Below are 144,179 nucleotides of genomic sequence, written 5' to 3'. Positions count from 1 at the left end.
GCTGGCTCCTCAGGGCATTCCTATTTTAAATATTCCACATGATTCTACACTTTCTGGCTCCAGATGGGACCCAAATACCAACAGATCAGGGAAAATGCTGTCCTCGTGATATTTCCAAAGTAGCCAAAGTCAGGGAAATTCTAGACAGAAGATGGATTTTCCAGCTGTAGAGAAAGTAGGTCAAAATATTTGGACTTTTGGATGCTTTGCTGCACTAAACTTCCTCCAAATGCTCTGCTGCTCTGTGCAACCAGAGCACTGCCAGCTGTGCCAGGACTGCTCCAGTGATGCCAGAAAGGCAAACCAAGAAGAGGCAGATGATTTTCCAGCCCTGTTGCATTAACAGACAGCTTTAGAGATGCCTCACAAATGCGTTTCTCTCCTCCTCTGCCCCTGGATGTGATCTCCAGACCTTTCCCAAGTGTTGAGAACAGACTTGCTCTATTTTGCAGCTGCTGAATTCTGCCTCAGCAAGAAAACAGAGGCTGAATATTGAGGCACATTTCTGTTAGTCTGTGGGCAGGTCTCTCCTGAGACACAGGAGAAGTCCCATTGCTTGAGGCATTTAGAGTTAGACTGGCCAAAGCTCCTGGGAGTCTCTGTGGGGAGAGAATCTCGCCCCAGCCCCTGGAGAATGGAACAGACCTAATAAGCCTTCTCTGTGTCTGATTTCTCTGATCCTCTGATTAAAGTGTGTTCATATCATTTGCATTTGAATTTGCTTTTATCCACCCCCCCCCGATGCCAAAACATGTAGGCAAGGCAATTCAGGAGATGATGTGTTTATGTAACTGTAAACTAGGTTTATAGCAGTTTAATTAGTAATATTAATAATGTCACCTAAGCTTAATGAGACCAATTATAACACAGTAAATATTTCTTATTGGATTACAAGTAACAATATTGAAAGATGAACTTTCATGCTCGGTCAAACTTTCTAAACATATTATTTAAAAAGAGCGATAAGACAGTTTGCTTTTCACGTGTGGATTGCTCTTTTAATCTCAAAAAGGGATAATTATTGCATATAAATATTTGCAGATGGGAAACACTGTCCCATTAGACAGCACCTCTCCTCCTCACGCTTTTGCTTCTACTTATTGGGAGGGTAGAGTGGGTTACCCGCTTGTACCAAGTGAAAACACCTTTTTGATGCCCCAAAAAGTGATTATGAGCCGTTGTGATGCACAGAGAAAAAAGGGTCAGAGATGTGCCAGAGAGGATGATGGAGGTTACATTAATCTGCTTGTGATGTGCTGTATTTCTTTAGGAACTGTGGATGCAGAGGAGCCCGAGTTAGGAAAGACCCTCTGGGTCATCTGGGATGGGTCTTTCATATGACTTCCACTTCGGCCCCAAGGCAGCTTCTGAAGGTGGCAGATGGAACCAGTGAAGACAACTGAGAGCTGTTTAAAATCCTATCAATTACACAGCCTCATCTCTCCTCATACCATGTAGGATTATCCTTGGCAGTGTCTTGCCCCTCAGGAGTACTCAGATCCTGCTCACTATTTCCTGAGCCTGGTGAATTTGTCCCAGTTCTCATTCCTATGCCTGGTTGACCAATTGCCTTTGTTTGGGTACAAGTAATGATCAAAATTGAAATCTCTGGAATAAGAGTTCTCTTTAATATTTTAACAGTTTTATCAATTATCTGGGTGAGAAGATTGAGGACACCCTCAATAAGTTTGCAAACAACACCAAGTTGGGTGGGAGTGTTGATGTGCTGGTTGGCTCCGCAGAGGGACCTGGCCAAGCTGGATCCTTGGGCTGAGGACAATGGGATGAGGTTCCACAAGGCCAATGTTGGGTCCTGCCCTTGGGTCACAACAACCTCCTGCAGCTCCAGGCTGGGCCAGAGGGGCTGGAAAGCTGGAAAAGGCCCTGGGGGTGCTGATGAGAGTGGCTGGACATGAGCCCAGGGGGGCAGGAGGCCAATGGATCCTGGATTGGATCAGGAATAGTGTGTCCAGCAGGAGCAGGGCAGGGATTGTTCCCTGTGCTGGGACCTGGGGAGGCCCCCCTGGAATGCTGGGGGCAGTTCTGGGCCCCTGAGACAGGAGAGATATGGAGGGGCTGGAGCGTGTGCAGGGAAGGGAAGGGAGCTGGGAAGGGTCTGGAGAATTCCTGAGGGAGCTGGGGGGGCTCAGCCTGGAGCAAAGGAGGCTCTGCTGCTCCCTGACAGGAGGAGGGAGCTGGGGGGGTGTCAGGCTCTGCTCCCAGGGAACAAGGGACAGGAGGAGAGGAAATGGCCTCAAGTTGCACCAGAGGAAGTTCAGATTGGATATCAGGAAAAAAATTCTTCACATACAGGGCTGTCCAGCCCTGGCACAGCTGCCCAGGGCAGTGGTGAAGTCCCTATCCTTGGAAGAATTTAAAAGATGTGCAGATGTGGCACTTGGGGATGTGGGTAAATGGTGGCCTTAGCAGTGCTGGGACTCAATCATGAAGGCTGTTTTCAACCTAAATGATTCTATGATAGGATCCTTATTATATAAAATGGAATAATAGAAGCAAATTGGCATCATCCTGACTATGCTTCCTTGATATTCTCTTCTAAACTTGGATTTACTAGAACTGCCTACCAAAACAAAAGACCATTCCAGTTTCCAGCATGAAGTTGCTCTTTAGAATTGCTCCAGAGGCAGCCAAGAATATAATTTCCCTGCTGTTGCTCTTTAGTTCTTTTTACATGGCTTTTCTTCCCTGGGAACTTTCACATCCCACTTTTCTCTCCTCAGTCAAGACTTCCCGTGGTACTCGTTTAAGCAACAGGAGCAGACCTCACTTCCACTCCTCTTATGGAAACTGGGGGTATTTCAACAGCAGTTCAAGGAAAGTGTCTCCCAGGAGCAGTGAGGAGAGGAGGCCTATGTGGGGTCTGTTACCAGTGTAGTTATCAGAGCACTGGAGAACACAACAGCTCACGGGCTTAGCTGGAAACCACGTCCTCAGGTCACAGCTGAAGACGAGGCATTGTGCATCCCCCTCAGGAAGTGCCATTGATCCCAGGGAAAGCTGAGCTTGCTGCTGTGCAAGAAATGACAGCTTTCAGAGGTCTGAAATACAGGGATGGGAATCCCCTGCCTTAATACCACCACTATGAAAGCCAGCTGCAAAGAAACCAAGGGATGAGAGGAACCCCCAGATCTGACTTCTCATGGCGGTGCCTCCACCATGCACAAGACATTCTTCTCTCTCTGATGACTGGGTTTTTGATCTTACCATCACAAAAGTGTGCAATGGGGGGAAAACAAGAAGAGCACAAAGGGCTGCGGAGGAGCAGGAAGGGGTAAAAGAGCAGAGGAAGGGAATATGTCTCTATCCACATAATTTACAAGAGGGGGCAACTCATCATAAATAACCCGAAGCTCCTGGGAACAGTGACCTAATCAAGATGTATAATTGCATGCCTTATCTAAATGAAAGCATCATTTCAGAAATGATAATGTGCATCACCATGGATTCAATTGCTATAGAGTTCAGCACTGAAGGGTAATTATAATGTTTAACAAATATATTCCCTTCGGGGGCCTGTAGTTAAAGATGTCATGTCCCTGTTTCCCCTCATGATGCAAGTTGACTACTACATTTTGAGGGTTTCTCCTTGATTTCCCAAAAATGGTTGGCTCTTTTCATGTCCACACTGGTTTTTTAGGAAGGTGAGAGGCAGAGATTACATGGGAAAAAAAAAAAAAAGAGTTAAGTAAGAAATGAACCAAGGAAAAAAGTAGGTTCTAAGAGGGAAGAAAAAACCAACCTACTTTCCTGCTTGTTTGGCATCAGCCTGCACAGGGAATGCTGCAGAGATCTGACAACTTTGAGTTAAAGACTGTGACCAGACTCCTACCACCCTGCAAGGAAGGATGTTCTCCCCTCTGACAGCCTGGATATTTGATATGGTTCCTCAAAAACCGTTCTGTTAATTTTCTCCCCTTCCTCCTACTCATATCCCTCTGGATAATGCCTGTCCCTCAGGGGAGAAAACACGGCTCAGATCCCTCCAGGTTGGTCCTGTGCATAATTGATACGTCACACCCAGCAGGAGAGAAGGTCTGACACAAACAGGTGCTTTTTTATATTAATGCATGATGTTTATTTTCTATATTTATTCAGAAGAGGGGCATAAAATAACCAGAAGTACAAAACAGCTTCAGAAAAGGAGATACTAAGCAGGCCAGCAGCTTTTAGCCTGGAGAAGAAAGAAGAGATGAGGTGTCCATGAAATCACAGATCAGAGGCAGGGAAGAGCAAACAGCTCTTTCCCTTTCCAGCATACAGGAATGAGGGATCAGGCAGAGGCACCAGAAGGCAGCAGGTTGGAGACAAAAGAAGGGAAGTACTTTTTCATCCAGTGTATAATTAAATTAGAGAACTGGTCTGGGCAGGATGTCAGGCAGGCCAAAAAATATCAATGAAGTAAAAAAGAAATTACAAATCAAATGATTTGAAGGAGGATGGGCCCATTAAGGGCTATTAAACACTGCTCAGGATATAACCTTCACCTCAGGAAGTCCCTACACCACTATCTGCTGGAAGTGCAGAGGATATCCAGGACAAGGATTACTAAGCACATGCTCTTTTCCATGTGCATTTCCAGCACAGTGTGCAGGGACCACGGTATGTGGTGTAGTTTAAGCACATCAGCTGTTCACCACCAACATGTTTTGGCCTCTCCAGAACAAGACCCAACTACCAAGAGAGATGCAGAGCAACAGCAGAAGGAGCTTGGGCAGAGCTGCCTGTCCAAGGATGCTCCAGTTCTCCCTCAGAGGCAAAAGGAACACTGGTTGCTCCACGGAGATGCCTTAGAAAATATCCTGCAAACAGACTGAGCCCCCACTCCACCCTGGAAGCATGAAAACAACCCCAAAAAGTGTGTGCTGCTGCAGTTGTGTCTTGGTTTTCCCATGCTGGGAGTGGGTTTGTCAAAGCATGGATGAGCTCAGGTCATTGCTGCTGTAGGGAGGGATAAGCCCGTGGAAAATAAATATTTTTTTTATTATTTTTTCTTTTCTTTTTTTTCTTCTTCATAAATGATGGATGAATTCAGCAAGAAAGACAATCTAGTTTAGAGACAGATCTGTCAGCTGCAAAATAGCTGATCCCGCTTTGGGTTATTAGTTGGGAAAACAAAATTGAGCCAGCACTGTATTTTGAGAATCTTTTTAAACCCACATTAATAAAAAAAGAGAGACAGAAAAAAAAAAAAAAAGCAGAGGGAAAGAGAGCGAGAGGGGAACTTGGTTGGATGAATAATTTTTGTGTTGTCTCCAACACTCTGATTAAAGCTTTGGTGCCTAAATCAAAGATACCAACAGCAACCTTAAAGGGAGACTGAAAACAATTTTGTGCGCTGCCATTTTTCCCCTCTGCCTGTGTTTCATTACAGAGAAAGTTTTATTTTGTCCTCTTTTGATCTTTCAAAGCAAAGAAGAAGCAAGAGGGAGGTAGGAAAAATAAAGCCACAAAAAAAAATGTGACACCAATCTTGTTTGCCTCCTTCTCCTTTGCTGCATCGATAACTCAATTGGATCAGAAGTGAAGCACCAGCAGAAATGAGCTGAGCACAGGCACCAAATGAAAACCAAATGCTGGGCTGCAAGAGCAATATTTCCACTAACATGAAATTACTGGGCTGACTCCCCTCCCTTCCCCCCATCACATCACAGCCAGGCTGTTGAGGCCACCAGGGCAAAGTTTTACCTGCCACGGAGGGGACAGGGAGGCTCTGCCCCTCAGCAGCCCCGGAGCCACGTTTCTTGGCAAGAGACCAGCAGCTTTTGGGGGACCAAAACAATGTATATGGAATATAAAGCTTCAATCCCAGGCTGCCTGGGGAGTGTGGAAGAAAAATGGGTGCATGAGACCTGTTTCATTCCCATCTCTCCTACCACGTGTCTTGGACAAGTCATAGAATCATAGAATGGTTTGGGTTGGAAGGGACCTTAAAGATCATCCAGTTCCAACTCCCTGCTATGGGCAGGGACACCTTCCACTAGACCAGGTTGCTTCAAGCCCCGTCCAACCAGGCCTTGGACACTTCCAGGGTCACGGCACCATTCTCCACATAGAATCATGGAATAGTTTTGGCTGGAAGGAACTCCAAAGATCATCTAATTCCAAACCCCTTGCCATGCTCAGAGGCACCTTCCACTAGACCAGAGCCACACTAAGTCTATATTTGCAAATTAGGAAGTGTGACACCCCCTCTCCTTTATTAAACCTCAAAAAAACAAGTGCAAGCTGCTTGACCATCCTGAAGTTCTGAAAGTGTTTGCCCTAACCCCCCCAAAAAACCCAATCAGGGAATGTTTCTGCTTTCAAACCCCCTCTCTTTCCTCTCCACAATCCTCAGCAATGGGTGGCACAGCAGACTGGCTTCTCAAAGACAAGGTGTCCAACCAACACCGCATCAACTCCTTGCAACTCATCTGCCTTTTGATAAGGGTTCTCTGCCTGGGCAGCAAGGCCCTGCAGGGACAATGGTCACTGCTGAGGCACACAAGAGGATAAGAGTGATCCTTCACCCCAACCCCACCTCCCATGGCTGCTGTCATTTTTCCTCTCTCCTTTTCCCAGATGTTCCCCTCCCAAGTTATGGGTAGTTATCTTGTGTCTCCCAGCCAACCAACAATCCTAATTCTGGAGATCCATGGTCCATCAGCGTGTCCATCTCTTGTCTAAACACTGAATGACAAATTGAATGCTAAAATCCAGAGGGGAGGACCTTGTCACACACCCAAGTACCTACCTGTCCAGGAGGATGTGTGAACATGCATTGCAGGTTAATGCTTTCCTGAGTTTGGTTTTCCCATTTTAGGAAGGTGAGTAACCATAAATACAAAGTTAAACACCATGCTGGCAGCACAGGGGTCTCTATTTCCCCAAATATGCACATCTTCCATCAATGATTGCATTTGAAATCCACAGAGTGGCCCAGTGCAGACTATTCCCAACCCTCCCTACCATCTATCCAGGCACTTAACCTCCAGTGACACGACCCTTTGTGATCCATCAATGCTCAGCAGAAGAACCATAAGCTTCTGACATGTTTGTCTTCACATGATCCAAGGTCTGAAACAGCAGCCACTGGCTCCCCATAAAAGATAAGGGGATGTCCTCGGGTTTTTACCTTGGCTTCTGATCCAGCACATGGATTACCCTACCCAAAACCTACACCACAGTGCTCACAGCTTGCACATGGGAATACTGTGTGTCACTGGAGCCTGGGAACTTGTCAGGCTTGGAAGTGGAAGGACTGGAGTGACAAAAAGTTGATCTCAATACAGTGATTTTTTTTGGGTTTGTGTAACGTTTCTGTCTGGTGTGGGCTGGGGATTGTTTGGGATTGTCTGTGTGCACATGTGGAGGGAGGGCAGTCAGAGGGAGGAATCCATTAGCATTTTGGTCCTTGCATATCCATGCTCCAAAACACGTGGAACAAATAGGAGACCCATGGGGTGAGCCCTGCTTTGCAAAAAGCCCTCTGACACCCACAGCTGTGGCCAAAACCAGCCAGACTCCCATGGCTTGGGACATTCCAGGTCACCTGTCCTTCCAGGAGCCTTTCCACCGCTGGGTGTTTTTCCCACTGCTTGAAGAGTACCTTCAGTGCAATTTGATTCTCTGATTTCTCATCACACCCAAAGCGGGCACAGAGAGTAGATGAGTCTCTTCTTCCATGAAGCTCCTGCTGATGTGCACAGGAATGGTCTGATGTCTCATCCCTGCACATCTCTGAGCAACCCAAGTCCCTCCAACCTGCCCTCAGGTGGTCACACTTTGAAGAAGAGCCAGTCAAGCTCCACGGGGAAAGGGATGCAAACAGGAAAACACACCAGAACACAGCATCCATCTCTAACATCAAGAGTTTGTTCCCTTGGTTTTCTTAGGGATAGAAGAGCCATGGGATAACAGCCCAGCAGACTGATACAGGACCAGGGTATGTTCAGGATAGCACAGATCCCTTCAAAACACAGCAATATGTTCTCCCCACCTTTTCATCTCTGGTCTGTTGGGAAGTTCATTAGAAAGGAAAAGGAAATGACCTTACAACCTAATAAGGTCTCATGGACCTTGCAAGGTCTCTCCAGGAGCTCTGGCATAGGAAGAGGCAATTGTCTCATTAGTTTCAGTTGTATGTTTGTTTTTCTGACCACTGCTGCTCCTTTCAAATCTCATCTTCCCCTCAGGCAAAAATCACTTGCACAGGCTGTATTAAGCTTTTCACTAAGCCTCTTCTTTGATTACAATTCCCAGCAAACCACCAGGGTGCAAGAAACATAATTAAATACCTTGCTTGCTCTGTAAACAGTCGATCCCCAGAGAAGGCAACCCGGGACTCCCCAGATGGCCTACCCAGAAAAAGTCTCCCCAACTTCAAGGTGAGACTAGAGAAGCATTTCTGTCCCTGAGACGGGATCTCACCAGGCCATGCAAAATTCCAGTGGTGGAGTAACCCAGAAAGGATGAAAGAACTTGTTTAAGAGATAAGTGACTTGAACTGATAAAAAGTAATAACTGTGCGAAGTGTGGAGCCAACGCACGTTCCCTGCCCTGAATGCATTGCTTTGAACATACAACTCATCAAAAGCATTTAGTTTTCATACAATTTCTTCAGGATGTCAAATCTAATATCTAATCTGCTCACAACAAAGCCCTGGGAACGGTCTAAGAAGGAGCACAGATGTAGCCCGGCGATGCTACAGAACCCACCCTCACTAGAAGAAATAAAGAATGATGGTAAACCCTCTTCAGACTTTTTACCTATCTGGAATACCGTCTGGGAATGCCAGGGGTTTCCCTCTTGCTGTCTCCAGAGAGCCCTCACACAGCTCCCAGCCAACACACGGATCTCGGGAGGATAATTAAAGCAACAAACTCGAGGCAGAGTGACGCAGGGATCGGAGTACCTGTGGGAAGTGCTGCAGGGGTGTTCTCTGGGGAGGGGGGAGGTGGGTCTCCAAAGACTGGGGTGACCAAGTACACGGTTTTTAGTGAATTTTAGTGATTTTCTGTAATTATACGGGAGAAGGAGATAAAATTAGGGGAGAGAAAAAGAAGACAGAACCCTCAGGCTTTACGAAGGAAGTTCAGCAGGGAAGTTTGCATCATGTTGCTGGGAAGATGAATTAAGGAGGTTTTTCACTTCCATCTCCAACTTTCAACAGTCAGTGCCAGACTGTGATTGTCCCCTTTTCTGGAATGTTTTCAGTATCAGCTGAAGAAAACCCGCTGGAGTCCAACGAGAGGCACTTTTTGAGAAGAGCCAAGGCTGTCAGAGGTCTCCTGACCTCCCAGAAACGTCTCGAGGTGGGCACAGGAAATTTGGCAAGGGCAGAACAGGACACCAGCTGTGAACAGGAATGTCTGACTGTATGGAGCCATGGAAGAGTGGAACTCCAAAGCTCCCACCATGAAGAGGATGTCACCTTCAGCTCCAAGGAGGAGCTTTCTCAAGCCTCCCAGAAAGAACCCTGTTGTGCTTCCAGAGCAAACCAGCTCAGGGGCACACCATGCCTGGTTGAGCATGAAGTCCAGGTGTCCACCTGGAAAAACCTCCCTGAACAACACCTCCAAAGATATGAAGATGTGAAAGCAGAAGGAATTCAGGCACAACCCCCAAAACCAGCTGTTCTCCTTGATGTGCAAACTCACTTTACTCTCCTGGAAGGTGGATGGCATGACCCAGCAGTGCTTGGGATGCCAATGGGAATCTTTGATGCCATTGTGCTCATTTAAAACATCAATGGGGCCTTCATTAAACAAGAAAGCATTTTGGATGAGGTTGTTATTAATTGCCCTTTTAGCTGTTGCATTAAATAACTAGATACCCATATGGAATTGGAGGAGGGGGAAGCCACAGTAGCATAAAGGAAAGGAAACCAGGGAAATGTGAAACTTTCATGTGAGATAAGAACCTCATAACACTGTTATTATATCCCTCTGCAGTCAGGCAGTCTCCTGGTTTTAATAAAATCTCATTTTCCTTAAATTTTCCCATGTGGCCAACGTATTATGTGTGGAGTTTAATGTAGCAGGATATGATCTAAACTTAGACTCAGGTGGTCTGGGCCCTCTGGAACAGACGGGATGGATTGTCAAGCCCTGATGGGGAATATAAACAGCAAAGGAAAGCGCTTCCTTCTTTTTTTTTCTTTCCCTTTTCCAAGATCTGAAAAGACCTTACTATATTCAATTAATGATCCTGCCAGCCAGCCCAAATCAAAGAGACATGCATGCAGTTGTGAAAGGGTGGGGGGCTGAGGGAGGGGAATATAATCAGCACTCACTTTTCTTTGTTGGAAATAAAAAAGACATTAAAATTAAAAAAGAAAAAGGTTTTGAGATTTTGCAAATGACCGATTCGTGTGTTTTGGTTGGATTTTGAAATTATTTTTATTTTTCAAGGGGATCTGGTTTTGCAAACCTCCCCAGCTCTATTCCCTGCAGAACTCCTTAAGGTTTTCATTACGATAGGGATATCACGTTCATTAGGATCACTGGTCCTGATGAATTCATTTTTGTTGTCACATACTATTCCATAAGTGGATTTCACTTATAGTTCCAAGGGTGATCCTCTGTCACACAGCATCACTCACCAGATCTTTAAGAAAGAAATATTCCTGAAAAGGGGTGTATTTCAGTACAAAGAAACATTCCCCACAACAGCTCCACTCAAGAGCACTGGGGCATTTTGGTTTTTGGTTTTCTTGGGTTTTAATTAAAGAGGTATTCCATTAAATTGCATGTTCCTAAGAGCAGCTCACCAAGAGGAATTTCCAGAGCTGATGCAACACCAAAGCAAATTCTTTGTTCTGGTTGTAAAGCTGAGTCCAGCCAACTTCTTATTTTATTTGCAACATTTCCTGCCCTGTGCTATTCCTCCTCCCTGCTCTTCCTGCACACATTTCCAGAAGGCACAGCCAGGTTGTTACTGCAGAAGGGAGAACATAGGGGGCAGTTAAACAAGACATAATGGATCTGTGGTGCCCTGCTGAGCATCGATTTAGCAATTTCTGTCCGTGGCTGCAGGATTCCAAATATAGGATCTCACAGCCAGAGATGCCCGGGATTAACTGGCAGGACTTCCTGGATCTGTATTGACTGGTCATCCCAGTCAATGTCAAAGCTCCCTCCACACACCAGGACACGTTGCCACACGGAAAAAGAGCACTCAGAGCCTGGACTGTGTGTTGGGAAGGTTTGTGTGGAATAACTGGGATCAGGTTGATGAATACGGGCACAAAGAAAACACCCAACAAGAAAAGGTGGCACATCCTGAGCACTCAACTGTTCCCCATCTGCTCTGACCACACTCTGACAAACCTGAGGGAACTTCAACTTCCTCTTTACACCCTGTCCTGCATGAGAAGGTGGAGGAAGTTCAGACACTGGAAGAGGCTTTCCAGGGAGGTTGTAGAGTCTCCTTCTCTGGAGATATTCAGAACCTGCCCGGATGGCATCCTGTGCAACCTGCTCCAGGTGAGTTGCTTTAGGAGGGAGGTTGATCTAGATGATCTACAGAGGCCCCTTCCAAACTCAACCATTCCATGATTCCATGAGGCAGAGAAGGTCTTGTTTTCCTGCTTTCAGTGTTACTTTGAAATAAGCCATGGAGGCTTTTAGAGGGAGCCAGGTCTCCACTGGAAATCCTCCCTCAGAAATAAGGCTAATTTGAAAGCTCCCTACCTTCAGTTGCTTGCTCCTGAGCCTCCATCCTGCCCTGGAGAAACCCCCAACCTCCACCACTGTGCCCCTCCATGCAGCTGCAAGAAGGGGAACCCAGAAAACAACGGCCTAAGATAATTTCCAAAAGCAGAACCACAGCCTCGATAAGCAACTTGGTTTGTTCAGCCCGGAGGAAAGGAGGCTGAGGGGAGACTTCAGTAGGGTTTGCAGCTTCCTCACAAGGGGCAGCACCAATCTCTTCCCTCTGGTGACCAGTCAGAGGACCTGAGGGAACTGGAGCTGTGTCAGGGGAGGCTTAGGTTGGATATTAGGAAAAGGTTAATTACTGCAAAACAGAAACCCTCTGGTTTGTGTAGTTTATTGTGCTTCTGTAAATGGTCCTGGTCAGCAACAGATGGGACCTTTGGGGACTCGTCAAAAGCTATGGATATTTTACATCAGAGCTGGGAATTGCACCTTGAACTCCTAAATTGCAGCCCAAAGCATTAACCAGGGGCTCATCCACTTATATTAAAACAGGGGAAACATTGCCTCCCTGAGGACTTGTCTTCTGGAAAAACTTACTGCCTTTAAATTCACACTCTGTTGTGCTCTGGAAGAACGTTCATGTGTCAGCAGCTAAGCAAAATGATTAAAGATAACTGCTTTCTGTTCCCCTGATTGTAAAAATAAATAAATAAATAAATAAATAAGTAAAATAATTGTATCAGACAAAGACAACCTTCAAATCCCTTTTCCCATTTCCTGGGTGAATAGACACTATGGGGTATCCCAAGCCCAGAGCACTCCCCCATCAACCTGCTGAAACAACTCATTCCCACTTTGCTCTGGTTTCAAAATACATCTGGAAGGAAGAAAATCTTTTTTGAATGAGCACCTTTCAAGCCGTGTCAAGTGAACACGGGCTTTGTGACCGAAGGGGCGTCCAGCAAGATGCAACTCATCAAGGCTGAGAATTGCAGGCTTAGATGTGAGGCCCGGGGGGAGGTAGGGGGAGGCTGTTGCCTTCCAGACCCAACGCTCCGAGGGTTCTGATCAATCTCAGATAACGCCGAACCCCAAGAGGGAAAATTAGTAAAAACTGGTCAACTGATCTCCCAGCCTCGCAACAGCACAAGAGCTAATCTCCCTTAATCTAATTCAATGGGCTCTGCTTAACATCCCCTGCCCTTTCATTCTCCAAACAGGAATAGCGAGGGATGAAATCAACTCCTTTCCGCTCCCTGGTTGTGCAGGCAGTGCATCCCCCCCTCCTCCTCCTCTCCCACCCACAGAGCAAAATGCCACCCCAACACACTCTTCTCTCCCCCTGCCACCTAAGGTTCCTCCCCACCTGGTAAATAGGGAACCCACCTCTCATTGCCCTGCCGTTGCACCCCACGCTTTGAAGTCTCCCAGAGCTAATTAGATCCCTTGATTTGAGCAGGAAGAGCGGGATACAGCCCGGAGCAGTGTTTGCTTACGGAGTAAACTCGTCCTGCCTTCGTGCTTGCTCTTCATCAAACATGAATGTCAACAAAACCTCACTTTCCTCCTTCATGAATTTTGAAAGAGCTCTTTCTGCTTTCTGTTTATTTTTTGGTTCTAATTTTTTTTTCCCCTCTTTATTTCTTCCTCCTCTTCCCCTGGGATTCTTGGAAGAGAAATGGTAGAGTTTTATTACAGAGGTCACTACATGAGACCTGTGAGTTTGATGGTCCAGAGCCTTCCTCGTTGCCGTTTGACCCCATATAAAATTATTATAAAAGCTTTCCATGTGACACTGGTCCTACAGCAACACCCACCCCCCCCCAAGACTGAATATGAGCAGAGGCTGCATCCAAACCTCGAATGCAGCAAAGAAAAGGTGCTACAGCAATTCCAGAGGCCGGGAACATCCGTGAATGTTTAACACTACTTAAACCCACGGATGAGGACAACACCTGGACAAGGCAGTCTATGAATCACATTCTAATGAGCCATAAATGATGAGAGAGTTGTAAACAATCAGGCTGTGAAATTGCGTGTTTGGCATCTGAATTTACTCTCTCCGCAGTGCTGGGATTAAGTTACTTTCTGCACTTTCTTCTGCGGGGACAATAAGATGAGCCTGACTGATTGTAGCTCATTTTAGGGTCTTATTCCAATAGATCTGAGCTGTACTATTGTGAGAGTGTTCCAGACCTGCAGAGGAACATGTTAATTCCAAATAAGAAATAAAAAATATTAAAAAAAAAAAAAGGTTAGGAAGATTTAGGAGACTTTATAAAACCATGGCTTTTCTCTAAATCATGCCAAAGTCTGTTTTTAACTTAAGACTATCTGACAGCATGGAGATATATTTTTACTGCACACAAAGCCCCCATTAGGAGAATTTCTCCACTTAAGAATTTGGCTTTTGCTTATTATTGCTTTTTAATATTTCTTTAGGAAAACTGATCCCATCTCTATTTTCCATTTATCACCCTCTTTTATTACAAATATCAGTGGAGTGGTTCCCCCTACACACACACTTCTCCCATTGCCCCCTGTTTTTTTCTATTGCCCTTTCTCTGTTTATTGATTACAGCAAGAGCCAATCTATTTTTTCTCTTTTTTTTCCCCCCCTTTTTTTTTAATGGATATATATCACTGAGTCTTACAGCCACAAAGAACAGGCATTTTGAAACTGGTCTGAGCTCCACATGCTGAGTGGGCCAACAAGGATTTAATTCAAAGGCTCCTGGAATCAATACTAGCCTTTGACTTGTCCTTATTTTATCCTTGTTGATGGTTGATGTCTGTTGTCAAAACTCCTGGAAGGCGTCTGCTGTGATTTGCTGTAGTGGCTGTGGAGACTTTAATGAGCAGAGTCGTTCTTATGTTTGAGATCACCTTCAAAATCCATTACCTGGTCTCACTAGAGAGATCTTGGAAATCTTCCACATGGACGAACAGCCAAACACCTCCTGTTGCACTGTTTTCTCTTTTATTATTGGATTTATCCTTCCTTAAATTGGCCACTTTGCAGCCCACAGCTCTCCTGACCTGTTCTCTCAGCCCAGGGCTTGCTCCCCAACGCAGAGGGTTTGGGGACACCCAGCCTCCTGCATCCCTTAGAGTCGCAAGACAAGCTCACATTTCCCATTTGTCTGCTAGTTTTCACAGGAATATTTCAAAGGGCATCCCAAGCTGACAAGGAGCCATTATCCTCATTACTCTACCCAGGAGAGGAATCAAAGGGAAAGATTTGCCCCAGGAAACTTCCTTTGGTGAGTCACACAAGCCACAAAACCCCGTTCCCAGCTCCTGGTCTAGCAGCACATCACACTCCACATGAGCTCATGTGAAGCAAGAGGACTAAACCCATTCCCAACCCTTTATACAGATTGAACAGCCAGACCTCTGATAAAAACCCGGGGTGAGACTGGACCTTTATCACCCTGTTTTGGTCTGAGCAAACCGAGAAACCACATCCTCTCTGGCAGTCCTGCTTCAGCTGAGCAATAAAGGCTCTCACGGCAGCCCCATCCACGAGCCATCCTGTTTGCTGAATGGCTGTAATTTACCTTCTGCTTAATCGTTCTCATGCACACGTTAATTGTCCTCCTACACGAGCAGGGTGCTAATGGGAGCTCAGATAACCCCTCCATCCTACTTTACATGCTGGTTCACGCTTTCCCTTATTTTAACTGGAGCCGCTTTTAATTCCAGTTAGGAAATTGATTATTCACACTCTTATTTGCCTTCCTTAAGAAGAAAGCATGGGAAGCACGAGAGGAATTGTAAATGCTTAGGTTGGGACCAGAAATGGAAATCTTGCATGTCAATGTGGGTGCGTGGACCTGTAGTGAGCACGAAGGGACAGAGGGGAAAGTGTCCTCATCCTGCTCCTGATCAATATTTGGGATGCTTTTTGCAGAAAAGGTGGTGAGGCCAGGTCACCAGGGTATGGGGGATGTCTTTTCAGGACTGCAGTAAATCGGAGAAAAAAAGCCTTAACCCAGCACTTAAAGCCTTGACAATGTTGGGGTCTGCCTTGTTTTTAGATGCAAAGGCTGTGCATGTCTCAGGGGTTCTGAAATTTTAGGACAGAAGCTTGGGAATATGGGGCCAGAAGGGGAAATGGAAGTGCAGTTGAGCACCAGGGGGGGCAGTGAAAATGGGCATAAAATCACAGAATGGTTTAGGTTGGAAGGGACCTTAAAGATCATCTAATTCCGACCCCCCTGCCGTGGAAGGAAACTGGACCAGCTTGCTCAGAGCTCCAGCCAGCCTGGCCTTGAACACTTCCAAGGTCCTCTGACCTTGGGCCACCAGGAGGAAAGTGTGAGACTTGTTTGTTCTCAGCTCCTGCTGGCGGTTTGCTTATGAGCAAATGAGAGTTCAAATCAACATGCTGATCCCAAAGCCCTCAGTGACCCCCTCAGACCTCACAACCACGTCGAAACCCACTAAACTCAGGCTCCACTGTGCTTTTCCTCATCTGAGCTGGTCACTCAGCTCCCTCAACAGCCAACAGAGGAACAGGCAGTTCTGGTCACCATCCACCTGAGCTCTTTTAGATGGGGTGAGACGGTTCGCTGTTCAGAAATTCCCATTCCTCTCCATGTACTACAAAGCTATGGCATGACTGCAGCCTGTGGCGACATCACAAGGCTTCTGGAGACAACCCAGGCTTCAGGAGATCTCTCCCAGGGCATTGTAACTTCTCCAAGGGGGTTACAGAAAGCAGAGGCAGGTAAAAGGATCTGCTGAAAAACACACAGCAAGAGTAGGTTTCAGGTATGGAAAGCAGGAAGATGCTGGGGGTGTGGTAGAGAGGCAAATATCCCGAGAAATCTCCCAAACAAAATGTTTCTCTATTACCCAAGGGGCTCATTTAAAGCTGTAATTTTAGATATCCTCAGTTTCCATGATCCTGTACAGCCTGAGGTCTCCAGGTGATCACCACCCCTCATGATATGCCACAGTGAGTGGTAGGAATTAGGATATCATGTCACTCTCTGGCAAATGGGGAAAACTGGAAAATTCTCTTGCAAATGAGGAAAATTGTGATTCTCTGGGAAACTGGGAACTGCTGTTCCTGGAGCACACAAAACCAAACCACAGCAATCATTAATCTCAGCTGGCATCTCTTCTTTTTTCATATTCTTCTCTTCTTTTTTTTATATCTGTTCTTTTTTTGGTTCTGATGGATACACCAGAAATCTCTGCACAGTCCACATTCTTCTGAAAACAAAAACCCATTCAGTAAAAAAGCTGCCTTAGTGCTAAAAGCAATAACAATAATAAGGAATAAAGCTATTTTAGGCAGATAATGCTTGACTGGCTCTTATGAAAACCTAGAGGAAGGATCCAGAGCCTGACTCTGTGTTCACATGCATGGACAGTCTTGGCTTTCTCTTGCACACTTGATTCCACTGAGGTCAGATCGTCAGGCTGGTTTTATGATGTGGACAAACCCTACCCACAGGCTAAGGAAATACAAAAAAAAAGGAACTATTTTTTCCCTTTTGACCTGTTTTAGACTCCAAAACAGACCAGCAGCCAAAGGAATTAGAAGGCAGCATCATGCATTAGTATCCAGCTACTTCCTCTCTGGCTGGACACGCTCCGATGAAGTAACAGCAGCAGCAGGGTCCAGATGCACGTGAGACAGGCTGGGTGTGCAGAACACAACAAACCCCCTCACTGGGCCTGGCAGAGGCAGGAGCATCTTTATTTCTGTCTGGTCTCCTCTACTTTTCCGCCCAAATGCACCGGGAAGTTCCATTATCGGACGTAAAATGTTTGGTGCCGCTGAGCTGGATCTGTGTTCCTGATATGATCAACCATCAGGAACCAGGCTTGGCTCAGGGTTTCTCAGGCACCTTCAGGTCTCTATTAAGCAAGAGAAGAGACTAAAACTGGCAGAACTCCTGGAAGCTGTGGGGATTTGAGAGCTCTCTCAGTCCTTCCCTGAGTATTTACAGTTCACTTGAACCTCCAGCTCTAGTAACTTGATTTTTCAAGCAAACTAGTTGAGGACCCGACTAAATGCTCTTCCCTCCATGCTCTCAGCAAGCAGCAGTGCCAGGGCTATTACCTGCCTATCCTGTCCTTCCAATCCTGTTCCCCCTGGGCTGTGCATTGCTAAGCCCCAGTGGGATGTAATTACTCCAGTGTGGGCTAAAAATTCAAGAATCAAATCTGTTCGAAGAGTTGTGGTTTGGAAACACCAAATTCTGACTGTGCTTTTCTCCCCTCCCCAGGCTGCTGACCAGCAGGCAAGGAGTTACTTTAATAAAAGTGGAGGTGACAGGATTGAGTCCATAAAAAAACATCTGCCCTAAAATCTCCCTCAAACTAAGCGATATTTTAGGTACTCTCTGCATACAATGACCCTCTCTAAAGAACATCTGCTCTGGTGAACATCAGTTATGGGTTCTCCTCCTGGAAGCCTCTATAAATAATAATGCACTGAGGGCTGAGTAAAACCTCATTAAATTTGGAAAGCCTGAGGACTGTTCTTCACTCAGGATCCAGGCAGGGCAGGAAAAGAGAAGAAGCAAGAGAAGGCAATGGCCAAAACTAAGTCCAGAATGTCGGAATAGGAGCCCCAGGGGCACAGCCCTGTTTCAAGGCACATGGATTGAGATAGTGGGGATTTGATGAAGTGCCAGAGACATAAAGAAACCAGGCTGGGCTCCCCATAGGCAGATGGAAGGGTGGAGGGAGAGTTTTTAGGCAGAGTGCTAACTAGAAAAAAGGAACCACAAGCAAGTTCACTCCCGTTGTTTGCTTGCCAGATATACTCAGGGAACAGAACTTTATGCATCCTTTATACGAGAGCGGGATCTCATCAAAGGGATAATAACTGCATCCTCAATTTCTCCTCTTGAAATGAAACCCAAACACTGCCTGAATGCACAAGCCGACAGCAGTAGCAATAACGTTGCTGGAAAGAACTCCGTAATTGCAGCGCCATAAACCATAATCTTTGTTTTAGAAATAACACCTGCTCTCCAAGTGACTCGCTCTCCGCGGTACCACCTCTAGAAACTCCCTGCTAACGGTGTCAGACGGCTCAGGAGCTCACATAAAACGCTCAAGCACGCCCGTTCCGTGCAAACATATTAACTAAATGGAGCTGCAGGCTTCATTCCTCTTTCCTAGAAGATGATTCCCTGCCTCCAGCTCCACTCCTCGTAATTTATTTTGCCTTTTTAAGTGCTGATATGCACACTCTGACAAAAAAAAAGAAATGCCTTTCTCATTCTGCTGGCGGAGAGGAGGCTGCAGAGCTGCTTTTCTTCTCTGCATGGGAAACTTCAGTTCACTTCTCTCCAGTGAAGATTTCTTTTTTATCTCCTTTGGGTGTTTTTCGTTTTTGGTTGGGTTGTTTTTCTGTTGGTTTGGGTTTTTATTTGAAAGCTCAGACGTACCTATTATCCTCTCCATCAAGCAAACTTGCAGCTGCAGAAATCAGGGAAAAGTTGTTACCCCAAAGAGCAACAGGGAGCTATTTAAAGCAAAGAGGGTTTGTGCTCACTGGGGACAGGACAGGGATGGAGCAAGTGACCCATCAGAAGGGGGGCAAGTGGAGTTTATGCCACTCCACAGTTCAGGACAAAGTGAGCTGAGGATTTGTGAAAGGTGCTGGTTCAGTGGTCTGGACTGCAAAGCTGCTTCTCCTGCTTTTCCTTCATCTGCCTGAGTCCATCACAGAGAATATCCTGAGTTGGAAGGGACCCACAAGGATCACAGAGTCCCACTCCTGGCCCTGCACAGGACACCCCAAGAATCCCACCATGTGCCTGAAATGAAAATCCTGGAAATGTGATTGCCTTTTTAATCAGGAACATGATAAATCAAGAGTCTCTGTGTGAATTTGCACTGTGAGGGGGCACAACCCTGCTGACTTTCTGTTCCCTTTCTGTTCATGCCAGAGCTGCTGGTGGGAACCACCATCTACTCCTCATCCAGGAGCCAAACACTTCACCAAGACTTGGGTGTAAGGGCTGAATTTCTTTATTCCTCTGTGGGGTCTGCCAACAAATTTCTTATCAACCACAAGGCTTCAAATTGTGTGTTTGGAAACCCCCCTGTGGGTGCCACTGGGGGAAACGTGAGACTTTAATAGCACTCACATGGCCAATATGAAAGAGAGATGGAAAAGCACCACGGGAAAAGGAGGGAGTGATAGGGGGATGCTGGCCTTTGCAGGAGAAGGGAATGATTTTTGGGTTTGAAATAAAACTCACCCCATGTTGCTGTAAGAAAATTACTCTGCGTATTGCCTGGAGCCTCCCAAAGTAACAGGAGTTTCCCACTGACTTCAAAGGGCTGCAGACAAAGCCCACAAAGAGTTTCTCACTTCCCTGTGTTGATAGAGAACTGAAAATTGCATGAATTGAAGCAAATCTTTTCTCCTTCATTTGTGATATGAAGGGATTCCCCAGATGGGCCATTCCTACATGACACAATTTAGTCCTTAGGAGAGGCACCAGGATAATGGGCTTGAAAGGAAAGTTGGGAATTCATCCACAGAGCACATAAAGCAAAGGAGACGTGTCTCTGGATCCCCTCCTTCCCCGACCTTATTCTGTGCTTGTCTTTGGGCAGAATCAGCAATTCAGGAGGACAGAGTCAAACTCAACAGCTATGGGGGGGTAAAATAGTCATGGGAAACCTTTTCCCTCCTCAGCTTGGAATAACAGCTTTGGCAAACCTCACATCCATGTTCATCCCACTACCATTCCTTACTGCTACATTCTGACGTGATTCTGTGAATCACAGAATCATTGAGGTTGGAAAAGCCCTCTGAGATCATCAAGTCCAACTTTTAAACCAGCACTGCCATGCCCACCACTAAACCACGTATTATGAAATCAAAACACCCAGCTCTCTGGTCCGAGGGCAGAAGTTTCTCCTGCCCTGATTTAAAGGACCGAGTCCAACAGCGCAACCCGGCGCTCTCGCTACCCGTGGGGTTACACCACCAACCCCAAAGCCTTAACTCCAGCTTTCTCCTCCTCCTCCTCCTCCTCACGCAGAGCCAAGAGAACTGATGTGGCCCTTTTTTGCCTCCAGCTCTTTTCCCAGCTCTATCTGTGGGACTTTTGTTCCTCCCAACAAAGGGAGACGCTCTGTTCCCCAGCCAGGGAGCTCCGTTACCGTCTGGGTCCCGATGAAAGGAGCGACACTTGAAACCAACCCCGGATGGCTCGTGCCCTGTTTCTAATTAGCACATCATCTGCTTGCTGCTAAAAACAGCCGCCTGCATGGGAGCCTGGAAGGAGAGGCGCTTGCAGCAGCATCTTGCTCTCCAAGCAGCCTGGAGAGAGGCCCGTGGGGCCACCTGGCCACGCACCGGGGGATCTGCTGTGGTTTTGTGGTGAGCGGGGAGGTTGGTACCTCAACACAACCCAACCCCACCCAACCCAATCCAAGCAGAGGAATTCAGACCACTGGGCATTCAGCAAAGCAAAGCAGGGCGTTTTCTTCATCTGAGCTGGCAGATTCCTTGTCCCCTCCGCTCTGGGACTTCTTCAGACCATCAAGTTCTCCTTTAGTTTCTCTCCGTGCTCCAAGTCTTGTGTTGGGATGCCCAGGCTGTGCCTGGATACTCCAAATCAACACCTAAACTGCTTTTACACAGGGCACAGATGCACAAATAAGCAAACTGGAATGGGGTTTTGTGGTGTGATTTCTAGCTGCAAATAACAGTCTAGGTCATGGAATCATAGAATTATTAAGGTTAGAAGAGACCTTTAAGATCATCAAGTCCAACCATTAAGGTGCATGCTCTCTCCTCATTTCGATTCATTCCCTGTCTTTACAGTGATGCCCTGAACCAACCAGCCTTCCTTCCTTCCCTCCTTGCCTTCCTTCCTTCCTTCCTTCCTTGCTTTCCTTCCTTCCTTCCTTGCCTTCCTTCCTTTTCTTTTCCTTTTCTTTCTTTCTTTGTTTTCCATCCTTCCTCCCTTCCTTTCTTTTCTTTTCCTTTCCTTTTTTTGTTTTCCTTCCTTCCTCCCTTCCTTTCCATCTTCCCTTCTTTTTTTCTGCTTTTTCTCCTTTCTTCCTTTTTTTGGTTGTTTTTTTTTTTCCTCTTTTTCTTTTTTACTCCGTTTTCTTTTTAAGTTCATTAGGCAGCACAGCAGGAGTTCAGCCACTGAGAAACTTTCTGCAGTGCAAAAAAAAACCACAACCATGTGCCTACTCAGGGAACAGATATGTGTGGGAGAGAGGTAATTACTGCTCTCCATATCTGTCTTTAGCTCTGAAATTAATCCATGGAGAACACTGAATTAGCTTAAGACCGGAGAGATCTGAGGACTGTTCCTGGCAGTTTGTCCCAGTTGATGCTGGACCTGGTGTGAGTCTTTGGACAAGAGCCAGCGTTGACTGCAAGCCAAAGGCAGGACTGCAGACATGCTAGGTCTTGCTGGAACAGACAGTCTGTGAGAGGGATGCACAGGAGAAATTAGGGAATATTCACTGTCCTGTCCACTTTCCCAGATCACAAGGAAGCCAACAGTCAGTGAGGTTGCACGTTAAAGATCTTAGAGATGAGGGTGACTAGAAAAACACCAGAAGCGAAGGAAGAGTCAGATCCAGGTCAGAAAAGAAATACACAGGACCAATAAAAGGATTATATTCCTTCCACTCTGGTTTCTATTTCAGATCTGAGCCCAGTCAAATCCAGCCTCTCCTGAACTTTAGTTCTGCAACAACAGTGAAGCAAGAGATTTTTTTTTAATTTTTTTTTTTTTTTACTGTGAAACAGCCACTGTGCCCAGTGGAATCTCTGTGTCTCTGCCTGGAGTGAAGCAGGAAGGGGATCACAGACAGAAAATGTCCAGTGTAAGGTGCCCACGCCCATGGCAGGGGGACTGGAATGAGATGGTCTTTAAGGTCCCTCCCAAAACAAACCATTCTAGAATTCTATGAAAAAGAAGTGAATGTTCAAAAAAAGGACAGAGGGTGGATGGTAAAATTCAGATATTTGGGGCCTGTTGTTTCTCCAAAGCTTGGGTCTTCCTTAAACTGAGGAATTGGAGATGGGAAGCATAAATCTGTATCTGTATTACATCTATAGTTATAGTATTGAAATAATGATGAAGTCAATCTTAGACTTTAGGGCTTAGACTTTAGGTAGACATTAGATCTACTCTAGCCTGGATGCAACTTCCTACAGACAGCAAGGGCATCCTTTGACCTTAGGCAAGGCTCTACATTTTGCTTATGACTTCTCCAAAGTTCATGTTCTAAATCCGAGTTCAGCTCACAGGAGAAGACACACAATCCTGATCCATTCCTGGGCCAGGTTTCACACCTCCCACTCGGCAGCACTCGGATTTGTTTGGTCTATCCCTGTTCAAACGTCCCTCCTCCTCTGTCACTGCGAGATGCTCCACATACCCGGAGAGGTTGGCTGGGCAGATCCAAAGAATCCTAGCCAGCTCTGCCAGCTTGCCCACATGACATGAGTGTGGCACTCTCAAAAGGTATCAGGGTTTTGCAAGCTGTGAGATTTCCTTTCTGAGCACAGCTCGAAAAAGCCCAAGATGTGATTTCTCTGAAGCTTTGCCCAACCAATCTCCAGCTTGCCCTGAACCCCTGGGGGTGTTCAGCAAAACGTGGTCCAGATGGCACTGGAAGCCACGAGACATCAACAAGTCCCATCCAGGCTAAGACAGTGATGTCCTTACAGAGCCTGCCCATTCCCAGACCATGACAAGGAAAATCAGAGCTGACCTGAAAAGCAAAGGGAGCTTCCCCTCCTCACAACGCTGCTTCTGCTTCACGAGACTGTTTCCAAACCCACCCATTACCTCGCTTTTCCTTTCACAGTTTCTTCACAGCTCCATCTCAGCCAGAAGTTGAGCCATCTGAGCACATGAGAAAGGCTTTTCAGATGTGAAATCTGGCTCGGTGGGAAACCTGAAAATCTCAGAGGCAAACTGGGCACATTTGGTTCACTAGCAAATATCCCAAAGGTTCGTGTGTGTGTCGCCAGAAAAGAGCTGAGCCTCGAACACTTAATGAACCCTCTGAGATTTGTCCATCTTGGCACAAAATCACATCACAGCTCTCCTTCTAAAATCTGTGTTGAAAATCTCCCCCTTATAATCAGCATTTTCTGTTCTCCCTGTCTGCAGTTCATCTGGCAGTGCCAGCCTGGGAGGATTCAGTCCATACAAAAGGCTCTTGAACATTCACAAGCACCCCTGAGGAAAAGGGAGACAGTGAACAGACTCCCTTATATTTCTGGAGAATGAATGCAGAGTAAACTACCCCAGCTGACCTTCCCCACATACCAAGGGACCGTGGCAGCATCTCAAACACAAGCCTCACCTCCCAGCACCTGATAGAGATGCTGAACAGCTCTGTCTCCATGTGACAGTACAGTAGGCACTGATTGAAAAACCCCTGGCATGGAATGCCCTCACATCACCTCCGAGCACTGCTGACATCCCTCAGTCTGCTTCACGCTGGAAAGAATCTGCTGTATCAGTTTGCAGTTATTAGTCACTGGGAGAACTGGGAGTCACCTTCGAAATGTTTCCCTCCAAGCATCCCCGTCCCCTGCCCTGAATGTAAACACAGCCCAGAGCCAGAGCTTGGTTTCCACAACTGTGGCTATTTATATATCCCTGGTCCTCTCTGCATAAAATAAGTCAGTAATTAATCCTTTGCAGAAGCAATTGTGCCTGAGATTATTTGATGGGGGAGCTCCGAGTGCGGGTTCTCAGCGGCGACATCGAGGATATACCAAATATTCCCATCTGTGCCCTGCCAGATCCACACCTCAGCTCTTCCTTCCCTAACAAGGGTGATCACTCACTACCGGGGGATTGTGAGCAGAGGGATTTGGGAAGGCTTAGGCATGGAAGGGGGATTAACACGGCCTTGAGCTGTCTGGCTGGAAAACGCGGGAGGCATGATAGTGGTATTCACGGGATCCAACAGTTCAGTGGGGCAGGACAGTCGCTGCCTTTCTTTCCATCTTCTGCATGGAAATGTAGGAAAAATTTTACATGCACCTCCTAAAGATTTAATCTTTGGTGGGGTTTTCCCCCTTTTTTTTTTTTTCCTCAGCTAGACCACAGGTAGATGATGATTTCCATGAAGGGAATGGCCCTGCTGGGAGAAGGGTGGTTATGGTCCCTCCTCTCTGGGAAGAGGCCACTCAGAGGGATTACCTGTTCCCTAAGCCATCCTCTGTTAGGATGCTCCATGGTTGAAGCCCCCACAGATGTAGGTTAACACTCCCCTTGTGACAGGCTCTCCATCTGACCTTGAACATGTTGCTTAGAGGTTCATCTCAGAGCCGATTAGGGGATTTAAAATCATTTTCCTTCAAACTAGCAGGAAGGATTTGCTTATAATTTTTTTTTTCCTCCATTTCTCTTAAATCTGTTAGGTGGCTTTGAATATCTCAGTTCTAATCTGCCTGGGTTGCAGATGCAGCCACTCAGCAGATGCAACTGCTATACCAACAGTGATAACTAATGAACTCCAAAATCTTTGGACTGAGTGCACAGTTCCTATATTAGAATTTCTCACTCTGACCAAATAAACTGACTTTTCAGAATCAAGTTTCATTCTAAAAATGAACATAAACTGTGGTATCTGGGAAAAAAAAATCATCTGTAGGAGTGCTGCATCCTACAGAAAAAAACACTTTGTGATAGTGTCCAAACAGAGCAAAGAGAAATGAGCTGCAAACACCAAGCAACACGTCCCTTCACACACTTTCACACCAATCATCCTGCTTTGCAGGACTCACAAGACCTCAGGTGACCTGGAACTGGACCAGACTTGCAAGTTCTCCTTGATATTCCCATGGGGCCAGAGCTAAACTTGCTTTGAGATCTATTCTGGGCTCCTCCAAAGGGAGCAATGAGAGTGCAGGGAGGAATAAAAGCGATCAGATGGCCAAGAGCTATATTTAATCTTGTCTCCTAATATTAATGTCTCTTCTGAGCCCAAATTAAACCACAGGATTTTGTGATACTTGGGTGTGAGTTCGTATCTGATACTGAGATAAACTGAAACAGAGCTTTATGAGATCTCATCAGATAAAATGCTGCCTTATTCACCATCACTCCAGCTATGACATTTTTGCCCTCTAGCTACAGGGACTGGGTGATCATAGACTTTATTTCAGCACTGCAAGAACAGAGTTTAGATCTCCTGTTGCACTGTGGATGCTTGTTTTCCTCTCATGTTAGAGGAAAGCTCCAGACAGAGGAATCATCAATGATCTTGGAGAAAAAGGATACCACCTTCTGTGAACCTTTCTGTGTGACCTCCCCAGAGAAAGTCATGTTTCCAAGTTCAGATGTTGTTAAGATCCTCCATCAGTGGAGGAAGACACAGCAGCTGACAACAGAAAGAAAAGTCCCAGCTATGGCTTCAGTGTCAAGGAAATGGGGAGAGGGAAATGATATTAGTCCAAAACACCTCAGGTTTTGGGTGGAGAAGGACGAATTTCATCCTATTTCTCCAAACTGTTCTGAAAAACTCAGAAATAAAAAAGCACTGGGACAGAGATGAGCAAAGCAGTTCCTAAAGTCAGTATTTAACACCAAGATGCCTCTGATGCAAGTTTTTTGGGTTTTGAAAAAGCAGGGAGTGTGTACTCCATGGCAAACTTGGTTTAGATGATATTCCTACAGAGTTGGCATTTTCAGTGGGGATGGGGGGCAGTGCTGGGCTTAAGAGTGAGCTGATATTCTAGACAATACTCCCATAAAGACAGAATAAAAGGGAATAACCATCTTGAAAAATGTAGAACCAACTATTAATGCCTTTGAAAACACCCAGGATTTCCTTTCTGCTGAATCCAGCACATCATCCCCGTCATCTTCCATAAGACCTCTCTAGTGCTCCTAAATTTGGCAGCTGTCATCTACAGGAGTTACATGATCTGGAGCTAATACAATTAGCTGTGACTTTGAAGGCACACAGCAGCTTCTCATCATTCTCAGAAGAGCCTTAGACAACTTGGGGACAGCAGCCAAGCTCAGGATGACTGCCAGGAGTGTCATGTGCTGTTCCAGAGCTGAGATAGTGTCTGCAACGGGAATGGAGCCTTGAACAGATTGGGGAAGGGATGTAGGAGGGAGGGAAGGCAACAGTGAATGAAGACAAAGAGGGATCCACATCAGAGAAGGAATGGACACAAATTATAGGGTCAGGGTACAAGGGGAAGTGAAGGAAAAAGGGAAGGATGGTGGGAATGAAGGATGATGGGACATAGGATATAGGGGGGGAAGGTGAAATAAAAATAACCAAGTGGATTCTAACTTGAGAAAGCACATGCAGTGAGAGGGGGAAGGCAGTGCATCAATACTGGGGAGTTGGGTTTAGTTTGTACTAATTATAAGAAGCTTTTCAAATGCTGTCATTGATGGGTTATGTTTAAACACGGCCTGGCAAAAAAAGGTGAGATCACTAAAGTGCCATCAAATGCAGAAAAGAGCCACTTGTCTGCAGGAGATCAAGTAAATAAATCAAGAAATAGTCCCCGTTGGCCCATAAAACTGTTTTTGTTCATGTGGTTGGGTCTTTTATCAGACTTGACATATCACAAAATCTTACAGCAACTACTTCCAAAGACCAGGTTTTCTTCCAGAGTCTCTTAGAGAGTTCATTGTCTTCTGTCATACTGTTGCCAGAGAGGCACCATTTTTAACACACCTTTACCAAGGAGATCCCAACACTGGTGGTTGTGGGAGAAGTGTCCCAGACACACCCCGACAATGAGTTTGTGTTCCCCGGATGTGCCTGAGCACTGGGGAGGGAGGGAGTATTTAGGTACAGACACACAGGCAGGAGCTCTTTAAACTAGACAGAAGGAAGAAGTTGCTCACACAAGTGGTAGGTGTCCCATCCCTGTCCAAGGCCAGGTTGGATGGGGTTTGGAGCAACCTGGGATAGTGGAAGATGTCCCTGCCCATGCCAAGGGATTGGAACTGGATGACCTTAAGATCCTTTCTAATCCAAACTATCTTATGGTTCTATGGATGGAAGGGGTCAAAAAGGGCTATGATATGACAGCAAGCCACAGTAGCATTTCTTAGGATTTCCAAGTCTTATCCATCATTACTGCCAACCCAGAGGGACTTTTAGATTCCCGTTTTCCCCCCAAGGTTTTCCAGGCTGATCTGCGTCACTCCTGAGCCCTCCCTGTGCTCGGTGTGGCTGTGACTTTTGGCTGCAACCTGTGCACACCTAGAGCTCTGACTCTCTGTGCCTGCACACGCCGTGGACATCTGGGTTTCTTGGCCACAGAACAGCCCTTGGTGGGAAGTCTGTGCTTGCAGACAGTCAGTGTATGGCACCTGCAAAGCAGACACAGTCAGAGCCTTTCATCGTGGAGAAGGCTCTGCCAGAAGCCAGGAGCCACGGATAAATGCAGGACTCTCTCCAGCTCCACGTAGGAAAGAACATGCCTTCATATGTTCTCTGTATATGACAGTTACACAGAGATATCTTAACATATTTCTGCCCTGAGAGTTGGTTTTTAGAGGCTGTAGCTCCACAGCCCGTTGAGCTCTGCACACACAAAGTCCCTTGTGTTATTTTGAGCTCCATAATGTGAATTCCCATGTGTTTGTTTTCAAGGATATAACGTGCATGCAACGCGTGCAAGGACAAGCACAGCCTAAAAACAGATGAGAAGCCAACCAGTATCACCTGTTTTCTGCAGCAGAGCATGGAGCTGTCCCTGGCCAGTGTCAGGGCCCCACTATCTGGACATATTCCACCTTGAAGTGTATCTGATTTTACAACTCCAAAGAAAACTCCACCCTGGAATTTCACACCTTCCAGGAAAAGGAATCACAGAACCATAGAGTGGCTTGAGTTGAAAGAGATCTTAATCTAGTTCCTCTTAAAGATCATCTAGTTCTAACCCTCCTGCCATGGGCAGGGACACCTCCCACTAGACCAGGTTGCTCCAAGTCCCGTCCAAGCTGGCAGGGAATTCATTCACATGAATGAATGAATTCATGTGGCTCTTTCAAGACTAAAGGGCCTGAGGGAGGAGACTGGTGTAATTATAAATCAATCCAGCATCACACACAGACCTCATAAGCCTAAACTCCTCCAACATCCCATCTTCTCCACCCTTCCCAGTCCACAGACCTCGGTGCCTGCCATGGTAACCCAGGGGGGATGCAGAGAAGCTGCTGTAAACAGATGCTGAACTAATCAGTGTGTTGGGGTTGGGGCAACCAGGCATAGAAAGATAAGCAGGAGTCAACATCCCATCACCTATGACACCATCCATCACTCTGTCAGGCTGAGACAGGCTGTCTCCAGGTGGCAGATAATCCATCAGTGTGGGATGTTGGACCAGCAGAAGGGGCTGGGTGAACGTGCACCACGGTGGTGCCCAGCCACGAGAACCTGGAAAAGACTGATGGGGTGGGGGAGAAAAGCATCTTTCTGTGGTTTGCAGGAGGAGAGAGGAGTCTGCCTCTCTTCCTGCAGCAACTTGAGGGATGGGAGTGAAAGGAGAGACAAGCAGCCGCTTGAGATGCTCCGGAGAGACATGTGGTTCAACGACGGTACAGAACTTCCTCTGCCTGAGCAGCTCAGGTAATTAAAGCTGCACAAACACTGTCTGCAGTGCAAGGGGACTGTGAAGTGAATCGTTTAGCAGGGGGAAGTTTAGAAAGAAAAAGAAAACTTGGGAGTAAACATATTTCCTTTCCCCAGAGCAGCATCCTGTATCTTGATGGAAGAAGATGACAGCTCTGAGCCCAACCCTGTGCTGCATCCAGGAGAGATTGCAGCTGGGGGCCTCCATGAGTGGTACCCAGCCTGGTATAAATTAGATGGGAAAGGAGGGGAAAACTGCAGCTAATATTCCCAGAACAGCCAGGACTTGGAGGTTATTAACCCCTATTTTGTCATTAACTTCTAGCTTAGACAAACACTTTTCACTCATCTAATGTATCACAGAGAGATGAGTCACTTCTTCCCCTGCACAGCTGTCAGGGATATTGCTGGGCTGTTACCCCATTGCAGGGAGAGCAGCTTTTCTCTCCTGGGTGCAGCAACGTATGATGGATCAGAACCCTTCCCTGTGCCCTCTCCCAGATTTGGTTGTTTGCAGGGAGTTGGACTCATTGATCCTTCCAACTTGAGATAGTCTGTGGTTCTATGAGTCTATGAGTGGACAAACCCTCTCATTTTAAGCCTAAAAACATCATAAAGGATCGTGTTGGTCCAGCTCCTCATGTCACCACATGTGCCTTTAATGCAGTGGGTTTGCAGAGCATGAACACAGGGTCACTGCAAAGTATTTCCCAAGTCTGACAATCTGAGGCTAAAAGCTGCAAAATTCACATGCCACAGGAGGAGGGAGGGAAGGACATTGCCAGCACCAGCTCCTTGCAGCAGCTGCTTAATTTGTCAAGTAGTAATTCATTAGGTCTTAATACACAGGGTGGATTTAGAACAATGAGAACTTAGCAGCACTCAATGTACACGTCCGGCGACATGCCAGCAACATGGAACTCTCTAGACAGCCACAGATTTGTTATGTTAATACCCCCCTGTCTCCTTCCGAGACTATCAAAAGGCAGGTGCTGTCATGCAGGAAAAAAATTATGGTTGGGGATGGATGGATGTGACTGGTGCTTATTGCTCATGGGAAAGCACTCAAAAGAACGCTGAAAAATCAAGCAAAAAAAAAAAAAAGTGTTTTACCATTTTTCTTCTGATTTATGAATCTTCCCCCAGTTGGGACTCTCTGGGCCAGATTCTTCCTCCAAGAATATGCTGGAGTAATGTCATGGATTTCTACGGGATGGAGTAAAAAGGGTGGGAATCTGCCTTTCCCTCTGTAAGGTAGGCTGCCCTCAAAAGCTGCAAGCCCCAGGGAACGGGGCAGTGTGGGAGTGCTCCAGAGCCTGCAGGCAGAGCCTACAGTCCTAGACAGTGTTCAGGAAGAGCTGCTTTAGTTTTCAAGCTCCTAATTGAACTAATTGAGCTCCTTGCAATTTGCTGGAGTTAACCCTCCCCTCTCCCACCGCGGGAGGCCAGAACCTTGATGCCGGTTTGGTTTTCCAGGGCACCCGCGCTCGCCTCTTCCACAACAAAGGGGAGATGGGAAATGTTGTTGCTCCTGGACCTCTCAGGGTCTCCCTTTGATTGTTGCATTTCTTCCCAGTGTCAGCACTTGTGATATTAATGATGTAGGCACCGGGTCATTAAAAACATTCGGGGAGGGGGGATGCAGCCACCTAACGAAGGATTAGAGCCTCGCCATTATTAAAGGGTGAATATTCACTCTGTCCAATTAAAGGGATCTTTGCCTAATAGCAGGAACACCAACTCCCCTCTGGCAGGAAAGACGTGGAATAATTTCATCACCCTCCCCAGTAAAGCTGAGGAGATATATCAAACAAAGAAACTGTTTTTCAGCATCTGAGATGCCCCACTCCAAAACATGAAAGTGGTGCCGCTCGGGGAATCACAGGCTCCAGGCTGAGGAGGTTCACAGAGATGTTTCAACCAAGGGAAACTGGTGGTACAGCAAGGGGAGACCTCCAATTTCAGTGCTCTTTCATTTCCTTTCAATGTTAATGGGATTAACATTTCAATTGGTTTGAGGTGTATTTTTGCCTGTGTGAGATAAAGATGCACAAATGCTGTTGATGGGAGAGGAAACGGAAAAAGAGGAGGATGAAGAGGCTCTGGTGGTTGGAAGAGCAGCTACATCCACGGCTTCTTCCCTGGGCTTGGGGAAAGCAAGATCTCTTCATTCAGAGCTGTGAACCTGATCTTACCCCTGGGTCTGGAGTGGTGGGAAATCCTTTTTTTTTTTTTTTTTGGCAAGAAACACCGTTACTACAAAGACAAAACAGCAATGAGCTGTGAAGTAGTAAACAAGGAGTTTGGTGAAAAGAGTTCTGTGCATGCAGCAGTTTCTCATAGTCGTGTTACCTATGGGGAAACTTAAGAGGTGAAGGAAAAAGGGCTACAAAACCACAGTTCCCAGTGGCCCCTCAGCATGGCCTCCACCAGAGCTGCTCCCAATTTACAGCATCTTCCAGTATTACCAGTCCAAGAGGTCAGCACCCACCAGTCTCCCCTCAGGAGATGGCGCACAAAGAAAACAGATTCCAGCTCGTTCTCTTCCATCCTTTGCTCTCCTGGCCCCCAAAATGACCCTGCTCCACTTAATTGGACCCCCACCTGACCTCCAAAACCACCTTCACCCGCCGAGCCTCAAGTGACCTGCATTCTCCAAATGAATTCCCTGGCAACGGGGGTCCCAAAATCTGCTGCCAGCTCACGTCTTGCTCTGCCGTTCTCCGAGCTCCCGAAAATCACCTCACCCGGGCATCAAAAGAGAGCACCTCTCCCTCCCCTCTCCAGGTTATCGGCTGTAATCTCCTTGAGTGAAAAGCACAATGAGAAAATACGATATTATTACAGCTACTTTCCCCACCGGAGCTGAATTTAAGGAAGGTAAATAATTGGCATGAGAGAGGCTTTTGAAAAGCAGGTCTCTGTGCCCATTTGTTGTGGATTTGCAGCAAATGCATCACCCAGGCTCTCTACAGCGAGCCACATCACCACCACATGGAGAGACAGAGATTAAAAAAAAAAAAAAAATAAAAAGCTTCTATTTATTATAAAACTTTAATTGGCTTTAAAGAGTGACTGTCGTGCTGTCTGACACTTTAAAGTGTTCTGTACAGTAGGAGACATAAAACATGAATCACTGCACTTGTTTTCCATCGTCTTTCCTGCCACATTTGCTAATTATTTAATCTCCCGTGTCAGAAGTGGGTCTTTTGCTCTTTTTTCTGCCCATTTCTTAGCTTCCAACTCTCTCCTGCACTAGAATATGGAACAGGTACTGCCCTGGTGCAGTTTGGGTGCCGATGGCATGGGATTTAGAGGGGTCAGGGACTGGGAGGGATTCAGAAAGGGGGTTAAACACATGCATGGGTGGGAGATCATCCACAGCAAGTGAACATGACAGTCCCAACACAACCTCTTGAATTAATATCTTCTTGGTGGAAGTTGAGGGTCCAGGCATGAGGCCCACTCTCTGCTCCTATCCCATTCCATAAACATCTCCATGGCCACCATCCCTGGAGGGATTTAAATACCCTGTGGATGTGGCACTTTGGGACACAGTTTAGTGGAGGCCTTGGCAGTGCTGGAAAAACAGTTGGACTCGATGATCTCAGAGATCTTTTCCAACCTAAATGACTCAATGATTCTATTTATGATTCTAAAAGACTTTTCCAACACGATTCCATGTTGGATATGGGATATTGTCCCCATGCTGGGAGAGCCTCTATCGACTCTCTTTGATTGTTAAAGTCTAGTCAACTGTAGGCTCACAGATCACGAGGTTTCCATGGGTCTTGTTCACAAGGGACCAAGAAGACCAAGAAATATTTGTGGAACAACTTCCTGAGGCACCAGAGAAGTGTTGCTTTGTTGGGACAGAGCAGCTGCTCCCGTCCAGTCAGAAGAAAGTGGATTCCCCCTACGGAATAAGGGGAGCAACACCTTCATTCAGCACTTCCTACCACATCCATCATCATCTGGAGATAGACACACTCCTCTCTTCATCCCTATGACAGTGTCCTCTCCATGGAAAGAAAACAGATCATAGAATAATAGAATTCACAGAATTCATAGAATTTATAGAATTCATAGAGTTGGTTTGGGTTGGAAGGGACCTTAAAGATCGCCTCGTTCCAATTTCCCTGCCACAAGGGTGAAAATCCTGGTGGAAATCCTGCATTCACCAGAAGCGGTTAGAAGATTTCAGAGAGAAAAAATACGTTATATTTGTAGTCTGTATGTAATTTTTCTAGTTTTCAGCACTGAAACAGAGGTCCTAAAATAATGCAAGATAGTCCAGGGCAAGGCACAGAGAAAAGCCCAGACATAGAGATGGATGAAAGTCACAGTCATGTCTTTAATACTGTAAAAATTACTAACAAAATCCTTCAAAAGCCAAAAAAAACACACTCAGATTTTTAGTTAGAAGATACCGATGCTGATGAGGGATCTATCTTTTGGAATTTACACCAGTCCCTCCCAGAAAAGTGTGGCTCAGCAGGGTCTCTGTGGCACAGTTTTCACTTCCAACAGGGAAGTGTCATCCTTGGCAAAGCCTTAAATAACAGGAATGAGAGTGAAGGAACACAGTAAGCCAGAAAGAACTCACCCCTATAACTCAGAGCAGGACCTGAAGGGTACAGACTTTCCCAGCTGGAAAAAGTTTTCCAAGTTGTTCATTGCCCATCCTGGAAGTGTCCAAGGTCAGGTTGGACGGGGTTCTGAGCAACCTGATCTCATGGAAGGTGTCCCTGCCCATGGCAGGCAGGGTGGAATGAGAAGAACTTTCAGACCTCTCCCAGCTCAACCCATTCCGTGATTCCATGATTTCCACTGAAAATTGGGCTTTCTCCTCTATCTCTATCAACCAGCCCCCAAGGCCTGGCATCCCAGGGGGATGCTCCCTCTGCCAGGCTGAATGCCCACGCTGTGGTTTATCTCTTGGCAGCAGAGCTCCGTGGCACAGCGGCTCCTGATGCACACAACGCCCTCCTGGAGAGATGAATCCAGGAAGGGGACAAGAATGCATCCCCTGGGATGTTTGGGGCTGCTGTGTGGTGCTTCTGATTGCAGGTTCCTGAAAGCTGCCACTGTTTTCAAGCATGGGAGTCAGGGGGAGGGGGGGGATGAAGAAGAGTCTCAGATGTTTGCAGAGAACAAATAATAATTGCACTAATAAGGCTGCATAATTTTATGGCTCTTGCCTCCCCATCTTCAAAGGGCATCCCACAGCTTTTGGCAAGGCCCTGTGAAGCAGAAGAGAGTCACCAGCCCGATGCCAGCTCAGGGTTTAGCGTTAGTGGGATTTAAGGTGACTGTTGATGTCATTAATGTGTTTGTGTTGGGACACAAACGCTGGCTGCCAGCCATCAGGGAGAGCATGGGCCTGGGTACTGCTCACCAGGGGAAGAAACCCTAATTCTGGGTGCTTTGGAGGCAGAGGAAGGGATTTATTCCCCAGTAATTTATTCAAGTAATTTATTCAAGTAGTCACCTTGCAGTGAGAGCAATCCCAGGAAATCACTTGATTTCGTGTGGGACGGTGCCAGAGCATCGCTCATCCTCTGCTCCCCAGCCTGGGACAGGAGCCTTGTTGCCCCCCATTCCCCCCCACCCTGTGCCTCCCTGGGTGCAACCCAGGTGAGAGGTTCAGCCCCAGGTCATCCCTCCCCACCTGAGCTGAGTCTCCCCATCACCCCCTCCAGGTCTATGAAGATGCTCCTGTGTTGCAGGGGCAAGAAACTGGCCACGCACGGAACCTTTTCCAGGTGCTCTCTTGCAGTCACAGCCCCAAGCTGTGTTCAACTCGACACTCAAAGGCATCTGAAGAAGGGATTTCTGCACCCATGAAGCCTCTGCAGATATCACAGCCCTGCCCAGACACCTCCTGCACTATGAAAACAACATGTGAAGCATTATCAGTGAGGGGCTGCTGGGACAACTTACTGACCCATGCAGGCAATCAGCTTATGATATGAGGGATGGGATCATGTTGGCTGAGCAGGCACAGCTGCTAATGTTATTCTTGTTCATCAGAATACTTAATCCTACTTTTTTTTTTTTTAATAAAAATAAATCCTCAATGACTATTTGCCCGAGGCTTTGGTTAGAGCAGCTAATGGGGCAGTCACGTGAGCTGAACCCTCCGTGTGGAGCAGGGAACAGTAGCAGGATTGCTGAACTCAAGGAGGGAGGGCAGCAGGAGCCATAATATGGGAATAAAAACACATACGAATGCTCAGTTGTGAATGCACAGGGCTGTGGAACCTCTGGATGAACGGGTGTGAGAAGGTTCACGTGCAAGCCTGTGCAGGGAGAGGTCAGGAATTGCTACAACCCTTGGAAAAGTCCCAAGTAAACATCAGTGTCACAGTCCCCAGGGATGGCAAATGTGGCAGGTTGGAATAAGACAGAGCAGAGCCCAAAGGGGCAAGAGGCTGGGCAAGAAATTAGGCACAGCTCCCCTCTCCTGCCCTGTGGGCTCTTGGCTGTGGGTCACCCCATGCACAGCCAGGCTGCTCCATCAGTCCCAAATGTTGTGATGGTGCTGGAATTCTGGGAGAGAACACACAAACCCTTCCTCCTCCAGATGCACAAACACTCCAGTTCCTGGCAGGCAGCAGCAAATCTCATTCAGGAGACAGCAAAGAGCACGTGCAGCCCTGCTCTGGTGCCAGAGGCAAGTGTTGGCACTGTCCCACTCTGAACGACGTGTCCTGGTGCCCGCCGGACTCCCTGCACCCTCCCAGCATCCCAGGGAGCCTCACACCAGCAGATCCCACGCTCCTGACACAGCCCACCAGCCAAAGGAACCACAGAGAGCCTTGAAAAGGCTTTAAAAGGTTTAAAACCTCAGCCAGCTGACGGCGAGACCTCGGGAAGAGGAATGCCAGAGGGGCATATCCAACCCCGAGCAGGAGGCAACCCTGTTTTGTAGCCTTTTTTCTTCAGTTTTGTTTACAGCCCCCAATTATCCTCCTCTCTGAGCAGCCAGAGCAGTCCACACCTGCTTTGCTCTGGGCACAGAGTCCCTCTGAGCCAAGTTTGAGCCCGTCCCCACAGTGCCACACAAGTCCTGCAGCCAACAAGTTTCCAAGACATGCTTGGCATACAAAGGGAAGAAAAGAAACGCCAGAAGATTAGACCTTGAGCTGAAACTAATTGTTCAATAAGCCATGAACAATATAGCGTTGGTGGGGTTTGCTTCTCTGCCTTTCATCTGTGGGAAGGAAAAATAAACAGCACAGGGAGAAGGGCGAGAGGTGCCAAGAGCCAGGACGGGCTTGGAAAGCCGGTCTGAACCAGGATGGAGCTGGGATGCTCCCTGTTCATCCCATAACAACACTGCCTGCTCTCACCAGTGAGATACTCCACAGAGCCTGGCAGGTTTTTTGGTCAAAGAGGGCTGGATTTAGCTCAGAGTGGTTCACCAGCCTGATTCCAGGGCCAACAACACCCAAGTCTAGTCCACAGAGCAGATGAGAAATAAGACTTTACATTCCAGGCTATTATTCCACGAGCAGCAGCGACTCATTCAGATTAGATTAATTGACAGGAGTAAAAAAGAATATGTTGATAACTCCGGACATGCAGGACGTTTTTATTCATGCTGGAAAGAAGCCCAGATGTAATAGACTTGCCCAGACACCCCCCCCACCTCTCCCCCCTCTCCCTGCAATAGGCACCATCAGCAATTTTTTTTTTCCCTGATCCTTAGCAAACCGAGGGCAGGACGGGATCTGGGGCACCCGGTGAGACGGCGGCATCGACACAAGGCAGATTGCTGGGCTTTGCCCTACTGCAAAAATTACCCATCCACCCAACATATGGGTCCCAGAGTGTCTCCTGCAGAGCCCACTCCTCCCTCCAGCTCCCACTCCCCCCCCCCAAGCAGGATAATCCCCTTATTGTTATTTAGAGACACAGAGGTGGATCTGATCCGCAACCCCAAAATCCCCATGTCTGGGCAGAGCTGAGGAAGAGATTAGAGATTCACCTCCCATGAAGGGGAAGAACTGAAGAGTCACACCCCAGACTGCCCCGAAATCTGTGAGCGTCTGAAATTTGGACTCAGACCCAAATTTCTCAGACACAGCCTGGCTCCATCAGCACTTTGTATGCCCATAGAAGGGTTAGTTGCTGCAGCCTAGCAACTAACAGCTGATTCCCTCATGAGCTCCAAGCCTAAGGAAGAAAAAAGAGGATCAACTTCAAACCAAGGACAACCTCCCAAAAAACACCAAAGACTTGAGGCACGTGAAATACAGATATAAGGAAGAATTTTTTTATGGTGATGGTGGTGAAAGACTGGAACGGGTTTCCCAAAGAGGTGGTGGATGCCCCATCCCTGGAAACATTCAAGGTCAGGTTGAATGGGGCTCTGAACAACCTGTTCTAGTTGAAGATATCTCTGTTCATGGCAGGGGGGTTGGACCAGGTGACCTTTAAAGGTCTCTTCCAACCCAAACCGCTGACAGATCAGTCAGAGACATAAAGAGGACCAGCATTTGTAAGTCAAGATTGCCAGATGTTTTCCCTCCAAACAATCCCAGCCCCACTCCTGCTCCCGTGGCGTGGAGAAGACAAAATCCCTGAGCACAGCACCCAAAGATACGTTTCACCAGCCTGGTGCAACCCTGTGCTCTCTCCTGCCTCATGACTCGGTGTGTTGGACACATCCAGGAGGCAAATCCCAGCTCAGATCGAGCAGTTGAGCCTGGCAGGGAAGCAGGGAAGACCCACAAGTACCTGTGTGAGACACCTCATCACCTGAAAAGAAACCCAGAGGCAACCTGATCTGCTGTAAGCAGGAGTGAGATGGCCATGATGTGTTGAGACTGGATGGGGCACCAGCTCAGCTTCCAAAGGTCACATCATTTGGGATATTTTACTATAGAACAGTCTCCCAAATGCTGTCTCCTACAAAAATAAATCTCTCTTCCTTTCACACACAGTCTCAGAGCCACCATACAAGGGTCAGGCAAAAAAATAAAAAGCACCTTTTATTCCTTCTCAGAGCCTGTCATTCCTGACGAACAAGAACTTCTGGATTGCTTTGCTCACACTCCAAAATCAGTGCAAGGTCAGATCCAGAGGGAACTGAAATCCAGTGAAAACTTTCTTTCTGTCTTCCAACCTAGAAACCATCAGCAAGTCTGTCAGTGTGCCCCAAAGCAGCCAGGAACAGCGGGGCCTTTAGGGAATATCTTGCTGGCACTGGGAAGTGGGATGCCAATGTGCTGCCATGTGCTGTCCCTGATTCAGTGCCCAAACCTGTTCTACACAACACACACTCCTTGCTGGAGCTAAATTCCCACTTTTTTCCCCAACTCTTTTGGGACTGAGGCAAATCCAACTCATCTTCCCAGACGTTCCCATGCTGTATCCCCAGATCCTCCCATGGATCAGCAGGGAACCTTATTGACGTGCTGGTTGTGGCAGCAGAATTAACTGCTGGGCTGATTTTACACATCAATCCCATTTTCTATTATTAGACATCTGTGTGTTGTGTCCATTGATCCCAGGCACTAAATTTCCTCAGGGGTTAACAATATTTTTAACACACGGGCAAAAATCCATGGAAGCTTAAAGAACACTCAAGTGCAAGATTCCCAGAGGTCTCTGGAGCCTGTGTTTTCTTCAGTTTATACAGATACATCAATATATCTCCCTGATTTCATTTTATTAGTACTCCTGTATTGGATGTGTATTCCCCCTAGATTGACTTGAGGGAGTTTTTGATGACAGATGGGAAGATAAACTGTCCCACTCATTAGGTGCACCTTGTGCTTTGGGAGCTTGGTGGCCAGTCTTCAAGACTGGAGCAAAAATATGTCTAATGCTTTTGGTTTCCACAAGAAAAAATATAGGTATTAAGGTCTCTTGTGGATGCAACATGCAATTCCAAAGGGATCCTATTAGAAAAGTCTAATTAATGCCTTATTATGAAATGAGATCCAATGAATATCCCCATTAGCTAAGCAAAGATGGGCAGAGATTTTAATATGCAAGATCAACAGTGAATAGGTAAATGGAGGCTAAATGAACAGCCAAGGGTTGATGAGAAGAGCAGACAGATACCAGGTAGAGAAATAGGAGATCCCATGGAAGTGCAGGAATAGAAAGAGGCACAGAGTAGCTTGGCAGGATGATTGATGGATGGATCATCAGAAGGAAAACGGGCATTGTTAGCAACCTAAACCTATCCTGGCCCTTAACCCCTCAGCACTCCCCTACAAAGGGCACTGGAACACCAGATCAGGCTCACAGGAAGGGGCTGGAAAAAAAGAAAAGAAAGTGCTAGAGGACTAAAAGTGCTTTCCTAGAGATGGACACCATTCCAATCACGATCCTGACGCCTTAAAACCTAACCCTGGGATCTCACTCATCTCCCAGAGTCCTGCAGAGAAGGTTTAAACAGGTACTGAACATTATATTGGTGGTGAGGGACCAATTTTGCTGCCACGGTGCTGCTCTAAATGTTAAAGAGTTTCTTTTACTCCCGCAAAGTTACACTAGAACGTTCAAAACCCAAATCTGGCCCATTAGAGCTCACATTTACCTTCTGTGCAGAATGCAATTTTCTTACATCTGTTCTAGCTAACAAGCAGACAGAAAGGGTGAGGCACTGAAGGCAGAAAAGACAGGAACAGTAGTTAAATGATGGCTAATGGGCAACTGATTGAGTAGAAGGACAGATGCAGAGAGAGATTAATAGAATAGATAAACAGGCATCAGACCCCAATCTCGCAGCAATTACAGTCTGCTCTGGATATCCTAATCTTCTGCAGTGTGGCTCTCCAATAAGTCCAGTTAAATTAGTTATTATCCCTCATTTGTGTTTGTCCCTGGAATTATTTTGGTGGCGTGGATCAAAGGAACACCACGGGCTTTAATGCGGCGTGTGCTGCTGAAAAGTCAAAGCATTAGGAAGTGCTCCCCGCTCTAATGCATTCCTGTCTCGTGCCAGAACGTGGATCTTTAACTTCTAATTAGTGCAGCTCTGGATCTGTCCAAACAGCCCTGCCATGTCTTCCCTGGCAAACACAAACAGAGGAGGTTCCCCAGGGACTCGGAGCCAGCTCGACACCTATGAGGGGTAGAAGTGCTATCACAATTAATAAAGCATGAGCAGGCACCAAGCAACACTGAGTCCCTGTTTGTACTTTATTTTCCCTTTTCCCACTTGATTCGCTAAAAAAAAAAAAAAATCCCTTCTGAAACTGTACTAAAAAAAAAAGTTAAAAAAAAAGGATGAAGAGGGGAAAAATAAATCTCATTACAGATTTAATTTAAAAATCTATCAGTGATTAGGATATTTATGGACTGATCACCCGCCAGATGTTACAGTTTAAATCAAAGCTGTTTGGCAGTGCTGCAATTAGCAACCTGGACTAGTGGAAGGTGTCCCTGCCCACGGCAGGGGAGGGTTGGAATTAGATGGCCTTTAAGGTCCTTTCCAACCCAAACCATTCCATGATTCTATGATCCATAAAGGAGACTGTTTTTCCTCTGCTTTGGAAAGAGTCACTGCCTCAGAATGACCAGGAAAACAGCAGACAAGGAAATGATGGAAAGATGGATAAATGAGGGAGAGTGTGACAGAATGAGGGGCTTAAATCTGCAGCTGGAGGGAGTTCCCCTGGAATATCTGGAGATCTGTGGTGACCAGCATGAGCAAAGCAGTCAGCACTTATTTATACATCAGTATTTATACATAAACAGAAATGTTCAGGGCGTTCACTGGCATCAGCTGCTGGCTGTGGATGTGTCAATGGGATGAATCCCATCATTGCATCACACACAACTGTCAGGACAACACCTGAAATACAAGGGCACGGTGCTGTCATCCTTCTCAACCCACCTAAAGGATTGTAGGGCCAAGAGAGGCACCTGTGGCAAAGGGATCCCCCCAAAAATGAGAGAGGCAACAACAGCAGCCTTGAGATCCCAAGGAAGAACCACTTCATCCACAAGAGTGGTAACCTCCCCTTCCACCCACATACCCCCATAAACACCTTCAGAGCAATAAGATGCTCTGAGTATGATGCCTCTCAATGCCCAAACTCAAAGCAAAACACACCTTTGTGGACAGAAGGGCATCAACTGCAGGACATTTGGGGACAGAAGGGAGGTTTGTCAGCTGTGAGGATGTGGCTGAAATGCTGTGGTGCCACTTGAACCAGAGAGGACCACACACAACAACGTGGCCAGAGATCTGCTGGCCAGTCTGATTAAGTGATCCGGCAGGGCTAACTGCACATTTTCTTCTAATTTCAAAGCTTAATTTAGGAGACCAAACAAAATCCAGGCCCTAGACCACAGCAGGAAGGTCTGATCAGGAAGCTGAAGTCAAACACTCTGTTTCTCATCTTGTCTGAGACCAGACCAGCCAGACCTGGAGGAACATCTAGGTGAAAGGACAGCTTGGATTTTCAGATTTATTTTAGTGTTTCCACTTTAAAGACATAAAAATAATTAAAACTAGTCTTGAACAAACAACTTCTTCACATTCAGAACAAGTCCACGTGGATTTCAGTAGCTCCAGCAAACTCAGAGGCCCCAATGGAACTGTCCAGGCTATCAGGAATTGCCCAGGGGACAGCCCTAATCTGCTTTCTGACATGCACAACGCCCATAAACAAATGATTACGCTTCTGTGCCTGAGTCTCCCTCATTTGCAAAATGTTGATAATGATCAGGGCTAATTGAAAATTTCCCATCAAGCGTTATTAGGATGGGGAACGGGGATTTTGAATGAGCCATTTGCAAAAAGCCCAATTTCCCCCACAGATCTGATTTTTGACAGTAAAACAAGCAAACAAAAAAAAAAAACAAAACACCAAAACTGCCTTAAGTCTTTGGGAAAAAATTTCCATGGGAAACACTTTGTATTTTCTGGATAATTCAATGACTTCCCAGGCTTCATAAGGCTTCAGAGGCTTCTTTTAGTGCTCTTTTAAATAATTACAGATGCTTTCACAACAGGCTCAGTGGAGCAAGCTTTATTTTTGATGATCATGCTCAGACCTCTGGCCAAGTGTGAGTTAAGTCTCACACAATTATTTGGGGAGAGAGCACTTCATTCACTAATGGGATAGAGGGACATCCAGACAATGAAGAAAAGCACAAGAATGGCCAAACCCTGTGGTTTTCACACCTGATCCCAGCAGGTTTTTGAAGAGCAGTAGCTGGCAGGGAGAAGAGCAGGGAGAAGGGAGACCCTCCTGCCACTGTGTTTTAAGGAGGACTGGGTGGCTCCACCTGTAGATAAGCAACTAAATCAGATCAGAGCTTATATTCCAGTATAACCAGTTCATACCCACACTCCTACCAGCACAGGGGCTACATCTAAACTGCTGCCTGGGGGTGAAGTCCAGCCCAAATTACCCCAAACCTTGTCTGAGCATCAGCTGGGAGCTGGGAATTAACTCTGGGGACATCCACAGATCAGAGCTTCTGCCTGGTGCATTTTCTGTCCCTGACACAGCCTGGAAAGCTGAGCCAGGCTGGTGGCTGCAGAATTAACTGCTGGGCTGGGAGACCTCAACAAACCATCAGCAACCTCAGATTTGGAGGCTGGTGCTCTTAAGCACCCACCAAAACTGACTCCAGCTGCTGTACCTGCCTTGATCTGCTGCCCAGCCAGGACTGGCCTTCTTACAGTTTAATTGCAGAGGTGACCCAAGGGTCTGGGGTTGTGTCACTTCCATTAGGAAGACTGCCATGTCCCTGGATACTCTGGGCTTTGCCTGGGAGAGCAGGGCCAGGGAGAAACACGGAGGCCAGGAAGACACAGCAGTTGTCTGCATCGTTGGACTAACAAATACACACAAATAATGACATACAGCAATGTTCCCAAGCAGTTAAAAACAGAGAATAATTAGCAGAGCCCTCACTAAATGCACAGGCAGAAACACAGCGAAGTCATGGGAAGACTTCTGTCAACATGAGGGCACATTTTGGAACAGGCACCAAAAGACACATCCATGATTAGTGAATTTTAGACACCTACATCCTTCCCTGCAATATGCCTTCAAGCCTGGCCTCTAGTCTTTTTTGCAGCCTAAAAGGAGCAGAGAGGTTGAAAGAAGCCAGGAGAAGAAATATCACTGATGAGGGTTGAGGTTTCAAGGAAAATTGCTTCCAGCAGGACTGGAGTTGAGCTCAGGATCCCTCTGTCAAATTGGACCTGATCTGAAATCCCAGCTCCCATCTGAGTTACAGGAAAGTTTAGGTCTGAAATCCCAAGCTTCTGTGCTCTGCAGCTGGAAAATCAGAGTCCTGTGGGACCCCAGCTTCTGATTCACAGTAGATCACACAAATTTGAGCTTCTACTTGTGTTCGCTCAACTGGATAAGGTGTCACGTTTGGAAGAGTGAGACTAGGAGGTTCATTTTAGTGCCAGTGACTTCACTTTGAGTTTCATTTAAATGAACATGGCAGAAAAAACACTCTTAATAAGGCCAAGGTTCATTCAAAAGGACAAACTCTATGATTTTATTTCCTGATTGAATACAAGGTAGTCACTTCTTTAGCACAAAAGCCCCACACCAAAATGAAGAAGCCCTGACAGAAAGTTTTCATAGAGTCATAGAATGGTTTGGGTTGGAAGAGACCTCAAAGATCATTTCATTCCAACCCCCTGCCACAGGCAGGGACACCTTCCACTATTCCAGGTTCCTCCAAGCCCCATCCAACCTGGTCTTGGACGCTTCCAGGGATGGGGCAGCCACAGCTTTTCTACAACCTATGCCAGTGCTTCATCAACCTATGAGTAAAGAATTCTTTCTTGATGTCTAATCTAACCCTCTGTCAGCTTGAAACCATTCCCCCTTTTCCTGTCACCATATGCTCCTGTTCAGAGTCCTTGTTTTGACATGGAAACAAGCTGCCTTGGAATGCCCTGGAAATATAAACATAATTTATGTATATATTAACTCCTCCAAGAACTTCACAGCATCACAGTGCTCATCATGTGCTGCAGGGACTGGCAAAGAGGTGTCTGCCCTCATCTGCCCCCATCCCCACTGCCATTAGGGAGCTGTTGCCTCCTGATCATCATCTGTGTGATGCACAAATGTCCAAGCAGGATTTCTCCCTCAGCACAGGCCACCTGCAAACCTGCAGAATAACAGGACAGATTTGCCACTGCAGGAGAAATCACCAGGCAAACTTAAAAGAAGATGTAGCAGAGGGGAAAGGAGAGGAGGGGGTGGAAATCAGTCGCCAAATAGGAGGGCAGAGGGAAGCAGAGAGGTGAGTTGTGCTGAGAAAAGGGATTAGCCACAGTGCACGGCCCCCAGGGCTGGCAGAAAGCCTGACAGAGCCTGGTCCACAGAGCTGTGACCTTCTCAAATCAATCTGGTGCCCCTGCTCTGCCTGCCTTGAAGAGACAAGGACATGATTCCTCTGCTGCCCACCTGCCTGCCCCACCAGTTCCACATGCTCTGGAAGGCATCTCCAACAGCCATGTGGGACCCCCTTTTTTGGAGGAGAGAAGGGCAAGGTTCCTATTGTGGCCAAGCTCAAAGTGCAAGGTTATGGCTTGGCAGTGCATTTGTCATGGACATGAAGCCCTGCAGGAACAGGTTATCTAGTCCAATCTCACTGCAATGATCAGGGACACCTTCCACTATCCCAGGTTGCTCCAAGCCCTGTCCAACCTGGCCTTGAACACTTCCAGGGATCCAGGGGCAGCCACAGCTTCTCTGGGCAACCTGTGCCAGGGACTCCCCACCCTCGTTGTAATAAACTTGCTTCTTATGTCTAATCTAAATTGAACCTTCTTCACTTTAAAACCATCACCCTCTGTCATATTGCAACAGCCCTGCTAAAAAGTCTGTCCTCATCTTTCTTGCTGCCCCTTTAGGCCCTGGAAGGGGTTCTCAGGTCTCCCTGGAGCCTTCTCTTCTCCAGCTGAACACCCCCACCTCTCCCAGCTCCAGAGCAGAGGGGTTCCAGCCCTTGGGGCCCTTGGAGGCCTCTGTGGCCTCCTCTGGACCTGCTCCAAGAGGTCCATTCATATGTCCCTTCCCAACCACCCCTTCCAGGCAATCAAAGCTGGCCTATGCCTTGGCATCCCAAAACCCTGGGATACTGAGAGTGTGGCAGCCACAGGAAGAGAGATGCACATTGCAGGGGTGGAAAGGGAAGCTCAGTCAGAGATCCCTTCCATGACTGGAGGGCTCTGGCTGCCTGTGATCAGGCATTCAAGATCCAGGGAAAACCAACATCCCATCTCATTCTTGGAGAGAGAGATCCAGTTGCTGTTGCTGTCCATGAATTGCTCCCCTTGCTGGCCAGACCCCATGGGTCGGGACAGAACAGGAGTCCCCAAACTCAAGACTTTCACTTTAAAAAAAAACCAACAACTATTAAATACCAGTTTTTCTGAGTCTCTGGGGAAGGACTCATAAACTCTCACAGTAAGTCAAGGGCTTTGCAGACCTCAGCTGCTCCTGCTGCACGTGCAAGGGGGATTTCTCCGTCCCTGCCTTCCCAAGAATGAACATCTGGCCACACATACATTAAATAAATACCTTGGTGTAAAGCTCACCTTATGAAGGCCCATTCCTCTTGCCTTTCCCTCAGCACATGTTTTCCTGCCAGCCCTACCTTGTGGAGTCCTTGGTGTCCTGTAACGTGGCTGTGCCCACACTGAGCTTTGCCCAGAGTCACAGCCCTCACTTGACTCTCTCTCCTGTGCTCAGACACCTGCTCCCATAAAAATCCTGGGAATGGAAAATCTTGGAGGCCTTTCCCTCCTGGTTGAAATAGAGATGATTTCCTTTGTGCAAAGGGCAGCCACTGGTCCATTAACTGTGATCCCTGGAAACTTTGCTGGCAGAGGAGCGGGAGACAATGTGGACCAAAGCTCCCTCCAGCCTCCATCATACCTCTGGCCAGGCTTCAAGTTGCTGATTTAGGAAAAAGCAGCTCAACCAAATCGTCTCACATGTGTCCAACTGATCAGTGCTTTGCAGGGATGTAGGAGAGGGTGAGATTTCAGCTGATGATCAGTTGAGGTTGGTCAGCCTTGTCATCCAAAGAGAAGGCAGCCTGTGAGGGTCTTGAGACAGGTCTCTGTGATCCATGAAAAGCAGCTTCTGCTGGTGGCAGAACTGTCTCACCCTCAGCAGCACTGGGAAAGGGACACTTCTATCCATGTGGAACAAGCTTACATGGGTTGCACCAGAGCAGAAACCAAATCAGGTGAGATCAAATCCTGGGTGAAAACTCCAGAAAGTTCTTGTGTCTCCCCCTTCCAGCCCAAACCACAGGCACTGCACCACAAGGATCCAGAGCTGGTTGCCACAGCATGAAAGCACAAAGGTCACAAGCAGTACTTGACAGAATCATAGAATTGCAGAATGTTTTGGGTTGGAAGGGACCTTAAAGCTCATCTCGTTCCACCCCCTGCCATGGGCAGGAAAACCTTCCATTAAACCAGGTTGTTCAGAGCCTCATAGGGCTGAAGGAGGAGTGGGGAAAAGCTTCATTCCTTCACTGATCTCACATAACAACACTACAGAGTCTGGTAAAAAGGGAAAAATGGCTATTTATTTCATTTAAAGGCTCTTAATGTGACTGAGCTGAAGTTGACCAACATGGAAAACTCTACAGGATAGTATCAGCTGCCAGGAGTGCAGTGGGGTGGTGACTATCACTCCAATGAATACCCCAAACTTGATCCCATGCACTCAATCTCACCAACTGAAGGCCTCAGGGTGCTTGGGACAGGGAGGTGGTAAAATGATCATTGCCAAAACTGGAGAAAATGAGAGAAAGAGGATCCTTCCAACATCACCCAGCAAACGAGGGCATTGCCCCAGGACAGTGTTCATTCTCTAGGTGATCATGTCCTTCCCACCAAACCACTGCAACCTCAGGATTCATAATCCCTGGGATTATAGTAGGGATCCTTTAATTACTCAGACCAGGTGGGATTTGCAAATTAACTCTTGTAGGAGTATTGCAGACTCGGTCCAAACCCTCACCCCTGTGGACAGTCCGTAGGCTCTGTGCTGAGTAGAAAGGTCTGACCTCCAAGGACCCTTAACAGTGCAAGATTAAACAGCACCTCAACCCTAGATGCAAGTTTGCAAAGCAATCATTATTGAAAATAATTATAATCGCCTTATTTAAAAATAAACCTCGGCGTTTTCGAGCCAAGAAGCTGCTTATCAGAAATCTCGGAACGCTGCAGCTCCAAGACTCGAAATCTCATCTAAAGAGCACATTGTCATTCTTGCAGCTGAAGTGTAGGCCAATTTCTCTTTAATAGAATAAGATCTTCCTTGGAGGAGATTGTGTGTTGCTGATAATTATCTGATGACATGTTGAGGTTTAGCAGATGGATTAATTTCGTTTTACATTATGCTGTTAGTGCCACTGGAGGGGTGTGTGGCTACATCCTTTTGGGTATTAACTTAAAGAGCTTGTAGTGTACTTTTCAGACACCAGAAACAGCTGGGCTAAAAACAAACCTCCACTGATTTTTTTGGGGGAAGGGCATCTATTGTGGATCTCATAGGGAAAGGCCACACTCAGCCTGTTAACTGAAGATGAAGGATGCTCCAGGTGTCCAGGTCCCAGTTTGAGCCTCAGGAGACCTAGGTGAGGCATCAAACTGTGCATCAAACATCAATCCCAACACGATACCAGCTGAATATTATGAGTTGTGATGTCCCTTAAGGCTTTCTCCCACCTGCAGCCCTGGGAGCTGGGCAACTTTCTGCCCTCCAGCAGCACTTGCTGCCAAACAACTCAGACCTCTTGATCTGCAGGAGCAATCTTCTGTGCTCTCTGCTGCAGCCTGTACACACAGCAAATCAAATGGCTGCATCCACCATACAGAGTGCATGTTTGTTTTAAAGATACTTCCCAATCTATCCACCCCTGCTTCCCAGAAGATTTATTATACACGGGCACGTGCAACAGGGGAACCGGGAGGTTGTTGCTCTCGGAATATTAAACAAATAAATTGGTTGCCCTCTCAGATACCTTTTTTCTCCCAAGATGACCCAGGCTACTGAAAAGCTAATCCAGCTTTCTACGAACTGGAAATGGATGTGTGGAGTTCAAGAGGGCTCAGCTATCGAGCTCAGCTCAGATAAACAGCTAAGGTGGAAAACAGGACAACGAAATGACTCTAAAGAAGGGTATTGACTGATTATCGTGTGGGATGGCTGGAAGAAACCTGAGTGGTATCTACAGAAAATAATACTGAGAGTAGCATCTGTTATACTTTGAAACATTCTCCAAGGAGGGGGGAGAAGATGGGAAACTCCATTACCCTCAGCAGGAACATTCAGGCTGGGCAAAATAACCTTGCAGGGAAGAAATAACCTGGCATTGACTTACATTACCGTTCCCTAAAGCCTTGTCCTGCTGTGATGGAGCTCCAGGGAACTAAGTGGAGTTCAGAGATTGCTGCCACTCTGAGAGGCTGGGCCTCCACAGGGGTTGTAGGGGAGAGTCAAAGTTGGCTTTGTTATGACTTTATGCCCTCCTAATACCAGCCTGCTCTGACACAACAGCCAGAGGCTGAACTGACACCCCCAGGTTTTATAACTTCTCTTCAAAGTCAGGTTAGATGGGGCTTGGAGCAACTTCAGTGGAAGGTGTCCCTGCCCATGGCAGGGGTTTGGAACTGGATTATCCTGAAGGTCCCTTCCAACCCAAACCATCCTTTGATTCTATAAAACCATGAGACAAAAAACATGTCACGAGGCTGTTTTGATAGTGGGTACTCCCACTTGTTTGGATGCATTCTGGGGGACATGGGCCACACTGCCAATCCCAACGTGGTTGGAAGAAGGAAAGCTGCTGGATTTTCAGCTGATGGTCCCTCAGTGACACTGTTGCTCCCTCCCAGCCACAGCAGCTGAGCAACAGCAGCATTCCACAGTGCAGCATGGAACTGGCACTCTGGGTTATTGCTGCACACAGAGTCCCTATTTTGGGAAGCTGTGCTTAAGAACATACTTTTTTTCCCCCTCATTTATAACTTAGCACTGACTGGGACAGAGCAGAAAAATCCAGCAGGTTAGTGGACAAAATTTCAGAGGCAAGGACAAGTTGTTTAGCCTTGCCAAGGGCAGCAGCTCTCCATATGTCAGCTCCTTTTCCTCCTTCATCTCAAAGTTCCCAAGAGCTCAGCTGGATCTCACCAGACCTTGTCTCCAGCCTCTCTCAGCACGTGGAGACTGGTAGGTGTTTAAGCATTTCTCTTGAAAAAAATGACAGGCCCTGGGGCCCAGACTTGCAGTGAGAAATGGTTCTCATTTCTGAGAGTGCCGTGGGTTCAGCCGAGGTCGGGGGGAGCGGCGCCGAGGGAGAGCCACTGGAAAATATAACTAACTTTCCCATCACTCACTCCCCTCCTTCCTCAGCAGCCTGTGGGCTTGCTGGAGACAACAAGGGAGTGGACAGGCTTGGAGAAACATGGGCAGCCTCGGTTTGGGCTGAGGGATTTGTGCTCCTCTTCATCCAAGGGTATATCCACCAAGAGCACATGTTGCCGAAGACAAGACACGCAGCAAGACCTGACCCCTCCAAGCCCAGCTCATTTAAAACAACCACCTGAAAGTCACCTCACAAATATTATAGGTGCCACAAAATATATATATCCATGTAAAAATACACACCAGCAACACAATGCAGCCCGTACCCTCTGAGCTTAGTGGGCAGAGATGCTCTGCCTGATTGTGCACCTGCACATTCGCTCACATGGGGTTCCTGCTCCTTCCCTGGGTTTTCCAACCTCCTAAAAAAAGAGAATCTCCTTGGAGCATAGTGAGAAACCTTTGCTGTTCCCTAGAAAGAGTTGCCAGTGTCATGTATGGCAAAGCATTCCAGCAGATCACCTGTCTTGGGAATCACCAGGATGAACTTGCAAAATCAGAACTCTGCAGGACCTACTTATTTCAATGAAACATGTCCTCGCTCCAGCCCTAAACAAAGTTCTCCTGCCACTGTGAGTTTTAACATTACTAAAAGAGGGGAGTTATGAGTATGATGACCAAAGAGTGAAGTTAATTGGATCAGCCAGAATTGTTTATTGTTGCTACCACAAAGCCCCTGGTTACAGCTGACTTGGAGCTCACCCCTGAGCTGTGTCACCTTGGCTTCCTGAGCTCCTCTGACTCTGGTTAGAGGGTCTTGGCAAGGTGCAGGTCTGGGCAAGGCAAGCTGCTCGCCTGGGGGGAGATGTCCTGGCAGTCTGTCCTGAAATGCTACAGGGAAAGAGTGAAAGGGGAACGGGGATTGTTGCCAAAGGAAGCACGACAAAAGCCAGCCTCTGAAATCCGATGCCATGTTGAAGAGCAACGTTAATTCTGTGAGCAACTCAGGTTCTACATTTGCTTTGATTTCTTTCTACAATCCATTTGCTGCTATAAGAGACAACATCACTAGTAAGCTGCAATCAGAGTGGTTTTTTTAACTGTGGGATCCTGATTCAATGCAAAGATTTCTTTTTTGCACCTGTGATTTCTGCACCAGGATTTAGGATTACATCCCTTATTTGTGCTTGGCTCTGCATCAAGAGGAATATCCCATTTTTTAAGGCTGCTGGGGTCACATTTTAGCTGAGGAGATGTGATGTCAGTGCTGAAGGTGCTATGCTCCTCCAAGACAGTCATTACACCCACCCACAGCACTAATCCAAACCATGTGTCAGGGCTGGCTTGTGCATGTGGAGGCCACATTTATTATATTTTATAAGAGTTATACATTAAACTTTACTCCCCAAACTCCTATCATTTTCCTAACAACTTACCACCCTGCACTCATGCAAAGCAGCAAGACTTCTGAAGGGATTATACTGGGCTTTGACATTGAGCAGCAGCTCAATAAGAAGACAAACAGCCCATCCTTTGCTGTCCAAAATTGCTCCCCAGAGAGAACACCCCTCTATTAACACTAATCATAAAATCATATAATAGAACCACGGAATGGTTTGGGTCAGAAGAGACCTTCAACATCATCTAGTTCCAATCCCCTGCCACAAGCAGGGACACCTCCCACTAGACCAGGTTGCTCCAAGCCCCATTCAATCTGGCCTTGAACACTTCCAGGGATCTGGAATCCTTCAGTGACATTTTACCTGGCAGCATAAACCTTCTGCCACATTTCTGGCAAGCCCTTGTCACCCTGTCTCATCATCAGCTCCTCTCTCATGACATAATTCAGGAGGAGCAGTTCTGGGTCCTGGCCAGGTAGACTTGGCACTGGGTGCCTGGCAGGGATGTGGGATGTGCTTCCTACAGCCTTCCCTGACTCCAACCTCAATGCAAATGGAAATAAAGAGCAATCCAGCCTCTGCCTGCAGGAAACACCCATGACAGCTGCATCTGCATGGAGTGTTGTGTTGTTTGGTGTCATGTCACTGTTTAAAGGTTGACAGATTTGGTCCCATGAGGAGCTGCAATTAAGTGCCAGGCTCCCCTTTTTTATTCATCTCATTTCACTGTGCTGGAAAGGCAGCAGTGAAACCCCAGCTCTGCTGGAGGGACCAGTAAAACTCTGACCAGGCACAGGCAAAACTTCCCCCAAGAACAGAGGGAAGAGTGAGTAGACTCCAACTCCACTTTTCGCCTCCAGCCATCCATCTACTTGGATATTTATTTGATCTTCTGTCACTGCAATATCCGAGTGTTCACAGCACATCACCATTCACGCCAAAGCTGAATGAAAATCCTTAGCGGTGTTTACGTGCTGTGATGCCCCATCAGTGCCCACAGTCACCTCCCCTGCATACGAATGAAAGAGAGAGATCCTCTCCTCCTTCGCACTGACAATTCACACGGGGACAGAGATTTGCCGAGGGCTCCCCGGGTGCAGATTCCTGATCTCGGATGAATAATGGTTTAGTTTATTGGAAATTCGCTTTTCATTTTACTTCAATTAAGTGACCGGCGAAATCAATCACACACCTTCTGCAAACACTAAATCTTCCAGAGGGAAAATATTTATCAAGTCCCAAGCCACCAGCTTTAGTCCCTTTATCCCTCTTGCTCTCTTGAATCGCTTTGCAATGTAGAGGGGGAAAAAAAAAAAAGTCAACTTGACAAACTGGAACTTGAGAGGATAAAAAATAGATTTTGAAGCAGTGATGAAGGTGCTCAATAGAGAAACAGCCTGTGAAGTTTAGCAGAGACAAATCCAGGTGGTTCTGTGCATGTATCTAAGTGTCCCTGAGATGACAGAACCTGAGGGAGCAGCATGAAGCTGTGTCAGGGGAGGTTTGGGTTGGGTATAGCTAAAGGTTATTCCCCCACAGGGTGATTGGGCACTGAACAGGCTCCCCAGGGCAGTGGTCTTGGCCCTAAGGCTGCCAGAGCTCAAGGAGTGCTTGGACAACACTCTCAGGCATGTGATGGGATGGGATTGTTGGCGCGTCCTGTGCAGGGTCAGGCGTTGAACTCGATGATCCTCATGGGTCCCTTCCAACTCAGGATATTCTGTGGTTCTGTGACATGGCTGAGATGAGCCCCTCTGCACAGTTACTATATTTAGTAATTTTTAACATTCTCTGAGACTTCTACTGTAGGTATGAAAACTCCACAAACCAGAAGATGGTTAAGCTGAAAGTTTGTTGTTTGATTCTGCAGGACTCCTCCATTTGGCACCAGCAGGAATCTGCCATCGGGGACCCGAAGCGGAGCAGCGACGGCTTTGGCAGACTTCAAATTAAACTGGGTTTGTCTCAAGCATCAGGTCATGGTGAAGCCTCATCTCGTTATACCTGGCTGAGCCTGGCTCACAGCACAGTGCTCAGGGATGGACAGGTTGTCTTTGGCAATACCCACATCAGAATCCTGAGGATTTACGTCTGTGCTGCCTTTTCATCCCAAAGCTGTTGCTTTTGCCAGCCACAGGGATCCCATTCCCATTCCACTCACAGTCCTTATTTTCTGAGTGCTGGGACGCTGCAGGGGCATCACCCACAACCTAAACTCAGCTAAGTGGAGAATCTGTAGTTTCATCCTCATCCACATCCAGATTTCCTTAAAGTGGGATTAATAGAGACCGGGCTTTCCTTGCTTACACAGTCTGGGATTTTCTACTGGATTTGGAAATGTCACCCATGAAACTGGTCCTCAGGAGAGTGTAGTGACTGCAGACACCTGTCTGCTGGCAGAGAACAGTGGAATTCAGCTGCCCTGCAACTCCCTGGAGGGAGCTCTGAGGTGTGCAAAGGTCCAAACTCCCAAGAACACTGGGGCTGAGATCCTCGCTGCCGACATCCAGGGAAGCAGCTCATTTATAACACTGCAGGCACTGGAGATTCTTTTAAAGAGCTGCTGCTTCACCAGATGCTTTTCCACCCTCCTTTTGCACCAGGAGACAACACCGAGTGGCAAAGGACACAAATCTGAGCTGCAGATCGTGTGCTAAATGAGGTTGGGGTTTTACCTTGGACTTCCAAAGCACAGAAGTGGCATTGTAAGTTGAAAGCAAGATCAGACTGCTCAGCAGAATCAGGGTCCCTCCTAGGACCACCAGGACTATGGCACTGTGTAAAATCCTTTTTTGAAAAAACAGCTTTAGAGAACAGAGGCATTTTGGTGAGGGAAACCTTTCCTAGCAACCTCTAACCTAATACATCTGAGAGAAAATGAAAAAATTTGGTGATTCTAGTGTGGACAGAGCAGAACCATTAAAAAACATCTGTCTGAGGAAACATCACATGCAAACAACACTCAACTGTCCCATTGACTAACCCACAGGAGATCTGAGTGCAAACACAGTTCTCATCCCAGGCACAGAGAGGCTGTTCCTAAAGAAAGTCTCTGATTGGGATTTGACCTGGAGCATGGAAAGTCAGAGGGAGTTGTCCTTCAATTTGAGTTGGCCTTAGACTGGTCACCATGAGATCACTGTGTTAGATGCCCAGAAAGAGCTGAGGAGCTCAACTGGATACCCATCCCATTCCATGGTTTCTCCTGCCTCTCCCAGCTGACCCATTCCTGGGATGAGGGAAGGAAATGGTCCAGCCAGAAAGATCAGAGCCATGGGAGGGACCAGAAGCCACCAGCAGACAACACACAGGCACCAAAGTGGTTTGGACATGTCGGGACTGAGGCTGAATAAATCAATCCAAAACCTTTGAGAAGCTTGAGGGCAGGGCCAGGAGTTTAAGATGTTGCTCAGTGATCAGAAAGGGCTTTCAGGCAGGCAAAAATCAGCAGTGCAGCAGCAGAGACAGCTGGAAGGTTTTGTTCCACATGAGAAGACAACAGATCTCCTGAGCCAGGGACACAGCCTTCTGCAGCCCAGCATTCCCATGGGATCCAAGTGGCTCTCCTCTTGCTTGCTTTATCCTAAGTTTAATGTCCCACTTCTATCCCTTTGCCTCCCACAACAAACCACTGCTGGGATGCTTTCTTGCTTCATATGCCAGTGTGTAACAACCATATCCTTGTTTCCCATCCCACAACATCCCTGCATCCATTTTCCTGATTCTAATACAAAGCCTTTTTCCCTCTTAAACTACACTAGTCATCCAGCATTCCTCAACAAACATTGCCATCCCAACCTTCAGCCTGCCCATGCAAGCTCCACCTGGAAAACAGAGATGGATTAGAATAGATACAAGGAAGGAATTCTTCCCTGTGAGGGTGGGGAGGCCCTGGCACAGGTTGCCCAGAGAAACTGTGGCTGCCCCATCCCTGGAAGTGTCCAAGGCCAGGTTGGATGGGGCTTGGAGCAACCTGGGTTAGTGGAAGTTGTCTCTGCCCATGGCAAGGGGGTGGAACTGGATGATCTTTAAGTTCCCTTCCAAACCAAAGCATTATCTGATAACAGTCAACTGTGCACATTGCTTTTGCCTCCACTCTTTCCACCTCTCCTTTCCCTTCCCACAGCTTTGTCCTAACTCTTCCCTTCTCAGGCATGGATACTAAACTGCAAGAAAAGAGAAAAGGGTTCATTTAGTGAAGTTTCCACAGATGGTCTCAAAACTCTTCACATCCTCTCTAGATGCTCCATTTACTACTCCTTCACACACAGTAGCTGAAGCTCTGGAGAATATTATGACTCAGTGTTTTTTTAGGCTCTGGTTCACAGGAAACTTCTATAGCCACACAAAAAGGTGACAAAGAAAAGCAAAGCAATAATAGATACTATAAGCAAAACTTTGTGTATGACATTCCTAACCAAGAAAATAGAGTCCATAAATGCCTACAGAACAGTTAATACCACTCCAGTTGTTTTGAAGGCCTAAGCTGGATTTGGTCAGGATGTTGAGGTCCATAACCTCAGCCTGCTGGCTTGGCCTGTGGGCCACTATTGATTTAAAACAACCACAAGGAGGTCAGGACTAAAATCTTAACAATTTTAGCTTAACATGCCAAAACATTAGTGCAATCCAGAAAATACGATGGCCCCCGTTCTGCCACAGCTCCAGCTTCTTCCATTTGGAGTTTTAATGCTCCTGTCCAAACGCTAACCTAGTCCAAACACTCTTAGCTTAAAGGTTAAAGCAAAATTGATGCTTTGGGATCCCAAACTCCAGCTCAGTGCATTGCTCCCAGCGAAACCGCTTGGCTGAGGACCAAATAAATCCCATGCACAACTCCAATAAAGCAATTCCAGTGGGCAGAAAGACTTCAGAGATTTATCTGGTTGCAGGACAAGGTCATCTTTTCATGCAAAAATCAGCAACTTTCCTGTGAATCTCATTTAAGTGGCAAGAGAATAACAATTCATTTCAATTCTTTATGGATCTTCATCCATCGCTTCCTGCGGACAGAGGCTCTTCCAGGCGTGTCCAGTGATGTGTTTCTATCAATGGTTATTGATGTTTTTCAATTACTTCTGTGACACTTTTTGAAATACATTTGTATGTGGAAAGCACTCCATATAATCCCACCCCAGCACTTTCCAGGCTGGGATCCTCTTATTGCTGAGCTGGGCTCACAGCTCTGCAGTTTGTGAGGCAGCTCTTCACTGCTTGGCCAACACGTTCCTTGGTGCCATCCCATGGACATTTTCATTGCCAGGATAACTCCTGATCTCTCTCTGGATCCAGCTAACGTGGATTAGGATCAGATCTCTCAAAAGCATCCCTATGCACTAAAATTTTCTCAAAATATCTTTGGAATCACTGGAGTCACGTCCTGGAATAAAGATCCCTGCAATAATATTCCCAAGTGTGGTTATTTTGCCTCTCAATCCCTCCCTCCAATATTTTTTTTCCCCCCAGCCTTTCCTGCTTATTTTTCTCACTAATTTCTGAGTCTGCAACTGTACTTTCTTTGAAACATCACACTACAGTACCAAAAAAATCTCTTAGCATCTCTGCATTTCTTGCTACCAAACATTATCCTGCACTGCAGTTTATGCAGAGACTGTTAAATAATTAAAAGCTGTGTTGAATGAAGACTTTGCCTTGCTGGCAGCATTCCCAAAATCCGTGCCCTCAGCTCCCAAGCAGCCCAGTAGTCTCTCCAACGTGATCACTTCTTCCATCAAACTTTCTGCACACCAAGAAATGACAAATGAAACCAGACCTCGGCGCCTTCCATTTTTCGCCTTGTTTCTCTGGGAAAAAACTCAAACTCTGCTGTGACTGCTCCATCCACACAAACCCCTGGATCCTATGCAGGATCGTTCCAAAACGCAGTGCATTTCATCCAAGGAACCAAATGTCCTCATGGAAACTACACAGTTAGCACAAAACCACAGCTCTACCACAAAATGAACTAAACCAGATCAGGAGCTGAACCGACGGGAGGAACATTTTTTCACATTAAAAAAAAATCCTTCTTTGATTTTTCATTCCTGACTTTTATCATAAATTTATGAAATGCCTTCAACACCAATTTGGGGAACTAAAATTCTTATTTTTGCTGAAATTAAAGACCACGGGCAGCACAGAGCCATTGGTTTCGTGGCCAAGCACAGCTCTGCCCGACAGCATTTCCCTTCTGCTCTGGTACTAAGAGCATTTTTTTCTCTCTCTCCCACTGTGGCTACAGACCTGCCTCCTCCACTGTTCCTACCACCCTTCTCAGCTTTTCAGATGCTAATTGCTTTTCTCACCAAATTGAAGGCTTAATTAGATTAAAGGAAGAACAATAATTGTGTCTAACTAGTATTTAACTGGGATTTTGCTGTTTCTTTTCAGATCTCGTGAGGAGATTTCTACAGTAAAACTGGGTGCCTATTTGTTTGCAGTTCTATTTTTTGATGCAGTAGAAGATATTTTGCCTCTTCTTGCAGATTTGACACACCTGTATCATTCCATCAGTCTGGATGCAGAATCACCACAGATAAATCCACAGTAGTAATTTAGAAGATCCATATATATATATTGTTATCGTACCCACCACATCTGTCTTTGGGTTGTTTTATATATATTGGAAATGGACACAGCTAAATAATGAATTAGACAAATAATCATCATTATTGCATTTAATATTTTATAGTACCTGTCAATGGTGGACAACAAAAGGGATTTCTTTACCATTATCAGTGAATTGAGGTGATTTTCCAGTAAACTGAACAGAAACACTGGTGGCAGGAGGGTGGTTGGTGGAACAGTCAAACTCTGAAGGTCAGGACACCCAGGTACCTGAGCAGAGCACTTCAAACAGCTTCACCCCTCACCTCCACATTCACTGTCTGGAGGTATCCCAGACATTTAGAGAGCTGGAATTCAGGGAAAAAAACCTCCTGGTTGCAGGAGCTTTTCTGGGTAAGCCACAGCAGCCCTGTCCTTGGCAAAGCCTGGCAGGATCCATCACAAACTAGAAGCTATTTTCTGCCTCAGACAGAGACAACCACATCCCTCCTCGATACTGCCTCAAACTTTAATTGTTAATAAGGAAACCAGCAACTGGCTGAGGTCCTTCCTGACTCTCCTTTCCCATCCCACTTCTTCAGTGCTTACTTAGGACTGCACTGAACTTGGCAAAAGCCCCTTAAGGGAGGAATGTTGTTTAGGAACCTCCTCTAAGCAAACTGTAGGGATTAAAGGTATGAATAACCCAGTACATCAGCAAGATAAAAGTGTTCCCCCCAACAAAAAAAAAAGCCATAGGGGGCTTTCTCTTTGCAGAATAAGTCAGGCAAACTTCTATGTTTGGTCTGCAAAACATCCTCCTGCCAAAAGCTCTGGAAATGGGGTGCAATAAAGAAGCTGTTGCCTGCCGGGAGGGTTTGATGAGGAATATGAGTGAAGGGAGATAGGAGTTTATCTATGCAAGCTGAAACAGGAGCTGGAGAGGTTTAAATCCTCTGGATAATCAAAATTAGATTAAATTCTTGGTGTAGGACCCGATTCAAAATGAATTGTAATTATAATGAAAAGCTCTACAGTAAAAGCATTTTCTTACAGGGCTTTTTTTTATCTTGAAAGATTCCCCAAGTCACAAGTGGCCTGTGGTTTTCTGCAGGATGGGATGCAGTGCATGGTGATAAACCTTGCACATAAGGCAGATTATTTTCTAGCTGGAAAGAGGAGAAGAAAGACAAACAAAAAGAGAGGGCAGTTTGGCTTGGACATATAGGCTCAGTGTCTACAGACTAAATCACCAGGTAGCTCCACAGCATCATGGAATCGTTAAGGCTGGAAAAGACCTTTAAGTATCTCCAGCAGTTGTAGGAGAGTCAAAAAGAAATAATCAAAAATAAACATAATGCACCATAATTGCCCCACAGGGCAGTGTAACCTGCCTGGCAAATTCAACCTCTTGCTACCTCTAGAGGGTTTTTTAGGAAGGTAGTCAGGCAGAGGTCAAACACATCTGGCTTTGGTCACCTGTGAGATCAGACAGGGAAAACAGGGACTCTGATTCACACTGAAATCTCCTTACTCTGCCCAGTGCTGTAAAATAGATATAAAAAAGATGTAAACATGACAAACATCCATCCCAGCTGACCTAAGTGCTGTTATCCAGAACAGGGTAAGGTGACCTCAGGGCAATAAAGGATGGGTTGACATAGGACACTCAAAACCAAGAATAATTCCCTGAGCAAAACTCTCACCATCTCTTTCTTTGCTTGTTTTGAACTTGTACATCTTGTCAGCTGCTTGTTCAACTCACAGTGAGGTCCCTGATCCTCACATCAGCCCAGAGGACGTCATGGAATCACAGAATGGTTTGGGTTGGAAGGAACCTTAATGATCATCTCATTCAAACCCCACTTCCTGGAGCAGGGACACCTTCCACTAGACCAGGTTGCTCAAAGGCCAGGCCAACATGGTCTTGAACACTTCCAGGGATGAGACACCCAACTTTTCAAGACAAACCACAGACTGGAAGGCTGGTGGCATCTCTGGTGGCCATTGGCTGATGGCCACATGACAGCTGATCTCAGCAAAGCCATTTTGGAGGGCTCTGCTCCAACACTGGTTTCCTCCATGGCACAAACCAGACTTGTCACCTCTCCCTCCCATGGTCTGGAGCACTCAGCACTTGTTTACAAAGTTTCTGCAGTTTTGCTTAATTTAGAGCAGGCTCTTCTGGTGAGTGTCACCAGTTCCACTTGGCTGGCTTTGACAAGCTCAATGTGACTGCTGGGAACTGAGACAACCCTTCCAGAGCTCTCACTCTGATTGTCCGTGTCTTTCTCTCCCTGAAGCATCTTTTGAGTGGAAGGAGGAGAGAGGAGTGAATGCTGTTGGATCAAACAGCACAGAGGCATCTGCAAAATGGCCTCAGGGATGGGTCACTGCCCAAGGCCTGAGTAACCTCAGGCGTTCGAGCCTTGCTTTGACAACAAATATTTTAAAGGAAAGAACATTTTCATCCTGAAAGAAATCAGTGGTAACTCCAAGTCAGATGCTTCCAGAGACAGCAATACTCCCTGTCTTTAGGTTAAAATGAAAGTTTCCTCTTCCCTGTTTGGACCAAGGGGCAGAAAACACAAATATTTTCCCCTAAATCCCACAGACTTGGTAACCAACACTCAAACAGAGCCTCCATTTCCTATTCTCTGCCTCATCCCTCATTGTTTCACATGTCTCTTTTTACACTGTCTTTACAAGGGCACCATCACTCTCAACGTTTGATGTGTTGGCACTGGCAAGGTCAGTGGCCCCAAATCTCATGTCTCTCATGTTCTTTACACTTGTCCTCAAAAAAAAAAAAAGGGGCAAAAAACAAAGGCAAGAAACTCAGTTAAAAGCAAAGATGCAAATCTTAAATTCAACACTGTGACTCTCGTGCCTCTGTCTTCCCTGGATCTTTGTGGTGTGTTGCAGCCATGCCCTGCCTATACAAACACAGATGGATCCATGGGTACATCACATGGATCCACCTGGTTGGCCAGATCTTGGACCCACTGCCTAGATCAGTACGTGATGCCCCAATCCTGCACCACAGGAGCTCAGGTAAAGCCTCATCACAGACCACGCTCAGCCTCCTGGTCTGAAAGAAAAGAGATTCCAGAGGTTTGCAAGAGTAGACAACTGCAAACTGCATGACATGAGCCAACCTAAGAGTAGGGGTCCATGGAGCAGCTGTTGGAAGCAGTGGTGTGGAAGGGAAGGGTGCTGGCAGGAGGCACCAGCAGCCCCCTGAAGATCGAGGGAGCACTAATGAAGAAAAAAAACACGTCAAGAGCCAAACTGGAAAAGCATCAGAGCCCACAGGTGTAGGTTGTGTGGGGACCTGTTTTATTGTGAAAAGCTGTCCACCTCTGCTGGCTTGGTTAAGAAGTATTAATTAGCCAAGTGGTCAATAAATACACTGACCAAGGTTTGACCATTATCTACTGAACAGCAAAAAATGATGTGTTTTGGGAGAAAAGGGATAGAGCAGGAAACCTACACAGTCCTGCCCCGTGGCACTTGTCTGCCTCCTTCTCTCCCTCGTCAACTCACCAAATACTTTAGAAAACCTCGAAAACAGGTCTCCTTTTCTTCCCTCTGGCAGATTGTGTTTCCTCGTTATTCACAATGACTGTAATTGTATTATTTCCATAACAACAGACTGTGAGATCAGGGAGCTGCAGATGATGGGTGGGAAAAGGAAATCAGCCTCATAGACGATCTTAACTTCTCTGTGGTTCTTGTGTGCTGGGTGGGACTTCAGGAGAAGCTACACTTAAACTACTCCATGAAGAGTCACTGGAGCTACACCAGTATAGCCCAGTTGAGACCCTGGCTCGTGCTCCAAAACAGCAAAGGAAGGAATGGGACAATGTGCAGCCTCCCTGCAGCTGATGCCAGGGCTGGAGGAGGAGATGGCCATGCACAAAGCCTGTTGTTTGTCAAGCCCTTTGTTCATGTCCCATGTTAAGCCCACGCTTTGATTTGTGTCACAATGAAGTCCTTCATCCTTATGTAAGAGGTGAAGCAGGTCAGTATCTCTCCCAAAAAAAGCAGCAAAGAGGTTCTTTCTCTGGAGTGGCAGGGCAGGATCTGTGGTGTGAGCAGATGGGGAGAGCAAACAGCCCCTGAGCAGGAGCATCCACCCCAGTTCCACGGGTTGCAGAACGTCAATGCTCTTTAAGGGAATGACAAGTGACAGGAGAGGATGTCACCTTAGAAAGCAAAAGTGGCCTCAGTCTTCTCACGCTAACATTCTGTCCCTCTGAAACTGCTTCACATCCCCAGAAAGAGATGGGAAAGGGAGGGAGGGAAACGTGCTGGCAAGAGCAATCAGCAGCCCCTGGAAGAGGCAAGGAGCACTAATGAAGGGAGAACATGCCAGGAGCTGAACTAAAAAGCACCAGAGTTCACAGCCAGAGGGAGGGGAGCTATTTTGCTCTGAAAAGCTGTCCACCTCCGTGGGGTGTGCAGAGGCAGTTGTCACTGTCTCCGGGAGCACAGACGGGAGGCACCGAGGGCGATCTCCCGACTTGTCCCACAGTCACGCGGGACAGACACGTGGGAAACACAGACCATGTTAGCTGTGTCCTCCCTTCACCTTAAAACTGAACGTGCACGGAAAGAATCACAGGATGGTTTGGGTTGGGAGGGATCTTAAAGATCATCCCGTTCCAAATCCTCTGTCACGGGCAGCGACACTTTCCGCTCTCCCAGGTTGCTCCAAGGCCCATCCAACCCGGCCTTGAACACTTCCAGGGAAGGGGCATCCACAGGAAAACCTGTTGCAGTGCCTCACCACCCTCACAGCCAAGAATTTCTTCCTAATACCTAAAGAACCCCCCAAGGCCAGATGGGTCAGGCAGAACAACCATCACTAAACCAAGTGTGGAAATGGCTCTAAAAGCCAGCGGTCGTGGCAGGAAACACTCTTGGCTCTGGTGCAACCACGTGATACCAACGTCCATGTAGCAGGGATTTGGCACACAGGGCACCTTGGGACTTCAGCCAAGGTGGCTGCTGTGACACTGGCCAGCAGAAAGCCATGGATTGCTCACGAGTGAGTTACTCGTTGTGTCAGCTGAATGGTTGGACTCCATGACCTTCAGGGTCTTTGCCAGCCTAAACATTTCCATGATTCTGTGATCCATGCAACAGGCTGTGCATGTACTTAACACTTATGTAAAAGCAGAACAGACCATTTTTAATCCTACTGCTTTCCCAGTTTTCCCCAGCAAATACCAAACAGTCACAATTAGCCTGAAAAGAAAAATATCTCTAAGACGCATCCGGTTGGAGAGATGACCAACTACTTTGTGGTTTTCATTTAGGCACTTGGTAAGGGGAGAGGGTGAGGGGTGTTTTTAATAGCTCATTAGACAGCTTTCTCGAGCAGTCATTAAAATCTGCTAATTATCCCATGGTCTGAGAAAGAAGAAGAAAATCTCTCCCTCCGGATTATTCCGGCGCTGGTGAAAAATCTTCAAGGCCAACAAGTTGTCACTTTCAAACTTGGAAAATAAACTCCAGGAATTAACCTCATGTTGGGATTTTCGCTGCACCTTTTCTGCCTTGCAAATGCTTTCTGTGGGGTCAGAGGTGAGTGGGTTTCCTGATGAGTTGCACCCAAAAGAGGTGGTTTTAAATGGCAAAGTGATGAAGGTTATAAGGGTTGTGTCAGAGTTTAACGTGGGTCTGGAAGAGAAGATGGAAGAACAGGCATTGTGATGGGTTTGGCACCACTTTCACTGGCACTGCTGGAGATGTGACTACCAGCTCAGCCCATTTGAGCTGTTTCAGGAGATGCTCAACCCAGCAGTTTGATTCAGGGGTCGATGTTGTCCCAGGAAGATCCAAAAATATGGATACCCTGCACCACAGCTCTGGTAGGCATTGCTTAGCCACAGAGAACTTGACAAGAGTCTTGAATAATCCATCATTTTGTGTTAGTGCTTAACATCTGACAGCAGGGATACATCTCAGCCCCTCTCATGTAGTGCTCGTGGCAGTATTGACCTGTGCAGACTAGTTAAAGACAGAAAAATTCAGGCTTCTTGGAAATATTGGCACAGAGCCTCTTGAAAGATGGTTCTGAGCCCTCATTTTAAATCAAATTAGTCATTCAATATATCTTCATCACATGAAGGATTTCCCTCTGAGCTCTGTGTTGTTTATAAAAGTCCATACCTTGGTGCTTAAGGCCCCAAGCTGAGCATGGGGAAGCTCATACCAGAAAAGCTTCATCCTCTGCTTTGAATTTTGGATCAGCAGGAGCCCCAGCAAGGAGTAGGACTAAATGACAACCCCTGGAGAATGTATTGCCTCATTAGCTTACACCTACAGACAGCTCTGAATGCTCATTTTAAAAGTTGAAGCCCATTTTCCAGCAGTTTCAATGTCATGGTAGGAGAGATGTAGAAAATGGGAGTCACTCCTGGCTAAGGAATCCCCACATGGATTTGCAGGATGGAGTTGAGAGCAACCTCTAAGGGTTGTAGGACCACTAGTAGTGAGGCTGGAGTCACAGAAGCAGAGAAGAAAGTGTTTGGCAGGTTTTTAGAACCTTTCACAAGGACAAACTGAGCCAGCAAAGCTTATTCATCACAAAAAAATAGCGTGTTGACTCAGGCTCCCCAAAGAGAAAGGCATTAAAGCAAGCAAGCAAATAAAAACATTGCCCCTGAAAAGAAAGAAAACTTAGGATTTGTACTGTGTAAAATGAGTTGCAAATCCACAGACAGCTGGGGAATCCAGGTAAACAGAAGAAAAGCAAGGTCCTACCGAGGAATTGGCTGGAAGAGAGGAGCTGGGATTTCCCAGCTCTGAAGAAAATGACTGTTTTTGTTTTTTTTTTATGAGCAGAAGTCAAGACACTGATCTTTCTCACAACCAAGGACTGATTCCCCCTGTGTCCTCCACAGCCTCCTTTTGCTGCACTGAAGCAGAGAAGGCACAAGTATCATCTCATTAACACCTTCCTGCAGCACCCATGAGTTCCATTTGATGCCTCAGCTCAGGAAACCTGAGGAGACCATGACTTGAGGGGCTGTGAGTCCAGGACAGAGACCACTTTGTCACCTGAGCACTCCCTCACAGACAGTGAATCCAGACAAGATGAATCACAGAATTATTTAGTTTGCAAAAACCTCCAAGATCATCAAGTCTAATTGTTCTCCCAGTACTGCCAAGGCCACCACTAACCCATGTCCCCAGGTGCCACATCTACACACAGCTTTTAAATCCCTCCAGGAATGGGGACTCCACCACTGCCCTGGGCAGCTGTGCCACTTTTGGTGAGGAATTTTTTCCCCAACATCCAACCTCTTCTGGCACGACTTGAGGCCAGGAGGAGAAATCAGCTTTGCTGCTGCTGAAAGGAAACAAGGTCTACAAGGACCCAGGGGATGAAGGACCTGGAAGAGCTTTAACTGGAAGACATAGAATATCCCAGGCAAAAAACAAGGAGAAGGATGGAGGGACAGCAGGAGTGGTGCAAGGGTGCCCAAATATGAGCGCTGATGTAGGTAAACAGGTTTCTGTATAAATATTTTTATCTGAGACTGAACCTGGAGGATAATTCAACCTCATTCATTAATGGCTGTGGCCAATTCAGCACCCTTCTGAAATATGGGTGACTCTGAAAGGTTCTTGTAGGTCCATGGACTTCCTGAAATAAGCTGGTAAGAGGGGAAAGGGAGAGGGCTTGTTGAATTCTCTCTCTCTCTCATTTTAAACACTCGAACAACCTGCAGGCTAAGAAAACAATAAAAAAATATAGACTCCATTAAGCTACTTAGAAAAAAAAAAATCACTGCCTCTGGAGCGTTGAAGCTTGCCAATTTTCTGCCAGTCTCACTGTATTTGTTCTAGTCTGAGAAAGAAAGGAGGAGAAAGGGAAAGGGCAAAAAAAATAAAGAGCACTAATAACAGATGAAAAACAACTGCGTGAAACACACTTAAATAACATGAGTTGCTCTGATTGTATTTCCCAACAGCCAGTCCTGGGATTGTGCTCTGCAGAAGAAAGTCATGCAAATGTGTAGGGAAAGCAAAGTAAATACACACCTCACACACACACACACACAGAGAGAGAGAAATAAATAAATAAATCAATCCTGGAATTGGAGGGGGAAATAATTTGCCTCTTCCTGAAGTCTGGAGACAGTGTTTGCAGCTGGGAAGGAACTGAGATTTCCTCCCCATTAGAGTGAGTTTTATTCCAATATCCTCATCCTGACAGCAGCCTCTGCACCCCAGTGCCAGGTGCTGTTCAGGTCTTGGCTTAGTGGGGAAAAAAAGCCCTCATAATATCAGATTTTCTAGTAGAACATCCACCAAAGACTCCTTTGAGGATGCTCTTGTGCAGTCCAGTGTTGGGTGGTCTCCCCTGTTTGTCTGAGATGGGACTTTCTGTCTGCAGCACCATGGACATGTCACTGTGCATTTTGAGATGGGTAGAATTGCCACCCATCCCAAAAAAGCAATAGCCTACCCTAAATATACTCCAGAGAGCTGTGGCAAGACTGATCAAGGTCATGGCAAACATTTGCTCATGAAGAGGGATTGGCGAGAGCTCTCAGACTGTACATTTCAGAGAGGAGATGAATGTGAAGGGATGATAAAGGTATATTAGAAAATGATAGAGGGATCTTTTGTTCTTTCTGCCTCATAACACAAGAAAAAGGACAATTCTGCAAGAAAAATGGAATTTAAAATGGGGGAAATATGAAGCTGACAGAAGGAACTGCTTTTTCGCTGTGCTGTATCATCATGGGAACTTCTGAGGCAAAAAGTCAACTGAGCAAAAGGAAGAAGTTGATGTATTTATGCAGCCAACAACAAGAACCACTGCTAGGGAAAATATCTGCCAACCATCCAGTTCTGTGTCTGTCAGCACTGAACAAGTCCGGGATACACTCAGGAGACAGCAATGGGAACTTCTTCAGCCTTGGGCAAAACTGAGCTGCCCTCACGTTCACACAAAAGCAAATCCCACACCCACAGGACCAGGCATTTGCCATTCCCTCACCCCTGGTACCAGCAGAGTTGCAGAGATTACAGGAGATAAGGCCAGAGAGGACTGTGCCAGGGCCTCTCCAAACCACCCATCACACCATTCCCTACTCCCTTCTGTCTTTCATCTCTCCAGCTGCTCCTTTGGGCTGTTGTCTTCCCTCTGGTTATTTCTTATCCACCCCTGCCCAGAGGTGGCTGGAGATCACCACAGCTCAAAATCTTCAAATTCCAGTGCAAGCCAGAGGTGAACCACCCCACCTGCAGCCTCCAGCTCCTGCTCCTTACAGCCCCATCTCCCTGACCCCACAGCAGTAAGGAAACCTCCAATCCAACGCTGAGGGCAAACCTCAGGCAGCATTTCTCCTCTCCATCCCACAGAGCCCTGCACAGTAGACAGAGAGGCCAGGCCAGCTGGGACAGAGCTGGCAGCAGCACATGGAGAAACCAGAGGGGGTGGTAAAATAGAACAGCTCTGGGTTTGTAGGAGGAGAGGACAGCTCTGATAAATTCCTTTTTCCCTCTCTTGACTGCCCCTGCTTGGTCAGCAGCTCCTCAAGCTCCCAGCTGACAGCACTGTCAGGACACGGGGGCAGAGACTGAGCACCCAGAGATAGGGATGAGGAAGGCAAGTCAGCACCAGCATCCAGAGGTGACACAAAGCCTCCTCCAGTGCCTGCAGCTGATCCCATATGGGTGGACAGTGTCTGCTTTCTGTAGAAAAGATCCCACCTCATCCCATAAGTGAGCCCTGCACATCACAGGGGTGGTGATGTTGCTCTGTGGGATGCCCTGTCCCCCCACAGGACTCTGCTCTCTCCCCCTGCCACGAGAAACTGATGCTCAGAAGTTACACCTGGAAGATCAGGGCTTGTTTTGGCCTTCTCTAGACAAAACTAATAGCAGCAGTCCTACATCCTCGCTTCCCACTGTGCTGCAAAAGAGGAATGTCAGTGAAAGAACAGAGGGATATTAGACCAGGTCTCTGCTGGATCCCCAAATACCTCTGTGATGTACATCACTGCAAAAAACCCTCACCGACACGTGGAGAGTGCGGTGAGGGATGAACAGCAGAGAAAACGAGAGCCAACATAACAACAACTGGTTTCTCTGGAGCTGCACCCCACGGCTCCCCTGAAACCAGCTGCCAAATATGAAGAAACCTCTTTGCAATCCCTCCCTCCCCCAGGCCCCTCCTTCTGCCCTGCGCTCGCCCCCAGATGCACCAAGCCAAAATTCCCTCCTTTTTTCCTTTAATTTCTCACACGCACACGAGCAAACAAACAACTCAGTGCCGGAGGGAGAAACCCAGAGAGTCTCCCGGCGATGGGCAAAGTCCCCCCCCTTCACACCCCCGGGAGGGTTCAACCTGCGTCATTGGAGTGCTGGGAAGGAGGAAAACAGCAAAGCTCCCAGGAAGGAGAGGTGTGCAGGGATAGGGGAAGGCTTCGCGTTTCTTCAGCGTAACCCAGATAATCGCATATTCATGAGCCTGAGTGAGACATCCCCTGCCAGCACCTCCCAGCCTGGCAGCAGTTCAGGTGTCCCCTCGGTTCAGGTCCTGGCATCCAAGTCTCCACCGTGGATTTATTCTTTTTTTTTTCTTTTTTTCTCATTATCGTTGCTTTTTCTCTCTCCCTTTCTGGAGATTTGTACTATGCTGGCAGCCTGCCATGCTCACGTCTGCCTCCCACTTCACCCCCATCTGCCATTGTTTCCAATCAGTTTAGGAAACAGCACTGAGAACAATTAGAAAAGATAACGAGGAAGAATTACATAATTACAGGCCACCACATCCAAAGCATTTTCCCAGGCTGAGCTCTGCCTGAGGGAAGGAGAGAGGGACTTAATCACACTCTGTCTTTGCCTTAACTTGACTGTCTTGCCATCATCATCATCACTGGGAGACAGGTCCCCTCTGCAGTTGGACACAGAAAAGGGTTTCACCCAAAAAGACAGTCGGGAGAGAGGAAAATCTTTCTTTCTCCCGTGCCTTATCTGTCTGGGGGAGGTTTCAGCCTCAGCCCTGCCCAGCTGTCTCCCTGGATCTCATCTGAGCAACAGACTTCACCATCGGCAAGAAGGAAGATGCTCAAGGAATTAATCTGCTCTCGAGGTCCCCAGTGGCTCTTATGCAATAGTCCCCAGCTAAGGGAGGCTCTGATGTGCCAGCAGGAAGATCATGAACTGCAAGCAAGACACTGAGAGCAGCTCCACGTGCTGGAACAAAGCTGTGCCCACAGTAGGGGCACCCTACCAAACCCCCATCCCTGCGAGCACTCCCCTCCCAAACCCCGTCCCTCTAAGGAGATCTCCTTGCTGAAAGGAGCCAAAATCTGGTTGTGAACCTAACTCAGAGCTGTCCTCTACCCCTGCCATCCAAGTCCTGCTTGACATTTCACCTGTGTGGCCTAGGCCACCCATTATTTCAGTATTTTTCCCAAATTCCCCGCTGTGACACCGGAGTCCAGGTTTCTCCAGGTGGCTGGGAGGTGAAGCCAGGAAAGCCAGCGCCGAGTGGCTGCTGTTTGCCTTGCTAAACACCTGCCTAATTTCACCTATCCAATTGCCTCATCCCCCTCCCTACAACAGGTTCGCCACCTGCCACCTGGTAGCTCTTACACTGGAGCTACCAGAGAATATAATGCCAGGAAAGGAGACGTTTTCCCAGGAGAGCACTGTCTTGAATGCTTTTCTTCAGAGGATTTCAAAGCAATTCTCCTGTCATCATCCTTGTGGGGATGGAGGCAGGGACTGCTATGTGAACTGATATTTGATCTGGCTTCAGAGCAGCTCTGAGCTCACTGCATCCTCCTTGCCATCCATGCCAGGGTTGATTTGCTGCTCAGGAGTTATTTCTGGGAGCAAAGAAGCATCTTCGAATTTAAGAATCCACTCATTTGGCCGCAAGCGACTCTTAACAAACATCAGAGTAATTAAAAGCCTCCCAAAAGCAGGGGATCTGGGAAATGCCTTTGATTCTTGCTCTGACTACGGATGCTCTCTCATCCTGACTCAGTGTGTCACAGATGTTAACTGTGAATTCCCCTTCATTCTTTAACCTCCTGAGCTCAGCAAATCCACCATTGCCACGTCCTTCCTGATCGAGGTGTAATTCTGAGCTTTTGAAATTAAACCCCTTTCATGACACCTTTGATTGAGACGTTCCTGCAGAAGGACTCTAGGGCTTCTCTGGTCCCTTTTAAGATGCCATGAAAGAAAGAAACTGTCCAAGCTTTGCAGGAGAGCTTGAAATCTGAAAATCAGGGAAATAACACACAACATGTGGATGTACAGGCTTTCATAGAAGCTTGGAGCAAAAAGGCTGGAAAAGGGGTTTCTTGGAGGTTCCTTCTCCAGTTTGGCTGGTGGCCCTCTGTGTTCCCCACTTACCAGGTCTTGCTGTGCAGGTGGAGCATTAAGAGATCTTTGTACAAAAATCCCCATTTTCTATCATTTAAAATAAATCAGAGAGTGCAACCCAAGCTTGGGGAATTACACAGATGAGCGACACAGATATTTCCAAATTAACTCATCTGAGATTCACCATCACAGTGAGTATTCAGACCTGGATTCTTATCACACAGATTCAAGGAATTCAGGAAATAATTTTAGGAAACTAGTCACCTGCTGCATCAGGTAGATGCATGAGATGGAGAAACACTTTTGGAGCGCAGTTCAGATCCAAGGTAGGGACAGACACATCTGGACATACTGATGGCTCAGCATTGCCTGTGGAAGGTTCTAGTGGAAGGTGTCCCTGCCCATGGCAGGGGGTTGGGACAAGATGATCTTTAGGGTCCCTTCCAGCCCAAACTATTCTGTGATTCTGTGAAGCCCAAGGGAGGCCAGGGCAGCTCACTTAGGTGGGTCTGTGTTTCTTGAGGACACGATTCTCAACCATAAATATGCAGCATACAACCATAAACAGACAGGGATTGCAGTTTGCTTAACTGGGAGGGGACCAGTCCCGCTGGGGAAGTCTGGACTGGGACACAAGATGCTGGGTAAAATTCTGTTTCCATACATATTACCAAGTCTGTGGAAGGTTACTCAGATTTCATAGAATCATGGTATCATTTAGGTTGGAAATGACTTCTAAAGTCATTGGGTCCAACTGTTCTTGCAGCACTGCCAAATCCACCACTAACCCACATCCCCAAGTGCCACATCCACAGGGCTTTTAAATCCCTCCAGGGACGGGGACTTTGCCCCTGCACTGGGCAGCCCCTTCCAGTGTCTGACCACCCTTTCAGTAAAGACATTTTTCTCAATATTCAACCTAAATCTTCCCTGACACAACCTGAGGGCAGTTCCTCTTGCCCTGTCTCTTGTTCCCTGGGGGCAGAGCCTGCCTGGCTCCAACCTCCTGTCAGGGAATTGCAGAGAGTGAGAAGGAAGATCTTTAGAAGAGGATTGACTGGCCACCCCATGTTTAGGGTTGCCCAGGCCCACTCTGGGTGCAATAACACTCTCAAGCTCTTGCAGGGAGGGGTTTCACACACAGAATTTGAAGAACTCGGGATAGGCTTGGAAAGAGCCAGGGGAAATCCCAGGGAGGGGACAAAAGAAAAAACACACAGGGAGGAGCCAGTGTTTATGAATATGCTTCTGTGACTTAAAAGAGAACACAAACCCAGACAAAGCAGGAGGTTGGTAAAAATAAAAATTCATTGTCTGAAACACGAGCTAAGGAAAATTCTCCTCAAATGAAAGCTCCTCTCCCAAGGTGGGGAGCCCAGGGAAGGGTAGGGGAGGAGGAGGGAGTTCTCTTTTGTCTCAGAAGTGCTCCTTGTGGCACTGGCTTGATTTCCCATTGTTCACAAGATGCCTTCCCATCATTGCCACCATTCTCAAGAGCAGTGAGGTGATGGAGAGGTGTCATTAGCTTAGATGAACACCCCAGGGAAGGACTCCCCTGGTGAAGAGCTAAGATGCCAAGAGCATCCCAGAGGGATGGCTTTGGGGGAAGGGTTTGGTTGGGGTATTTTCCATCACTCCCTCTGGTGACCAGCACCCTGCCAACATTGTGACCCTCCAGGGTCCATCAGACCCCATTTTGCCAGGATCCCTACAAGCTTTGCTCCACCTGAGAGGGTCTCCCAGTCTAACCCTCTCTGAGATGAGCAGCTTCTCTCAGTGCCTTCCTGGTCCCAGGAGCCCATCTGCACCACCTCACCCCAGGAGAGCAAATCTCCAACAAAACAACAGCAGAAAAAGAAGCTTTGAGGGCGGGAGAGGGAAAAATGGTTTCAAAACCTGGACACATCAAGAGACTGTTTCCATGGCAACCTCTTGTTCCTCCAGCAGCTCAAGCCTGTTTTAATCAGTGGTAGCATTTACCAATAAACTCTGCTGGGGTCTGCACTTCCCTCCCATGGATCTGCACTGGGATGGGTGGGGCCACACGCTCCCAGGGGCAGGGAACACCTTTGGGAAATGATGGTGGTTATTTTTTTCCATGGGGTTTCAGTAGCTGCATGTAATCCCTACCCTGTGCCACGGATGGGGTGCAGGGAAGTGCTGTGGGTGCAACCATCCTTAATCTGATTTCTCCTTCTGGAAACTCTCCATCCAAGCAGCTTCCCAGCCTCTTCGACCTGCTGTCAGCAAGTTTAGGCTGTGGTGGCTTGCAAAGCTGCCCCAAAAGCCACGAGGTGCCTTCAGGCTCAACACACACAGTGGAGGAAGGAGGGGTGGGAAAGGTCCGGAGGAAGCTGCTGTGGTGGTACCACATGGTGAGTGTGTCATGGAGGGGGTGAACAGTTCAATCTTCACCAGTGGACACTGGAGATCTTGTTTTTGGTTATTTCCACTGGCCTAATTCAAACCCAGCTTGCTCTCTCCTACCTGGAGCCTGCAAGGTGCCGAATCACACGGTGATACCTCATGGTGGCTTTCATGTGGTTTGTGATGATGTTATTTCCCAGGAGTCCGAGAATTAAAAGTGGAAATCCAGCTCTGGTTCAACTCCAGAACAATAGATCTGGTTTAGATGGCTTAAATCACCTTCCAGCTCAAGTTCACCTCCATTCCCCCAGGGTTTCTCAGGGCAAGTTTAAACAGTACAAACCCAAGTGATCAAAATTCCCCAGTGCCCTTGGCCTCGGATCTGGAGCAGCTCTGCAAAAAATTCCTCAAGCAGAAAGTGTCACAAATCTCTGTTAAAAAATCCTCATGCTCACTCTTTATACAGCATCTGTCACTTTGGGGTCTGGATTAAAATTGGACAGAGATGTTGACTTGTCATCAATCAACACAAGGCAAGCATTACCCACAGCAAAATACTTCTCAACATTTTTGATAAGTTTGAGAAGTTTCTTTCTAAAATTTCAGTCTTAAAGTTGTTGATGTTTTATTGCAGAAGGTATTTTCAATCGATTTTTTTAAATGACGAAAATTAGAAAATATCAAAGGGAGGAAGAAAATATTTCATTGAGCTTCAGATATTGAAGAGGGCCCTGTGTTAAAGCTGTGCATTCTCTTGCTGCTTCCTTAAATGCCTTTATTTTAACAGAAAACTGGGGGAAAAAAGTGTTTTAGGTCAACCAAAACATTTTCCACGTGTTTTTGCTTTGAGCCACTGAACCTAAAATCAATTATTTGTACATGTTTAGCCCTGATCCATGACTAGGACTTATCCAGTAATTCAAATAAACACAAATTGACAGTAATCTCATTTTGTTTGGGTTTGCTCTCTGCAGATGTTCCAATGGACCAGTTTGCTTTCTGCAGACGGACCAGTTTAGCACCCGGGAATTTTTTCAGGCATAAACACGGAGCAATTTTCAGGGACTGCCTCTGGAGAGTGAATTTGGAACACAAGAGTCTACGACAGAGCACATAAAAAAGTGGTCTGTCACGTTGGACCAACCACAGCCTGAATTTCGTGGGTTTGGGATGAAATACCTGACAGAGCTCTCTGCTTTTTCCAACAGGGATCACCCAGTGGACCTGATTTGCCCTAAAATGATGGGCAAATTCTTTGCTGTCAAACCATGAAGCTCCTGCCTCAGGGCATCCAGAATGCTCAAGGTCTGCACGGCTTCCAAAGGCAGATTTGGGGAAGAAAAATCCACTGCAGGCATTAAACACGGTAGCAGCACATAAAACCATCCCAGCCTCTCCCCAGGAATTCCTCTTCCCCATGGCAAACTGTGTCCCTGGTGCCTCTGTGCACCTTCACTTCAGCTTCTGCTCACTGTAAATATTTAACAAAGCTTGATGTCTCCAGAGACCCCCTCGCAGCCTCCTCGGCTGAGCATCTGAACACCAGCCAAGGTTAACAAATTTGAGTGAAATGTCACAGCTTAGCCCTTCCTTCCTTCTCTGGCACCCTCCAGAGTGTGGATTCATGCTCCACAAGCCACAGGGTGTTGTTGTATTTGTTTTTTCTTGCAGGGAGCTATTCCCATCTAATGCTTTGCCTGACAGCTGCTGTGATTAATAGGGGACGTGCCAAAAGCCACATACTATTATTATTATTATGGCAACATTTAGAGGTCACAACCAAGAGCAGGGTCCCGTTGTGCCAGGCACTGCACACTGTTGGAAGTGGTGCCTGACTGAGAAAACCTCCATCTAAGCAGGAACTTCTGGGAATAGAGGAAAATATGTTACAAAATCCTGAGTGGTGTGGGGGTTTTCTACAGTTCCATGCACAAGGCAAGCAGGAGAAGGAAATAAATGTCCCCCAGCGTGCTAATCCATGCTGCCCACCAGCTGGGGATTAATGTTCATGCATCATGATTCCAGCATTGCACAGGGTACATGCACGGGTACAAGGTTTTAGGTTACTGGGTTAGATTGCATCAGCAAGGTTAGACTAGAACATTCATAAGAGAAAAAAAAAACAATCCAGTCCAAAACAAGCAAAAAATCCCCAAAATATTGTTAGTCAGTGTCAAAAAACCATGCCTTCAGTATAGACTTCTTATTCCACCCTGAAGAGCTCAACATTCCCTCTTTGTGACATGCATGTTACAGAACTGCCTCATTTCCTGAAAAGATGAACCCAAACATCAAATCAAGGGACTTGACCAAGGTTTCAGAACAATTTGCTGCCAATGGCACACATAAAAACCTGAAATCATCACAGCTTGTCCAATGTGTTGTCACATAGATCCCACACCCTGCTCTGGAAGATCCAGCATTCCTCATATTTCCCTACACCATGGGCCTTATTGGAAACCTTCTGGTCTCCAAGGTGGAGACTAAAGGTCCTGGCTCGATTTTTGTCAGATGGTAAGAAGTGGAGATTTAGATGCCCAGAGGAAATATTATGTGTCCTGCAGCCACACAGATGAATTCCCGGATTCATTCAGCCACATGAGGCTGGGTAATATTCCATCTCCAGTTATCTGTTTGCCTTTGAATTCAGGTATCATTCCACCCCCAGTAAGATATTGCAGCTGAGAGGGGGAGAAACAACAACAAAAAGGGTAAAAAATACAGCAGTGGAAGCACAGGCATAAATTATTATTTAAAAGATACAGTTACCTACAAGTTGTAAGCTCCTTATCATCCCAAAATATTTAATTTTCAGGCTTTGTTCAGGTTTGTGTCCAGGGGTTGAAATCTGAACCCTGATATCTGCCCATATCCACTTTTCAGTACTACTCCAGAATTGATGGACTTTTCAAGTCTTCATGGACACTTGTGTTGTCAGCTTTGGGAAATGTAAAAATAAGACACAAAACCAGGTTATGAACCCCCTAAACTGGAGCCAGCTTGGGCAAAAAGAGACCAGGATACCTGAGGATGTGGCAGATTAGTTTTAGGACTGGCCCTGTTTTCCCCTTGAAGGAAACTAGCTGGAGAAAACAGGCAGAGGAATGTTTTCCATCTGAATCTATGAATCATTCATGACAAACATGTGCCCCTTTTCTGTTCTCCCAGCCCTGAATCTCCACTGGCAAGCTATGGACAAGTGCAGCTCTGTGACTTTCTATTCTCTGCCCTTCCCACCTCCCAGTGGAAAAGTCCTAGCTTGGGATCTCAGCTCTGTGTTATCCAGGTGGAGGTCTGGGACCTCACAAAACCCTCATGTCATCTCCTCTGCTCCCAGGAGCAAGGTTTGTCTCCAAGTGCAAGGTGGGAGCACAGTCAGAGCCAGAGTAAACCCTCTTCCCAGGGTTATTCCAGTCCCACACAAAGGAAAAATTACTGAAAAGAGTGAAAGGAGGGAATAATTTCTGAATATACAAACTGCAACACATGAAAGTCTTGGATGTTGCCATGGACTGGTGCTCCTTTCTCTACCCAACAGGAATAAATCCTCCACAATCACACAGCACAGGGAGCTCAGTGTGGGTTTTGTATTAAGTCAGAGCCACCTTCACTTCAAAATAGAATAAATAAGTAAATAAGAGTGAATAACACAGGAAAGCTGCCTTGGATCCTGGTGGGATATTACATTTGCCTGGGCCTGTCAAAGCAGGTAAACTCGACTCTGCAGAGGAAATTACATTATGATACACCACGGCCAACTGGGGGAAGAAAGAAAGTTGTCCCCCAATAAAACCCAATTTGCCTTCCTTTTGCAGTGCTGTCTCTGAACTAACCAGCCTGAAACTGCCTAAAAAGGCTCTGACATGCAATTTATACCACGGTGGAGGACAATAATTTCCCTTAAAGATGAGAGATCATCAACTGAATCGGAAAACAGTTACACCTGTGGAAGGCGAGTTTAATGTAACAGTTCTGGGAGAATGGAAGAAGTAATTCCACTTTAAAAACAAACAGAAAGAAACCAAAATAAAATAAAAAAAAAATAAACCCCAAACCCACCACAACTCCCTGCAATGGAATCAATCAAATCTCTCCTCCGTGGCCGGTTGCTGACTGTCCCTTGTTTGTGCAAATAAGGGGCTCAAACAAGATCTGGGGCTTTGGAAGTGCTTCTGAGTTATTGGCTTTTCCGTGCTCATGAAAAATCATCATGTTTATGATTTTTGGAGGAAAAAAAAATTAAAATAAAAGAAAGGAAAAGCATATGGAACATCAGAGGAGAGGGGGAATGGCACGGAGCACAAAGCCACCCTCAGCAGAACCCACCAGCAGCCCGTGGAAATCCTTTCCCTTTATTACAGATGCAGCTGAAGAGCATTAAAAGAAAATAAAAACCAACAAGAAGCAGGGATGGTTTTATCAAACCTCCACAAAAGTTGAACTGCTCCTGGGAGCTTTTTTTCCCCCCCTGTTCTGAACAATTCAGCAGCGACAGAAAGGCTGATTTCTCCTGTGTACACCCCCCGTAATTCCAGCGTGGGATTTGATGTTTCAAAAGGAAGCTTCAATCCCCGCGAATAAAAGCAACTGTTTGAAAGAGATTATTCACCTGCCATGTAACCCAGCCAGGAGGGAGCTGTGATAGGGCAGACTCTACCCCTCCAAGTCCAGACTCAAGCAGAGACATCAGTAATGAATTTTCATCAAGTGCTGATAGGAAGGAAGTTATCTGCAGCTCTTCCTTCTCCCCGTGGCCTCCTCACATCTTGAGTATTTACCACAGCCTGCACTGTCCCTTTCTCCTAAGGCTGATATGGCTTGGTTTTTTCTGAAGGAGCAAAAAAGATTTGATTCAAGAGGGAGCCTTCTTTATTTGTTCCTGTCTGTAACTCCAAAGTCAAGGCTCCATCTCATGGTTTCTGGAGGCCTCATAACTCTCCTCTCACACAGATCTGTTTGTTGCCTGCTCTGAGCTTCCTTCACATTCTCCCTGCTGCTTGACTTTCCCCCAATAACCTGTGTTACAGACCTTGGAAAGAGACAGCCAGTGATAACCTTGGAGATAACTCCAGGTTTTTTATCTACTGGGAGGAGAGAAAATAGCTTTAAATAAAAATGGAAATTTAAAGGGGAGGGAGGACAAGAGGTGATAACAACACCCAGGTCCTGCTGTCAAATAGCTCAGTGTAGTGTTTACCCTTCATATAAACCCATGAGATAGCCAAGGGCTTTATTATCTTGAAAATAGCCAGCACTGGATTCAGCTTCAGCCCATCTATTTTGCAGGTGCTCTCTGAAACCTGTGTGATGGAAACAATTAATTGCCATCAGCGTATCCCTGCCTTTCCAGTTTCCCTCCAGACAATCCTAAAGTCAGTCACCTGACCCTGCTTTCCTCTTCCCTGGGTAGCAGGTCTCCTTTCTGCTCCCAGGGGTGACACAAGGAAGCATGAAGAAAAGAAAGGGAGAGGGCAGTTCCCTTGTCCATCTTCCCAGGAGATAGCAGCCACCTCCAGCTCCAAAGGATCCTGAGAGACCACATCCACCTCTCATGAAAAATTTAGGCAAACCCTGAAGACAATTAGGATACTGGGGCTTAGAAGATGCTTTACCAGACCTGCACTGGACACATGGAAGTGGTTCATCCCCATGATACTCTAAAATAACAGTGAAACCTTGGATTAGTCTCATGTGGTGTCCACCCCAAGCCATACAAAGCATTTCAGAAGAGGGAACAAAACCTTCACTGTGAATCACATAAAAAAATTCCCCTGTGGAAATTAATGATCTAAGACCTGTCTCCAACCTGAAGCACAAAGCTTAAAATTCCCTCAAAACTTTTCCTTACAACACACACTTACTGGCAGCTGGGAAAATGAAGCTTCCTCAGGCTTCTGATGGCACAGAGGGTTGGACTGGTCCTAAAACTGACCCCAACAGTTAAAGCAACTGTGTGAAGATGAAAGACAACTCTGTGTGTTATTAAACCTGTCTCAGTCCAAATAATAAGGATCACCAGGCACCTGGAATAGCATAAATTTCAGTGTAGACAATAAAATCTGCTTCTTACTATGACTTCAGCTTACTTTAGCCCTAAATCTAAAGGTCCATCAAAGCTTGGACTTGATCTTTGAGGTCTTTTCCAACCTTTATGACTGTAAATCAGAGCTCCTTCCATGGGCTTTTTGGTTCCAGTGAGTGGAAGCAGAGGAAATCATAAGAGGACAAGATAAGAAGCTGAAGTATCAAACAAGTGGAGATCAAGATTCCCTTGATATGCAAGAGTTTATCTTCCTGAGTTGTTTATTTCCACCCTCCGTGGGTTTTATCCATATGCTCTTTGTCATGGAGCCTGTCTCTGTTGTCCTTTCAAACCTTATATCCAAAACATGTAAGCTGGAAACATTTTTGTTTTGTGCCTTTAGGGAAGCATCAGGGGAAGGAGAAAATGGAAGAAGCAGAAAGCAGTGGGAGAGGGAGAGAAAGGGGGAAAAAACCTAATAAAGGGGAAAGAGGAAAAAATTAAAGGGAAAAAAATATAATTAGCAGAAGCAGAAACTTGTCCTGACACAAATTAATCCTGTTCTTCTAGGCGTTATTCCAGGGAGGAAAAAAGGGTCAGGGAACCCAATTTCCTGCCCTTCTTTGATGGAACTTTGCAGTGCCAAGGAAGCAGAGTATTCCTATCATCCCAAGCTATATTTAATGTCACAATATACGAATTTGCATGCTTGAGAAAACAAAAATGCAGATATTCTGGGCCAAATTTATGAAGAACCAGCTTGTTGTTCATCCATAGAACTATTCCCAAAAAGAGCACAAATCACAGGTAATCCTTGAGGTCACCTGGCTCATAAAAGTTTTATTCAGATCCCCAACAGGGATACATCACCTATTTTCCTATGGAACTCTAATTGCTTTGTTCTGACTTAGGAGGAGGGTTTGGATTTTGCTTCTCCTTGGTATTACTGAAAAAATTAATAACTTGAAAATAATTAAAACCTGCCATTTTTCACCCAGAGGTGACAATCTGTCTCCTCCCAAGCCAACAGCCTGACACAATCTGCCCACACCCCTCTTTGGGGACTGAAAAACTGGGATTCAGCCCTGTTCAGTGACTGACAAATCCAGTGACTTCCATCAGCTTTGGCTCAGATTTTAACTTTATTAAAGTGATTAATTCTGGAGGAATGCAGCATCTCCTCTCTCATCACTCTTGAAAACATACTCAGATACATCCCCAACCTAAAAAAGACTCCTTACAGTCACACAGCCCGGACAGTCCCATTCCTTTGGAGGAGAAGTTGCCAGCTGTCTATTTTTAAGACCTCCACTGAGGAGGGAGAAGACAACCTTGGATTTTTAGGCACCTGGAAAGGCTTTGCTGGGTCTAAGTCACAGATTCAGGGAGCAAACAGCTGCCTCTGTCAATGGCCAACAGCAGATGCCAAGGGAAAAGCAGAGGAAAAGGGTAAAAATACAGCAATATGCACCCAAAATACTCCTTCTGAGCATTTTAGGCTGAGGGATGTCCCAAGCCAAATGTAGAAACTTCACAGTTAATGGACCTCCGCTGAAAACTTCGCTGAAGTTTTTTGTGGTTGTTTTTTTTAAATCCAGAATATGTCCTGCAGCAGGAGGTTCTACCAGTCCATTAGTTTTTGTGACCTGAAAGATGCTGGTTTTTTTTTTTCCCTCAGAACAAGTTTACATTTGTTTCAAACCTGACATCTCATTCCCTGAGAAAGTCCCCAGTTCTTACGCTGGAAAAGACAATAAATAATTGATATGTACACACTTCCCATGGAAGTTACTCCCCCCAGGCCCAAAATGAAGCCAACAAAACCCAACAACAGCAAAGATCAAACAGTGCTAAAAGCTGGATTTTTTACCAGGAAAAGAAAATAGGGGAATAGTGCTGGGGCTGTCTTTTAGGAGACCTCAGTTTTCAGATGATTTTTAATCCATTCCAGCCTTACATCATGGTTCCATGTTTGCTGTTCTTACTAAATAATTGACCCCTACATAACAACATCTGCTTCTTTACCAAAACTTCTTTTTTTCTGGCAAAAATTTACATCTTTTGCTGCCAGGCTCTCCCAGGACTTGATTTTATGGATGTCAGACCCATCTCACTTTCAGATTTCAGCAGCTAAACCTAAATTCAGCACCCCCCTCTCTCTCTCTCCCTCTGGGTTTCTGCACGTCCATTATGCACATTTTCATTAGGAACATTTTGCAAGTGGATCTGTTGATTCATTGTATTAGAATTGCAAACAAATGGCATCATTTTCCCTGCACGCTCCTCTTGGAGAATCCAGCATTGATTTCCCAGCATTGTGGGGCTACTTGACTGACACTTCTGGCTGATTTGAACCCTTTAAGATTTCTTGCTGAAACCACTTCTGCTCATCAGCTTTTCTGCAAGAGCTCAAGGGCTTGCAGGAGCTCAGGCACCTGTATTAGTTTAAACAGGCTCCACATTTCCCTGTTCTGTACAAGATTTGCCTGGAAATCAGAATGTGACAGCAGAAAGCTGGAAACAAAGGGCCAAATTCAACTCTATCCCTCATGTAATTCCACTGCCTTCGAGGTTTGTCAGATGGGCATGTGCATTTTTATCCAGACCTTCAAAGGGCCCTTGATGCTCTAGGCAGTCAATGCACTATTTAATCCTTCAAGTGCTGGGATTTTTTCTTTTTTCCTCTGTGTTTTTGTCTTTTTAATAGACAAATGTGAATTTGCCACGGCTGCTGTTACATCTGAAACCCCAGCAAAGTATTTTCAAATACTGTCATATTCTTTGCTTGCATAAAGACCCATATTCATGGGTCTCACACACCTTCACAAATATCTGAGGATCCTGATGTGTCAGACTTGCATGGAGAAGTTTAGGATCTTGCAGAGGGACAGCAGCAGCAAATGATTTGTCACCACTGCTGCAGAGCAGGGTCTCTCTGCAGAGACCAATGCCAACAAAACAACGTGTTTAAATGTGACACTTACAAGAAATCAAATTATCTTTTCATTAGAGGGGAAAACAGGATAGAAAAAGTCCATTTGGGATTTCCCATGGAAATCAGCAGGAATTTTTGCACTGCTTTTAGTGGGAGCTGTGTCCTGCTCAAAGTTCTCATAATATTTCAGGGTATTCTGCCTTAAAACAATAAGGGTTTGCCACCTTCAGTAGTAAAGTGTCTTCACACTCCTATGAAATGCAGAATCACAGAATGGTTTGGGTTGGAAGGGACTTTAAAGATCATCTACACCCCCTTGTCATGGGCAGGGACACCTTCCACTAGCCCAGGTTGCTCCAAGCCCCAACCAACCTGACCTTGGACACTTCCAGGATGGGGCAGCCACAGCTTCTCTGGGCAACCTGTGCCAGGGCCTCACCACCCTCCCAGGGAAGAACTTCTTCCCAATATCCAATCTAAATCTCTCCTCTTTTAGTTTAAAGCTATTCCCCTTTGTCTTATTAATGTCTACCCAGGTAAAAACTCGCCCTCCCCCTTTTTTTCCAAGTCCCCTTTAAGTACTGGAAGGTCACAATGAACCTGGACTGTGATGTCAGAGATCAGGTCCCCTTGCAAATGGCCAATTAAGGAGGCCAAAATGTCCAGCTGCTAATCTCAGACTTTAAAACAAAGCACCAGAGCATCAAAACCATTGATTCAGTACCAGTACAGAACCCCCAGCTCATGAGGAAAAGGGCCTTTAGGTGACCAGAGTCCAGGATGTTACACAGGAAGCAGAAGGAAAGATCTTTTACTGCAGGAAGCAGTCTTTTCAAGACAAGTGAAATTATTTCAGGTCCTTAAAAACCAAATTGTGCAAAGCCCTGGATAGCACACTGATTTGATGCTAAATGTGAGCTCTTGAAGAGGAGATAATTGACAAACCCTTCCAAATGTTCTCCCTTTGCTGACTGGAGAACTGAGCCTTCATCCAGCTGGATTCAAAGGCATCTCGTGCAGAGACCTGAGGGCATCTCAGTGCAGGAATGAGCTCCTCTCTCTGCTGATGTGCCTCCCACACAGATCATCCAAAGCCTGGCCCAGTGCCATCAATAATGATATCTCCTGGGTGTGTTTCCCTTCTGACTGGCTGACTGATTTTATTACTGTGGCAGAGAATTGCAAAATATGAAGTGCTCAGTGCACCAAAGTGACATTTGTGTAAGTTACACTGTAAATAGTTCCTGACACGCTGACGTTGTTGGGAATGTAAGGATGGTAAGAGGCTATTAATTACATTATTGCTTAATCAGCACCGAGCACTGCTGTTCTCCTCTCCAGTCCAGCTGCTTGGCTGGTGACGTGTCCTCCAGAGAGCAGGCTGGGAATGCAGGAGAGCGCTGCTGATGCCAAATGATGGTGCACAGCAGGGCAGAACCCCACACAACATCTGTGCACATCTGGAGCTGCCTTTATGAGCCTTAAATGAACAGGGTGTCTGGAAGATATCAGTGGTGTCCCAGCCCTGAACTGAATCTATGAGGAGAAAGGGCCTTCAGCCTTTTCTTGGTTCCTCGGATGAGTATCAGAATTGATCTTTCTTGTTTTTGTTTTTTTTCCCTGCCTTCTCTTTCCTGTTTCTCCACATCCTTAGAAAACCCCGCTGCAAATCTGAGAAACTAATTCTCAGTGCTGGAGTAACTCAGGCTTTCCCTATGCCCCAAAAAGTCGTGTACATCCAGGACAGAAAAAGATGATTTCACCCTTTCATGGATACAATTCTCAGATTTATGTGAATGTCTAAACCTGTGGGATTTATGAACTCTGATATCTTCATTGCTTACTCGAGGAAACGGCCTCAAGTTGTGCCAGGGAAGGTTTAGGCTGGATATTAGGAAAAAGATTTTCGTGGAAAGGGTTGTCAAGCTGAGGAATAGGCTGCCCTCAGGGAGGGTCAAGTCACCATCCCTGGAGGAATTTAAAAGCAGTGCAGATGTGGCATTTGGGAACATGGTTTAGTGATGGCCTCAGCAGTGCTGGTGGTTGGACTCAGTCTTAGAGGTCTTTCCCTAAATGACTCTGTGATTGAGTTTTATAAAATCCCTTCTTTTACACGCTGTCAGAGTTCCTTGTAGGTCAGATCCAGAATCTCTGAGACTCCAAGAAATCAGAGCAAGAGGGCAGAAAAAGACTGAAAAGTCATCTGGTCTGACCCTCTTTCAGTGCAAGAAGAAAGAGGCTCCCTTGGGGAGACTGGGGCGAAAGGACACAGAGAGGCAGCTCTGGTAATGGGGAAACCATTAGCCCAATGAGTTGAAAAAGTGACAGACTGATAAGAAGTAGCCTGAGTATGAGGAACAACTTCCTGACAGCAGGAAGTATCAGACTGCAGGAGAGAGGCCCGGGGGGGAAATGTCGAGAGGACCAGCATCGAGCCACTTAAAACAGAACCAAACAAATTTGGAAGGAAACCTGCAATGACCAGGAGACTAAACCAGCTACAATATCTTAGCAATAAGTCTTTTCCATAGCTAATAATTCATGAGGAGATATCAGGAGACCCAAACAATGTCCAGAGAGGAATGCAGCTGAATTACTCGACTTCGCTGAACGAGCGGACAACTACTGCAGTTCATGTGTCCCCTGGGACCTGGTGCAGCTGAACTTGGCTCAGCAGAGAGATTTGCAAAAAGGCCAGAATGGAAATCCCTACCCAGAACTGGTCAGAAGCAGCAGCACTGCAAGATCCACCACTACACGTGTTGTTACAGGCAGGAATGTTGCAGCACTTAAAGGATTTCTAATCTCCAAGTGACCCCCGGAAGGTTGGGAGTATCATCCAGTGGGGATCTGAAATTTAGGACCAGCCTTTACCAAGTAGAAAGCCATGCAGGAGAGCCTTTGCCAGATCCCTTCCCACAACTCTCAGCTTGGATATTGAGTGACAACACAGTCACTCAGAATCATAGAATTTAGAATCATAGAATGGCTGGAGTTGGAAACTAGAGAACATCTAGTTTCAACCCCTCCACATGGGCAGGGATGCCACCCACTAAATCAGGTTGCTTAGGACCCCATTCAACCTGGTCTTGAACACTTCCAGGGATGGGGCAGCCACAGCTTCTCTGGGCAACCTGTGCCAGGGCCTCATCACCCTCACAGGCAATAATTTCTTCCTAATATCTAATCTAAATCTCTCCTCTTTTAGTTTAAAACCCTTCCCCCTTTTTCTCTCACCATTTGCCCAAGTAAAAAGTCACTCTCCCTCTTTTTTATAAACTCCCTTTAAGTACTGAAAGGCCACTGAAGAAGCAATTTATCATCACAACTGTCCCCTGGGAGATGACCCATCAAGGACAATGTACCCATCAATATCCTCAAGCAGGTCATGCTGATTCCAAGGATAAACCACAGATAGTTGGGAGCAGTTATTCACTTCCAGGGTTGCACTCCTGCAGAAACAACTGGGTTAGGAGATGCTGGGACATCAGACCCAGAAAGATTTGAGTTCATCCAAGCCTGGAGATTTAAGAAGTGAGGGCTACTTGAGTACACACCACAGCCCCTGAATCAAGACTCACATTCATTCACTGGTTCTGCCTCTGACTCGCTGTCTGACCTTGAGAAAGTCATTTAATCTCTCTGTGCCTCAGGATCTGCATAAAAATAATTATTATGGTTGATGTTTTATGGGAAAAGACTGCTACCATATAAAACATCACTCTAAAACGCCCTTTTCAAATCCTTCATTAGGAAAAAAATCTACAGGGGGGCAGATTTTCAGAATCTTATTAAGCCTTTCCCAGTGCCTCAGTGTCTTTGACTAACTCTCAATACACACTATGCTACATTTAGATCAAAATTGGGACTATGAATTGTTCATAAAACCTTCTATCTTACACCAGTGGCAGCTTGAAGTTCAGATGATGAATTGTATCTAATTAGTTATTTTGTCATTTGCAAAGATAGCTGGATAATAAATCACTATTTCTAGCTAGAAAACTTTGACTTAGCATCTCCCTTCTTGATCAACTTTTGAGCCATTCATTAGGTTTTCATACGGAAATCCTTTTTCTAACAATTGTCAAGAAACCAACATTTTTCATGTTAAAATGAAGTTGGAGATTGGGCAGTTATTTTCTTATTTTAGGAAAAAAAATCCTTGATTACTGTCAGCCAAAAAACCATAATACATTCAGCTTAAAGCTTATCTTCTGTAAAATAAACATTGCTATGATTTTTCACCCCATTTCAAGCCCTCCAGCCAGAGAGCAAAGGCAGGGCTTTATTGACAGAACTCTTTGCCAGAACAGATTTCCTCCCTCTGTTTCAGGTTATGATCTCTGGGGAAGATGGTAAGAAAAAGAGGGAGTTTTTGAACCCCTTCATACCATCATCATTCCTCAGCTGGTCATGCAAGGTCCTTCAAAGAGGAACAGTCTTCATCATCCCAACACAGAGCCCAGAAGAAAATGAAGGAAGAGATTGATCAGTTCAGAGGGATCAATTCCACCCTCCCATATTATTTTCCCCTCTTTCATGGCAGAAATTATTAAGCAGGTCTTTAGCTGCCACTCATCCCAACTGCAGAGACAAAAGTCTTCTGCGTGGAGCCACCACAGCTCAATCAGTGTCACCACGATTCCTGTCACTCACATATCACCTGAGTCATTTATATGAAAGATTTTCACCGAGCTGGGACTGTAAAATGTCTCAGCATCACCTGCTTTTCACACAGAAATACAAAGGAAAGGCAGGGCTGTGTTTCCTTGGGCTGTTTGGGAAGCTGCAGTGGTGGCGGTTGCTGGTGTTTACTGGACAGAACTGTCACTGTTAGAGGAAAAGAAGGGTGGTGGGGGGCATGAGTTATGCCTTCAGTTATTTAAAATCAACATGTTGATGTGATAGCTTTCTGGTCACAGCTTGGATTTCCCTCACTGGGTTTCCAGCAGGATCTTCCTGCCTGCAGCCCTGGAGAGTTTCTGGAATTCTACCTTTGCCTCCAAGCAAGCTCCTGTGAGGGATAAGCCAACTTGGAGGCTCGGAGGATGGACTCTCCTTGTGGCCCACACTGCAGAGAAGGTCAAGATGACCAGCCTGATTAGAAATTCAACTTTGGCAGGATCAAGGAAAGTCAGTGCAGTGTGAGATACAATGACCCGTGTACTGAGCTCAAGCACCTGATGGATATTCTGGGAGGATATTCCACCTTCAACTCCACCTCTGCCTAATAAGACCAGAGGGAAAGTCAGAGGGAGCACGAAGGAATCCAGCATCAGTGTCCAGAGCGTGCTGATGAATCCTAATGGCCTGATAGGGAGGGAAAGCCATGGCCAGGGTCATCCTCAGTGATTACACGAGGTCTCTGGACACCCAGGGGGGAGGGAACCCCCACATTGAGGGCAGGTCCTTCTGTGAACTGCTGTGCTCTGTATGCTCAGCTGCTTCCCTGGGCTGGTCCTGAGCTTAACCACAATAAAGTCCCAGAACCACAGAATCTGTTAGGTTGGAAAGGACCTCCAGGATCATTGAGTCCAACCATTAACCCAGCGCTGCCAAGCCCACCACTAAACCACATCCCTAAGTGCCACATCTACAAGGCTTTTAAAACAATTCAGGTGACAGAGTTCCAAGGCAACAAATGAAGACAGATAGAAGCATCCTGCCAAATTCTTCCAACACTATTCCTCAGGCTATTGCTGCATGCAATACCTTTTGCCTTTAATCCAATACCTCCTTAACTTTAGGAGAAGGTTTGATGTTTTCTTACTGCCCTCTATGCAACTAGTCCCCTCAAAATCAGGGATTTAATTTAGAAGTGCACAGAGACAACACCAACTCCATGCTTCCAGTTTTTCAAGGAGATTGATCATAGAATCACAGAATGGTTTGGGTTGGAAGGGACTTTAAAGATCATCCAGTTCCAACCCCCTGCCACAGGCAGGGGCACCTTCACTAGACTAGGTTGCTCCAAGTCCTTTCCAAACTGGCCTTGAACACTTCCAGGGATGGGGCATCCACAGCTTCCCTGAGCAACCCGTTCCAGCATCTCACCACCTTCTGAGCAAAGATTTTTTTTTCCTTAATATCCAATCTAAACCTACTCTCTTTCAGTCTGAAGCCTTTCCCCCTTGTTCTCTCCCTACATGAGGCAACGAGATCGCAGCAAAGCCTCCCCTGTTTCTCCAAGTTCAGAAACGAGCCCTGGATTCATTCATACGCACTCAAATCCTGGCATCCTTCGCGTGCCTGAAGGTTTTGCAGTCTTCCGAGGTTTCCACTTGAATTACAGCAGCAGTGGGAAAAGACTGAATGAGTCACAGTCTGGAGCTGTGCCCTCCTCCCATCCCCTTGCCTCACACACAGATAACCTGAGGAGAGGTTGTGCGTCAGGGAGCACCAGGCAGCCGCGATTTGAGACGAGCCCCCAGCGTCCGATACCAACAGCTCCACGTCCAGAGCTGTGGGGAGAAAAGTCAGACACATCTCAGGCACAGGTCCAGCCCTGCTCTCTGCTCTCATCTTTAGGGAGTTCATGCCATGCTTGCAAGAGAATAGGACGTTGCAAGAGAGGGAGACGCCAGTGGGTCCTCTATGTAAAGGGCAGGATCGTGGGGTAGTAGAGGAACATGTGCAGTCTTGGACGGTCCTGAATCCCACAGAAACATCCTGTGGACTCCATTACTCATCCTCAGGGATGCCTTTAGCTTAAGTTTGTAAGGCTGCATCATCTGTAACTGCTAATTTTCCAAGCAGAAAGGTCACGGCACAGATGTGAATAAACACGCCGTAAACTGGGTGTAGTAAATAAATCCACTCCCCAGGAGCAGTGGCATCAAACACAGTAACACTGCAAGAACTGGCAAAGGAGTCTTGTCACTAATTTTCTCATTATATGAATTAATGACTGGAGTGTCTTTGATGTGAGGTTAAACTCCTGGTAAGTGAAGTGTAACTACAGGACTCGTTTTATAAGATGGGACCTCCTGTTTCTCACTGATTACACCTCAACCAGCTCTGCCAGTGCCTTCAGCTCTGACTTGCAAGGCTGTAGCATCCAGTCCCATCTTCCTTACCATTGTTTTTGACTGTTGTGTGTCTCCTGAGATTTTCCTGAGCTTGGGATCCTGGATTTGGGATGCACTGGAGGAAAAATCAATCTGCTCCTTGTGCCATAAATCCCCAGCTCTGATTGCTTTTGGAGGCAGGAGACAAGTCTTGGATTGACTCAGTATCACCAAAATCTTGCCCTAAAACTTGTGACTGAGACAGTTGTTTCAGTTTTATTTATTTGGACTCTTATTTGCAGAAAATTTGATGGGCCAGGGAGGGCTGTAGCTGAGGGACTGTTGAGTGTAAGGAAATTATCAGGGAATCACAGAATGGTTTGGGTTAGAAGGGACCTTAAAGGCCACCCCCACCCTGCCATGGGTAGGGACACCTTCCACTACACCAGGTTACTCCAAGCCTTATCCAGCCTGGCCTTGGACACTGGGCAGCTACAGGGATGGGACAGCTACAGCTTCAAGGCTTATATCTTGAAATTTTATGTTTCAAGGTATAAGCCAACCCTGGGGGTCCAACCTCATATAGAGAGGTGAAGGGGAAATATTCCCACAGGTTGGAATATCTCATAGAATCACTACAGTTGGAAAAGACCTCAAAAGTCCAACCATCGACCCAGAACCACAACCGTGTTTTTTCTGACAGCTTTCCCGCACCTTTTTCAGAAACAAAGGCCAGAAAAACCCCAAAGAGCTGGACTTCAGATCTGCTCTGATTCTCTGTTTGGTCAGCAACGTTTTCCAGCCTGTGAAGCGCTCAGGTGTCATCTTTATAATGGGAATTTTGGTCAGGGAGATGGGGAGCGGAGAGAAAGCGAGAAGCTGACAATTCTCCATGCGCCACATTCTAATTGGGGTCAAGGGATGCAACAGTTGGAGAGCAGCAAGTTATTTTCTGCATCACTGGCCTGTCAAAATTATGTTTTTACTCAGATATAAGGAAGGAAAAGGACAGAGTCTGGGAACTGTCCAGTCAGTTCCAGGTGTGGAGTGCCAGCAGCTGCCATCCTGAGCTGGGCTCAGCATCCTGGAGATGGCATGGAGCTATGATGGTTAATGGAAAACCTCAACCAGCCACGGTAGAAAAAGGAAGTACAATTTGAGGCAAAATCGTCCAGAAATCATTTTCACAGATAGCTTTTGCCCATGAGGTGATACAACCCTCCTGCTGACATTTGGTGGACTTTAAATTATCAGTCATGTTTACCCAGTTCCTGAGGGCATCAGGGGTGAAGGTTCATCCTTGCACTGCCAGGCAGGTTTCCCAAATCCCATAAAATTCATCTTTACCTCAGTACAGAAGCAGAGCAGTTCCCTCCCCACCCAGCTCACTCCAAGAGAAAAGTTGCTAGTCAGGATCTTCACTGTAAGTCTAGAAAGCTTAAGACCCATATTCCAGTTGGTCAAATGGTATAAACCCAAATCCTCAGATGGAAAAGCCTCTTCCTGATGATAGAACTGCTACAACACTCAGTGTGGATGTGGAAGAAGAAGAGTTCTTGTGATGATCATCTCCAGCTTAGGCTGGAGAGCATGACCTGATTCCATCCTTCCCCTGATGTCTCCCCCAGGCTTATCCATCCCAGCTAAACAAACTGAACAATGAGGGATAAATTCTCCCACCATGAGCAGGACTCCTGCCCAAAACAGGGCCAGAACAGCATTTGCTGGATAACTCAAGGCAAACTCCCCCACCAAGGGGCTTTTCTGTGAGGACAGAGGGTCTGAAGGGCAGGAAGCAGATGAGAACAGGGACAGAAAGGAAAAATCTGTGAGAGGCAGAATATAATCCTGTAAGAAAGCCAAGAAATAGCATTTATTTTGTCACACAGCTAGCTGGAATGACAGAAAATTTGAGGTTATTATTCAAGTGAATATTCAAGCAAGGAGAGAGGCTGAACCAGGGATTCCAGAGATAGATACATCTGTGCACCCCTATGGGGGATCCTTTTACTGCACTGCCCCAACAAAGAGGTTTGGATTTGATCCAGAAACATCCCATATCATACTAAAAGCACAGCTCAGTGTTTGGTCAGGCTCCTCTACTGACATTACCACTAAAAAAGCACCCAGTCTGATGCCCTCCCTGTCCCAGGAGATACCCAGTCCCCCACCACAAACCAGGAGGCACCACAAGCACAGCACCCAGCTAGAAACCAGCTCCATCCTTAGCACACAAAGAGCTGCTCCCTGTGTACAGCTCTTTATAAGCTTCCCTCCCTCATAAATGAATGATGAGGCCCCTTTAATTGAATTAATTCTGAATGCTGATCCCAGGATGAATTATCAATGTAAAACAGCAGCGTAAGCATTGGGCAGCTACAGCAGCTCACTCACTGCTCACAAATTATTCCAATATTGTGGGAAGGGAGGAGCCAGGATCCAAGGGTTTCCCTGATGGGATCCTCAGGAGTTCCTGCAACAGCCCCTCTCACCTTCTGAAAACCCTCAGCACTGGCAAGGACATGTCTGGGAGGTCCTTTGGAGCCAAAAAAATCCCTTAAAATCCAGTGTTAAGCTATTGCTTGTATAAGATAGAAATGACACAATGTATGTGAGACAAAAAGATGCTGCTGTTGTCCAAAGAGACATCCAACCACCCCAAGGGATGAGACAGAATCAAAGAATTATAGAATGGTTTGGGTTGAAAGGGATTATGAAGGAAGTGTGGCCAGGAGTTTGATCACAGACATGTGGGACAGGACAAGCTCAGAGCACCCCCATCTCGGTCCGATATTTGACCCGCAGAAACACTTCCCTTTGATGAAAACAAGGTTTTAGCAGCCAGTTCAACCAGCAGCCCCTGAAACACTAAGCCAAGGCTCCTCCTGTCCCACCACCCCGTCTCAGCACAAAGGATCTTCCCCGTCTCGCACCAACGCGCCGCCTCGGAGGGCTCGGAGCGGGATCGCGCCGCACGAGCCAAGCAGAAAGCAAAGCTGTTCCCACGTCTGCTCTTCCCAGCAGGTAGGTGTGAGAAGCCCAGCCATGCAGGAGCAGAGCTGCAGACAGAAATGTGCCAGGCCAGGCTTTATTTCCCCAGGAGCTGGCACAGTTGGTGGGGAGGAGTTCGAAGGGAGGGGGGAAAAACCCCACCAAGCAAAGTGGAGATAAGTGAGCTGTGCGTGAGCAGTGGTGCAGAAAGCACCATGGAAGCAGGTGAGAACGATCCATACCCCTTCTCCCACAAACACTCTCCCCAGAAAATATGCTTTACTCCTCTGCCACAACCTGCAGACATCCCTAGTGCTGTTTGCTCTGATAGTTGTTCCAACAGGACCAGGATTTTACCCAGTCAGTTAAAAAAAGCCCCCACAATTGCTTGCTGCTGCCCAGACACACATCCAAAATAAACTGCTCTCTTGTGAAGGTATTGGCACCTTAGCAGCTAAATCCCTCTCTTTGAGACAGGATCTCTCTCCTGCAAATTCAGGCTATCCCACCTGTTGCCTCGGGATTACCTTCCCTCTCCAGTTAATCCTTGGCACAGCCATCAGCTCATCATCCTCCCTGTGCACAAGCTCTGTCCTTGACAGTGTTTGTCAAAGACTTTTCCTGAACTTCCTGAACAAGTTGCCTAGAGAAGGTGTGGCTGCCTCAACCCTGGAAGTGTCCAAGGTCAGCTTGGATGGGGCTTGGAGAAACCTGGGATAGTGGAAGATGTCCCTGCCCATGGCACGGGGTTGGAACTGGATGACCTCTAAGATCCTTCCAACCCAAATCATTCTGTTATTCCCTGATAATTTCCTTACACTGAGCAGTTTCTCAGTTCCAGGCCTCTGTGGCCCACCAGGTTTTCTTCAAATAAGAGTCTAAATAAATAAAACTGAAACAATTGTCTCAGTCGCAAGTTTTAGGACAAGATTTTGGCGACACTGAGTCCATCCAAGGCTTATCTCCTGCCTCCAAAAACAATCAGAACTGGGGCTTTATGGCACAAGGAGCAGGGGAAGTACAGATTGATTTTTCCTCCAGTGCGTCCCAAATCCAGGATCCCAAGCTCAGGAAAATCTCAGGAGACACACAACAGTCAAAAACAATGGTAAAGAAGATGAGACTGGATGCTACAGCCTTGCAAGTCAGAGCTGAAGGCACTGGCAGAGCTGGTTGAGGTGTAATCAGTGAGAAATAGGAAGTCCCATCTCATAAAAAGAGTTCTTTAGTTACACTGCACTTACCAGGAGTTTAACCCCACATCAAAGACACTCCAATCATTAATTCATATATTGAGAAAATTAGTGACAAGACTCCTTTGCCAGTTCTTGCAGGGTTACTGTGTTTGATGCCACTGCTCCTGAGGAGTGGATTTATTTACTACACCCAGTTTACGGCGTGTTTATTCACATCTGTGCCGTGACCTTTCTGCTTGGAAAATTAGCAGTGATTTAGAGGCAGCTAAAATAAAAGAAGATATAAAATAAAATGGGCACGGCGTCATTCAGCTGTAATTATTATTGAAATGGGGCCTAAAAGAGATTCCATCTGTGTAAAACTCTTTCTTTAGATACACACACATATATATATAATATTTAAAAATAAACACAGACAGATCTCTTGCTCTGTAGGTGTAATTATACAGCTACATCATCTATACACAGCCACACTGTGTGTATATCCCACAATGCACATACAGTAGGCAGGATAGGCATGAGAAGAAAGTTATAAACTATATTTAAAACATGATCATTACTCAGAGTGTTTGACACCTCGAGTATCAAGAGATACATTTGCACTGAAATCATATTCTATTTGCTAATCACTCAAACAACACGAGCTTCCTATGAGCTTCCTCTCCTCAACAACAGTGTCCCAGCAATGGACTCAGCCATCTAAAAAGTCCAAGAAACATTTCCTGCTTGTCAATTAAAGGCAAAGGAGAACTGGCTGTGCTGAAAATCATAAACAAAACCAGTGCAAATTCCTCTGAGCAGAGGATGGGTGCTAAAAGCTGACTCAGCTCCCCCAGAACACAGAGCAGAATGTAAAGCAGCCATCAGAAAAGCACTTAAAAACCAAACTGAAACAAAAAGGCAAAACTAACCCTCTCCTGCACGACAAAAATCAAAGGAGGCAGGAGCAGGAGCACGTATTGCAGCACCTCCACTAATAAATCCCTTCATCAAATTTGGCTGCTCTGTGTGGGGGGGGTGTGAGGTGAGCATATGTCTCTATCAAATATTCCTGGCAGAGGCACTTCCAGGCAAGACATTTGTAATGCCCATTTTTTGCTGCTCTTCACAAAAAAAAAAGCCACGGGAGAGGCAATTTCTAAGTGCTGTTGGCAGTGTGCTCCTTCAGGAGCATCAATCCAAGGCTGGAGTCACTTCTCATTGCAGCAAACAGGAGGCTTAGGTTGGACATGGGGAAGAATTTCTGCATGGAAAGAGTTGTCAGGCATTGGAAGGGGCTGCCCAGGGAGGTGGGGGAGTCACCATTCCTGGAGGTGTTCAAGGAATGACTGGACGTGGCACCCAGTGCTCTGGTCTGGTTGATAAGGTGGTGATCAGTCACAGGTTGGACTCAGTCTTGGAGGTCTTTCCCAACCTAAATGATCCTATGATAATGATTCTATGAAACCTGTTGGCTTTGGGGCTGTTATTTTCACCCCCACTCCAGGTTTGGATTACTGTTAAACAGGCAGCTACATCCCACAGACACCTTGCAAAAAGCAGCATTTTGGGGATCCAGGTCTCACCAACTTTGTGCAGAGAGATGCAACGTGCTCTGTTTGCCTGGGGTGACCTGCTCTCCCCACACAGGGTAGAAAAACCCCTTTGGCCCAACCTCTAGGATGTCCTCTCTGTGCTCCAGCAAGGACACAATCTGCTGGAAGAGGCACATTCCTGGGTCCACTTCAGGTCAGTCCTTAGCTCAGCTGGGGTTTTGCTGGGATAACCTGTTCTCAGTTTGGGTCCAGCTCAGCCCATCTCTCCCAGCTATATCCCTATAAACCCTCAGCCTGCCCAGCCCACCAGCAGTGAGAAACTCTTGGGCAGGGCAAGTAGAAGAAGCAAATGAAGGTGAGGATGGAACCTGCAAGGTTTGCAATCAGAACCACACAATGTGATGCCAGCAATGGCAAGGGCACAGATTTGACCCAAGATGTGCCTTCCAGTCCTACACCTCTGTCCATGGCCCAGTTCTGCTCCCTGGCCCTTCAACAAGTCCTGACACAGCAGTGTGTGGTCACAAAAGTCCTGATGTGGAGCAGGGCACGTTTTGGAGGGGACACTGATGTACCTTATTCCTTGACCTGCTGTGATTTGAAATGAAGCCAAGGAAGAAATCAGGAGCTAAACCAGCAGCTCTGGAAACGAAGCAGATAGAGAGTTTTGTTTTTCATTGCAAAGCCCCAACTGTGCAGAAATAAATGCGGAGAGGTGACTGGCAATGACCCTCCGGGGACTGCATGAATGAAATCACGGTGACAGGGACTCAGAGACATGGAGGAAGAATGGGATACACTTCAAAAAGGATAAAAAACATCCCACTGACACACCAGAGGCTGAGAGCAGAGAACAGGGTGTCTGTACATCAGCACAGAGACATCCCTGACACCAAGAATGCTTGGTCTTCAGAAATCAAAATCACCAGCACTTGGGTAGAAGGGGAGCAGAGATGTTCCCAGAAAGAGAAAGGTGCCCCTCATTTGACCAATTCTTCTGCAAACGTGGTTTTGGGAAGAGCAAAGAGGGAATTTTCATCTCAACCTCACAGATGCTGCATCTCCTGGAAAAATCATTTCTCTTAGGAAACAGAAATAATCACGGGGCCTTGTGTGTTTGTGGTTCAGGCAGTGAGATGAGATGACACACTGCCCACTCTGCCCTTTAAACATTTCTCTCTTGCAGTGGGAGAACCAGGGACTCCAGGAGGAGCCTTGGGCAATGGGAAACTGAGGTGGCAGAGGTGTTGAGGAGGCACAAAATCGTCATGAACTCTCCGGGTTGAGGATGTTTTGCTTGAGGTAAGAAATCTCTTAGATATTGGATTCTCAGGATGTTCCACCAACAGTAGGTGATGCCAGAGAGATTTGCAGATCACTTGTCCTAAACCAGCCATGGCTGGAGAAACACAGGACCACTGAAGACTCCTGAATTAAGTGAAAGGTCTGATTGTCAACCAATACGGGGTGCAAAGAGAGTAAAAAATGCCACTACACAGGCACTCTGGAGGCTGTTTGAGCACCAGCCCTGCTTTCCCTGCCTGTGTATGCCCTGAGCTTGGAGCACAGCTTCCCTCCTAACTTATTCATGATGTTCTGGCAGCCTTGCCAAGTTCACCCCAACTCAGCTCATGCAAAAAACAAAAGCTTGGAGCGTTACAAAGGGCATTTCCCCAGCACGGTGGAGGGAGGGGGAAGCTCCCAGTGCTTTTCCAAGGAGAGATACAGCTCCAGGAGCTGCAAGGGGCAGCGGGGGAAGGTTATGAACTCAGGCCAGCTCTTCTGGGAAGTCAGGGCCTCCCACCGGGATGCAGAGTCAGCTACAAGGGGGAGGGTTTGAAGCAGAGCCACTGCAGGGAGCTGTTTCCAAATGGGACTCAAAAGGGATCCTGTAATTCCACCTCTGTTACCCCTGCACGTCCCTCCCCACAGGCACATCCAGGCTGAAAAAAATAGAAATATGCTCTTAGCAACCTCCCAGGCCAAAAAAAAACCACAAAGTTCATTTATTTTTCTATACTACTCTAGCCACTGGTTATTGACAGTAATGCTCAAGCACATGGTGGGAGTTTGCATCCTCCAGCTGAGCAGTTATCCATGCAACAGGGAGGAGGAGTGTGGTCACCTCGGCCTTCCTCCTGCTCCAGGACACCACAGAGCTGGTGTTCAGACTGGAAAGGAAAGAGTCACAGAGACTCAGGCACTGAGGCTTTGCTAATTCCCTACTTTTTATCCCGTTGTCAACCCTGGGAGATGTCCTCTCATGTCAGCACTGGAAGGAGGAGATATAACAAATGTGATAATGCCAGATGCTGCTGATAAGGGATGGAAAAAAGGCAGGTAGGGCTGCTTGCTCCCCTCCAGGGAGAATAAGTGAGATAAAACTGCAGCTCAGAGCAGCCTGTTACCTTCACTGTGAGGACCCTCATTTCATTTACCTGGGATCCTCTCCTCTTACCACGTGGGGATGTTTAGCACTTGCAGCACCCCAAAAAGATCTGCTGGATTTTCAAGAAGGCAGCACAGTGCCCACCCCAAAGAGGCCCTGCTCCTGCACAGAAATTATGCATAAATTTTGATATCTTAATATTATTAGCACAAAAATTATATTTTTAAATGTTATTAACAATGAGTGGTAAGGCAAACACAGAAAGTGTAGATGTACAAAATTGCCTCAGAGAGTGTTCCCTTCAGCCCTTACAAAGAGCATTCTGCAGGATACACTTCACATCCTTGCTGCATTTCATTCCCTGCAGGCTGTGGCCTCAGGGGAAGCTGAGGATGAGGACAGAGCCCTGTGGCCAAGGGCAGGGAGAGGTCAGGGTCACCACCCCACCCCAGGCTGAAATCCAGCCCTGCTGCACCCTCTGAAGCTGTGAAGGGGCACCAGGAGGGGAGCAGGCGATGGAAACCCAACACGGGCTCCAGCTGCACAACTGTGGGCAGGGCTGCTATAAATAACATCTCGTGGCCCTCAGGGAAAACCTATGGAATAAACACATCCACACATCGGGAAGCAGGGGATGGACACATGGGCAGAGAGGTAGTTCAGGGCAGATCAAGTTCAAGGCAAACCCAAACCTTGTGAAATTCATTGCAAGTCTTGAATGGGCTGATGAGAATAATAATCCTTGTGGGGTTTGGGGTTTTAGGTTGTTTTGGGGGATTTTTGTTTGGGGCTTTTTGTTTGTTTGTTTGGGGGTTTTGTTTGTTTGTTTGGGGGTCTTTTTCAGGGGGTCTGGGCATTTTTTTTTCAGGGAATGTGTCATGATCTCCAGCACAGCTCTGGAAGATGTGACCTCTACTCAGCCCTTGTGAGACTTCACCTGGAGAACTGCATCCAGCTCTGGAGTCCTCAGCATAAGAAACACATGGACCTGTTAGAGAGGACCCAGAGGAGGCCATGAAGATGCTCTGAGGGCTGGAGCCCCTCTGCTCTGAAGACAGGCTGGGAGAGCTGAGATTGTCCAGCCTGGAGAAGAGAAGGCTCCAGGGAGACCTTAGAAGTGGCTTCCAGTACTTAAAGGGAGCTTATAAAAGAGAGGGAGAGTGACTTTTTACACAGGCTGACAGTGATAGGACAAGAGGGAATGGTTTTAAACTAAAAGAGGAGAGATTTAGATTTCAATTAGATGCTAGGAGAATATTCTTTACTCAGATGGGGGGGAAGCCAAGGTACAGGTTGCCCAGAGAAGCTGTGGTTGCCCCTGGGTCCCTGGAAGTGTCCAAGGCCAGGTTGGATGGGGCTTGGAGCAACCTGGGCTAGTGGAAGACATCCCTGTCCTTGGCAAGGGGTTGGAACATGATCCTTAAGGTCCCTTCCAATGCAAATAATTCTGTGATATTATGATCTCATCCTGGCTCTAAAAACTATTTAACTCCTTTGCATCCCCAGCCAGAGGAATGGACACATTATTTCCTGTCTTTGGCAAAAAGCTCAGAGATCCAAGGAGGAAAACACCCTGGAAACATGGAGAGTGTGTGTGTGTAGTGCAGCAAGTGGAGAACTCTGAGTAAGCTAAAAATCAGGGAAGGAAAAGCGTGAATTCTGCAGCTTCAAACTTCTCATCTACCTTCTGCCTGGACTATTCTGATAATGCCAGCAAGGTTCAGCCCAGCTGCCCTTTAAAATGAGCCTCCCCACATAATTTAAAAATCCCCCACGCTCATGCCAGCAATAACTTTGAACCACACCACAATCGCTCTGTGTTTATAGTCACGATTCCTTCATACCACACACCCATGCATTGCCCCCAGCAGCACACCCAACCCCATAAAAAAGGGATTTTGTTATTTTAACAAGCAGTGGTGACACTCATTTCTACCCAGCAGTGAGTTTAGGCCCCACAAATCCACATCAGTACCAGATTTCTCCCCTTCTGTTCCCAAGCCAGACATGACAGGCCAAATCCTCCTGAGGGTTAACACAAAGCTACAACCACTTCCATTTGAGCCATAATTGAAAATCAATAGGAATGGTAGTCAGAATGCTCATGTGCTTAAAGCAGAGGTCCAGGAGTCAGGAGCAGGAGTGATTTCTTCTCCTGGCCATGATCATAAACAGGGATTTTTTATTTTTTTTTTGAGTTCTCTAGGCTTGTGATCCAGCACCCATAAAACAGAGATAATCCACTGATGGGTTGGAATTCACTAGAGCTTCAAAACTGCTGAGGCAGAGAGGTGTTGGGATGTACTCACAGAGAGCAAGATATTTTTAAATATATTGAAGTGAGAGGCAGCGAGGGATGCAGAGCCTTCCTCTTTTTAGTTTTTTTTTTTTTAAGAAGCATCAAAGAAAACTCTGCATCAGCAATCCTTGCTCCACCTGACTAATGCCAAGAAGTAGCAGGGCCAGGACACCCAAACTGAGATGAGCATCCAAGTGCTCCCTCAGGTGGAATCATACATAGAATATCCTGAGTTGGAAGGGAAACACAAGGATCATCAAGTCCAGCTCCTGGCACTGCACAGGACAACTCTAAAAATCCCACCATGTGCCTAATAGTGCTTCTTGAACTCCTTCAGGCTTGAGGCACTTCCCTGGGGAGCCTGTTCCAGTGCTCAACCACCCTCTGGGTGAAGAAAATAATGGACTTTGCTACATCATCTGACCTCTGCCCTGTGCCACCAGGGCTCCCAGGAATGGCACTTTATGGATATTGTGAGCAGGCTCTGAAGAACAGAAATTCATTTCACTAACAGGGTCAAAGAACATAGTGAAGGTGAGGGGGGAGGAAGGTGTAATTACCAATTTATCCTAAACCAGGATCTACAACAAGAGAAGAGGATAAGGGTGTCACCAGCTGCATCCTCTATCCATCTGTCTACCTAGGCATTTATCTACATCTCCCTCCTCAGTTGCAGGAATATCACCATACACTGCCCCACATCACTTGTCAACGAGGAGGGGGTTTTAACCAAACCAGTGCTCCAGAGTTATCCCAGATTAGGAGGGTTTGCTGCACCATGACACGTTGTGCCCCTGCCACAGGAACTGCTGCACTGTTGAAAGCACTTGAAGAAAACAGCAGGGAGAACATCTGATTTCTTTATTACAGCCCATCAGCACAACTCCTGTGGCAGTCAGGGTTTGTGCCACTGCCTGAGACACTTCACATCTGGCCTTCAGCTCCAAAGCAGCTGCCCAGTTCCTACCAGATCCAATCTGGATCAGTAACACAAACCTTGGGCTCCCTCAGGCACAGGCAGCCTCAGTGGAAACCTTCCTTTTTCCCAGCCCAGCTTGGAGGTGTCATTAAGAATCCAATCAATGTGACGTCATGGGTGTAATTGAATTATATGTATGCTCAGCAGACCCTTTCCACTTGGTATCCCCATTGGCTAATGTGGAATTATGATGGATCATACACAGGGATATATGAAACATGCATGAATAACCCAAGCATGCATTTTTAATGATACAATCCTGATAACTTCCCCCTCCTAACAAAATCAAAATGAATTAAACACAAGTAGCTGTCAGTGGCATTAAAGAAAAAAAAAAAAAAAGAGAGAGAGAAAAACCCCTCATCATTTAAATGGCAACACTGAAATGTTCCCTGAATTGCAGTGTGACTGGAACCGTTTGTTGTAATGATACCAATTAACATATCTATCCATTTAAAGTTTCCAGTGCAAAACCAGAGTAGCTTGGGTGATATTCATGGTAGGGAAGAAAGGTGAAGATAATGGATCACAGGGAGTGAATAGGACTGAAATGAATGGGGTAATTCAGATGAACTGTCTGACAATGGCTGGATAATCCCCCAGAAGAGCACAGTCCCCACATCCACTGAAATGAAATAAAGGCAAAACCTGCAAACCCAAAGGTCAGAAATGATCCAAGTGAGGCACAGACCACTTGACTCCAGGGATCTTGCAATGGCCAAGTTAACCTGAACATCCCAGAGGAATGGTTCAGCTACAGTGGCTTTTCTTTGGGGCAGATGGGATCCAAGGATTCCTTGGGGTCACTTCTATATCTGTATTCTCTGATTTAACTGATCGTGATCAGAGAAGAGGGAAGCACCCATAGGAGTGGTCTGGCATCTTGGATTTGTGTTCTGTATCAGGACTGACCTCTTACAGCCACAGACAAGAGTTACCTTGGACAAACTTCGACTCCCCATTCCTGGAAGTGTTCAAGGCCAGGTTGGACAGAGACTGGAGCCACCTGGTCTAGTGGAAGGTGTCCCTGGGGAATGACATGATCTTCAATGCCCCTTCCACCAATCCAAACCACTCTATGATTCTATAAGTAGGCAACACGGACCCAGGTCTGTGTGTCTCCATCTATCAGAGCCATCTTTTACCTTCTGCCCCACCAATATATCAATATCAATTACCTAACACACCCTTGTTGTAAGCACTGTGTCCAGCGTTATAGCTTCAACTACCTGGGCTAACACCTTTCTGATTTCTAAATCCCTGGAAAAAAAAAAATGGGTAGCAGCTCTGAAAGAAACAAAGGAAAAAAAAAAATTAAAAAAAAAGGCCAATTCTAAAAAAGTAAGTCCTTGGGGCCTTCTAAAGAATTTCAGTCACAAAGAAGAAAAATTTGTTCGCGCTCTGCGGATCAGCAGCTCCTGCCACGTTCAGTGAAAATCAGAGGGTTTTGTCTCGCTGCAGATTTACTATAAAGCACAATGTCACAGACCTTGTTCCTAATTGCAGACAGGCTGGACACGGTGGCAAAGGATGGAGCCACCAGAGATCCCAGTGTATGTCTCAGTAACAAGCTCATTAGCTCCAACATCAGACCCCATGTTCCTCAAAAACTGACCCAGGGCCCCCTCAGGGTTTGTGCTGAGCTTGCTGGAGCAGGAAGTCTCTTGGAAACCTGGAGAGAGGAAGTCAACACACTTCATAACAGATGAGTGAAGGGGCGTCCTTTGCAATTAATAACGAGTTAAATAAAGAAATGAGAGTTTGTTTATCATCTCTAAGTGTGTGGCTGGCATGCCTTGCTTGTCCTTCTATAAGAATTTGGCATGTCAAGCACTATTTTGAGGTTGGTGGGGCCTGTTTTACAAAAGTAAACCAAAATTCAGCATAGAAACAGAGTCAGGGAATAGCCCTTCTTTCCCAAGTGCAGCAGGATAACTTCTGTGATTAAGGGACCTTGAGGTTCATCCCTGTCCTGTGCCACAACTCATGTAGCTTGTGCAAGTCCAGCCATTTCCCTGTGATGTCTCCCATGGAGTCACATACCCCTGCATCACATCAGGAAGGACATTTTCTGACTCTCCCTTTAAGCATTTGACTTATTTATCTAGAAAACAGGTAGGTGTCTCCAGGGGGTGGCACAAATGACGCTTTGAACTCTGCTGACCATACACACAATGACATCCTGACCAGGAGGTGATCTGAACCACCTTCTTAAAATTAAATATCTACCTCTTTTCCAGGTAAATCCACTTTAGTGCAGAGCCTGAATAGTTTTGCTCTCCCTGCAACTCAGGGACAGTCCCACTTCCATACCAGTCAGCACAGCTGAAAGGATAAACATATTATTGATTCTGCAAGTGGCACATTTAGCAGCATCCACAATACCCAGCAGAGATCCACAATTTGGTTGGGGCACCAAATGCACTTCCCTCCAAAAAACAGCCAATGTTTTTTTTAAGGAACTGGTATTCATCAGGACAGTAGGACTGGAAGAAGACACCTTGATTTCTAAGGATTCACGAATCCCAAAATGCCAGAATTTCTGATGCAGCAAGATCTCAGTGTCCAAAGTCACATCCCAGTTTTCCTGAAGGCTGCATTTCACAACAGACAGAAGTTTGTGAGAGAGTAGAAGGAAGCACCACTCCTTGAAGGGTTTATCGGTGACCAGAGCTGTGAACTGCTCTTTACAGACAAATCATCCCTTGGAAAAGCATTACTTACACAGGAAAATTCCAAGTTAAGTGAGACGGGGTATTTTTCCCTTCCCTTTTTTGCTTTGTACCGACTTCTGTCATATGTAAATGTTAAATCACAACGGACGTTTTTAACTTAAAGAGAGTCAATTCATCTTTTGTGAAGGAAAACAAAAGAAATCAGAAAAAAAAAGATACTTCGGCTTTGTTAAATTTCGAAAATAAAATCACTCCATAAAAGCTGCTCGAAGATGGGCCATCACTGGGAGATACTTAAAATGCAGACAGCGGGTTTTAAAAGGCTCCCGAGAAACCCTCCCGTTGAACGGAACGAGGGCCATGGGGTTAAAACACAGCCATCACAACCTTTATTGCTTCATTTTGTGAAGCCATTAACGACAGGAGGACCCCAGATGTGCCGCGGCTCCAGCAGCTGGAGCGAAATTCAACCACCCCCCCCCATCAGAACCTAATTTATGATCAACCTGTTGGGAGGGAGCAGGGGGGCCGGAGCACGGCATTCCTGGGAGCTGCACGGCAGGAAAATCAGGGATACAGGGGGGTCTAAGCAAAGGCTCTCGTCTCGTACAAACACAGTCGCGTGTGCCAGAGGAGCCTCGCAGCAGGGAAGGCTTGCGAGCAGCTGAACCCCAAAACACCCGGCTTTGAGCTCAGGGTTCGGCTGCCAGGGAAAGCTCGGGAGGAAAGCAAAGGGTCGCTGTGCTCGGTGCAGGACAAGCTCGTTGAGAGGGACGGTCCAGTCAGTCCCTGAAAATCTCCCAGGGAAGAGGAGAAGGGATGGAGGGAGGAAAGCGTTTTGCCTGGGGTCATGCTGCAATCAGCATCATCCCGGGAATAGAAGGTTCCCACTCTGCCATTATGTCATACTGAGGTTTTTCTGACGGACCTTGGCACCCTCATGTTCTCCACGTCACCCCCAACCCAAACGGACCTTTCCCATCAACCACCTGCTCCTCTCCACTCGGGTCATTCCAAGGAACTTGCTCCTCTCCACACTTTCCCCTTTGGGTGCCCTGCTCCAGTTAGTTGTGTCCTTTTGATTGCAAGTTCCTCGGTAAAAGGACTGGAATCATACACTGAAGTACTTCTGGAAAAGTGTCTTAATTGAACCTTTGCATGTCTAAATACTCCCTCACTTCTTTAACCCACCCCATCCTGAGAACTTGAGCCTCCAAAGCATATGGAAGTACGTTGGGCATTCCTAAATATCTTCAAGTGTGTCTTATCACCCAGAGCATCCTGTGGTGCATGGCAATGCAGCAAAATTCACCTGACTGTGACTGCCAGATGTGTGATCCCAAGGAGAGCCCAGCCTGCTCCTCCCACTCAGAACTCCCTGAATTTGCTGGCAGTGCCCCCAGTCACTGCAGATGCCATAAATTCTGCAGGCTTTCTTTCCCTTTTAAGTGAGAGTAAAGGTTTTTCCCCAAGCTTTCAGCAGTTTAGGGAGCATCAATAAGAATCCGTGGATAGGGGTGCTGGGTCTGTTGGCAGCCCCTTTTTCTCCTGAACCATGTGAGTTGTAGCCCAGTGTCTCTATTCTCAAACAACCTCCTAAATATTCTATGCAAACTTCAGGAGTATGGCCCAGGTCAGAGCACCTGAGCTTCACAGAGGAGGTTGGAAAACTCACCTGCAGCAGAATGAAGAAAATACCAAATGCCAAGGGCCAAAAGCAGTGGCCCCATCTGAGCATGTTAATCAAACTCCAGCACGAAAATCATGCATAAAAAAAACAACCCTGCACTGAGCTTTTCTATTATCATAATGTTGGAGCACCTCACGACCACTAATTGTTGATGAGACCCCTGGCAGAGCAGAAAAACACCATTACTGTCACTTTACAGACAGGGAACAGAGATAGAAGAGGTGTTTATATCTGAACAAGTTGCCCTCAGCTCCCCTTATCATTAATGGAGAGAAAAAGACATTTTTGGACATAATTCACTGCCCTGTTTTAGGGCAGTTTCAGTCTCCTGCAGGATGAGATTGTGTTCTAAGAGATCTGATTTCTCTCGTTGGACTGGGAAGGAATTTAGCAACACCTCCTGGGGATGGAAATATTCCCTTTTACTGAAAGGAATCCCCATTCTCCAAAAGGTGGGTCCATAAAAGTCAGTAGCAGAGCAGGAATTGAATTCAGGATTCTTATACTTTAGTCTGATGCTTACATCAAAACACAGATGGGCATCTAAGGTGAACAAAGGCCAAGGAGCCATCCCAGCAGTAACAAAATTGAGGGGGCTTGAAGGAAGCTACTTATGGGTAAGGAACAAAGGGGATGGAGGAGGGAAAACTGAAATATCCTAAAAGAGCAGGTTAAAAGGGCAGTCAGGAAAGGGGACTATTGGAAGAAAGGAAACAGATGACAAGATAGCAGAGTTAGAGGTCACAGACTGTCCATAATACGCTGCAGATGTGGGGAAGATCCAGGGGCAGCACACACTGAATATCCCAGTGAACATATATGGAAAATCCCTGCTAAGACACCATTCCCAGTCCAGATGGTGTTAAGGAGGAACTCAGTCCTTTCCCAAACACCTTCTTCACACTCCCCTCTTCTTCATTTTAATAACTGCAGGAGAAACAGGGAAAGCAAACAGATGACTCCAGAGATCACACAGGGAATACAACTGGGAGCAGATCCCACCATTGCACCCCAGGCTGAAACCCTGACAGTGAATATCCTGGGAATTGGACTCCAATTCCAAATTCTGCAGCTTATTTTTATTTATGAAAAAAATATACAGAGGTAGGCTTGGAAATGGGATGACAGGGCTGACCTGTTCATCTTGGAGGGGGGACCTGCAAAGTGGCCACCAGCAAGTGTTTCCATCGGGAGAGTGAACACAAAAAAGTAATAGCTCAGCTCTCTGCAAGCCATTAAAGGGCAGTTAATGAAATCACCTGCCACAGAGAATTGACAAAACATAGAAAATCAGTCACTTCAGAGTCTGCCAGAGCATCCCTGGCACGGACAAGGGGCCTGATGGCTGGGGTATATTTAGTGCCAGTGAGATCATCTTTCCTAGCAGGGCTTGCCTTTGCAGGGAGGAGAAGGGCAGCACTTCCATGGCAATGTCAGTGTGAGCCTGAAGAGGGAAGCGCCTGAGATTTCCTTAACAGGGAGGAAAGCAGCACAGAGGCAGCCAGGGCTACAGCAGGGGCTGCAAAGCATGATTAAGGTTAAAACCCAGGGGAAAAAAAACCCACATAATATCAATACTGGTGTGTTGAACAATAGCAGGTATCAGCACAAGGAGTTTGTGGTTATTCAGCTCCTGTTGCCACATCCCAACCTGGGACTGCTCAAAGCTTTTTCAGGAGGGGTAGAGCTCAGATCCCCCCCAGCAGGTACCTCTGGTTCAAGCTAAAGATTAATCCTTTTTAGTGTATAACACCTTGGTGAACAGTCCTGCACCTGCACATACACACACACACATTGTGTTGACAATTTGTTAAAGCAGAGCACTGGAATACTAATTACAACAGATCTTTCAATCCCTTGCCCTTCATCACTGCTTTGCAGCACTAAAAAGAATCAGATTCCTCTCAAAAAAAGAGAGACCTGCTTAAAAAAAAATAATGAATTAACCATCAATGCTCAGTTTCAGGTGGTTATTATACTTACTATGAGTGTCAGGATGCATTTGGGACTTTCAGTATTTATATGTTACATTTACCTGCGTCTCCCCAGCACAAGCAGCCCCCTCCCCTCAAAAATAAAAATATCCCAGTCATGTGCCCCAAAGCCAAAGCCATATTACACCTCTAAATGAACAGATGTAATACACCAGGGTAGTGCTGCACTACTCACCATCTTCAAATCTATTCTTTTCCTACTATATTATGATAATTTATTTCGCTACCAGGGCTCCCAGGTGAGTTCAATTCTCCAGCTTCCAAGCAGACAAAAATGCTAACCCGGCAGAAGAAGTTTAACAAAGAGCCTAAAGGCAGCAGTCTCCTAAGATCTCCCACCTCTCCATACATATTGCAGGCTGAGACAGACGTGCAAGGAAAACAGAGATATAAATTTGGAAACGTTTTCTTTTTCTTCTCCGTGAATAGCAAATTAGCTAAAAATTCAGAATTTACGTGGGATTTGGGGAATTAATTTACATCATCACAAGGGGGAGAAGGGGCTCGAAAGCATCAAAAGATTTTGACTTTTCCATCTCGCAGTAGAAATACCTGCAAGAAGAGAGCTAATTAAACAACAGCAAAAAGTAAAAAGAAGAGGAAAGAGGAGGTGGGGAGGTCAAATAACCATAAGTGGTTGTTTCATACGCTATAAAACTTTCACAGCTTGTTTGTTGTATTGAAAAAGAGGAGGGAGAAAAAAAATCAGTTTTGATTTGGCACCGGGCTGGGTTTGGGCTGGGTTTATTTATTCTTTCTGAAAAATTTTTCTCTGTTCTGTGAGAAAACAACAAAATGAGTGTGAGAGACACTCCAACCTAACATGGTGCCAAGGTCCTATCCCTTACAGACTGTCTGAAGGGCAGGAGAAATGCCTCAATGTGTGTCCCCATCCCTCAGGGCAGCTTATCCTCAACATATTCCCTTAGACCCCAAGGATATAAATCAGCTGTGTACAAAATCCCAGAGAAACCCACAGAAACTTGTAGGCAGTGGGGAAAAGATCAAAGTGCCCGTAGTGTGTGAAACCACATCCATCCCAGCAGATATCACAAGTCATAAACTCCCCCTGATAACCCGGCCTTAATCAACCAGATGACAAATGAGGCAAACACGGGGAGATTTGCACAGTGGCAGCCGAAATGTTTAATTAGATTTCATCAGAAGGGGTTCTGAAAAATTCATATGATGAGGTCTCTGCCAGTCTCGATGATAACCTTTTCCCTGACATGGCTGGAATTTATTGCCAGCTTCAGTTAAAAAAAAAAAAAAATAAAAATTAGGAGAAGTTGAAAGGAAAGATGACTCCAGACCTCATCCATGAGCAACCCAGCAGGGTGGGATACCAGCAGGGCTGGCAGGAGGAGCAGTGGTTTGCATTGCCAGGATGCCATAGATACAAGTGTGCTGGGGTCCTTTGCCAGTGCACCACAACAGCTAAAAAAAAAACCCAACCATCAGCAAAGCTTCCCAAACCCACCAAAATCCCTTAGGAGCTTCTGTTTTGTTATCCAAAGGGACCCAGCCCTGTGAATCACCAGCAGAACACGTTCAGCATGGCAGAGTGTAACCAGAGTTGAAACCCACAGATGATTTGCTCCCAACTTTCCTCTCCAGACTTTGGCACCCCCAGGGGCCCAACCCATCTCCCTTCAGAGCCTTGGAGCGTTCCATTTGTTTCCAACACACACTTCCAGGCTCACTGCACCAAGGGGGATCCCAGCCTGGTACCTACTGGATGCAATGCTACTGATACATAAAAATAAACTCTTACCAGGAGTTATCTTCCATGGGATTAAGGGATATCTCTGTTAACAAGGTCCTGCTGCCTCTGTGGGCACCAACCCAGCTGGGAAATCTATTTTTTGTGGTCTTACATTGAAATATTACTCCAACTCTTCACAATATCCCATGTCTTTTTTAGTTTAGGAGATGAATGATCCTCCTTGGGATCACAGCTGTTGTAACAAAGGCCAGTATGGAGACAGTCAAGCAACGACAAAGTCAAATTCATAAAAAAGTCATCATTGACATCAACCTAGATTTGACACCATCAGGTTTCAGTCATCTATAGGGTTACCTGTTGCAATCACAGCTGGGAAGATGCTTTCTGGTCACCCTGGGCACAACATCCCAAGGGGACTTTGCAAATCTCATCTTTGATTAACTGCCCTGGTCTAGTCTTCAATCTATATTTTTACCCCTCACCCAGCCAATCAAAGCTTTTCTAATTCCAAAACTGTCCAGGAACCTGCAGCTCTTCCATATGGTTTCATTTAGAAGAGGTGAAAGGCCACTGACAGGGTTTTGAAGGGTCAAAAAAAAAAAAAAGAAAATCAAGACAAAGCAAAAAGACAAGTGTGAGACCAAGCAGGAACAGATCCCTGAATCCTGCAGAGCAACACACTTCTTCACTCCTGCAGACACCAGACAGGTTGGAGTCTACAAAACCCAGCACAACTCTCTCATTCCTCCCCCCAGGCTTCACACATCAGTCCTACAACCAGCAACCCATCGAAGTCTGATTGCTCTCAAGCCAGGCTGCCACCACACGAGGGGGGGAAAGATCAAGTTGGAGAGGGACAGGGTGGGTGTTATTCCTGCTTTCCTTTCTCTTGGTTTTCCGAGCCCCACCAGCAGCATTCCCAACCTGTGGATGTGCTGATGGCATTAAAGTTCCCTGACAGGGGCTCACATCCTTCCCTTGGATGCTGAGGGGCTGCTGCACACAGGGGTGTCTGGGTGTGTGCTGGGGAGAGATGGAGAGAGACCCTTCAAATTATCTCCAGCACATTCCTTTTTGCCTTTCAGTTAAAAGCTGGCTCATAAACCAGAACTCTTGTCCCCACACTTTGGTTGCCAGTTAAGGGAAGGGCTCTTTTTCCAAGGCCCCCTTATACAAAGTGTGGTCCCTTCTCCAACTGCAGTAATGTGACTAATTACACCACTTTTGTTTACTCTTATGAGCCCACCCTGCCTTTGCCAGACCAAGAATTGGACTCTGATCACTGCCAGAAGTGCCCAATTATGGGTCACAAACTGAGCAAAGCCTCTCCCAACTTAAACATCAGCAGTGGGGGGAGAAAATTCCTGTTAAACTAAGCATTTCCCTGTTTTTCCTCAGGGGTATCCACAAATTGGTTTCAAATTAAAGGGTTCCTAGAGGTGGGCTGGGGGAACTACTTGTGGCAAACTGTTTCCACAGAGCAAAAGCCAGAGAACAAAGCCTGAAAGGCTTTGTTTATTTAAGAAGTGTTGGTTTCATACACCCCCTCTCCATATATATGCCCATTTTAAAATACATTTCAAAATTCTTCATCCATGGCTATTCTGTTTTCAGCCAGTCCAAGCCACAGCCATCTTTGTACCCTCCTTTGGATGCTCTCCAATAACTTTATATATATATTTTTTTATACTGTGGCACTCAAAGCTGCGCACAGGGCTCGAGGTGAGGCTGCACCAGCACAGAGGGACAGTCACCTCCCTCAACTGCCTGGAGATGCTGGGCCTGAAGCCCCCCAGGACATTGTTGGTATTTTGGGCTGCCAGAGCACGCTGTTGGCTCATATAAAACTTGCCATGGACCAGAGAGAGCAAGGCACTGAATCTGGACCTCATTTTCATGGTTCACTCCTCACCAGTGCTCAGCTTCCATCCTTTCTGATTCCTTCCTGCAGACAGGAGCTGCCAAATAGTAATATCTGCATCCACCCCTACCTGCAGCTGAACCAGAGATCAGTCATCTGGCCAAAGGGAGAGGGAGGAGGTGGGACAGACTGTGGAGGTGATTCTGGGCACAGATACAGCCACAGGATGGTGAGGGGGACGGTGTGGAGGATGCTGAAAGGAAGAGATGGATGCACAGTGCCTTATCAGGGACTTGCTGTTCTTTCAACTGGCTCCCTGATAACATATGGAGCTTAATCAAATATGTAAATGATGTCCTATCTAGAGACAAGGGAAATAGAGAAATAAACCCAGGGCCCATGCATGAAAACAAGTTGATAAAATGAGGGAGTGGGGAGAAGGTTTCCTCTTTTTGATAAAATTCTTTCAAAAGATTAAATTAAAGCAAAACTAATTAGGAGAACCACACTTAAGACGACTTCCCGTAAGAAGGGTCAGCAGGCAAGAGGCATTCAAATCAAAGGCAGATGCAAGAGGCACTTCAAGGGCTCCCTGAAAAGTCATTATCCCAGTCAAAAAGGAAGGGGATAGAGAGGAGGAAGGCATGACAAGAGCCTTTCTGACTGGGCATCCATCCTGGCATTAGGTGGAGTTAAACAGCCTCTTTTTGTCACCCCAGAGAGCAGAAGTAGCAGGTGAAGACCAGAACTGATCATCTGATGTTCCATCCACAGCACCAACCCGAGAACAAAGGGACAAAGGGAAGTAAACAGACCATGGGGACATGGGAATATATTTGCTTTTCCTTGTATCCCACCCTGTGTGGTTTCCACTGACAGCACAGCCATGCCAGGTTCTGCAGCCTGAACACTCCACACACAGAGCTACTGACACCATGCAGAAAATCACCTGCCACCACAGGGCAGGTGACAACCAGCAGCACAGCAAGCTTTCCCCCAGGAGGCTGCAGGACCCATGGATTTCAGCAGGTAACAGGCAGCAGGACATTGTCACCTGTCTCTTTGTGTCTGGTTTTGTCGCTAATGTCCCCCTGCCTGCACAGCACATCCTCAGCCCGCTGTGGGGGAATCCAGCTCAGCTGCTCTGCCACTGGAAACCTGTCAAATGCAAGCTGCATTTAAAGGAAGAGTCTAAAAAGATGATGGTACAACCTGCTGCCTTCCCTGCTGCTCTGGGTCCACTGGAGCTCGCTGTTCCTAGTGGAGTTGGGAACAAAAACACACAGTGCAGCAGCGCCAATGTGGAATTTGGAGGGATTAGACAGTTATTTGCAAGTCTCATTGCATGATCACAAGATCCCATCTCTGACAAGACTCTGAGTCACTGTTTAACCAGAATCTCCAAAAAAAAAAGAGCAGCACTCAACACATTTACACAAGGCACCCAGTGAAAACACAGCTCAGCCAGAGCCTGAACACCAGCACGGAGATGGCTGAGTAGTCAAAAAGCAGAGAGGGGTGCTTGAAGGAGAGACATGGAAAATTAATAGCTCTCTGCCAAAGAGCAGGCTCCAACCCTTCCTGGGAACAGCAATCTTTCTAACAGGAAAAAAAAAACCAAACAGGGAGTTTTCCTACTGCAGTTGGACCCTGCCATGGGCAGTGAGCTGGTTGCAGTGTGTGACACAGGCAAGTTGTAGCTGGAAGTCCCAGAGCAATGGAAATGAGGGATATGAGAGTCAAAGCAATCACCTGCAGTGATGGACCCATTAGTGGGTATGTAAAACAACTGTTGTCTGCACCAGGATCTGAACACAGGCCCCCTGGTGTGGTTTAGGGCAGAGGATGGATCACATTCAGGCTGGAAGGCACCTCAGGAGATCTCTAGTCCAACCTCCTGTTCAAAGCAGGGTCTGCCCAGAGATCAGACCAGGTTGTTCTGTCTATTCAGGCCTTGAAAATTTCCAAGGATGGAAACTGCACAGCCTCCATGGCAACCTTCTTCAAGGATGGGTTCTCATGGGAAAAAGCTTTTCCTTCTATCCAGTTGTAAGTGCTTTCATGTCAACTTATGCCTGTCTCACATCCTCTTCCCACCCATGAATGCGAAGAGCCTGTTTCCATCTTCTCAATAACCTCCTTGTTGACATGGGAATGCTGTTGTTAAGTTTTCTCATATCCAGCCTGAATAAGCTCATTTCTCATCCTCTCCTTTCAGGGCTGATTTTCCAGCTGCTGGCCAATCCTTTCACCCTTTCCTGAACCTGTTCTTGTTGATCAATAACATTTTTGTTCTAAGGAGCCTAAAAAACTGGGCTCATTATCTAGATATGGCCTAGCAATGGAGTTCAAGAGGATCACCTTCCCCTCACAATCTACTGTCAGTGCCCCTATTTGCATGGCTGAGGATGTTGTTGGTGTCTCTCTGCCTGGGCACACTGATGGCTCATGTGAGGATGCCCAGGTACTTTTCTGTGGAGCTTCTCCCCAGCCAACCAGTCCTCAACCCGAATCGTTCCAAAAATCCAGTCCTGCGTCTTTGATTTCACCCTTGGAGACAGTATCCATTCACCCAACACTTTTAGGCCATGCTGGACTTCATTATCACCAGCTATTGGTGATTTTTACATGAGCCAGGACAAGTGGGTCTCACTGCCCACACTGACTCCCACCCCCCCAACACGAGCATCAAGTGCCAAGTTCACCACAGCTGCAAAATCCCAAATTTCTGAGTGCTACAGCCAGGAAAATGAACTGCTTTTCAGGCATCTAAGCTGGCAACAACATCTCAAAGTGAAGCTGCATATCAGTGTAGGACACAGACAACCACAGCCTTCACAGATGTCAAACTCAGACGGGAACCAGCATCGCTCCATCACAAGTCAGTGAAGCACCCGGACTCCTGCTGGTTTAGGAAGCTGTGAGGAGAGGCCAGGGTGAACAAGCCCCTCTTGCAGAAACCATCTTCCCAGCAGGAGCCAGAGCCTCTACAGCCTGTTTTCAGAGCAGTCAAGTCCACTTGCCAAACAGCTGGGGGGAAATAAAAATGAAATTCAAAAAAACCCCGACTCTTTCAAGGCAGTGGAGGGAAGGAGAAGGAAGCAGAGTTTCCCTGCTGACATTCACACAGAGCTGTCAGCAGCAGGATACCCTCCAGGGAATATCAAAACTGAGCAGGGTTTCTTGGTTTTTGTGTATTCAGAAACCCCCTTGCCTGGAGAAACAGTGAGGATCTGCCTGCAGGTACCATGAGACTGTCACCCTGCTCATGGTGAACTCTGGGTGCCACAGTAGCTCCAGCTCCTTGGATGAGAGGTGAGGAATCAGAGGAGAAGAGGGAGATACTCCTCTTCATGCGGGTACCTTATGACATCACCAACGCACTCAGAGCTCTGCTGCCTGTGGGTTTCTTCCCACCTTTTGAACCCTTTTACCTTACTAAGACTTTCTGCATGAAAAACAGAATAGTTTGGGTTGGAAGGGACCTTAAAGATCATCTTGTTCCAACCCCCCTGCCATGGGTAGGGACATCTTCCACTAAGACCAGGTTGCTCAAAGCCCCATCCAACCCAACCTTGAACACTTCCAGGGATGGGGAAGCCACAGCTTGGCACTTGAGTGCAATCCAGCTTGGAGGAAGGACCTCACATGCAGCCAGTGCCACCAGGATTCATCTGCTTTCTGCTAAACAGAACAAATCCTGCTCTGGGAAGGGATCTCACCTCACATGCAAGGGGAAAATGATGGTGGCAAGAGGACCCACCACAGCAATCACACAGAATGTGCTGAGCTGGAAGTGACTCACAAGGATCATCGAGTCCAGCCCCCAGCCCTGCACAGGACCATCCCCAAGGGTCACACCATGTGCCTGAGAGGATCATCCTAACATTCCTTGAGCTCTACCAGGTTTGGGTTTGTGCCCACTGTCCTGGGGAGCCTGGTCAGTGCCCAACCACCCTCTGGGGGAAGAACCTTTTTCTAGTATCCAACCTAAACCTGTCCTGACACAACTTCAGGCCATTCCCTCAGGTCCTGTCCCTGGTCCCCATAGAGCAGAAATCAGTGCCTGCCCCTCCTGAGGAACTGCAGTTGTAGACTGTAATAAGGTCTCCTCTCAGTCAGACCTGCAGGTCTGGGTGCCCTTCAGGGTTACCTGGCTAAAGTTGTCCTCACCCTACCACAAAGCAAGGTGCATCTTCTCCAACCTACAGGCTCCATCCATACCTATCAGTGGTTCCCACTCCCCCTTTGAGGCAGGTGGGCTATAAATAGCACTGTAAATCCAACCAGGAGAGCTGCCAGGGACAGGGCAGCCCCAGCTCCACATCCAGAAACCTGCAGGGGCTCAGACTCACATGTGCTTTCCAATCCAATTATGTATTGGAGGAAGCCAACCTTCCCCAACACCACCGTGGGCCGAAAGGAGAACTGCAAATCCAAGCTCTCAGATCTCAAATTCTCCCTGTGATGTTTTGTCTCTGGATCCAAGGAAAGCAGGGTCTCGAGGGTTCAGGGTAATCCAGAGGGTTGTTCGTGGAACTGATCAGTACTGAGAATTTTCTACTAAATGGAGTTGATACCTGTTGGAAGTGCTGGCCATATTCCAGAGCTGTCTGATGTGAGTGAAAACCCTCACCCCCAATGGCAAGTCCAAATCTAAAAAGCCCTTCAAAGTCAGCAAACTGATGGGATTTGATGAAAAATGAAATCCAGGCCACAGAGTGAAAGTATTGGTTTTTAAGCCAAGGTTCTATCTCTGCGAGGAATTTAGCATAGAAAAGGCTTTGAGTGAAATATTTGGATGGAATAAATAAACCCTATTTCTTCTGGGGAAGTTTCAAATAAATGGAAATTTCTACTGCTCCATTTTCAAATAAACATTTCAAAATGGTCCAAGAGCTTTGTCTTGTTGGAAATAGAATTCCTAGGGCTGGTCCCAGGTTGACATTTGCAAACTCAACTCGCCCTTTACACCTGCACCTACACACAGAATAATTGTAGGTAAGTTGTATTTCTTTGACTGGAAATGATCTGCACAAAAGCAGTGACCCATAAATTAAATGCCTAGGGAAGGAATGCAAGGAATATGGAATCCTGCTATGCTCCCTTAGTGATGACAGGTATTAGTGGCACATGATTCGACCAGACACACCAGGAAAAAAATCCAAACCAAGCATAAAAAACTGTGCAAAACATCTCCATGGGTACATCTCTGCTTTTCTCCTGCCACTGCAGTGAAGAGCCAAGCATGTAATGAGAGATTGAGCAAAGGAAAAATCAAAAGCCAGTGGATTTTGGCACCTGGTTGTTTTACAGCAGAGTTGTTTGCAGGAAGGACATACCCTGTTTGCAGGAAGGAATTACTCCTGTGCTGTTTGCAGGGAGACAAAACAGACATTTGTTAAACTCAAGTGGGTTTTTTGTATCTCCTGAAAGAAATCAGTAAAAATTCCCAGGGGTGAATTTCAGCCATGGGTGTTGTCCCAAGCATTCAAGGAAATAGGGATCCACTTCTAAGGAAGCCCATCAGGCACCTGGATTATGAAGCTGTGGCAACTCTTACTGACATTGTGCTGGGAACACCACGGACCAGCCAGCACAGGAGGTAATTACAGATGCTGGGTTCAAACCAAAGCACTGGCAGATTAAATATTTCTCATTAAACAATACCACAGCATCTTTAATGCCCACAAGTGGTCAGGAGCTGGTTTTCTGTCTCATCTGTTGAGCTGTTTGATACGATCATACACCTCACAACACTTAATGCATTCATTTTCTAAAATGATCCTTGAGCAAGGAAAACATTCCCTAACATTTGCAGGAGAGACAAGGAGTGAAGAAGACACACCAGGAGTTTCTGGCAGAGCAAAGAACCGAACCCAGGTGTCTCCCAACCCACTCCTCCCTGGGCCACCCATCTCCATCCCCATCCATGGAACCTTTAATCCAAGGGCAGAGGCCTCCATGCATTAGATATGGGGGAGATTTTTGGGGGGATTTTTCTTTTCCGTAGCTCTGCATTCTTATCCTATTTATTTCCTCATTCTGCAGGGCTGTGGACGAGCCAGCAGAACTGGAGGGAATATTTCTCCAGCACGTTATTCAGTGCCTTCCTGATGGGCTGCACAGGCAGCTTTGTGAATGAGCAAGGGTTGCAAAATGCATTTTGCCTGGGGCAGTGAAATCGCTGGGGCCAAGCAAGTCATTTGGTTTCGCTCACACTTCCCCTGCCCTACCTCTATCTTAGTTTTTCCCTTTTCTTTCTCCCTTTGTTGTCTTGGTTACACGGGCAGATTCCTGATACGCTGCTAGTTTTCATTTTAATGATATGCTCCCGTAAAGCACAATATTTTGCTTCAAGTTGTGTGTGCCACTGGATAAACTCCTCTGCCACGTGTGACATTTGTGTATCAACTGACAGATATTGCTTTATGACTGTGGGTATTTTGCAGAGAACTCACAGATCACATAAATCAAAATCAGATATGCAGTCTGCCACTTTCTTAGGAAAATACACACAGAGAGGAAAATGCTGGAATTGCGGGGGGGGGAAAAAGACGGAAAGTTTCTCCCAAACCATCTTGCAGCAAGTCTTCCAACCACTGAGTAAATCCTGCTATCTTGGAGATAATCTCCTGACTCTTTCATGTTATCCAAAATGTTCCACTGCAGCTTGACTGAGTAGCTGCACTGTACCAGAAGCAGCCTGGTAGGAGCCAACAGCAGGAAAAAAAAAAAAAAAAAAAGGAGATAATTCCTGGGATTTGTCCACTGGTACCTGGAGTTTCATATAATCCTACAAAGTTCATCCTAATTTAGTACTGTTTTTTAAACAGAACACAAACACCATGCCAACATAATGTATTATGCTGGAGTTGCAATCTCAATGCAGTATTTTCCTTGCTTCCTATTCAACAGCACCTGATGGATGGAAAACAAAGCATCAGAAGGCCCATGAAGTCTTGACAGGGGCCAAGGGGAATCCAGGGGAAATCCTGAGTGCCAAACTGGCCTTGTGTAGCACCCAGAGGGGAAACCAGGCTGGTGTCCTGAGCTCAGACACCCTCAGGAGCACTGGGGGAGGACAATAAGTAGAGGAGAGTCAATAATTGCACAAGTCACTGCAAGGATGGACCGTACCTGCAGGAACTAAATGCTACCAGGAGTCTGGATCAAGTGGTCCAAAACAACACCACATGTTCAGAGGAGCCCCATTTTGCTTTGTGTTCTGCCTCTCTGGTGGAGATTTACTCATCCAAGAAAGGTCCCAGCCCAAGGCTCCAGCCCTGCTCCAACTCATGCACCCAAAGCAGTAACAACCACAGGCAGAATATTCAGCACATGAGGAAAAAGGGAATGAAATGAAGCTTTCTCAAATTACATCAGCCACTTCAGCTCCCCTCTTCTCATTCTTTACCCTATAAGGCTGTCCTTGCTCCCTACCACACTCCTTGAAGCACGGAAAGCTCTCTCTCCTATTTTCCCCTATTAAAAAGGAATCAGATCTTGGATTCTGCAACGTGACCCGCAAAGGCAAAGAGAGCTGTGGCTGAGTTTGCTTCTCCTGGAGCCAAAGGAAAAACCAAAGGCTTGGGAGTGCAGGGAGGCAGCAGTCATTAACTGTTAAGGTCTTTTGGATATTTACCATTCAGATCTCGGCCACCCCATTCCCCCCCCCCATGCAAGAGACTGACTGGAGAACTGAACAGTTTATTATGATATCACAGATGACAGGGAAGCAAAACCTAATTAGTCAGGGGAGGAGATTATTTTCATTATGACCATTTAAAAAACAATTTGGCTCCTTTTCCACGTGCCTGAATTAAAAAAAAAAAAAAAACAAAAACACAAACAAAGAAACAAACCACCAACATATTCTCTTTTCAAAAGCACAAGCAGCCTTTCCTCTGTTGAACAAAACCAGAGACATTTGCCAGTGGGCAGGATCTCATTCCCCTTGCAGCCCTCCCTCAGCATGGGGAAAATGCCATCTGAATTTACAACCCTGGTTTTCTTTTCAAGTGCAGAGACAGGTAGAGGAATAAAAACAGATTTCAGGCATTCCTTAAGCATCTATGAGCAAGCAACTCCCTTCCCCTTGTCCTCTCTTCCCATCCTCTGCACAAGACACAGTGGGTCACCTTCTCAAAGCACCTTCCTTTCCCCAGCTTGGAAGTCTTTACTTGCAAGAGGGATTCAAAGAGAGAACAACACCCAACACAACCCCCAAGGCTCTGCCCAACCTCCCTTTCCCAACCTCTCACCATTATCATGGCAAAGCCACACAGTCTCCTTGCACATACAATATTTTACAACCCTCCCTGGGCTGAGCTTTCAGACAAACATTGTCAGACTGGCACAAAGAGGTTCAAATGGAGGCAAGGTCCATCATTAACATGAGAAGGTCACTTTTAACACCTCTTCTTCCCTTGAGAAAACCACAGGTAGATGATTCCACCTCGCAAGCCTCTCTTTTATTGCCTTACACGGCAAACTGCAGAGCTACTGCCATGCAAAGGGCATTTTCTAGTGAGAACACACAGGGAGGAACATAAATACACTCTTTATTGCATTTGAGATTATGTGGCATCAACCATAAACATAAAAGCTCATTATCCTTCAAGACACAGCTTTCTTTTGATGAAAACACTCTTCCTTCAGCACAAGCACCAGGCCTGACACAAACAGAGCAACCACTAATCCCATGCTGGACTCGTGCTGAAATCACAGCCCAGTCACATTGAAAGACCTCCAGAGCATGAATCCTGTTGCTTAAGCTTCAGCCACAATCAGTTTTCCTCCAGCATGCACAGATACCCTGTGACCAACTGCTTAATTAGAGATGGTCTGAGCACAGACAACTCTGTTGGATGTGAATTACATCAAGCCTGTCTGTGACTGGACGTGTGGTTTGACTTCAGAAACGTTCATCTTCTGACGAGCGACAATTTGGAAGAAGGATTTTTATCCTTATCTCAGATTCTCTCAATCCCTCAAGGGTGAAACACAGGGTATTTTTGCCAACCAAAACATTTTTTTTTAATCCTCAAAACAGGAGAATCTTAGCATAAAAACTGTTCTCAGGCTCAATGCAACGCAGCAAATCTCCTCAAGAACATGAAAATCTGGAGTTAGAGGACCACATCGGGTCTTACCTTTTTGAGCTTCCCGCTCTTGGTGCCCACAAAAGCCAGGGAGTGGTTCTTGTAGACGTAGGCAATCACAGATGTCATCCTGTCTCCATCCTCAGTATAAATGGGGAGCCCTCTCACCATGGATGATACTCCCAAGGGGGCATTCATGTCCAGGCCACAGAAATTGTCATCGATTGTTAACAGCTGCAAACAAAAAGAAAAAGAGGGTGTAAACAAGTGAAGTCACCCATTCTTTAGCCATTTGGGAAGTGTCCACCAGTTGCATAACAGGTCTGTAATTTAGGCAAGCTGACAAACCCCTGAGGGCTGGAGAAACAGAGAGGTGGAAAAAAAGTTTGTCCAAAAGTTGTGTGATGAGTTACAGGCAGAAGGAAAACTGGAAACTTGGTTGTCTTGAATGACAGCCCAGCAGGATACATTACTTTAAGCCTTTTTCCTACTGCTTTACCAGTCAGTTCAACCAGTCAAGACCCAGCAGTCAAAGACAAAATCTGCTGAAAATGCCTTAAACATATCTAGTTCTGTCAAAAAAAAAGTATGCAAGTTATTCCCATGGGATCCAGAATAAGAATCACCGAACTAAATCTGCCCTGGCAAATAAAAAAGACCCTGACCTGCCCTCTGGGCCCAAGACCCAATATAATAATCACATCTATGAAATCTAAATAATCCTCCCAATTCCAAACTCTTTAGGATTGCTCATGCTACATCTTGGACATTACAGTCCTCCAAGGCATGTCCAGGAATTGTCTGGGAGAGAGATGGTCAGCCCAGGCCAAATCTGCAGTAAAGATCATCATAAGAACTAAACTCTATAAACTTAGAGCCCCTTCCAGTACCTAAAGGGGCTCCCAGAGAGCTGGAGAGGTATTTTGGACAAGGGTGAATGGCTTCAAACTGACAGAGAGGAAGGTTAGATTGCACATTAGGAAGAAATTCTTCCCTGTGAGGGTAGGGAGGTCCAGAAAAGCTGTGACTGCCCCATACTTTGAAGTGTCCAAGGCCAGATTGGAGCAACCTGGGAAAGTGGAAGGCATCCCTGCCCATGGCAGGGAGTAGAATGAGATGGTCTTTAAGGTCCCTTCCAACCCAAACCATTCTATGTTTCTATGATTCTCCATCTTACAGGGATACTGCAATTCACTCAAGTTCTTTGGAGAGGAGGGAAGGTTTCCCAGCTATTAAGGAAGCTTTCCAGCATTTGTTGGAGACACCCATGAACTCCCACCAACCAGAGGAAAGCCCCTGTTCATTAATGCTGCTGCCTAAGCTCTAATTTAACCTGTTGCATTTGAACTCTACAGGATTGTCATCAGACAGATGCTCCACCTGGATCCTCTCACATGAATGCACATGGTGTCTGGATATCTCTGAGGGTGTTTCCTTGGGCTTCAAGGAATTATAGAAGCACAGTGGCAGTGAGGTACAGACACTACCAAAGTAGGTGAAGCTAATCCAAGTTACACATCTCCCCAGAATAAGTCAAATAAAGCTGAAGCCCCAAAAATCCCAGCACTCAACTGCCAAAGCAGTTGGACTTTATTAACTTCTCTGTGACCACTCACAGATTTGAAGTTGAGCATTCACTTAAAATGTTTTGGTAGACTAAGGCCTAGGAAGGCAATAATTGACTGTACAGGCAGGTTACCTAATTTTGATGTATCAGGAATAAAGGACCATGACAATTTTCTTTGTGTGAGCTCACATCTTCCTGGAAACATGGCTAGAATTTGTGATGCTCCATGCTTGAGTTCACCAGCAGTAAAAGCCTGATAGCTGATTCACTTTATCCTCACCCAGCAATTACAGGCAATAATTACAGATGGTTTTTACCGAGTGGAAGAATAATGTGTCCTAAATGTGTTTATAAATACATAAAACCTATGAGGAATTCGAAGAGCCATTAGTAAGGATCAGCTATCCTGAGCTCTGGCCTGCAAGAGTCATTAGTGTTTGTGGACTGCCCTTTCAGAGCTAAAACACCGGCTCAAAGAGCAATTACAGAGCAGATCAACAGCCTCCACCAGCAGCAGACAGGACAGCTACTAGTGCATAATGCCAGCACAAAGTCTAAGGTAAATCTGCATCCCAGCTTTGTCACACAGGTCAGCATAGAAATCCATAATCAGCAGAGGAAAGATGCATCATACTTGAAAGGCCCCCTAATGTCCTTCCAACTTGAATTGTGCTGTGGATGTAGGATCTGAGAAGAATCCAAACCTTCAAGTCAGACACAGTTTGACCAGAAACTCTTAAGCTCTCAAATTAGCACAATTTGTGTTTCAAGGGTATAATAAAACTGCATAAGTGCTCATTCTAATGGTCTGTCAAGCTGAAAAGAATCATTTCAGACTGAAAGCAAGAAATTCCCAAATGGCAGAAAGAGGGGAAAGGGAAGAAAGTTTTTAAGGAAAACAAGATAGCTTTCCTCCCCACCGAGAGCATGAAAAGCTTAATGGTGCCAGCAGACGCCTTACCTTGGGTGCAGTGCACAAAGCTCCATCTCCAACGAGAGGAAATTACACTGACAAGCAGTGAAATGATATAAATCAAGCAGAGCTGGCACTGTCAGAGGCATCCTCCTTGGAGCAGCTCACATTCCCTCCCTGCAGCACAGCCAAAACCAACTACTCCAGCTAAAGCACTTGAGACCAGAAAGGACCCATGGAATCATCTGGCTGCCTTCCTGCATGATCTAAGACTTCCAGTCTCAGGCAGGAGTCTTTAACAGACTCACAAGATATAGAGCCAGAGATCCCAGCATCAAGCACAATCACCTGTGGCTGATCTGCAGCTCATCTCCCACCTGTTGAGAATTAATTTAATTGCCCCAGGTTAACTGCTCCTCCATCAGATTGGACCCAGCTCCAGCTGAGCTCACACCTACCCTTAATGGGGCTGATATTATAGTTTTTCCCCATATAGACACAAAATTAATTTAAGCCTATTATTTAATCCTATTTCCCTGCTATTATTTACAGAAGGGCACATTCTTATAGGAAGGACTTACAAAGAAATACTGGCACAGATTTTTGATGGGGTCTGTATCAATAGGACAAGAGGTGATGGCTTTAAGCTAAAAGAAGGTAGAGTCACAGTAGATATAAATGAGAAATTGTTTATGATGAGGGTGGTGAGGCCCAGGCACAGGTTGCCCAGAGAACCTGTGGCTGCCCCTGGATCCTTGGAAGTGTTCAAGGCCAGGTTGGACGGGGTTTGGAGGAACCTGGGATAGAGAAGGTGGCCCTGCCCATGGCAGGAAAATTGGACTAGATGGTCTTCAGGGTCACTTTCAACACAAATTACTCCAGGATTCCATCTCCACTCATGTGTTGCTGGGTGGGTGCCAGAGCAGCAACCCCAGAGCTGCGGTTTGCCGTGTGGACAGCCCTCCCCCAGCAACAGGAGCCAGGCCAGCGAGCCACACGCCACATGAAAACTATTTTCGTTTAACGTATTTGGGTTATTTCCTCTGGGGGATCATCTGCCAAAAAAACGCCAGCAAGCAAAACCCTACAAATAAACACCACCCGGCTTCTGCACAGCTGTGGCTCTCAGCTGCACACGGGCCTTTGTAAAGACAGAAATACAGTCATCTTCTGCAGCGAAGAGAAACACGTAAGGAAGTTTGGATTTATGATGAAAGGGTCAGGAGTTGCAAGCACAGGTTTATTTTCAATTCCAGACACTCCTAGCAGCAATATAAAGTAGCCACGTTAAACTCTCTGGAGCTTCTCTGCTTGGCAATTTTGCGTTAACGACTTTCCAGAATGAAAGAGGAGGTGAGGACATGAATTCACTCTGCCTCTAATGCTGCTGCCACACCGGCTGGGATAGCAGGGAGAGGCAAAGGGAAGGTTTAAAGAGGTGGGAATAACATCACCAATTCTGGCATCCTGAGCGGTTAAAATCTAACCCAGAGAGTCACGACACACTCAGCAGGTAACTGGGAAGGAATTGCGGGCTCGTGGTTGGGATGCTGGACTGGAATCAATCAGTTCATCATCCCACACCAAACTCCTACCTGCAAAAGAGGGAATATTACTCACCACCCCTCTGCCCCAGGAAAGCTGCTAAACACAGGCTTATAAGGTGCTCTGCATATCTGAAATATCCTCATCTCGGACTGATTGGCAGCTCCCAGGGTAAAAATGCCCTCACAAGTCCCACCAGCTGCCTCTCCATCCCGGGCTGAAGGGAAGGGGGACCAGCTGGTGGGAGGCTGGGGTCTGCTCCTGCCACCACTCCCTGTGTCAGCAACTGGGGGGTTCATCTGCAGCCGTGACACCACGGCCAAGTGTCACATTCACCAGTGAAAAAGGAAGGATGTGCAGAAGAATGGGCCTGATTTCCAGGAGGGTTCTGGCAGGAGTTTGCCTCCTCCAGGATTAAGCCTGTCAAATAAATAATTAACACATCCAAGCCCTCCTGCAGAGGATGGTTTTACGAGGCTGGTGCTGGCTCAGTCCCTGAGGGATTCACTGAGTCCCCAAAACCCCAAATTCAGCAGAAGGGTTAGAGATTTGATTACAGCACCTCCTTCCCCGTCCTCATCTGATTCCCCAGCAGGAGTGAGCTCCTTGGCATTGCAGGAGTGACTGAAGCACCAGGTATCAGGGGGCCAGTGCAGACAGTGCTCATAATACATCAATTGTCCCTTAAACATCTGCTTTAGCCATTTGCCTCTGAAACAGCCCCTGATAATCAAACACAGCCTAATCCATATTTGGGGAACAGCCTCAATAAGGGATTAGCCACCCCTCATTCCTCCTTGCTTTCACTCTGGAGAAATCTTCCTCCTCGATCAAAGCACCTTTTTCCAGATCTCTCAGCAGGCTCCAAAGCAATTCCACAGACTCACTGGGGATAAAGGCTGTCCCAATGGCCAAGCCTTTGATTTACAGCTAATACCTAACAGCCCTGTCTTCACACGGTGGCAGGTACTTGGCTTCTCACTCCTGTTATCTCAGGCTTGGCCACCGCAAAGGATGGAGGGAACACATACATTAAGGGCTGTCTGTGCTGCCAGCAGGGCCAGGGAGCCAACAGCAATAAGAAATCAACAGGAACACACATTTCAGTCTTTGCAAGGAGATATCCAAGGTCTTTTCCATCATCTGACTGCAAGATCTCCTTTCCTTCCTACAGCAAGGACCGTGTGAGGGTGAGGGTGGGCATGTGTCCACTCCACAGGGTATTTAAAAATCTAGACAGGTGGAAGCCCTAGGAAAATCTCTAACCAGGAACTTCATGGTACCTGAAGAGAGACAAGCTAGGCAATTTAGGGTCTAGATCACCTGGTGGACCATAAATCCTTATCCAGTGGAGCTGGAAATGAGGGAAACCATCTCCCACAAACCACAGGTCTTTAAATTCCAACAGCAGCAGGATGGTACTCAAGGCTTGTGCTTCTCCTGTTTGCCTGGGCATGTCCTCTTGGTGGTTTCAGCACGGTGAACTTCTGGTTAAATGCTGGTTTGCCCTACCCATGGCACCAATACTTTGCATTCCTGAAGCTGTATTTACTCTGTGCCTCTGACCTCCTGCAGTATCTCTGCTTCTGGCCATGCTGCATCCCAGTGTCTCCTCTGACTCCTGTGAAATCAGTGGATTTTGGTTCACGTCCCTTCTCCCCCTGATCTGTGCTGTGAACTCCAGCAGAACCATCACTTTTCAGCCCGTTGGCCGTGTTGAGCTGTGAAATCCTCGTGCAGGATGGACAGAGTCCCTCTGACTTTCACCTCGTGCCACATCATTCCCATAATTTGATGCCTGTTACTGCCCTCCCCACCCCATGCATTCCTAACACTGGGTCAGGAAAAAACTGTGGACTTTTGCCATCTGCAGTTCAAAATTTTGTGCACAAAGAGATGGCCACTGACCAAAGACAGCACAGATCACCAACCAACCCACTCTTCAGTGGTTGGCCTGCAGTTCTAATGACATCCAAAAATACCCAGCACCGTTTCCCCAGGGTGCTCTGTGACATAACAGAAGCTGGATAAAGAGCCAGCACTTGGAAATACATTATAATTGCACTCTGCTTTTCACTTGTGCACCCACAGCAGTGGTTACTGTGCAATTACATGTCACCATATACAAATGACAGTGCAGTTACAGTAACTTTCCCAATTATAGGGAAATTGCACCCACCCTGCTAAGAGGTTTTCATTCGAACACAATTCAGGAATGCAAGAACAGAGGGGAAAGTTACTCAAATTGACTAGAACTGGTGCAGTCCTTTGGTTTTTAGGTCTGTAGTTTAAGCATCAGTTCAAGGACTGGTGTCAAGTTTCCAGAGTGCTGCAGAATCTTAATGTAGTACAGATTTTTATGCCTGTATTTATGTCCCTGCTATGCTGTGAGCGTAAGACTTCCCAACAGTCTATACCAGGCACCTCCACGTCGTAAAATTTGCAATTTCCTGAAGAGCAGGCTGCCTTTTTACAGAGACCAACAGGTTTCTTTAGTCTTCAGACCTCTAGCTTAGCAGAGCTGGGTGATTATTAGTAATTGTGTATAAAAGTAATTGTGCTATAAATTTAACATCCTCCAAGTCACAGTTTGCTGAATGATTACAGTGCCAAAAGATGTGTACAAGGTAAATCCATTAGTGAACCCCTACAAATTTTCTAGACCCCAGTATTACGGTCTTTAAGCAATTCTGGCAATAAGTTTGCTTTTTGCATTTCTTCCTTCAGACCTCGGAGATGCAGACCCCAGAATTTAGCATCTGCTGATTCAGTCACAGCCACAGAGCTGCAACTGCCAAGAGTTTTCAGCCCATGGATTGTTCCCCAGCTCTGGTTCCTACTTTTCCCAGAAATGTTGCCTGGGACTGGTCAGCAGCAGCATTTCTGCTCTGGAAGCAGCACTGGCTTATTATGGAGCTCTGAGCAACACGGTCCAGTGGAAGGTGTCCCTGCCCATGGAAGGGAGGTTGGAACTATATGATTTTTAAGGTCTACTCCAACCCAAGCCATTCTAGGTTTCTGTGATCAGAGGGAAATGGTTCATGCCCCCATGATGGAAAGCCCATGACTGACTATCCAGAGAAGCACATCGTGGATATCAAGTGTGAAACACCTTCCTCAGCAGAACCACCTACTCCCTTCTTGGTCACCTGCAGAGAAGACAATCCTACCACCACAAATGAAGAGGTAATTAGGGATCCAGCCTGAAAGACTATCAGGTTAATGAGTCTCTGTTTCTGACTGATACCAGCTACATCAGATTCCTCAGGTCTGGTGTCAACTTCACCTCCAAGTTTCTCCAGGAGAAACACTCTCACCGAGTCAAGATAAACAGGGCACGGTGCAGAACTGACTTGGATTCCTATCAATATCTTTCAATGGGATATTTACACTCCCTGTGTTTGGATATTGTAATTTAAGTGATATTTTAAGTGCCTTAATTAGACCCCAAGGGTCTGATGTAGGAAGGGAAGAGGGACAGTACCTTCAGCAGCAATGCAAAGTCAGACTGAGATAGTACAAACACTCCCATTCACGGAGTTCTTCCCATCCCACATCCCAAACACCATCACTGTGTCAGCCAAATCTCCCTTTCGTGTATTATATTTCTACCCCTTCAAAACCTTTCCAGCATCACTATAATTCCACATCTCAGCATCAGCATCCCAACCCCTGCAGGTAGAGTGAAAATCAGATCCCAAAGGTCACTGGAATTCATCCTGTCACAGGTGGCAACTGTACCTACAAACAAGGAGGATGGACGTGGCCTGAAGAGCAGCAACTGTGACTGCAAAAGGTGTAAAAGGAAGCTGAGCTCTCCTGCAGTCCCATAAATATCCCCTTGCTGGCTCAGAGGATCATATGGATGAGGCACTGAAGGATAAACAGAGGAATATAATCTCAGTGGCTTTCAGATCGGTGCTTTAAAAAAATTCACTTAGAATTTTTCACACATGCACACACCCCCCCAAAAAAAAGAGAGAGAGAGATTATTGAGTGTAGAGACTGCCTTTGAAACTGCCATGGACTAGTGGGTAAATAAGCATTTAGGGATTTTTCAAAAGGGAAGTATTGATCAAATAAGCTGCTAGAGCTCTTCTGCGAGAACTTATTCCAGCAGCAAAGCTGTGCTACACACCTGAAGCACAGCAGCACTGACTTTTCCTGGTGCTGCTGTAGCTGAGATGGGGAGAAAGTCACAGATAGGGCAAACCTTAGGTGAAAAGGGGGTTTTGTGTAAGCAGAGAGACACCTCTGAGAGAAGGTGCTGCATTTAATCCTAAAGTCTGTCACATTTCCTGATCAACCAAAGGCTGTCTACATATCAAGCTTCTAAAAACTTCAGCTGCAGTGGTGGGAGAGGTGTAAGGAGAGATTGGAGCTCGGTCCTCTATGAGCTGTGCCCTGTAATCCTGAACATCCTTGCTGTGACATGGGTTTCTCTCAGGCATGTCCATCCAATAGAGACCTCTAAAAGAGGGACATTCCCTTCCCCAAGTTACAAACTCTCCTGTCCATCAGATACACTGCAGAGTTCCTCAGGTCCCCACAACAATATCATCACTGCCTGTTGCATGCAATGCTGAAGGGTGCAGGATCCTTCTCCTGCTGACCTGTCCTCCCTTTCACAGTGTGCCTGACCCACTACCTCTATTTATTGGCAGCAAAGAGCTTAAACGACATTTCTGGGGCATTTCTGGCACTCCTCGTTCCTGTTTCAGTGACACACACCAGCACCTTGCTGGACAGAGTCCAGCTGCCTCCCCTACGCCGGCACCACCAGCGATTCTCCACTGAATTCCTTATAATTATTATTTTGTTACACAGACAAAATTATCATTTGGGCTGCAAAGTGCCGCGTGCACCAACAGAGCCGTATAAATGAAACAACATCGCTGCTTCGCATGCGAGCAACACCTTCACCCGGAGAGCCCAGAGCCCCTTAAAAGCACTAATTAAGCCTCACCGTGGTCCTGCAAAGGTAAGTTAAGTGCTGTAATGAATGGGATGTATGTGCTCGTGAGAGCTTGGCTTGCTCAACAAATAACGGGGATCCAGGGCTGTGCATCCGTATCGGGGAGAATCAAGACGTGTCTGGGCTTACCATCCCACAGAAAATGAATTTAAAGAAGCCCCCGTTATCAGTTTAAACAACGAACCAAAGCACTCGAGGTCTGAAGAGAAAAATCTCCCCGATTGCTGCCGCTATCTGGGCAGATCTCGGTACTTGAGGAATTCAGAGCACTTTGTATCAGGCGAGTGTAAATTCACTCAAGCCATTAAGCTCGAACTCCTCCCGCATCTGAAAGTGGGATGGTGCAAGTGGGAGGCTGCAGCCAGCCCTTGGAAGCAGGGACAGCATCACAATTACAGCCCTGTGTTTCTTGGCTCGGGATCCCAACCAACAGCCCCAGCCCATCCATGAGTGCTGGGTCATTCCCTCATTAGGAGGAGTAAATTTTTATTATTCCCTTCTGCAAACTCCCTCGCTCTGCCTCTCCCCCCTCTCTCCCCGTGTCTAAATACGTGCCTGGCTAATATTGCTTGTTTACAGGATAAATCAGCTGAACAAATCCTATTATATTTTGGAACACTGACAATGACGGGGTAATGACATTGAAACAGGGAAAATACGATGTTGTTCCTACTGATCTAATGTCACCCACATGTTCTATCAGCTATAGCAGCTCCAATACTGCATGGAGAAAACAGAGGTCCCTCTGTCTTTACTTTTAGTTGCATATCTGTCTAGGTGTCTTGCTTTTCCTAGTTTCAAATACTTCTTTAAATATTTTAAACATGGAATCATAGAATGGTTTAGGTTGGAAGGGACCTTAAAGCCTATCTTGTTCCACCCTCCTGCCATGAGCAGGGACAATTTTCACTAGACCAGGTTGCTCCAAGCCCTGTCCAACCTGGCCTTGAACACTTCCAGGGATGGGGAAGCCACATATTATGAGAATGTGCACCATAAATATTGGGGCTGCAATGATTACTGGCCCCTAAATTGAAGGAATGGGGGGGCTGGTGGCACAAAGGAGATGTTAAGTCCTAGGTACTGTGTAGTTTTCTGCAGGAGAAAGATGCAACAAAGATCAGCATTTCAGCAAGACATGTTCATCCCATTACAGGCATTTATCAATGCAACAAAGCAGAGCTGAAGAGAAGAATGATATGGAGGTAGATGTGTCCAGGACACCCAGGTCCCCAGCTCTATCCTGAATTTGAACATATCTATCCAGCCAGGTCCATGCTGGCTCTGCAAACACCACATTTCATCCCAAAGCTGTTGTTATATTACCCAAAGATTGGGACAGTGTTAATAAAATGCCTCTAAAACAAACTTAGAGCAAAAACTACATCCCAAAGTCATGCAGATGCCAGGCTGGGAATGTCTGGGGCAGAAATATGGTCAGATGTGATTCAGACATCTCTCTGTGGGTAAAACAGCCTTTCCCATCTCCAGTCTTCAGGACACTGCTTCCAACATCTGTATTATCCTACCTGGTACAACGGGGACCTATCCATGGTATTTGGGTAAGTAGAGAAACATGAATAGTTCAGAGAGAAAAAAGTCTTCCATGTTTCCTGGAATATAAATTAATAGCCATGCCCATCACATCATTCCCAAAGGCTAAATATCCTTGCTGGTTCCCCAAGCACTAAGACAGACCCTGCCCTGTGTTTCACCCCGATAGCTACACTTGCATCAGGCAAGGGAGAAAGGGTCTGCAGAGGATTTATCCCAGAAAGCAGTGCTGGATCCAGCACCCCCTTGGCCCCCTCCTCAACAGAACGGGCATTGTCCAAACTCCCACACTCGGCTGTCCCCGCTCCGGAGGTGCTTTAAATAGCATCGTGCTCACCAAGGGAGCTGGAGTCACTTTGCTTCTGGCTCTTCCAGGACATCTGGGGTTTGCTTTTTGCCTTTTTTTTTTGTTTGTTTGTTTGTTTTGTTTTGTTTTTTTTTAAAAAAAAACCCTCTTGCACAAGTGTTCCCCTTGACCTGCAAGGCAACCTCCTGGAGAGGCAACATGAGGTCAGGTTTGCGGAGTCGCTGATCTCCTGGCGTGGAAGGAGAATGAGAGGAGAACATATGGAGCCCTCCAAAAATGCAAAGCAGAGCCACAGGCGACCACAGGGCTCGACCACAGAAGAAAACAGCCCGAGCTGCTGGCAGGGGAAGCAGCAAAGACCAGTTCCCAGAAACAAAATCTAATTGTCCACGTGGCAAAAGCACAGCGGTGAAGAATTTGGCACCAACTGGCAGTGGTGGAGAAGTTGGCACCTTGTTCACCTTCAGGTTGAGGGACCACCAGGACCTGGGGGTGATGCTGAGGGATGCTGAGCTGCTCAGAGAGAGCCAACGTGGTACAGGGATGGGAATCAGGATGGGGGAGGGAGCTGAGCCTGGAATATCTCAGACACAACAGCGACTCCACAGCCCTGGGTCCTGCTCTGCCCTCAATGAGCATTCTGTGTGAGCAGGGTCACCCAGACATGAGGAGAACAGCTCTGTGAGAGGGTTTGGCACCCGGCCACTTAAAGACACAGGGTTGCCTCCTGCTTTATGCTTAGGAACTAAATAGTTAGTTTTGAGAAGGAGGTTTTTTCCCAGTGCGTGTGTATTTTTGTTCCCAGTGAATGTGTATTTCCCTCCCCCTCCCAGGGCAATGAGGATCTTGGAAGGAGAGGTTTCAAGATGGGGGTGGGGGACGATAAGAGGGTAATTAATTACTGCCAGCATTATTTCTGCATCCACCGATCTGGAAGTCTCTTTTCAAGGACAGGTGTTTAGTACTGAGGAACCTACTTAATACCTCAAATGCAATCATCCTCTCCTGCAATTAGGCCCTGCTTTACAGCCTTTAAGTGCAAGCTGCAGTTGATGTAGGGGATTAAGAGTTTTTGTTTTTCTCTCCTCCAGAGCCTCCTGAGGAGCCCCTGCAAAGGAGCTCTCACCAGGCTGGGATATACACCCCCACCTGAATAAATGGTGGGCTTCTGAGGATGTCTGGAGGACTGGGGTGTTGCCAGCAGCCATATCCAGCTGAACTAAGAGCTCATGGAGGTGCTGGAGAAGCCCTGTGGTGCTCATGCAGCACTGCTGAGATGTTCCTGTAACTCCATTAAATCCCAGCCATCCTGTCTCCAGCAGGAACACCAGGCACGCTGCTCAATGGCTTAGTGCTAATTAATTAATGAGCCTGCTGCTCACCTCAGAGGGGAGGAGGTGGGGAGAATTTCCTAATTCTGGTTCCGAGGGGCCAGGAGGGGCCAGGACCTTGCTCGGAGCATCGGAGCTATGGAGTCAGCTGCTCTCCATCAGCCTGAGGAGCAGGGCCCCAGACATCCCTGGCCACTTCCACCCCTGACAACCCTCATGAGAAACCCCAGCTGGGTCACTGGGGAGAGCTCCCTGAGCTGCTCATGTGGCAGGATGACATTTCTCCCTGCTGGAATGTGTTTCATCCCAGAGCACGTCCAGTTTTGCAGGGGAGATGATGGTCAGGCCTGTTGGACATGGAGAAATGAGGAGAGGGAAGGTGCATGGGGGAGATCTACAAATCACGGGGCTCTACCTCTTGTCCCTCCTGCCTCCTCAGCTCAGCCTCCACCCTCTTCAGCCCCCAGTGTCCCTGTCACCTCTTATCAAAGTTTCTGAGCGAGTCCCTCGGACAACACGCTCTGCACACACATACACACACACTTCCATCCAACACAAACTGATGTGACCAACTATACAAACAGAGATCTGGCAGCCACAGGCCTGTTTGCTCCGTCTGCAAGTCTCCAGTGGGCATTCCCAGAGAGGCATTACCGTATTTCCCAGGGTACTGCCTTTCCAAACACTGCACTCTGTCATTTTTTTTCGGGGGTTTCCTGCTCTTTATTTGCATTTTCAGACAAAGAAGAAGAAAACAGTGTTAGAACGTGACCAAGAACTGACTTTGACTGACCATGAACCCTTTGGATTGGGAACAGGAGTCTGTATAATTTGGGGTAAAGACATGTATGTAAAACATGTACCCAAAACTCTTGTCCATCCAGCTGAGATGAACAAAAAGACCTATTGTGCAAGCACGAGTGGCATTGACACTTAGGATGACTTAGGATAGCCCAACTGGCAAGCAGGGACACTACAAGGTCTAACAAAACCAATAGCTCATTCCTGTGATGGAGTTATTCCCATGGGAAAGTGTCAGGATCACTTACAGACCGACCTTGCCAAGAGGAACAGGCAGGGGCTGTGTGTGCAAAGATGTCAAAGCACCAGGATCACATGGATCTCCTTCCACACATGGATCTCCTTCCTAAGAACTAAGCAAAAGCTAACATTCCCCTTTACCCTCATCTTTCCCTTTTGTGGGAAAATGATGGGGGAAATGACAGGGATGACAATTCCTGATTTTATTGTACTTTTTATTGTAAAGTGATTTTTTTCCCCCTTGAAACTCTGCTTCTTTCCAGCAGCTCCAGCCCACATCCTTCTTTCAGGATGACCCTGTTTTTATGTTCACCATGCTAGAGGGGTATGCAACAGCAAGGATGATATTCCCTTTTCCTGGGAACAGCACTAAGATCCAGGAGTCCCTGGGCTACATTTTACTGTGCCTTACCCAACCCTCCTGTAAAACAAGCATAATGCTGCTCCCCATCTTGGTGTCTCAGAGGTTCAGTGTGTCCTGTTAACACCAGTGATGGCAAATCCATGCCCTGGGAGGAAGAGGAATATCATGAAATAAGCTGTTTATAGAAAAATCTTGGCCATATCACCAATTGTGGCCTTGCCAGGAGTCAAATTGACCGTCCCATCCCATACACAAAGTTCTTCTATTACCTGAGCTGGAAAAGGCCCTTCCTAACCTGGTGACATGGAGCAGAACAGAGCCCCTGGATCAGCCCCAGTGTTCATCCTGGCTGAGGTGCTCGTGCTGCCCAAGGAAAATGCCTGTGCACCCAACTGGCATCCAAACGTGCCCCAAAACCATTCATGGAAGGATTACTCAGAAATATGCCCTCCACAACTTCCTCCTGCATTCAGCTAAATCCCACCCAAACAGTAGTGCTTGCTTGGTGAGCATCTAGGATGGGCAGGGGGAGGCAGAGAAAGCAGGAGGGAGCAGGAGAGCAGAGCCCACTTGAGGAAGAGATGTATGGAGGAGATGCAGGACTCTCAGGGATCATCTTCAAAAGAGGTTTTGGGGAATTACACACTCAGGCACCAGAAGCATGGGAAGCCTTTACAGCCAAGTCACTTGCCAGACAGTGACATGGGTCCCAGACATCTTCTTCTGTTAGCAAAGCATTGGGAAAATATTGCCCAGCTCTTTACACAAGGCCTTTTGTTGGCCGGTCGGCTCTGAAAACATTTCATTTCTCCCCCAAGTGACAGCGCTGCCATGAAAAACAGGAAGAGATTGAATACAGTAATTTAAACAGTCGAACTCCATTTCCTGCCAAAAGGAAAAGAAAATACCGGCAAGAAGGCAGGAGATAGTTGGGGACAGACACTTTGATTATCAGGCAGATATTTGTGCTGCGTATCCGGTGAAAGCTGCAGCGATGGAGGTGACACCTTTTCATCTCAGGGACTGGAGTCTGTTAGGCTGCAGAGCAGCAGGTGATGCTGCAAGACACATCAGGCTGATGAGGAGACCAGGATCTCCCAGGAGAGCAGCCCTGGGATGCAACCAGCTCCCGAGCTGACAGCCAGGAGCACGTGCCAACAGCACATTGTGTTTGGGGTTTCGCTGAGAGACAAAGGTCCAGCAAGGATTCACTCTCCTCTCCATCTCCCTTGACACCTTTGTGCTGCTTTGGGTTCAGTCTCCAGCACCCTCCTCTTCTCCATCCATGTTTGTATGTCCCACACAGCCATCCACCTGATTGCTCCCCATGGCAGAGGGGAAACCTCCCCTGCCTCCACTGCTGAGCATCTCAGTAATGGAATTCTCACTGGGCTTCAAAATGAACCTATTAGTCCTATTTCATAGTAATGATAATCAACAAATCCCCCAATGATCAATTTCTGTACAAAAAGGACACATTTATATCTCCATCCTCCTCTGATATTGTGGTTTTTTATTATTTATTTTTAGGAAATCCAGTACATTCCAACTGTATCATGGAACCATGAAATCATAGAATCACAGAATGGTTTAGGTTGGAAGGGACCTTAAAGATCATCTCATTCCAACCCCCCCACCATGGGCAGGGGCACCTTCCACCAGAGCAGGTTGCTCAATTACAAAGTCCATGAAGCCTATTTAAACCACAGCCTTCTCAAGCCAACATGAAGTTTGTTTCCTGCTTTGAGAAGCCCATTTTTTCCCCTTGAGAACAGCCCTTCCTTCTTCCAACACCCTTCATGTCCCCACTGCTCCACACATTTTCATGCACCAACCACACTGCAGTGGTTACTTTTCCATGACTGTATAACAAGAGCCTCATGTGTCCAAGGCTTTGAAGGTGCCCTCTGACTGTATAAGCAGGAATGGCTTCAGTATCCAGAGAGGAGATTTGGATTTGACATGAGGGAAAGCTTCCTCACAGCACAGGGAGAGAGAGAGGAACCTCTGTCGTCAGAGGTTAAGAACAGGTGAGACAAACATCTGTCAGGAATGTTTTAAGTAGGGCAGAAGGGCAAATCAGATGACCTCATAAGAATCCTTTTTTTCCCAGCCTCATTTTTCTCTGATTATATGAATTTTTAAGCGTTTGGGGTCAAGTGTACTCTTTAAATATTAGCTATTATCCTGCATTTGCAGAGAGATATTACCTGAAACCATTTATCACCTGAGTGAACATCACCAATTTGCAAATCAACTGCCCAGACATAAAAATCTATCATTTTTTCCCGATCTGTGCTGAAGATTACAGGGAGGACAGCTGTAACACAGGGATAGGAGAGGGATGAACATTGAGGATTCTCCATTCATCTCTGGATATTTACTTTTCCCATTCTGCAAATGCTTCTATCACACTACCAACATCTGCAACACGCACAGGAACTTGGCACAGGGGAATAACAGGCTCATTACACAGTTGTGTCTCAGTCTTTGCCCTCATATTGTGTTTGCAAACCAGGCCAGGGCAAGTTTCCAGGACATCCAGCCTTGCAGGGCATCTGGGGACCCAAAGCCTCCCGCTGCATGTTGACCATGAGACACAGTTTGTCCAGCTCAGCTTACCAAGGTCCTGCCCGACCTCAAATCTTCCAGATCCAGCTGCAACCAAACTGCCTGACCAGAGAAGGTACAGACTCTACTACCAGCAGGGCCAGGAGCACTGTTCTCCCACATCCCTGTAATTATCTGTGTGCATATTGCAGGTTAGGAGAGCTGTGCTGGGAATGGTCTCCAAGAGATTTCTCTTGCTCTGAAGTGGCCCTGAGCAAGCATTACCTCAAGGCAGGAGCAGAAGAATCATAAAATGTGGATCCCCTTTGAGTCAGTTATTGCTCTATCAGAAATATTAGAAAAATTGGAAGAAGGTTTGTCACTAAAAAACAGACCTGACCAGGCACCAAGAGGTGAGGATAATGCAGTGAATCCAGCTCCATAACCCTGCAGTTAATACCATAAAGAATCACAAAATAATAGAATGGTTTGAGTTGGAAGGGACCTTAAAGCTCATCTCATACCACCTCTTGCCATGGGCAGGGACACTTTCCCCTATCCCAAGTTGCTCCAAGCCCTGTCCAACCTTGAACTTCCAGGGATGGAGCAGCCATTGCCTCTCTGGGCAACCTGTGCCAGGGCCTCACTAGCCTCTGTGTAAAGAATTTCTTCCTAAAATCTAATCCAAATCTCTCCTCTCTTAATTTAAAATGCTCAGTGGCAGGCACATCAGCTGTACCCGTTCACATGCAGGATTTCAGCTGCTGAAGGTAGGGCAGCAAAGCTGAAGTTCAGCTCCAGCCTGGATCTCAGGAAGGTTAAGCCTCTGTTTGCACCAGCAGGGAAACATTTGACATCCACACAAAACCAGGGAAAAGTCTCACTGATGGCTCTGTAATTGGTTTTAGAGCTGCTCCAAACACATGTGCTGAGAGGCAGAGCAGCAGCGCTGGGGGCTGGCTGGCAAGAGGACATCAGCGAAGGAAACAGGGCCCTCACAGACACATATCCAGGCTCCAAAATACTTCACCAACCATCAAATATTTTCCAAGCTTAGCTGCTGGACTCTGCAACCCCTTGCAGCAGCCAAGTCACTAATACCTCTTCCCTGGGGCAGCACAGCTGATCTCAGGCAGGGCTTGCCAGCAGCTCTAAGTAGGCTCATTTAAGGAGAGGACAGCCTACTTAGTTACACTCTTCAGACTCCCTTCTTTTAATTCAAGGATCTCCAGGTTCTTTTCCAGCTTAGCATTAGCATCTCTGATTCACAGGGAAGAAATACTCTCCCAAATATGCTCTAATATTTTTTTTCCCCACTGTGTCACCCAGCCCTTGGCTCCTTGTCCTCTCTCCTACTTCTGCAGTCTGGTCCCTCCAAGTTCAGTCTGAGACATCAGTCTTCTTGGTTTGGGACTCACCCCAAGGGACACAAGAATGCTGGTGGCCTTTTTGCTCCTGTCTAAAGCCATAGAAGCCAGGACTGAGAGGTTTCAAACCTCCTAATTTGAGAGGTCCAATACTGCAAACGTTAGTATGGAGCACAAGCAGAGCAGATATGCAAATGCATGGAGAGGCTTAGCAGCCCAGGAAAGAAACTCCAGTGGGAAGCTCCCAGCTTAAATCTAAAGGCAGCTCTTTGAATGTGCAGAGGCCTTGCAGCTAAACAAAAAAAATCAAAGCCAGATTTGGGCACAGCCTTTCTTCCTGTGCAACACTCCATTGGGAGCTTTATGGGTCCAGGCAGGAGATCCCAACTAAAATGAAGGACTTGTCCCTCCACAGATTCAGTGTGGGAGAATGAAGTGCAAGGTCAAGCAAGGACTCTGAGGGCACTGGTGTAAAGGGGAATTAAGGCAGAGTAAGGCAGGATCAGTCTCCCTGCAATGAAATTCCCACCTGCATTCCTCTTGATCCGTCCTCATCCTGCCAAGGAACAGCATCAGGAATCCCCCAGCAAAGGAAGCTTGAGCACAAAGGAGAGCTGGAGCAACCCCACATCCCGAGCCCTGCCTGCCTTGAGATTACGGGGCAGGAAAGCGCTCTGGCATTCCTCATATTCCCTTTTCTCAGACTTGAACTTGCCTCTCACTTGAAAGAGCTAATTAAGACTGGGAATCAAAGCCTGGAGAGGCAGCTCTTCCAGCCCGGCCCAGAGCCGGCCCTAACGCCCATGCCCGTGCCTGCTATCAAAGCCAGCCCCGGGCTGGAGGGGCTGAGGCACATTCCTGCCACAACACTCGAGTGAACCCACAGAATAAACCAAGACAATTTCCTCAGACCATTTGTAGGTCAGCTCGACCAGCCTCTTCCCCAGTCCTGCCCTTAAATCTTGCAGTATTTAATCCTTGATCTGCAGCCAGGCCTTAATTTTTCGGAGCAAAGGCGACGCGGAGCTGGCTGGAGACCGGAAGGAGAGGGGCTTTGATGGTTAATGACCAGTGCTCCTCAGCCCTAGGAGAAATGAAGCCCTGGCTTCACAAAGCTCCCTGAATAAATCCTGCTTCAACTCCAGCCCAGGGAAGTAAAACTACACCAGTGCACACAGAAACCGGCAGAAGCCGTTGACACTCTCTAGGTCCTGTTTTGGTTTAGGTTTGAGCCAAAACCGTGCTTTAGGTCAAAATTATTTCACCCCTATGATTTGCACAGTGAAGTAATTCCAACAGGCAAATTCCTCCTGAAGTTTTCAAGGCCCCTTGGTTTAGCTCATCAGCAAACACAGTATGTTTGTTGATACCTTCATTAGCTTGTCCATAGGCAAACTGAGGTATGAACTGGTTAAATTAGGTGGTGTGGTGAGCTGGAGGCAGAGCCAGGACTGGGACAAGGCAGTCCCAGTTCCTTGGTCCCTGTTTTAATGGTTGAGAAACATGGTTACCTGAAGACAAGACCTGTGAGCACACAAGGAGGTAAAGTTTGGGTGCTCAGGGGCTTCACTTACCGCACTGCTACAGGGAATGTCCTTGACTTTGAGCCAGGCCAAATCTAACGTCCCCTCTCCCCTGTAGCAGGACTGCAGTCTGTCCTTGATGCGGTCGTTGATCTTTTTCAGGACAAAGATGCAAAGAGCAGACTCATCCAAGGACTTCATCTTCCTTTTCTGCCCCTTGGAGAAGACTGTGAAGAGGATATCATCCTCAGGGCCAACCTCCAAAGACCTGGCTAAGATGGCTCCAGCCTTAGACAAGTAGGCTGCCTGGAGCAATCTGTATTCCACCCCGTTCTTCTCACAGCCAATGGGCACCTCCACATAGGAGTTAAAGGCTGTGTCCTCCTTACAAAGCCGGACCAGCTTGGAGGTATAAACCTGCTCCTTCGTGGTGGAGCCAGGTGGAGAGATCATCTCAGGCTGCAGAGTCAGGAAGTAGACAAAGTTCCCACTGCTGAAGCCATAAATGTAGTAGATATCGAAGTCAGGGATGATGGTAAAGGTGTCTGAGGGGATCTTGATCATAGAGGCCACAAACTCATCATGAAAGACATATGCAAACATCCCATCCGCCTCGGAGTTCTTGGTGAGCTTCCTGCTGGAAATAGTGGGGAAATACTCCGGTTTCCCGTCCACGGCGGTGGCGATGAACAGCTTGTCATCCATGTTGCTGTAAGAAACAATGACTCCAAAAACAGAGCCACTCTCATTCACCCCAGAGAGGTAATGCTCCTTCTTGTGGAAGGGCTCCCCGAGCTTGAAGAGGTCATCCAGCCTCAGCAGCTTGCAGATGCCCTGGTACAGACTCCCACAGGCTATCAACCGATTCTCCTTGTAGTCTATGAGGAGCATTTTGTTTATGTTGTTGGTGGGTGTCAAGGGTTCGTTGCAGGTTTGGACTATCCTGGGCGGATAACACTTGGGATTGTCGTCATCAGGACCAGTCTCGTGGGTCACCAGGACCTTGAGGTCACTGGAGAGTTTGTAGATCCTGTTGACGGCCCCCAAGTAAATGTGCCCAGTTCTTTCGTCCACCACCAAGTGGTTGAAGTTTCCCTCTGCTTGTTCTCCTGTAAAAGTGATGAAGGGCCTCTTTGGATGGGGTGGCTGCTGTCTGGCAAGAGGTGACACTGTGGTGGACAGCAGGAGGTGAGAAACCAGGCAAGTCCACTTCCACATGGCCGGTGACATGATTAGAGAGGTTTGTATTCCCAAGGGAACAGGATTAAAAGCAGTAAAATTCTTCAAAACACCAATTCCCTGGCAGATTTTGTCCTACAAGCAAAGCAAAAAGAAAACAGAAGTACATTACTATGGAGTATTCCTTCCTCCTCCCCCCTTCACGACCATGCCATCATCAGAGCTTATTTAATTGCTAATCCTCCCTTTCTGAGCTCTCTACTTAAAACCAACACAAAGGGAGCCCTCCTGAAAGAAAAGATGCTGGTAGAAAGAGCAGAAATCACACAGCAAAGTCATAAATCAGCACCCTTTTCCTCTCCATCACTCACACACGTGCCCCACGGTGCAGCACAAATATTCCCTGGAAGCCAGAGAGGTGCAGAAGGCTCATGGTGGGAACATCAACCAGCGTTGCTGTTTGCACTGCCAATGTCAACCCAACTGTGTATTTGCTGTCTGAGACACCAGAGCTGGAGAAGGATTATTATCCTGCTCTTCTGGATGAAGGACTGAAGCCTAGAGAAGGTCAGGGCCCTGCCTGCAGGGACAGGTCCAGATGGATGCTGAGCTCTTCTGCAGCCCTTGGAGTTTGCCAGGAAGAAGTCAGCCCTGGTCTGACATTAACATCCTTCCAGGGAGACCTCAGTCCGGAATGGTCCTGTTTGAACAGGATCTCTGGGGCTTCCGGATCAAAGCTACCTCGTGCTGGTCCAGCCTGGAGTACAGACACAGGAGCTGTGCTGTGCCAGCTGTCACAGCCACATCTACGAAGGGCAGGTGGCCAAGCACAGAGCAGGCTGAGCTCTGGGTCTCCTCCCTCCCCTGGGTTCTCACCACGAGACCACTCTCCACTCACTTCACAGCCAAGAAAACATCATCCCGAAGAGAGATACAGCTCCCCTGGGAATCTCAGGTGACTGAGGAGAAAGGGGTTGCCTACCTATTAGCGGTAATAAAGTCTAAAGGGCCATGAAGTAAGAAAACTAATGACCCAAGGACCAGCCTGGTGATTTTCCAAAGAGCAGCATGATTGATTCCTTGCACCACTCAGTCTCTTAAAATTTCCCAGGTTTTAACCAGGGTGTGAGAGCAGTATGGGGTTCAAACAGCCTCTGTAATTTGTTGAGCACATCACCACACCCCATGGAAACACATCTTCCTGCTCAACACATCCATCTGCTCCCTTTCCCTTCACTTTTTTAGTTGCTTCTGCACCAAGAACAGCTTTGGCTTTTAATGGCCCCACAGAACACGTGGGAGATGGAGTCCTACCACCTCAGATGTCACAAGCCAAGCTCCTCAGTGAGTGCTGACCACTGGTGGCCAGGCTGAGGACACAAATTTCTCCTCCCTCCATCCCACTTTAACATCCACATCAGAATTTCACAAAGCTGTCCTTGATCTCAAAAAGAGCACAAGGCAAACCCCAGCCCTGCTCCTGCAGGCCAGCGTCCCATCACCTCTGTCACAGAATAACTTTGCTGAAACCAGGAGTGATGACAGCCAGGCTGGCACAAGCAGGAGGTAAGGAAAAAAATCACTGTTTGCAGATCCCAGCAGGGAGGAAGATGTGACACAGGTCTGGATTTGCAGCTTTTTCAAATCTATGCAGCTCTGCTAACGCCAGCGGGACTGAAAAATTTCCTTCAAGAAATAACAAGAGAGAATAAATCCCCCATTCTTTTGACCTGTAGGCTGATTAGATATGATAGTGGAAAGGGTAAGTCTGGGTTCGTAGAGCAGCCACCACTTTTATGCCACCCCGAATATTTCAAAATTCTCACAGCAGCCAGAATTTCAAAGCTGTCGCATGATCACCTTCACCTCCCACTGCCCTCCCAGCCACAGCAGCCGCAGGCATTGGATGGATGATGGACAAAGGTCATCCCACATTTACTTTAGGCATGTTTACCCTGTTCTGCTCTGCCTTTCTGGTCAAGCAAATATTTAATAAAATCAAGCTTATACTGCAGAGTTTGCAAGACTGCCTTGCAGGCTCTGCAGGGACAGGCAGGCTGGTCACGTAGGCTTTTAATAACCTTTAATATGATAGATGGAGCAGGGGTGGAAAGAGCTCCCCCTCCACACAACCACTCCTCTTTCAAAAGAGCCCCTCCTTGGGAGAGCAGCAGAAGAGGGAAGCTGTCCCTGTTTGAGTCCTGTGTTCAGAAACATCATGTGGCGACCCTGAACACCAGCCCCTGTCACTTATGAGTTATGACCCATGTTTCTAACACACTGGCATGATCAGGAACTAGACAGATATAGGACGAAATTATTCTTTTCAAGTACTAAAAAGATAATTTTTTTTACCCCAACATTTTGCTGTATTTTGCTCTTCTTTTCAAGTACTAAAACCATAATTTTTTTTACCCCAACATTTTGCTATGTTTTGCCATATTTTGCTCTGCAGAGTCAGCACAGCTGCAGGGCAGGGCAATGGAAACTGTCACAACCCAGAGACTGAAGAGGTAAGGAACAGCCCCTCTCTCCAAGAGGAGCCTTCTGCCCAAAGGTCATCACAGCACCAGGACAACAGCACCTGCAACAACAGGAGGAAATCTGCCCATTAAAACAAAGAGCCAACACAAAATCAGAAGAGACACACTCCAGACATGAAGTCTTCAAGGCCCAAGTAGGTGAGAATCGTTTTGAGGTGAGACTATCACTCCTAGAGGAAGGGAATGGCAAGGAAAACCTTCTTGGTCCCTCCCAACCCAAACCATTCTGTGATTCCTCTGGGGAAAGAGAGCAAATTCGACCTGGAAACTAGAGACACCCCAGTGAGAAACTCCAGGAAGGCTGGATGAGGAGTCCCTTTAGTAGCAGACAAGGGCACTTCAAAAACACTGAAACTCATGGAGGAAGATGCTCACCTGGAGAGAAAAGGAGATCAACAGTGTGAGAGCACCAATAGCCACCAAGCACACACAGGAGCCTTCTGGGACAAAGCAGGGAGAGCAGAACCTTTGGGCTGTCTTTCCATTTTCCATCAGCCATCTGAGTGGCTCCAGGAGCAGGATTTTCCCTCTGTACATTCCTCTCCCATCTGCTCGTGCTGTTTGCCCTGCACCCTCTGTCCTGGAGCACCAGTCAGCCCTTGAGCCTCTGAGGGCTATAATTTATAATTTGGCTCAATTAATAAATAACAGCAGAGGTCAGGGGTAAGGAGGCCTGGATGTTTAACTTGCAGAATAGAGCAGGTTTTGTACTACCCCTGAGAGGATGCACTAAGGAGAATTACCCATGTCTGGATAGCAGAAAACACAGCAGCTGGGAAGACAAGTAGTCCAGTGGCACAGACATACCCAGCCTCTTAGGCTACTCAAATTACAAGAGAGTAATTCTATTCTAAAAACAAAGCATATAAACCAAAGGCCTCAGCCAGCAGGCAGTGGGGTCTGGGCTTAGGTTCTGAGCTGGGTATTTCCAAAATAAACCCAGACTGCCTTCCCACAATGACCAGGCTCACTGGCCTTTTCCACCAGCGATGCCATGACCCACCATGTAGGGTTCCTGTGTGAGATCAGATCACCCTTCTGCTGTCTGCTACAACAGCCTCTTCACCAGCACATTCAAGGTCCCTGGGAAGGTCACAGAGCAAATCCAGCTCTTTCAACAGTGTTCCATCCATGGTCAGAGGAAGATCTCAGAGGCAGCTCCCACAGAAGGTCTCACACCGCTCTCATGCCTGTGGAACTGGAGGTTCAACTTCATGGCTTGCAAATAACACATTCCCCATAGGATGCCTTGAATTCCCAGAGTTTGGATTAAGAACTGTTTTCCTCCTGAAGGACAGAAAGTTATGGTGCTGCCCCACAGTGTGGTTACCTTTTTAGTGTTATTGGCCATTCCTAGCAAAGGGTAGAGACCACTGAGTTAGAGGATTCTGCTCAGGGCTCTCCAGGACACAATTCCAAGACTCCAAAACATGCAACTCCGTGGTAAATAGGTGGAGCACCTGGACAAGGAAAGTTTGGATGTGAAAAAGCCTAAGAGGATTAAACTTTCCTAACTTCTTTTAACTCTGGTTATTAGATGGGAAAGTTAGGGAATGAGAAATATATCCTCAAAATGCAGCAGGTTTCAAGGGGACAAAGTCAAGAAGGAAGAGCTATGGATAAGGAGGTAAGAATAAATCAGGAGTAAAGAGGACACAAAGGTCTGATCTGTCAGCTGAGAGGAAGGGAAAGTCTTGGGAGAAGTGTACAGGGAAAGAGGGAAATGGGACATTCAGTTTTTGACTGACAATCTCACAAAAGCCATGGTCATGTCCCTGTACTAGAGGCTGGAACAAATCCATCCCACTCCAATGACAAGTCCTGAAAGGAACGTGTCACTGAGAGAACATGGGAGACAACAGCATCTCCCCATTTCACTCACACACACACACAACCCTCCTGCCACCAAAGCTGGCAGACAGAGTCACATCATCATGTCCCCTGCCACGGTCACACATTGGCAGCAGGGACACTGCAATGTCAGCGGCACGAGGAGTCACACGGGAGAGCCTGGATACAAAAAGCCATGGAAGAAATCCCACCCCAGGTCCACCTCCAGCCAGGGGCTCTAGAGCAGAAACACATATCAAAACCTAGAACACAAAAAAAAAAGTGCTGAAAAACAGCACTGGGAGGGGAAGGAAACCCACCATGTCGTTCTGTACAGTGGGTCTGGCACAACCCCGGAGTCCCACGGCTGGTGGGATGGACTCAGGGAGTTCTCCACCAGGCAGCACCTGGCTGGAGGAAGCCAAGAGCAGCCAGGACTCAGGGACAATTCCAGTGGCACAGGCTGGGCGGTTAATGAGGCCCAGCACTAATCAGGCAGCACGCTCCTCTGTTTACTTTTGCTGCACTCAGGCACAGCCATTCATTTCCCGGGATGCTGACGAGGCAGACGCCCAGAGCTGGAGCCAGCACAGAGCAATTCAGCACCAAGTGCAGCTACACAATCCTTTTAATCTCATCTAAAGACTTTTTTTCATGGCTTCCTTTAATAAACCCTGATTACCATGGATAGAAGCTTTTCTTTGGGAGCCAACACGGCGAGAAAACTCATACAGAGACATTGTCAACAGCTTCCCCAACAAAGCCCAGCTTCTAACTTGAGCTAAATCCTTTCTAACTTGGCCTAAATCCTTTCTCCCTGAACTCACAACCTGTCCAAGCTGAAGGCAAGTCTCCCTTTGAGGACATCCCACACCAGAGCATCTTTTCTTCAGAGCTCCCTGCAATG

General features: G+C 46.7%; 1 protein-coding gene across 1 annotated transcript; it reads right to left on the bottom strand.

The window, feature by feature from the left end:
- Positions 1–74,829: 74,829 nt before the first annotated feature.
- Positions 74,830–139,028, bottom strand: LOC108641505 (plexin-A4-like). The gene is made up of 3 exons (XM_018083579.1): positions 137,772–139,028; positions 118,735–118,917; positions 74,830–74,961 (listed from the first exon to the last, which is right to left on the bottom strand). The coding sequence occupies exons 1-3, from the start codon at positions 138,948–138,950 to the stop codon at positions 74,830–74,832; spliced, it is 1,494 nt and encodes a 497-aa protein (XP_017939068.1). The 5' UTR covers positions 138,951–139,028.
- Between the last annotated feature and the right edge of the window lie 5,151 nt (positions 139,029–144,179).

The sequence above is a fragment of the Manacus vitellinus genome, unplaced genomic scaffold, assembly GCF_001715985.3.
Source record: "Manacus vitellinus isolate BGI_N305 unplaced genomic scaffold, ASM171598v3 scaffold_65_pilon, whole genome shotgun sequence".
NCBI classification, from domain to species: Eukaryota; Metazoa; Chordata; class Aves; order Passeriformes; family Pipridae; genus Manacus; species Manacus vitellinus.
The sequence above is the reverse complement of the archived record's forward strand: the minus strand, read 5'-3'. Positions and strand labels throughout refer to the sequence as shown.

What these genes read in the sequence shown, in the direction of transcription:
- LOC108641505 (XM_018083579.1), bottom strand. Translation starts at nt 138,950, where the DNA reads ATGTCACCGGCCATGTGGAAGTGGACTTGCCTGGTTTCTCACCTCCTG. An exon ending in ACATTCCCTGTAGCAGTGCG is followed by an intron (nt 118,918 to 137,771) that starts GTAAGTGAAGCC and finishes TTTTGTTTGCAG; the next exon opens with CTGTTAACAATCGATGACAA. An exon ending in AGAGCGGGAAGCTCAAAAAG is followed by an intron (nt 74,962 to 118,734) that starts GTAAGACCCGAT and finishes TCCCCCTCTCAG; the next exon opens with CTGCAATATCTTACTGGGGG.